This window comes from Sinohyriopsis cumingii, unplaced genomic scaffold, assembly GCF_028554795.1.
Source record: "Sinohyriopsis cumingii isolate HCF-2022 unplaced genomic scaffold, ASM2855479v2 utg001101l, whole genome shotgun sequence".
Lineage (NCBI taxonomy): Eukaryota > Metazoa > Mollusca > Bivalvia > Unionida > Unionidae > Sinohyriopsis > Sinohyriopsis cumingii.
In genome coordinates, this window is record NW_028315960.1 from 550,586 (window position 1) to 683,593 (window position 133,008).

At 36.6% G+C, this 133,008-nt stretch overlaps 3 protein-coding genes across 4 annotated transcripts; all 3 read right to left on the minus strand.

Moving 5' to 3' along the window:
• Window positions 1-6,564: 6,564 nt before the first annotated feature.
• LOC149772843 (uncharacterized) lies at window positions 6,565-13,786 on the minus strand. The gene is made up of 6 exons (XM_089947214.1): window positions 13,650-13,786; window positions 10,962-11,037; window positions 8,917-9,030; window positions 8,437-8,553; window positions 8,010-8,101; window positions 6,565-6,700 (listed from the first exon to the last, which is right to left on the minus strand). The coding sequence occupies exons 1-5, from the start codon at window positions 13,689-13,691 to the stop codon at window positions 8,049-8,051; spliced, it is 402 nt and encodes a 133-aa protein (XP_089803340.1). The 5' UTR covers window positions 13,692-13,786; the 3' UTR covers window positions 6,565-6,700; window positions 8,010-8,048.
• Window positions 13,787-20,910: 7,124 nt separating this feature from the next.
• On the minus strand, window positions 20,911-29,432 carry LOC149772844 (mitochondrial import inner membrane translocase subunit Tim22-like). The gene is made up of 4 exons (XM_089947209.1): window positions 29,151-29,432; window positions 26,170-26,357; window positions 23,584-23,656; window positions 20,911-21,079 (listed from the first exon to the last, which is right to left on the minus strand). Exons 1-4 carry the CDS (start codon window positions 29,407-29,409, stop codon window positions 21,000-21,002), a joined length of 600 nt encoding a protein of 199 aa, XP_089803335.1. The 5' UTR covers window positions 29,410-29,432; the 3' UTR covers window positions 20,911-20,999.
• Window positions 29,433-39,396: 9,964 nt separating this feature from the next.
• Window positions 39,397-115,357, minus strand: LOC149772845 (protein rogdi-like). Of its 2 annotated transcripts, XM_089947216.1 has the most exons (12): window positions 115,276-115,357; window positions 112,485-112,556; window positions 109,859-109,895; window positions 101,347-101,415; window positions 83,772-83,823; window positions 77,888-77,945; window positions 74,800-74,886; window positions 72,451-72,546; window positions 68,155-68,253; window positions 62,020-62,148; window positions 55,138-55,221; window positions 39,397-45,702 (listed from the first exon to the last, which is right to left on the minus strand). In XM_089947216.1, exons 1-12 carry the CDS (start codon window positions 115,312-115,314, stop codon window positions 45,667-45,669), a joined length of 858 nt encoding a protein of 285 aa, XP_089803342.1. In that variant the 5' UTR covers window positions 115,315-115,357; the 3' UTR covers window positions 39,397-45,666. The 2 variants fall into 2 exon arrangements, with proteins under 2 accessions (XP_089803342.1, XP_089803343.1); XM_089947217.1 differs by lacking the exon at window positions 101,347-101,415.
• Window positions 115,358-133,008: the final 17,651 nt, after the last annotated feature.

Genomic DNA, 133,008 nt, shown 5'->3' on the forward strand with positions numbered 1-133,008 from the left:
ACAATGCAAAAAGGAATAAGGAATTAGTCAATGTATTGAAAGATATTGACTTGGCTGGGGTTAATTTCTAATTGGGATGAAGTCAAATATGACAACTTAGATGTTTGTTTACATGCAAATTATTTTTTGGTTGTTGCTATTCAAAGGATAACTCATGTATCCCCAGCGAAGATCACACAAATACAGTCCTGCTAATTACAGACGTCCCATAGCAATATGCTTTAGCATAGTATCACATATCAATATGTTTTAACATATTATCACATAGCAATATATTTAAAAAGTGCATCAGATAGCAATATGCTTTAGCATAGTATCACATATCCATATGTTTTAACATATTATCACATAGTAATATATTTAAAAAGAGCATCAGATAGCGATATGTTTTAACAGAGCTCACATTGCAATATGTTTTAACAGAGTATCACTTAGCAATGTTTTAACATAGTATCACATATCCATATGATTTAACATATTACCACATAGTAATATATTTAAAAAGAGCATCAGTAAGCAATATGTTTTAACAGAGCTCACATTGCAATATGTTTTAACAGAGTACCACTTAGCAATGTTTTAACATAGTATCACATAACAATATATTTTAACAGTGTCACATAGCAACATGTCTTAATATAGTATCACATAGCAACATGTCTTAATATAGTATCACATAGCAATATGTTTAAAAAGAGCATCAGATAGTAATATGTTTTAACAGAGCTCACATAGTAATGTTTTAACAGTGCATTAGATAGCAATATGTTTTAACATAGTATCACATAGCAATATGTTTTAACAGTGCATTAGATAGCAATATGTTTAACAGTGCATCAAATAGCAACATGTTTCATCAGAGCATCAGAACCCTTGCATGACTCTAATTTGTTTCCTGTTTTGTATACTCTTTGTGTACCGTTTTTGTTTGGTTCGGGGTCTCTTGTACATCTTCGAACCCTCTTTTAAACACATTAAGTTTCGGACTTGATAGCTTTTTCATAAAATAATCCAGCCAGTCTAGCATGACCATGGATTTCTCTAGTCACTGTCACAGATATTTAATTTTTCTCTGACTCGACAAAAACATATCGGAGCTAATATTCTTGTGTCTGAAGCATAGATATCACACCAATCAGTTCTTCTACAGATGGTGCAAACTCCTGCCATTCATGCAATTATACTCATTTCTTATTGTCGCTGATAAAGAATTATGATTTTGAAATTGTAATATAGCGGTGATGATCAGAAAGAATAAGTATCGTGGCTCTGGCTGGAATGGTGTGTCAACGAATGTCACGATTGCTCAGCCCCAGTTCGTACGTTGTGGATAAATTAAGGTATTATTACAGGCCATGGCCTGATGTCTAAACATTGCCGCAGGGTAATCTCTTACGCAAGGCTACCGTGACCATAGGGAAGACCCAGGATCTGAGATCGGCACAGGCGTTAGATCGAGACACCTCACACCAATGTGTTACTGCTTAGTCCTTAGATCAGAGGAACCCGCAAGGGAACGGGGGCGTGTTCTAAATCCGTCCCAACGTGGACAGGCAGCGAGAAGGACGTTGTCCGCTAGGTTTGATTGGATCAGGGCAAAGCGACATCCAATCGGAGTTTAGAAAAATGATGTGATAACACTCTCGATCCGATTTATAACTTCTAACTAGCAAGCGAAAATTTAGTCTCGCCTAGGAAGATTGCTGAGCAATATATGGTTACTCCGAGAAAGCCACTCATAATTTGGCGGTAAAACAAAGAGAGAAGATTCTAAGGAAAGACAAAGCTTCGTAAAGGTCAGTAAGTTATTTGCTCAATTTTTGCAGAATAATATGGCATTGTAATTGCAATCATGTCTAGTATGTATGAGTAATTACTAGGATCGTTTCGTACGTAACATTCCTTTGTAATGTTTGATTTACATGCGTATTGAGATATGAGCTTGAGCATTATGTAGAGAATTGTGTAGCTTGTTAGCTTGTGGTCAGAATTAATTATGTCATTCGCTATTTTGTTACTTCGAAGTTGTTGTTGTTCTAGGATTTAACGCCATTTTTCAGCACAAGATAGGCTATACATGGCGGACAGTATAACTGGTGGAGGAAGAACCTTGGAAAACCTAGTGAAGAACCACCAACCCACGAGAAGCTACTGGCAGGCTTTCCCACGTACCCACGCTAGCCGAGCCTTGGACTCGAACCCACGCAGACAGAGGTGAGATGGCAGTGATCCTGAACAATGAGCGCTTTAGACCACTCGGCCACTCGGTGCCCCTTACTTCGAAGTAAACTAATGCATTTATTCATGTGATATGTTAGATTTTACACATGGTTGAATTGTGAATTTCGAAAATGTTTGAGGTGTGTAAGAATATTTAATATGGATATATGGATATATCAGAGCATGGATATTTGAATATTTGTGTACTTTGTAGGAGCTGTAATGTAAGGACATGCGTGTGATTGCTGTGATATTGTTTAGTATAGTGGGATTAGGAAAATATACTGTTGTGACGCAATTTATTGATGTATGTATGACAAGTAATTGATACCGTGCTTTTATTACGACGTTATTTTACAATATAAGAACGTATGAGGATTTCAATGTGAATGAATATGTGACCGTAGAAATTAATTAGCCGTTATATGGTGGTATGCTGCTGTATTGTGAGATGAGAGGGCTAAGAAAAATATTGTACCGTCCTTATATTTTCACGGGGAGCTTTTCGGGGGACAAAGCTTCCCGTTCAGTTGAGTCCCGGGTCTCTGAGAGAGGAGACGGAAGTGAGACTAGCAGTACAGTCGGAGTCGACAATTCTAGTCGGTGGAGAGAGTCGAGGAGGAGGAGGAAAATGAGTTGAGGAGGAGAAAGTGGATAATGAGTAGGAGTAAAGAAAAGAGGAGGTGCAGAAGGAATTTGGAGAAAGTCGAGAGGAAAAAAAGAAGGAATTGGAGGAATAAGAGGGAAGACTACACGGATGAATACAATACAAGGACAGGTGGAAAGTTATCTCACACTACTAATCAAATGATGTAATAGGCTTATCAGAGGGTCGAGCGGAAGGAGAGTATTTGGGAAATTTTAATCATTTGACTATTGAATTCTCATTAAATTGTTATTCGTACAATTGCACGTTTTTGTATATTCCATCATTTAACCGTTGGCATTGCTGACTGGGCGGTCGGAGCTTTACATCTATCTTTCACTAATTTAACTTCCATCCAAACTCTAGCCAGGGTGGGACTTCTATAATTATTTAACACCAACCATAACGCACCTACCACAGTGGCAGCATAATAACCCGTCACGTCACAACGAAGTGTCAATGATGTATTTGTATGTATTAATCAAATTGTAAAATCAGTCAAATTGGCATGTGACGGCGACAAAATCCCCCCCCCCCCCAGCCATCCCAACATCCACGAACTTCTGGAAAGAATTAAACGTTAAGTAAGTATAAATTGACACATATATAGCTTCGTTCGATTGAAAAGAAACCATTCGAATATAACATAGGTGTTCAATGTTGGTTCCTTTTGCGATTCAACTCAGTTGAGATCCTACTACAAGAGTAATCCTCTTTAAAAGTTAAAAATAATACAAGAAAGTTAATTGAAATGTTCAAAAACCCAACATTGATTAGGCTAACAGTGCAAATGAAAGAAACAAAACATACAAAAGCAAAAACCAACGTATGGCCCTGTTTGAATGACATTTTGCCCTGTTGATAGATAGATAGATAGATAGATAACAGATAGATAGATAGATCTATTCCAGTCTTCGTTAAATTTACCCATGTATTAAAGAAAGTCAGCTGTTGGAGAACCAAGCATTTTCAACATATGTTTGAATTATTGTTTGTAAAATAAAATGTTTGTATAGACTATATCCAGAAATGTTCAAAATTTTATATCTTTGGTTCCATAAATTTATTTGTAGGTTCTCTTTCTTTTCTCTAGTTTCCAAACAAGCGTTTTGTTTTGTTCTCGTCAGTTCTTCTTTTACATTTTTGTTATTTTTTCTGTTTTAACATTTTGAGAATGTTGGCAGTCAATGCTGGTGTTGATAAAAGAACTTTTAAAAAGCTAAGACCAATGAAATTCTTTAAATGTATAATTAATAATGGTCATTGCGCCATACACAGTCGATTGACATTATAAAAAACTACCTTGTCATGTATTAAATATCGAAACATACAATATTCTAATTAAAAAGCAAATATTGAGTTTCAACACCCCAAGTTCAACACCCCAAGTTTTGTCAACACCCCAAGTTGACAAAACCTAACCAGAGTGAACAATTTAAATGAAATTACAAGGTTAAATTCCTGTGTCTGTTAAAATTATTGCATTGCTCAACATCACTGTATACTAAATTAGTGAAATAGATGGGATTAATCCCAGCTTAAAACATAGATATAAATATAAGGACAAGAGTCTATTTGTTCGCTAAATTTTGATGGTCTTTATCATATCCCCTTTGCACGACTGGTCTTTGCCACAAGAGAGAGAGAGAGAGAGAGAGAGAGAGAGAGAGAGAGAGAGAGAGAGCCTAGCATACTTTTAGAATTTACCCATGATACATTGGTTTCAGGATTTAAATAATTTTAGGAAGCTGGTTAGGATTCCCTTTTATTTCACTGAACTGAAACAATATTTTTAATCCAGAATATTTCAACTTCATCAAAGCCGTAGATATCAATGTTTATTAAAAAATAAGCACAAACTGACTCCAAATAATCCACTCTTAGATGACTGGAACTCTAGTTCAAAGCTAACAAAGTAATTTGAATATTCTTTCTATAAATTTGGTATAAAATGAAGTTTCGACAAATCAATGTTGTATGAGGGGTCACCATTTTTTAATTAAAACTGGCTCTCATCCTATATTGTCCATTGACTTGAACAATCATCAACTTCCCACATGAACTGATGGCTACTACGATAATTATTTGGGTTTTTTTATAAACAAAACAGAAGAAAAAAGTCGAAACTTTAATTTCGAAGATTCAAAGTTGATAATTCAAAACTGTAGCCTTGTAGGTGGAGATGGGAAATGGATTTCCCTTTTCTTCTTAATTCAGATCGTGAATACGTGATGTAAACAAACAGAAAATGGGAGACCAATTCAGTAAGTACAAACTTAAATTTATCCAGAATTAATTGCTCGTGAATGTTTTTCAACACAACTCAAAGCGAAATTTGAAAATATCTTTTATCCAAAGATATTTAATGCTGCAACAAGAATTGTTATCCTACAAATAATTTGTATTTTCGCCTCCTTTACATGCCCTATATACTCCGTCTTCCTTTACTTAACAACTTTATAATGAAATACCAGTTTAGGAATTTATATATTTTCTTAAATTACATAAAAATATGTAATTCTGTTTTAGTCTTTTGTAACCATTCATGGAATACACTCCAGCCCAGTTAATCTATGCTGTGGTGTTCCACAGGGGTCTGTTCTTGGACCTGTTCTCTTCATTCTATGCACTCAGCCTCTCTCAAATGTCATAGGTCATCATCCAGTGTCTCACCAACTGTACGCTGACGACACCCAAATATACAAATCTAGCCACCCAAATGAAGTTGATGCTGCCATCCAAGGTGCAGACAGGTGCATTTCTGATGTGAAATCATGAATGACATGTAACAAGCTGCAGATGAATGATGATAAAACTGAGGTCATTATGATCATAACACAAAGACTTTCTCAGTTATATCCTTTTCCTCAAACAATAAATATCTGTAACACCAACATTAAATTCACACATTCGGTACGAAACCTGGACAGTACTCTCACAATGCACCAACATGTCATGAACATATGAAAACCTGCATATCTTGAGCTGAGACGCATCAGCTTCATTCGCAAATATCTTTCAGCTCAATTCTGTCTGGTTCATCTCAATATCTACTTCAGAAACTTCAAAAAAGTTCAAAACACAGCTGCTCATACTTAGAGCACCACGATCAGAACATACCTCCCCTCTGATCTATACCCTACACTGGCTATCCATTCGATCAACAATCAAGCACAAAATGTGTTCTCTGGGCTACGTTTCACTCACGGCCGCCAGTTCAACATACCTATCCGACCTCACCCATGTGTATACACCAGCAAGATACTTACGCTCCTCTTCTGACAATCGTATACTCATTATTCCTACTATGAAAACGAAGTCATATGGACAACGTTCTTTAGCATACCAGGGCCCAACAACGTGGAATAAATTGCCCACTGAACTTAGACACAAAGACACAGTAATCCCATTCAAGAGTGCTCTTAAAACTCACTTATTTCCACTGCAAGAACAAACTTAAAGACCTAATAATGTCCCCTATCTTAAATATTTTCAGCATGTTGTTTATGTTTTTTAATTTCATGTTTTTTTTTGTAATAATATCATTATATGTTTTTTATGTTATAGGTGTTGTCTAATGTTGTTAAGCGCTTAGAGCTTCTAAAGATTAGGCGCCATACAAAGTCCTCATTATTATTATTATTATTATTATTATGAAACTTGAGCTTTCTAAGATGAAAAAGCAAAAACATTAAATAATAAGATCATTAAACATCAAACAGTTTTTAATCAGACAATCAAAATAAACAAGTTACAACTAATTTTCACAACAATACCTTAAAATTAATAAGCATTTCAAACGTTTGATAGTCCTTGATAGTGATGAATAAAAACCTGAAAAAGAAAGAAAATTCTATTATTTAATAATTTTCATTCAATATCATGCAAAATGAGATATGGTCAATTAGAAAGAAACCGCCAATATGCGGAGACATTAAAAACTATGGAAAGAATATTACAATTTAGAAGATGACGAAATGTATGCAATCGAGGGAATAAATTTGCTAAAGAATTTGCGCCACTTCAAAGGCTACTAACACATTTTTCTTTAAAATAATAATGTTTTTAAATAATTGCGGAGTTTTCATGATGCAATGGCCTATCACTAAAATATGTACTGGAATTTTTCGACTTTTTATGTTTGTAATTCTTGTCTTTGTTCAAGCATTTGATTTTGGGAGTAAAATGTTCAGTTGTTGCCCATTTATAATTTCATTTCATTTCAATCGTCCCAGGCTTAATTGAGATAGTGTGTGTAACCAAAATCAGCAACAAACTTGCTGGTCGTATAAGAACTATTCCACTGGCCTTTCATAGCAATTTTTTTTATCATGGAAGGAAACTCAAATTAATGTAAATTATACCCTACTGTGCTTAAATCCCTTTATTCTTGTTTGCTCTGTTTGTGCTTATCTCCCTTAGATATTGTTTCCACGGACGTAGAAGACATTTTCAAAAGGAAATCACGATGACGTTTTCGATAACATTTCAGATCTTAATGTAAATTCTCCTGTGACATAATAACAAGAAAAAATTCAGAAGAAATATATACAAATTATTCAGAGCTGTTCGAGGACAGCAGAACAAGGGACCATTAACAGCAGTATCTCGTTATCTCCTTGTGTTAATTTGTATTAAATCATACCGTTCTGATTTAGCCAAAAAATACCTTAAACTTCTTAACTCAAGAATCTTTTAAACATACACAGACACCAGACTCTAGATGTCATTTACATCAGTATACAATAAAAAAAATATACTAATGGTGCTAAAATCATGCAAGTTAAAACTAACGATTTTCATTTTCATGTCTCTAGCTGAGACTTTTTAAAATGCAAAAAACAAGTTTTCCATAGAATTTTGGCCATCTTTAGGTGGGCTTTACTTGGACTCTTGCCGAAATGCTAAGTTCACTGTTTCAGATATTGCGAAGTGTACACACCCAACAGCTAACCGCTCCGGTGGCCCTATTGGTTAGAGCGTTCGCATCGGATCAGGAGGACGTGGGTTCGATCCCCAGCCAATATCTGCCAATACAAATAGTTCCATCGTTGCTACAGCAATGCAAATGTTTCATTATCTGCCAATATAAAATCTTTAAAATCAAATTCAAAGTCAGTCTAGTGAAGATTAATGCACTAACCTTTAATTGTTTTGGAGGGGAGGAGGGGGCAACAGATGCTTAAATATCAACTGTGGCCATTCCTTCTTTCTTCTCTTTACGAGCTGCCGCATCTACCGATATAAGAAACTCATTATAATCTATCAAACTTGATCGTGCTGGAATCTAGTAATTATGGATACTTTTATTGAAGCAACATGTAATCGTTAGAGGTAATTCCTCAGGAATGTTTTTATATATCGTGTAAATCCGGTTCCAGTTATTTAATGTGAGAATAAAATGATAAAATCATATGTCAGTTAAAAATGATGAATTAGGATGAACTGTCAAGAATTATTTTGTATCAGTCTGTTGTGTAGGAGTATTATCTTTGAATAGGACTTTAAATAAACTCAATTACACCTGTAACAAAACCTATTGGTTTTATATGAAGATATGTTTCACTTACCAATCTCATCGATAGTGGCTCCTCGAGCCATCAGCTCATCTGCGATCACGTCGTTTTCGATCGCACTCAGCGCTTTTATTTTCTTTATCTCGTACCCCACAAATTCGTCAACCACTTCTGCAACGCACAAAAATAATGTTGGCGCCAGTCTTTTCATTTTTACATAAGTTTCACAATTCAAGATCTGGAGAAATGTTTCCTTAATTTAATAATGTATAGGACATGAAATTTAATAAGATATGAAAATGTATAATAAATATTTGTTTAAACTGAACCTTAAAAGTATCAAGTAGGTAAATTATATTAAAAGATTGTCTCTATCATAAACCTACATATTACGATTACTTCAACCCAATATTAAATAAAAAAAATTAATTATGTATTAAGCAATCATCAGTCATTGGAACCACGTTTGCCTTTCTCCTCATTTTCTTTTTTAGTTTGGTGGCTGCTGAACATATGAACCATTTAATTACTCACGATTGAGGGCATCTGGGGTCCTGTTGTCATCTCTCTCCGGGCCACCCTCAGATGCTAAAGAGGTAGAAGTCACTGTGGGTTGATTATCTGCTGCCTGTAATTTCGCAGATGCAGCTGTTCAGAAAAGAAAAAAAAAGTATTATACCTTATTTTGTGACCCTGTATTATGCCCAGATCAGCTTAACACAAATATCAGTCTACCTAAAACTGTATGTTTCAATCCACATTAAGTACAAACATGATAATTCAAACAACAGTCCATCACTCGATTATCTGACCTCAATCAAAGAATTATTAATACCCTGTTTACAACCTGTTCTTCTCTACATGTGAAAACAACAAAAAAAACTGCTATCAAAAAGAGCACAACTTTAAGATACAAATTCAGATAGAGAAAGGTTTATTTAGGCAGCAGGGGAATATAGAGCTAGGGGTCAGGGCCAGAAGCAGAACTCCAATTACATACTAAGCTTTAGTTACAATTATTTGGACACCGATTATCCATATTACTAGCATTTGATTTCATGGATTACTGTCATATTCCACATTACCATTACTAAGAAATGTTTGCATACCGCTCCGATGGCCTAGTGGGTAGAACGTCCGCCTCGCATTCGGGAGATCGCTGGTTCTAACCCCGGCCGAGTCATGACAAAAACTTATAAAAATGTACTAACAGCTGCCTCGATATTAGTGTTAGAACTGGTAGGCCTGGTGTCAATTTAGTGTGACCGGGTGGGACATGATGCTACATGTCTGCAGCATGATGCCCCAGTGCTAGACATCACTATAACCTGCCACACTGCAGACATCGTAGTCATATGACTAAAAAATTGTTCAAGCTACATTAAAAATCCAAATCACACACACACACACACACACACACACATTAATAAAGCATGCAGAAAAAATGTATGTCTTCTGTTGGATCTGGAAAATCTACCTTACTGCCTTAAGAAGTGTAATATCCAAAAATGTCAAATGTAAATAAATTGTTTTCGTACATAGCATAATTATTTATGAACCATTGAAATGTGTGAATGTTCATGTTTGTTCTGAGGTTCAGCTTTAGATTTTCCGATTTTTGCACAGGATTTAAAGGTTGAGGACATGTTATTTTCCTGATTCTCCCAACTGAGAATCCTTGTTAAAAAATACAATTGTATATGAACCAGATGGTTTATAGAATATTTAGGTTTTGTAATGTTGATATGTAAATGATGACGGATGGTTTGGGTTTGAGAAACTGCACAGACCTTTTACGGAAGTGCATAGAAGATTGCTAGCTATGTTTGATCACGTCTAAACTTTAGAGGCAAATTACATTAAAGCATACTAGCTGCTATGATCGCGCAAGCACACACACAGATACTCTCATATATTTGAATAGGGAATATTTTTAAGTCCCCATTGAGAAGAAATTATTGTCGACATTTGTAAACATTTGTGTGTGTACTTAAAGGACATAAACTTTTGATGTGCGTGATGCTGTTTCCAGAATCTTTCTCTAGTACATGAAAGCAGTAATTTTCCATCAGCTGTCTACGTTTGACAACTCGTTTTTTTTTCTTCTTCTTCTTATGCTAATGAATCATATATGACATCCAAGTACACTTGCAAGGGAATGTGAATTTATGTACGTCCTGAGACTTGTACAACAACTTTGCCATGTTTGTTCGTCGCGTTTCGTGGTTCTGAATAACACCTGTGCTGAATAATTCTTGCAGTTAGAACGTGTTGATGCCGTGTCTTGTTGCTATACTATGATTCTGAGGATCAACACAGGGCGACTGCTCTAAGAATATCACTAACCAAGTATGAATTGTTAATTTAATTGTAACTTGGACCACTGAGTAGTTATTATGAGTCAAGCATTCATTTGACGTTACTTATATAAAAATGGGAAGAGTTTATGGGATATACATAGAAATAATTGTATGCAAGTCTTGAGTTTTCAAGAACACTGTTAGACATCAAATCAGTATTTTCATAAAACCCTGCTATAATTTTCACCATACTACAAAATAATACTACAGTGTACTCACCAACGTCATTTGTTCCTTGAGGAACAACCTTTCTCTTATTGAGCCTTCTGCACAGTCTGGCTCTAAACTCACCACACTGCAAATATACCATGATCAAAGAACGTTGTCAAAACATTTTAACATTAAAAGCTTTATCCATAAATATTATTACGATGTTATATGCACCATATAAACTTCTAAATATGTAAAGATATTAATAAATGCAGAGAGCTTAATCGCCTTTATTTCATGCCATCACATTCATGCTTTCCTATTCTGTCTTGATTCACGAAACCGAATTAAATCAATGTCAATCAGTCCAACAAATAGTTAATACTCCTGGCAATCGTATTACTCTTTTGTATGTATAAAACTAATATTTGTTGAGTACATATATCTCAAACTATAGTTAACGTTATAAAGTGTCTTGCTGATCTTAAAATATGTTACATAAATTAATTCATATCATATCAACGTTGTTATATAACATCTCTACATTGTTTGAGTAGATATAAGGAAATATTTCTTTAGCGCTGTGTTTTAGTGCAACTGAAGGATGCATAACAGTACTAATAAAAATAAGTTGTGATATGTTTACAATAATTTTAGAGCAAAGGTTATTTTACATAAATTTGTGAGGAAGGCGTACTGTACAAATACGACAGATCGGTCCAGGAAACTTCACAGCGTAACATCATTAAACCATACATTTTCATAATTTTGTGTTTAATTCGAAGATTTTTGGTTCAAGTTTTGTTTATTTCTTAAACCATATGTGATTTGTATGCTGGCAAGCTTGCAGTCTATTTCGGTAAAAGACTCGACACCAAATTTTGACTATCACTTAATTTCGGCTTTCAATCGACACTAATTAATTTCTGATTTTCCCCTCGTATGCACACATGATTGTGACTCTGATGACAGCTTTAATCGCTTTTACCCTACTAATATTCTTTTATTTTATGTTTGATTTTTTTATTTTGATTTTAGAGTTTTTGTTATGCAGCCGTCAATCACGATTGTAAGTAATTAAGAGGAGTTATTTTTTTCTTTAAAAAGTAGCGATTGTCTTTGAGTGTAACAGGCATAACAAATATGTAAGATCAATCATTGACAATTTGAAACAGTGAGGTGGAAAGCTGATTATAAACACTTAATACTTAAAATCTAATTTGCATTGTTTGGGGGGGGGGGGGAAGAGAAGAAAGAATTAAATAGCCCTTAATATAGAAATACCGGTCTAAATACTATACATAAGGGATGATAAACTTCCTATATATATATATAAAGTACGTAGTACGTAGTTCCAAAGTGATATCGCCACCTGCAATATCGTTTTTCTCCCTCGGAAATCTTGCAATATATATATATATATATATATATATATATATATATATATATATATATATATATATATATAATTATTATTATTATTATTATTAAAACCTCCGTTTCTTCAGTGGTTAGAGCGTCCGCCCCGGATGCGGGAGGTCGTGGGTTAGACCTCCAGCAGAGTCATACCAAACACTTACATATGAAAAAAATGGTACAAACAGCTACCTCGCTAAGCGCTCAGCATTAAGAGGTTAGTATTAGGAATGGTCGGCCTGGTGTCAGGATAATGTGACTGGGTGGGACATCATGCTACATATCTGCGACATTATACTATTATTAAAAGGAAAAGGGCTTGTCACAGACTAGACAAAACCAGCTTCTGAAAGTGCTGTGGATGAATATATAACCTTCGTTGTCTTCAATAAAATATCTTATTTGATTTGTAAGTTGTGAAGTGTACGATACCCGGTAAGCTGTACATAGTATTTTACAAAATCAGTATGTTATGTCGAATGTACAAGAAATCTAATAAATTGAAATGAAGCCCATCTGCAAAGTTTGCCGAGATAGGTCAAGTGATAAAGTTAAGAATATATGTTTACAAAGGGTGTAAACGGTGTGTGTGTGTGATAGCATGAAATTCTATCCCTCCCATATCTACCACAAATACTTTATGAAACATTTTTTATATTCTATCTCCCCTGCTACTATCTTAGAATGATTTTCTAGCTGTAATGTACAGTATATTTATAACTTGTTTCATATAGCGTACCTTTCTTTTAAACATATCTTTAAAAATTAATGATTGATTTTAGATGTCATATAATTATTACATTTCTTCCATAATGTAAATGACAACGTCAGTATAAATCGGATATATTATTTTATAATGTGAAAGACATTTCTTTGTTTATTTGGTAGTCTACAAGAGTTATATGACACACTATTTCATTTAAAACATAGGTATCAAATTTCAAAATATTTTCATTTCTCTTCTAACCAATATATACTATAAGATACGACTGTTGTACCATCAATCCTACTCCAAACAACCTCATCCCTTCCCCGACCCCTTTTAAGAATGAGTCGTCCTTTGCCCTCGGGCCCTTGCATTGGTTTGGATTCACTTCATTTTGTTTATTGTAAATCATAATTCTAGCTTTAATTTTCTACTTAATGACTTTTAAGATAATGCAACCATAAGCATATTTTTGTTACAACTCTAATGTTAATCACGTCATCACTCACGGATAATCGTATGACGTTATTATATCGTCTGAATTTTTACGAATAAATTTCAGCATCTTTTGTGTCCACCAATCAAACGCGATAGTAATACAAACAGTTATGTTTAAAACATATTTTGATACTAACCGATTTTCGAAAACTCCTCGAACAACCTCCGAAGCAACCCATATTCGGTCAAAAGATAGATGAATTTGGGAGATACTGATTCCAATGCGACGACGTGATTCTACCCAAGGAATTATGGGAACGTTATTGTACTTTGTGCGTTGCCATTGGACAACAATCGGATTCGTCACAGGTAACTTCTGTCATGCCAGATATATACGGGCCACATTTGGGGGAGCCCTATAGATAGTATATACCTCTGAGAGTGGGAGGTGTAACGTTGTTTCCATTTGCAACATGCACAATGTAGAGAATGTTGCCATAGATCTAAGTTACATTCATGTAATGTGGCTGACATTTTTTAGGATATTGTACTTGTGGAAATTGTACATGATCTAAGCACACAGCAAACAATAATGGCTTCTCCCGTGTATTCAACAGCCTGAATTAGCCTAAACTATCTTTATCAGTGATTAAAATAGGGGGAAAAAAATTCACAGACCAGACAAAACCAGCTTTTGAACTCATATTTTTACAATTTACCTTTGATGTCCAAAAAGTGAAAATGACGAAGCCGACCTTTTTTTTTAATTGGTGCACATCTTAAGTAAGGCCAAGCTGCGTACCGTATAACCCAAATTATACCCATCAATCATACAACAATATAAAGGGAATTAAAAGTTCTTTTAACAGTATCTAAGATAGACATGGCGTTTTAAAACAGCCAGGAGAAATAGTGAGGAAAACCTGGAAATTATTTTTTTGAAAAATCTAACCTCATGCAAAATACGAAACTGTAGAACGCCAGCTTAAAACATATAAGAAAATTGGTACAAATTTTTTATTATTTTCTTGTGATCATGTGTGATGTTCTCACCAAAACTGTACATTAATATTGTCGTCATGTATGAAAATAAGCTAATAATGCTTATTTTGCCTTTGCTTACAAAATTTTCGTGTGGCAGTATTGTGTACAATGACCGTAATTATGGGGCGGTTATAACACAGTAGTGAAGTATATTTAAATTTAAAGCTGTTGTATTATCGGAAAGAAAAGAAATAGTGAACAAATAAATGTTTCTTTCATCCATTTGTAAAGAATTAAGGTAATGCATGAACTGGTCCATCCCTGTTCAAACTATGACATTTATTAGTGACATCTCAAGAAAAACTGGCAGTTTGTGTTCCTAACTCTCAACATAACATTTTTTCAGATGTCGAAAAAATACGTAACCTGGAATCTACATGGCGTATCGATCGTTTCCCACAATGATCTGATTTAAAGCGGAAATTAAATTATTATAAGTAAAAGAACACTATATAAACATAAATAAGTTCAGCGTCTTTATTTACTTATTCGCCGATCGTTAACTCTAACACCATAGCACTCCAGCATAAGTACTTAAGTTACTGCTACAAGTATTTTACAATTTGTTTTCAGTTCAGCATTCTTGTCTAGTTTTATAGTACTGTATAAATGTTCAAAGGGAACTAAATCCATGTATCTGACATCTCAATCTAACATTTCAGATCATCTACCCAGACAGAGATAATATGTTTAACATGCCATAACCAGTCTTTACAGAACTTTCAAAACTTTACACACACACACACACAATAGTTACACGTCGAAGTGGAGCCTCACACAAAACAAACACAAATACACTGCCTTTCTTATAAACTTATAAGCAAAATAAATCATGAATTATAATCAGTGAATCATTATGAACGATTTAAGGGGGAGCTACATCTATACTGAGTGACACTCAACTGAAATAAAAAAATATATATATAATAAAGCGTCATTTATATACATAAAAATTTACATGGCAGTAGTCCCGATCCATCCACCCTGTTTAAAATGTTAAAGTTCATCATTGCAAAAAGCAAGAAAATCAAATTAAGGAACAGAAATAAAGATACATGAAATTCAATAGTCAATGTAATTCCCCTGTCAATGCATTCAAATTGCTTTAGCATTTCTACTCCTCGTTCTTTTCGGTTGGTTTGGTTTTCGAGCAATGCTCTTTGCACTTTCTGAAACAGAAAAGTTGCCATTTTTTGAAATTATTTCCGTTTTGTCCTGCCTTTCGCGTTTCGAATTCTTAAGGAATTTCTGGCAAATTTTCTTACGTTTCTCCTCAGTTTTGAAACGCCATGTTACGCTGTTGATATTTTATCCATTGTTTTGTTCTCACGTTCTGCCAATTGTGGTTTTCAGCATTCCCATGTGGATGTTATTTGGGCTGAAAAGTATCCTTATACTGGCGAACGGCGATATCGCTGATACGCGTATCAACACTTGATCAGATCCAGGATATTTGTCGGCTGTATTCTGGATCTTCTTTCAAATAGGTGTAATATCTGAGGGTCGAGGATCATGTTACCCTTAACTCGTCGTTTTACACAGACTTCCACGCGTAGTTTGTGGTGGTGTGCGGTGAATACATTGACCGCCATCGGGTCTGCAGGGTTAGGAGATTCTCGGGGTATCCTTCAGCCAGCCGGGAGAAGCCGACTACACGAAATTATTTCTCGACCATACACAGAGAAAACTGGTTCGGGAACATTCCACATTATTGACTGGATACTAGGGTTAACATCATCATACATGTTCATCTTGCCATTGTGTAACACAATTCCATATCATATCGAGATATGAATACTTGTGTATGAATTTAAGGAATGCTCTAATACCACAAAAAATCTAAAACAACTTTTATGGATTTATCTCGTATTGATTGAGGTCAACTGATGTATTTTGTTCTCATTTTCCAGCACAAGATAAGGCAATACATGGCGGCAAATATAAGTGGCGGAGGAAGAACCCGGGTAAGAACCACCAACTCACGGGAAGTTATGTCATGCTTTTACAAATAACGATATTGGCCAAGCACAAGACGAACCCATGGAGAGAGGAGTGAGATGACGGTGATCGGTAAAGGCGAGCTCTTTTGACCACTTGACCAAAATAGGAAACCCAGGTCAGCTGGAGCAAGATAAATGTGCATTTTGTGAGGTTCTTTGTTATGCTATATGTTTATCTACGGGTGAATTCCTTGTTAAACGTTAGTCAATTTATACTGTGTACTTTTCAACTCAAGCTAAATATAATGATGATTAGTATACAAAAATTGTTACAATTTAGATGTTGTTTACAAAATAAAGTTCTGTTTTGATTTTTTTTTCTTTTCTTACACAGGATCATGCTTGAACTAATTCGATGTAAAAGCAAGTATTGCGTTTGATAAAGTTGCATTAGCTGCCATATAAAAACTCTGCCTTTATTAATGTAGTTATAGAGGCAATTAATTCCATTCAAGTTCCTATCAAACTGAGGTAATTGTGCCACAAAATATGAAGTAAATGTTTCATCCTGATGATAAATATTTTCATCTTGAAGTTTTGGTTACCACCTTCCATAACTTATGAAGCTTTTGCCAATGTAATGTTAAATCTCAAATCCTGAGGAAGAACGAAAGGATACCACGGACAATGGTCTGTTACTATTATGAAATCAAATGTTAAACCTATTTACTTATACTGCAAACATAATAGTTTCATCACCATTATTTTCTTCATTTCTGATCTTAAAGTTACCAATTTATCATTCATGCTACCATGCTCTATTTTGTTTCTTATGGACGCTTACAACTGTAAGTCTTTGTAAGTGAAAGAGGTGCTACAATAATTCAGCTTCAAAAGACTCCCTTCTTTAATTAGTGGTTACCTTTGTCCAGCATTCATCCCAAAATATTAACAACTGCATTATTAGCATCTCATCATTTAACCATTACATCAATCAATATGAAAAAGAACCCCCAACAGTATCATCAAAATATGACATAACTTAAAGTATTTCTACACAGAAATTTTGTTCAGGTTTAATACTATAACAGTACCTGCAATAAAATGTTGTGATGGTTTAAAATGTTTCTTGCATGTGAGCAGTTATGTCTTTAACATCCACTGCTATCCGTGCTATTTAATACAATACAAATCCTTGTATATCCCAGAATCTGAGCACTGTATCTTCTTCATATTCAGCAAGATCCACTTCATGTGCAGATAGTTGGGATGGTGCATGACATGAAACCCATGCCTATCCCCCCCCCCACTTTACTAGTTGCAATGAATTATGCATTATATATATATATATATATATATATATATATATATATATATATATATATATATATATATATATATATAGTCCCCATGTTTTGACTTACAGCAAGGTCTTCCTCAGATGATAATAGACCACACACGCACGCACACACAGTGATAAGTATAGAAAGAATATTTACATTTTTAGCACAAACAAAACTATCCAGCAAAATATGAATCTATATATATAACAAATAACAAAACAACACAGAATAATATAAAATGAAGCCATATGTCTAGAAAAGGAGCTATTATGTGCAAATAAGGCAAATGTTGATACAGACTAGCAGTACTATCTCGAAGACAACATACAAGTTTTTATTAACTTCTGAGAGGTGACAGCTAGTATCATTACAATCCATAATAGACAAATCAAGTCCTTTCCATAGATCTGATCATGTTATCATTCACTTTTGTTTTTGTTGTCATCTATCTTTTTTGCTTCAATTTCACTGAGTATTTGCAATAGTCTTATTATGAAAGTTATTACTACATGTACTGGACATTATCATTCTAATCTCTTGATCATTTTTTTTGATTTTGTTAAGTCTTTACGTAAATGTTCTAACTATGAATGCAACGTTTTCCTATATTTTTCCCTCCCTGTCTGTTGATAAAACATCTACATATGAGCTTATGCTTTGTTAAATTGGTTGCAAGTAATGCTGACTGTTTGGTATTTATTCTGATCTTCCTTTTATTGTCTGCAATCCTTGCATGACATTAGATAAAGTATAAAATTTGTTTAAACATTCTTATCACTGTGCTTTTGCAACTCTTGAATTTTTCTTTGCTCTTTCAAAACCACTTTGCTCAATAGCAGATATTTTGTACCTGTTTTCTCCGTGGTTTTATATCTTGTAAGTTGCACGACTTTAAAGCATTATGTCTTATTAAGGTTTCATTACAAAATTCTTACTACCTGCATTTGCTGCATTCACAGGATCAAACATATGTGCAATACAGTAATTATTCAAGTTTAAGTCATTGTGTACGGATCTGATATTTTGTCTTTTTCTCTGCTGAACTCAAACTAAACTCAGTAACACCTTTTTGAGATGCCTTGCTCATTTAGATCCACATACTGTTTAACTTTATCCAACCTCCATTCAACTGATGAGCCTGCATAAATGAGAAAAAATGTGTTTTCTTAATAGCACCGTAAAGAATAGTCTTTCAATAAAATGAGTTACCTGTTACAAATAAAGTATTAGCATTTGTCTTGTACTTTTAATGATTTTTTATTATTATTATTTCTTACTTAAAACTACACCGCTCTGTTGGCCTAATGGTCAGAGCATCTGCCTTGGAGCAGTTCATGGGTTTGAACCCTGGTTGAGTCGTTCTAAAGTCTTATAAAAATGGTACTAACAGCTGCCTTGCTTTGTGTTCAGCAATAAGATGTAAGTATTAGGACCCAACATTTCCAACATTCACATTTATCTGATGATGTAATTTGGTGAAAAAATGTGTAGTGATTATGCCAAAAACATAATGGTTGCCATGTATGCAACTGTAAACATACCAGACTGGATGATAACATACAAGATTAGCTGTAGATATACCACACTGGCTGGTAACATACAAATCCAACTATACACATGCCAGTCTGGATGGTAACATACAAGATCAACTGTAAACATACCAGAATGGATGGTAACATACAAGTCCAACTGTAGACATACCAGACTGGATGGTAACATACAACTCCAACTGTTGACATACCAGACTGGATGGTAACATACAAATCCAACTGTAAACATACCAGAATGGATGGTAACATACAAATCCAACTGTAGACATACCAGACTGGATGGTAACATACAAATCCAACTATTGACATACCAGACTGGATGGTAACATACAAATCCAACTGTAGACATACCAGACTGGATGGTAACATACAAGTCCACCTGTTAACATACCAGGCTGGATGGTAACATACAAGTCCACCTGTTGACATACCAGAATATATGGTAACATACAAGGTCAACTGTAAACATGCCAGACTGGATGGTAACATAAAGATCCACTGTAAACATACCAGACTGGATGGTAATGTGCAAGATCCACTGTAGACATACCAGACTGGATGGTAATGTGCAAGATCCACTGTAAACATACCAGGCTGGATGGTAACATAAAGATCCACTGTAAACATACCAGACTGGATGGTAACATAAAGATCCACTGTAAACATACCAGACTGGATGGTAATGTGCAAGATCCACTGTAGACATACCAGACTGGATGGTAATGTGCAAGATCCACTGTAGACATACCAGACTGGATGGTAATGTGTAAGATCCACTGTAGACACACCAGACTGGATGGTAATGTGCAAGATCTACTGTAAACATATCAGACTGGATGGTAACATAAAGATCCACTGTAAACATACCAGACTGGATGGTAATGTGCAAGATCCACTGAAGACATACCAGACTGGATGGTAATGTGCAAGATCCACTGTAGACATACCAGACTGGATGGTAATGTGCAAGATCCACTGTAAACATACCAGACTGGATGGTAACATAAAGATCCACTGTAAACATACTAGACTGGATGGTAATGTGCAAGATCCACTGTAAACATACCAGACTGGATGGTAATGTGCAAGATCCACTGTAAACATACCAGACTGGATGGTAACATAAAGATCCATTGTAAACATACCAGACTGGATGGTAATGTGCAAGATCCACTGTAGACATACCAGAATGGATGGTAATGTGCAAGATCCACTGTAAACATACCAGACTGCATTCAAACAAAATATCAAACGACTATACAATTATGATAGTTTTAGTGTATAAATGGATGCACAAACAATGTAAAAAGATTGTTGTATGACTCGGATTGAAATATCTGATTAAGAGGCACTTGTCTAAAATTGATGAAAACTATAGCATACTGACAAAGAACACATACAAAGAAGATCTGGCTTGTTCAAAGTACAAAAAGGAGCAGTACTTGTAAAGGGAGTCATTTTAAGCAAGCCTCAAGGCACTTCATATTAAATGCATATTTGTTGCTCAAAAAGATTTTTGCAGAGAAGTATCATTATAGGGGTTGGGATGGAAAATAAATAAGTTGAAAGAAAAATACAAAATCAAATGAATAAGTTGTATTCATACAAATATGTACAATATATTTTACAATTATTTATGTTCAGTGGGATATTTTACAATATTTACAAGTTTAAAATCTGAAGTAATAGTCTATAGCTAGAGAGAAAAGTGCAAATCCTGCTGCACCAGCCAGTCCTGCCTTCAAACCAGCTGAAATGGAGGAAAAATGAGACATTAACAAAAAATCTGCACTATAGCTGCAAGTCCACATTTACTCAGTTATTCTTTCCTGTTACAAAATCCATGCTAACTGGGATGGTCGAGAATTGGACCTTTAATACAATGGTTACAGGTTCAATATGCACAAAGGTTCGCCTGGGTTAGCTGCCTTGGTGTATACCTTGAAAAGGCACTCAGCTCTTTTTTCCTCTGTATTATAGCCAATAATATGTTTAAAGCCTTGTAATACCAAACAAACAATGAACCAACCCTGACTATGAATGGCCCTACACACCCTCTTAGCCCTGCTCATAAATATACCTCCTCATCTGATTGGTTAAAACTGAATCTATCATAAAACAACATTAGCATTAAAATACATGTACATGGACAGGATCAATCCCATTGTTATAACGTTGCTAGTTTAGATTCTACAAATACTTCTATAGATACACACTGATGAAATTGAGAACAGGTTTAACTAACATAGCTTTTGACCGTATTTTTCATGAAAACTTAAAGAAAAAGGAAAAAAACCTAATCTGGGATCAAATCAAGCATGCAATATTGAGATGAGTAACAACTGCTCAATAAGATGATTTTCTCAAGTCAAATAAGGACTCCATTTTCTCAAGTCAAATAAGGACTTCATTTTCTCAAGTCAAATAAGGACTTCATTTTCTAAAGTCAAATAAGGACTTCATTTTCTGGAGTTAAACAATGGCTTGGTTACCTCAAGTTACATAAGGGTGTGGTTTTCTCAAGTCAAATAAGGACATCATTTTCTGGAGTTAAACAATGGCTTGGTTACCTGAAGTTACATAAGGGTGTGGTTTTCTCAAGTTCAATAAGGACTTGGTTTTCTCGAGTTAAACAATTATATTTATGTGCATGACAGTCTATGCTGAAAATGCAAGTTATACAACTTGAAAATATTGTAAAACAAAAGTAACAATGAAATCAAAATCCTGATAAACTCATTTCATGTAATGCTTCTACATTTTTTCTTTTTATTGTGTATGCAATTTTGGTGATATGTAAATTTAAAATCATACAATACTGAAAGATCTTTTTATTATTTGGAGTTAACAATTTCTGCCACGTTTTAAACATTGTAATATCTCTTTTTTCTGTTTCTGAAAACTTTAAAAATTTATTCGCTCAGACAATCAAGTACTAAACATTTGTACTCACCCATGAAATAAAATCTTGAAACAGTCACTCACCCATGAAATAAACTTTCTAAACACCCTCCTAGTCAAGCAAGGCCTAAATATTTGTACTCGCCTAATGAAATAAAATCTAGAAACATTCACTCACTCTTGAAACAATATCTCTAAACTTGTACTTGTCCAGTCAAGCAAGTACTATACATTTGTACTCACCCATGAGATAAACTCTACAAACATTCAGTCAAAAAGTTCCAAACATCTTTACTCACCCATGAAATAAAATCTTTAAACATTCACTCACCCAGTCAAGCAAGGCCTAAACATTTGTACTCACCTGTGTAATAAACTCTCTAAAACCACCCATCCATACAAATAAGGCGAAATATTTGTGCTCACCCATGAAATAAAATCTTGAAACATTCACTCACCCTGTCAGGCAAGGCCTAAACATTTGTGCTCACCCATGTAATAAACTATCTAAACACCCAGTCAGGCAAAGCCTAAAGATTTGTACTCACCCCTGAAATACAATCTCTAGTCACTCACCCAGTCAAACAAGTACTAAACATTTGCATTTACCGATGAAATAAACTAAACATTCAGTCAAGCAAGTAGTAAATATCTGAGCTCACCCAAGAAAATAAAATCTTTAAACATTCACTCACCCAGTCCATCAAGTAAAAACATTTGTACTCACCCATGAAATAAAATCTCTAGTCACTCATCCAGTCCAGCAAGTAAAAAACATTTGTACTCACCCATCAAATAAAATCTCTAGTCATTCACCCAGTCCAGCAAGTAACAAACATTTGTACTCACCCATCAAATAAAATCTCTAGTCACTCACCCAGTCTAGCAAGTAAAAAGCATTTGTACTCACCCATGAAATAAAATCTCTAGTCACTCACCCAGTCCAGGAAGTAAAAACATTTGTACTCACCCATCAAATAAAATCTCTAGTCACTCACCCAATCCAGCAAGTAAAAACATTTGTACTCAACCAGGAAATAAAAAATCCTTAAACATTCACTCACCCAGCACTACTGTACATTTTGAAGAATCTAAACTCAGAATCAAGAACTTTTCAAGGTAGCCACCAGAACTCAAGTGCTTTTCAAGGTAGCCACCATAACTCAAGTGCTTTTCAAGGTAGCCACCAGAACTCAAGTGCTTTTCAAGGTAGCCACCAGAACTCAAGAGCTTTTCAAGGTAGCCACCAGAACTCAAGTGCTTTTCAAGGTAGCCACCAGAACTCAAGTGCTTTTCAAGGTTGCCACCAGAATTCAAGTGCTATTCAAACATGTGTAAAAACTGGGCCCTTACCTCTGAATCCAATAAGCCCTCCCACAATTCCACCCGCTATTGGTCCATTTTTCAGTTCACTTTTTCCTCTATACTGAAACCAAAGATAAAAATACATTTAAAGAAGACAGATCCTATTTATCCTGGATGAAAGTTTGATTCTTAGAAATACATGTACAGTGTATTACTAAACCCATCAATGCTGACTTCTCTATTGGCATAGTATTTAGAGCATCTGCCGAGGATACAGGAGGTTGGGGGTTTGATCCCCTGCCTATTCATACCAAATACTTTAAAAAAATTGTACTAATAGCTGCCTCGCTTGGCGCTCAGCATTAAGAGGTTAGTGTTAGGACTGATCGTCCTGGTTTCAGGATAATGTGACTGGGTAGGACATCAAGCTACAGGTCTGTGGCATGATGCCCCAGTTCTAGACATCACTATAAACTGCCACACTGCATACATCATAGCGATATCACTGAAAAATTGTTAAAGCTATGTTAAATATCCAAATCACACACACACCAACAATGCTGAAAATTAAATTTAACATATAAAAGATATACTGATCCAGGAGGCATTTACTTACAAACAGTGTCATACACCAATTATCTCCATATAATCCATTATTGTTTTGGTAATTATTATCAGTACCAGACCATACTAATCCATATGTGTCAAATGTTCATTGTCTATTAATTAACCAGAGTAAATACTAGAATAACAACTCTGAGTGAATCCTTAAAGAAATAAATCTTTTCCTTGTATCAAAATACCAAAATAACAGTGGTTTCTTTGATCTTCGATTTGGTCTTCTGATGCCCTCTGATCTAGCAGTACATTCTTACTGGTCTGTTGAAGAATGGGTATTTTTGTATGGAGCATACAACAGTTGTTTCTACTGGCTGACTGTAACTAAAGGGCATGGCAAGTTTTGAAATGAACCAACTATAACTGATGATAAATACACTACAGGATAAAATATGAACATAATTTCAATACTTGATGTAAAAGTGTAGAAGCCCCTTTTTTCAAAAGGTTAAGTGCAACCTGTATTTTTGAAAATACTTGCTTCTAGTGAATATGTGTGTGTGGGAGAGAGAGACAGAGACTGGCAGATGACACAACATTGTGTCAGCTTGCAAGATTGTATGTGACAAGTTTTTATTTGTAGCTTTTGGAGACAGAAAAAAATATGGGATGATTGTAAGCTGTATTGACAAGTTTTTATTTGTAGCTTTTGGAGACAGAAAAAAAATATGGGATGATTGTAAGCTGTATTGTTGAGTTACATGATAACTGATCAACCTGATGCACATGGGCACTACATTATATAATTATCAATCAATACCTCTTAATAAATAATTCATTCATATTTTTATTACAGTATCCACTGTGACAAGAACCACATGAGTATAACCTGTCACTTGCATGATACATGCAATTAAATATGCATAAAGCTTTGGCCTGGTTATTTCAGTTGACACCAGATCAAAGACAAAGATCTGATGGACAAAATTAAAATAGTAAGGCTACCAACAGGGACAAGACGCTGTCAAAAGGAAAATGAAATTATCTCCATCATCTATGAAATCACTTGTTATTCATACTCAAAAAATAAAGATAACAATCGAGTGGAGTACCATAAACTAGATTCCTAATAAAATGTTAATTTTATAAGAAAACATTGAATGGCATCTTAAAATGTGAGTTATACTGTGATGTTTTAGTAAAGATTAATTGTTGATCATATTGTTTAAGGCATGAAGCCAAGAACTTTATAATGAAGACATATCCAGGTAAAAACAATGCAAGCACTTAAAAAGATATTAAGATATTAAATAAGAATCAAATTCACTGAGACAATGACTGACATTTATAATTGAAAAGGACAAGTTTTGTATAGTTTATTGTTGTATTACTATAATGAACCAATAAGACTGATTCAACAATGGTTTGTGGACTTCACTTTAGCATGTATTGAAATATAATCTTTACTGGATAAAAAAAAATCAAAAAGCTTCCAAACTTATTTTTAATACATGCATGACCAATGCTTTTTTGCAGTAACCAACTAAATAAGTAGCACTCATTTATGATACTGTTAAAGGATTATGTATTGTAAAGGATACTGTTAATAAAATATTGAAGATCCTCTATTGACAACAAGAGATAATTTGCACCAATCATTATGTTTTCTTGTTGATAAAGAAGACAGAATGGTGTATTGATGAATGAGAATGATTCTCAATTGTATATACCGGTAAGCTGTCAAATTATTTTGTTTAAATAAATTGGTTGGGCAACCACAGTCATTTACCAGTTTACTGTGCAACCAGACAAATCTACTTGCCAACTAGATTTTCTACTGGATAACTTGATTTTCAAAGTTGGTTGGCTAGAGACAATCATGGATTTTCAAAAAATTTCTACCCCCAAACATGTAGATGCAAAATATTAAACAAATTCTTTCATTATTTGTTTAATCTTAGAATTTGGATATCAAACCATTAAGCTGTGAAAATCAAGCTGGCTGTCAAATACTCAATGCTACATTTAATTTTTCTCAATAATGAAAAAATATGATTAAAAAGAAGACTTTATTACTGTTTCAAGCAGACACTCTGTCCCAGCAAACATAGCTCCTAACACAGCAAAGTTCTTCCCATAGGACAGCATGCGTATCTTCATTTCTTTCAGCACAGCCTTTGTAGATGGCGGTTCTGTTGTAGTGTATGTAGACATTGGGTCTATACTGGCAGTGAAGATTCCAAAGAATGTCCCCACACCAAATCCTAATCATTGGGCAAAAATATAACAAGACTGCACAAATGTGAGAAGGATATTCTTTAATACAATGTACACATGTACAGGACCAACCCAAGGGGAAATGGCAAACTTTGCATTTGATACCCACCACCACCATTCATAATGCCCAGTGCTGGGGCACAAGTCACTACCTTTAGGGCTGATCCTGCATATGTGTAACTAGTTTTTAAAACAATATATGAATGCATTTTATGAACAAACAAAAATATAATACAAACAGAAAGAACTATCAATTAGCTAACAAATTTATTGCCCTTCCTATATGATTTTCCAATTACATCTTGACTATATTTGATGCCAAGCTCAAGGCTGCAGATAAACGTCATTCTTGGAAGACCGGCCAAGAAATATACTGATTCTAGTTCTGGAAAAGAGAAGAAAATCCTTAAGGTCTAAGAGATTTGTGGAATGAATCATGGAATTACACATTCCCAATGGCCATAAAACAAGAAAAAATGTGAACATATCTGAATGCACATGGTATCATGACTGTAGAAGGAAATGTTTTATCATAACCAGATGAACCCAGTACTTCAAAAGCTCAACATTCCAGATGCACAAGTCCTCAAAGAATCATGTATTTGCCTTTCAGGCACACCTGGGTAAGAACAAGAAAACTACCACACCAGAAGGACATTTAATAAAAGAAACATTGATGAAATTGATGAGGGTGATGGACAAAGACCATGAACTTTTGGCACTAAACCTGCAATGGAGAAATTTGTTTAAGAAAAAGTGGATGTAGTTTGTTGTGTTGCTTAAAAAAGAAATAAAATGTAAATGGAATATGTTCATATGTCACTTCTTTCAGTGTTGAAGCAAATTTATTTATCAGAAATGAAATTAAGCTAATTAAATTAGTGAAGTTTTTTTTTATAATGAAGCTCTTTCTCAATTCCTTTTAGCTGCATACAAAATCAAACAATAATTGTTGTTCTGAATTGCCATAAATTTCAATTATTTTATTCTACTACTAAATATCATAGCTGATGAGATTTATATCACAGACACAGCAATACCTGCTTAATGAGCTGTACGATTACAAGGAATCAAAGGTTTCATTATTGGGACTATAATTTTTAAGCCTGGGGACAATAACTCCAACATTTCAAATCCTAGTGAGAACCCTGAGTGACCTACTTATGTGATGAATGTGTGGTTTTCATCAAAATGCATTGCCACATCAAGTACAGTACAACCTGTCTTGAAAGACCACCCCTTCTGCCAAGTAATAATGGTCTCTCAAGAAAGGTGGTCTCTCATGACAGGTCATAACACTATATAATAAATAAATCCATGCATTGAGAATTTGGCCTACTATGAACAGACAGGTTACAGGAGAAATTAATGAAAACAATGAACAAATTTGGCATCAAAATGAATTATAAGCATCGCAGATTTAAAGCAATTAATATTAAAGTAAAGTAAAGATTAAGTACAAGTCAATTCTGATTGACCCTCAATGGATATAACATAAAAGTTTCTTTCATCTTTTCAATGTAGGTTTTCTCTGAATACCTTCAGCCGATTTTCACTGAAGAAACTGATCAGAAACTCTCTTTCAACTATATAACATCAGAAATGTTTCACAGTAGCATGTAACTTGTTACAACATTATAGTTCTATCCAATGTAAAAGAAAATTATTTTCACATAACCAACAAGAAAAGTTATGTATGTACATGAGCAATAAGAAATCTGGATGAACTTAATCTATTAAGAAGCATTTCTAATGTGTTGCCAACTACACTGTCTGTAATACAAAGGGCTATTGGTTATCTCCCCTTTGTTTTAGAGCCCACAAAATATCTTATTTTATTTATCAAGTTTCACTTAATATATTTTGCTGAAGTAAGTTTATAAACGTATACAAAAGGTTTTAATGATGGTCAAAATTCTGAGTTACATTTGATGAAAATTAATACTGGGTGGGGAAAAGGTAGGCCGATATCACCTGTTCATTAAAAGCTGCAATTATCTGCATACAAATTTGGCTGCACACATCGATGTATATTTTATACATTTACCAGTATTTCTTGTGGCTGTGTAGCTACCATTGACTGAAAGATTCTTTTGGTGACATGTAGATTTAATCTTTGGTGACTTGTAAAAATCCACCTGGAATAGCACAACCATTTCTCCTGTGACCATTTTGAATTTTGCACTTGATATGGCTGTTACCAATTACCGGTATGTGTCTAAAGTGTATGCGGGTTTACATGCAGAAAAATTGCATATTTTAATGAACAGATGATATCAGACCCACAACATCGTCCATCAGTATCAACACAGATTTGTGGGATTGATTTACCGGACTAGGGAAAAGGGTACTTATATTCCTCAAAAGACTGCAGACAAATGTGACTTACTATACCCTTCATTCTTCGTCCTAGTTAAAAGTGAAGCTATACCCATGTTTTGTACAACAATAAAGAGTTTTAGATTATATTCATTTTCCTACAATATTGTAGAACAATGCTAAAATTCTGAAAACTCGTAAAACGTAATTTTTGCCTGGGTGTGTGTGCATACGACCATTCAATTCTGATGGTGGAATCACAACAGATATCATAACAGTTCCAATTTGATGTTTACCGTTGAAAAATTGTTTGATGTAATTGCAAAAACTCTTAATTCAATATTGAATAATTTATTATTGTCTTATGTGTAGAATGTGGATATTCACAATATACTGCAATACGTAGCTACTTTTTAATGAGGCTAAATATCATAAAAGACAATAATTTTCAAAATATTTACCCACGACACAACTTGCAACTGATTTAAACAAACAGCTCTCGAAAAATGAACCAATAATGATCTCCTGTCGACTCTTGGGAAGCTGTCCTGGGATAGTTCCTAGGGGCGCAAACATACTCCTTCGCTGCTTTTTCTCCCCAATAACATGTCCAACGATATGGCTGAAGTTTTCAACATCGCTGGGACGCAGTGCCGGAACTGAATTTCCGTCATTGGATCTGTAAGGCAGACTCACATTGCTTCCCAAGGGCGCAGCCATTGGAATGACGTCATTAGAATTTGGCTATTAATAATATTAACAGTGATACGGAGGCCGAGACAGAACACCCAAATTATGGAATTTGTCTGTGTTTTTTGGGGGGTTTTTTGGGAGGGGGTTGTATGTTTAATTAAAATTAAAACTCTTACAAATAAATATTGTTTATTGGTCTTATTTCAGTCATACTAGTTTTATTAAACTGATTCCCTTCTTTAATAGCCGATGACGCATTAGCGCGGAATGCCGATCTTTGACCTTTTGAATTGAACGCTTTTGAATCTGACGAAACTCAGTACTGAGGTGTGAATTGCTACTGTTGAAATAGTTGCTGTGAAAATAGTTTAGTTTTGATTTCAACTGATTCTTAACACCTTGCTACAAAATTATTTTCTTACAATCTATGACATCATAGTTGATTTTTATGTAAATGCAGGACGAATGCTGTGTACATGCGCATTGTGCAAAGAAACCATATTCCAGCTCTAATTCAGTTAAAGCAGTTAGAATAAATAAATACCATACGATTTTCACCGTGTATAAGTCCGACACATAATGTTTTTGTCTTTTTTCGGCGGGGAAGGGGCGATTTTTGCCTGATGCCAACTTTTGGTATTTCAAAGCTAATGAAAAGTTCTTCAAACCGTTGTATTTTTGTCCTTTAATTTTTCATAGCGAACGTTGTATTCCTATAAGATTTTGTAAAAATGTATACTTAATATACATTGAAAATTATAAATCACATTTCTATACGTTTAATTACTTTGGCACGACAAAATACCATACAGCATATCGTTTAAGATGGATTTGTTTGGATTTACAGTAATGGAAACTCGAATAATATTTGAATCATTTAATTTTACAGATGATATATAACGCTGGATTTTGTATTTTTACTGTGTAACTTTCATCTGTATCGAGTTTGGAGACATTCACAGTCATCACCCAATTTCTCATGGTTGAAGTTTGTGTAAGTTCTCAAATGCGCACCAGTAGTAATGAACATTGATTACATTTGACAAAGGATTGCATACATTAGGTGCGAACTATCAAGGGTGACATTGTTCATCGTTCGAGTTCGAAGATGACGATGACTTCAGTAAATAGTTTTGGCTTCTGCGTGCACGTGATCGGCGTTAGCAAACGCGGGGCCCGATTTGGATCATTCTGGCAGGGCCCCCTGGATTTACGTTACACACCACCCACCCACCCCGTGAGCACGGCTTTTGGAAATCAAGTTTTATATGCTATTGAACTTAAAATTTTCTTCCATCGCTTTAAAACTACTTTCTGGCCCTGATTGTTGCCTTCATCTGTCAGTGGAACCTCGCACAGGAGATGCAGACTGAGTTTGCTTGATCAACTATACTTACATGCAAACTATCACAAGTTAAGGATAATCGTGTTTAAATACACGATGTATCCATATACACACTATCACACTCCTTTGTTGCTGCCTTGACCTGGAGTGTAATCAAATCCCCACAAATCATATTCTCGTGAATAATTGTCATACAAAATGTAAAACACTATATAATGTCTCTACCGTCCCTTTTACTATTCTCATAAGCCCTTTAATTTAACCCATGTAGTAAATAAATTTTAGTATTCGGAGAGATTATAGGACAGTGAGAATTAACACTAGTTTGTCCTTTTCATGGGCTTGTAGCGACAAGACGGACACCGCATGTTAAACAAGGTCAAGGTCAATACTTTATTGTAACAAAGCAAATTTAACACTAAGTCGCCACTGTGAAATGTATAGAGAACAAATTATTGTCTTAAAATTGGTTCATAGATTTTTATTTTTGTCACATGATATGTCTGTTAAAAATGTAACAGTGTATAGATCGATTCTCACTGGAAATATGAGCTTGTCAGCCTTGTAACTGAAATAAACAATGTCGTAAATTTCTCATGTAGGTCTGTGGTAAGCCTGTCTGGATGAAAATGCAACATGCGGATATGTCTGCTCTTGAACTGAACTGGATGGTATGCCGTAAGTTAATCAAACACATTTTATTAACCACTTGAAAAAGATGGGACCGAAAAATATAATCTAAATCCTTTATAATAAAAGCTAAATTCTCTTTCTCCTCTATAACTTCCCTATCGTCTCACTTTATTAATACAGTAAACGTTGTAGCAACCCTACTATTTCCTTATACACCCTTACCCTTCTATTTTAAAAACAACCTCCACCCCATTCATACATGGAAGATCGTAAAACAGGGGAATCAAATATCATTTAAATCTCTTGTGACTAGCAATACCTTCACCAGACCATCATCCTATGACTCCAATTATAAATTTGGTATATTCTAATTAGGTATACCCCTCTATAATGTCCTTACTACCCTCTTTTTTCAAGAAACAAAAAGGAAAAAACAATACCATCCCTCATACCGGCTAAGGCATAAGTCAAAATATTACATTCTTACAATCCCAATCTGATTAAAATCAGATCTACACTGTCATACGACCTCGTAAATATCATGTTATGTGACATGTGTTATTGCAATAATCACTAATTGTATTCGTCAATCAGATTAAATCTGATATCTTTGCGTTTCGGAAACTGAGGAGTGTGGAAAAAGGGCATAAATGTGTGCAGAACTATTTAAATCTCCTTCAGAGTTTTGAAAGCTGGATTTCCATTGGTTAATTCAAAGGTCACCAGAACATGACCCCTAAGCGGTCGCTGTCTGATCTTCACGTAAGAGTGATTTTATTCCGATTGTTACAAACCCTACCTTGGACTTGAAATTTTGGTTTTATGCAGGTCTGGAGTAAACAATCGCGACTGTCTGTCATAGCAAATGGGCCATATTCAGGTCATAAATTGATGCCAGTAATTGCAACCTATAGACTATTATATTTTGTCTGACTTTTCCGACAAAGTCAGGTCAATTGTTGACAAATATGTTTTGCGTCAGATATTAAAGACACTGTAAAGAACTCTTGTTCATAGGATAATATTGTGTCCAGGTAAATTTCATATTGATTTTAATCTATTAGACGGAATAGGATTCTCTACGTAATTGTCATTAAAATAATAAAATAAAACAGTGGCAAACAGTCATACATATAATTATATTGTTAGAAAGGATATACAATATATCAATTTTTTTAAAAATATATTAATGTAAAAAAATTACACAATTTTATATAGTCCATTGCCATTAAGGCCATTAGGATACAAAGTATCTAACTTATGAATCCAATAAGTTTCTTTCCTGAGCCTTCCACTTCGCCATGCACAATATCTATTGGCATTTTTGTAACTCAATTCTGTCTGGTTCATCTCAATATCTGCTCCAGAAACTTCAAAAAGTTCAAAACACAGCTGCTCAGATCATACTTAGAGTACCACGATCAGAGCACACCTCCCCGCTGCTCTGTACCCTACACTGGCTATCCATTTGATCCAGAATCAAACACAAAATTTGTTCTCTGTTCTAGTTTCACTGTCGGACTCTAGTCCAACATACCGATCCGACCTCATCCATGTGTAAACACCAGCAAGATACTTATGCTCCTCTTCTGACAGTCGTATACTCATTACTCCCACTATGAAAACAAAGTCATATGAACAGCGTTCTTTTGCATATCAGGGCCAGCAAGGTGGAATGAATTGCCCACTGACCTTAGACACAAAGATATAGTGATCACATTCAAGAGGGCCCTCAGAACTCACTTATTTCGACTGCATGCACAAACTTAAAGACCTAATAATGTTTCCTACCTTAAATATTCTCAGCATGGTTTTTTTTTAATGTTTTCTAACTTCATGGTGTTTGTTTTTGTAATCATATCATTATATGTTGTTTTTTATATTATCTTACAGGTGTTGTCTAATGTTGTAAAGCGCTTAGAGCTTCTAAAGATTAGGCGCTATACAAAGTCCTCATTATTATTATTATTATTATTATTATAAAAAAATCGAGTAGACAGTGATTCTTGGTTTAAGGTGTGTTGAAATATTAGAGAAAAACTGAGGATTGCTATAATTTTTATATGAAAGCGATGATTATTCATTCTCTTAGAAACTTGTTGAAGTGTTTGTCCAACATATTGCATGCTACATTTATTTTATACAGGTTATCAAATAAATCACATCAGTTGATATGCAGTTAGTATTTTAACGTAGAGAAAATACCTCTTTTGTATGAGCTCTATTGAAAGAAGTACTTTCTCTTATGTTTGTACGTTGAGAGCACCGGTGTCTGTTACATTTAGATGACGAAATTGTCTTTTTTATTTTCTATCTGTTTAGTTCTAATTAGAAAATCTTGCAAATTCTTCGGTCTTCTATAAGCGATAATTGGTTTATTTTTGTAAAGTGATTTCAGACTGGTTTTATTTGATAAATGTAGGAGACTATAATATTTATTAATTATACGATCTATACTAGGTAATGAAGGATTATATTGTATTGTGAAAGGAATTATATTTTTCTCTATTTTACATTCTGCTGTGTTTAAAGCCTCATACTGAGTAAGATTACGGGCTTTGTTCAGCGCAGAATCAATTATCTGTGTAGGATAATTTCTATTTTGGAAATATGTTTGTAATTTATTCAACGAATTTTGTAATTGACAATCATCTGAAATAATGCGTCGGTATCTTTTGGTCTGGATTCATAAGTTAGATACTTTGTATCCTAATGACCTTAATGCCAATGCACTATATAAAATTGTATGATTATAAAAAAAGTAATTTATTGTATATCCTTTATAACAATATAATTATATGTATGACTGTTTGTCTCTATTCTATTTTATTATTTTACTGATTCAGGTTTAGAAACTCGTGTATCTTTTAGATCGTGTTATATATATATATATATATATATATATATATATATATATATATATATATATATATATACTTGTTATGACGATGCATATCATTTATGACATTACGTAATGACGTAATTGTTATTTTAAAATAAAATACGTCGTCCGTTTCTTTCAAAACATTTCTTGCCTGAAGAAGCATAAATGCGAAACTAGTTGCACACAATTTTCGGCATTTATGTTTTTTCTCTCATTATCTCAATACATAAGTGTCATGCAATCTTGGACCGTCAGAAATACTTCAAAGAGACGGAATCCTATCTTTTTAGCTAAGTTAATGCCCGAGACACCTGACGCACGCACATTAAATTCAAAGGATGCCAGTAAATGAATCAGATAAAGTAGACCAGAGGGCTAATAATAAAGGTGGGGGGGGGGAGCTTACTTTAAAATTTAAGCGCGATACTTGAATATTCATTGGTAGACTTTATTAAATACGGCAGAACACTAGAGAATTCGGAGGGATTTGAAGTTGTATATTGGACTATGTAGGGTTGGTCGCTCATGAATCTGAACAAAAATATGCGAGAGAAGTGAGTCGATTGCTTTACGACGGTGCAGTGGTGCAAGAGATTATGTCCCATGTCCTATTTCTACATGAATCTTTCAGGATGCCATCATAGGAGTTGTCCCAGAGACAGAACGGGAAAGAAAGATAGAAATGGGAAGAAAATAACTAGAAGCAGATGAGTACAGGAACTACCCAAGAACGATCGATACTTTCTCAAATAAATCGTAGACTTTCGTATTATGAGCTAAAACGTTAAGTCGAGTTCGACACAACCAGGATATCTACTATGAAATATTATTTAATAGAGATTGAAAACTTGCGCCTAATATATTTACTACATAGACTTTCCTTTTTTTTGTTTGTAAAATTTTATATCTTTTGAGTCCTAAATTTTTATGTGTTTAGAGTGTCACTTTAAGCTGACTGGGTGCTCATAGTTTTGCACGCCTGCCTTCAGTATTATTCATAAATAATACCGTAGCAAGGGTTGTGACAGACACGCAGTGCAAAATATTACTGTCCTTACCCACATATTTCTTGTAATTAATATTTATCAGTTACATTCTTTTGAAAATAAACTCTTCTGTCCTGTGATCAGTTGAATGTACTCTGTGAAGAAACACAGCGGTTCAACACTTATTGGTATGCAAGGCTTTGAAAAAAGGAAAAAACTAATGTAGCATAGCCTTTAAAATTATTTGACCTAATCATATATATATATATATATATAAAATACAGATACAGAGAGAGAGAGAGAGCTACCTAACAGACTGCGGAACCATAAAAATTCATACTTATTATTATTATTATTAAATTTTCAGGATGTCGGAGACATTATAAAATGTGTACATGTCTGTCAATATGTGTTTCTAGAAGAGAGAGAGAGAGAGAGAGAGAGAGAGAGTGTGTTGCGTGATAGAGATAGGCACATTAAAAATTTGCATATGTGTGTGTGAATATCTCATTTATACTTCGAAATGATCAAAAACACTTTCTGTTTGAATATGTTTTCCCTTTAATAAGAAACACGATGAAATTTCAAACACACATAGCACCCAAAATATATGTATACTGTAGTGTCATTTTGACTGAATCAGAAGGTAATGACGTCCCCAGGTATTCATTTTCACCGGTAATAAGTCATAAGTTTTCACTTGACTTTATTTCTGAAAAACATTTGTCAAATAAGGAGATGAATGGTCAGTTTCTATCCCTATTGCAGGACATCTTTGGCAAAAGTTTTGGAAGCATGGAATGGTCATTTATGTTTATGTGAACCTTTAAAGATTTTCTATTCTGAGATGAGGATCCATCAGTATTCCATATACACTTGCCAACTTTTCTTCTTGATTCATCATAAAACGTGTATAGTGTTCAACCTGACTAGGTTGATCGATTTAACAACCATAACAATATTCTTTCATATATGTAAAAAATACAGACAGGTCAGCTTGGGAGAAATCAGGAGATTTGCAAAATCTGGTCAGGAATATTGACTTCAAAAGGGGTTATCAATCCGGATTTAAACGTAAATGGACAAAAATTACAACTATTGAAAAAATGTCCATTTCTAAAGCATTAAAATACACATATCATCTCATCAAATCAATCCTTTCACAGCAACATGCTGCCCTTCATCCTGTCCTTATAAGTACCACACACGTTTCCTGGCATCTCTAAGGATTTCATTGTCTGGATTATATTTGTGGCAGTCCTCATCATTGCTGGTCTTACCACTTAGAAGATAACATATTGTTTCTGGTGCCACATTTCCTTTAAGTTAGCCATAACTTTCAACAGAAAGGAAAATCTCCTTTCAGTGTCTGCATTAGAATGTGGCAATTTTGTTATTTGATTGTGGGTAGATTTAGGTTGCAGAACGAATCAAGACTGGTACAGTACATGTTGAATTTATTGACTTAATTGGGAGTCATTATGTACAAGGTAATCCCGCTATAGCTTGATGATCGGGGTCCACATAATGTCATCGTGCTATGTACGGAATTGTGCTATAAGTAAACAAGTCAATTAACTTAAAAAAATATTGCCAGTTAATCCTCTTAGCTATACAAGACGGGGCGGGTGTATACTAAACTTCGGACCTTTATCAACGCTTGTTCCATATTAAAGAAGAATTACTTTACCTCTTATTACATATTTAATTTTTTTTTGGTTTGGGAAACCATTCGTAGATACATATAAATGTTTAAGAAAATCAGCAACCTAATTATATACACTGAGAGCATGTGTACTCAAAAGCCACCAGCAGTTCACAATTGTAGTACCATACCATATTACTTCAGTTTCAAAGATATAAAGCTATATAAACTCAGTAAGTTTAAAACACCAAGAATGATCATGTATAATGCTACATTGTTCTCCCTGCAACCGTCTCCATTCTCGCCAAGTATTACCCCTTTGCCAATAAGTGAACGTACATTTCCTGTAGTAATGTTATGTAGTTATGATAATGTTGCATTTGGTATGTCCTTTAAAAAGGCACTTAGTTCCAATTTTTTCAATAGCCAATGTGTTAAAAGTGTCATTTTACCAATCAACCAATAGAGCTGTGAAAAGTTTAGTAAACATTTATCGGATACCCATTGATCTTAACTGATCGATTACCAGGGTACCTGATCAAAAGGAAAATTTTATTAAATGTGTACAAAACTTACTGATTTGTTGTAGGTTGATTAATGGTGTGTGTGTTTGTTTGTTTTGGATTTTAACATACCTTTAACAATTTTTCAGTCATATCGCTATAATGTTTGCAGTGTGACAGTTTATAGTGATATCTAGTGTTGCCTGTTGGTTAGTGCAACTGCCTCAGAGGTCGCAGGTTCAAACCCTGGCTCAGACATACCAAAGACATATAAAAATGGCATTAGCAGCTACCTTGCTTGGTGCTCAGCATTAAGAGGTTGGTGTTAGGACTGGTAGACCTGGTGTCAGGATAATGTGACTAGGTAGAACATCATGCTACATGTCTGCGGCATGATGACCCAGTGCTAGACATCACTATAAATTATCACACTGCAGACAATGCAGTGATGTGACTGAAAAATTGTTAAAGCTATGTTAAAAATCCAATACACACACACACACACACACAAACACACATGCACATTAAAAGCTGCAAGATGTGCTGCAAGATCAAACAATCATCCTCTGTTACAAGCTAGAGACTGAGGTCAAACATTTCCTGGAAGAGACAGAACTCGTCTTGGCACTGAACAAGTACATGCATCACATTCATGTTTCGATCAATAGGATTGTCAATGTGAAGAAAAAAAGAGTGCTGCCTTTACAAGCCAAGGGCTTTTGGGGCCATATGTACTGATAGAAAACTTGTATATGGTAAACAGGTACCTGACAGCTCATTACCTGGGTTACTATCAATTGGCAGGTACCTGTTCACAGCTCTATCAACCAGCTAAGGTAGTTCCATACATTTTGCTGTGGAAAACAGAATATTTCATGCAGCTGACTGATTTATCTTGACCAGCAATAGTTGTTCAGTTCACTAAATGAAAAATGACCAAATTCTTACTCTGACTGCATTCTTTTAATCTACTCTTAATACTACCTTGCTATCCCAAAATGTTTTCAAAGTGTGTAAAAACAAACAATATCTTGTATGATCCAAAGCTGAAAATAAAATAAATATTTCAACCATGTACATAATTATATTCAAAATAAGTTTGCAGCACTCTGGTATTGCAGCCATTAATTCTGTACTATTATCTGCTAAGGCTGCACACATTTGGCAAGAATTTAAACATAAATAGACACAAGTGGGTAGCTATTGTTTATTATTGTCTTGACATTTTTACTACATGTCTTAAGTTGTCCAAGTAGATACTTAATATATGCTTTTCTTCTTGTTGCTAAGTCTTGAATGATAATTGTAATAGTTTGTTATATTATATATCTTAGGCTATGTTGGTGTAAATATTGTTTAAACCAACTGTTTCCTTTCCCTTTATAAGCATTTTAAGTAAATGACAATATATTTTAAGATTATAATCATTTTACCTCAGATACGCAAACATCACATAAAAAGCTGCATGTTCCATGCAAATGCTTATTTGCAAGGTCAGAGGTGGGACATTATCTAAAAGACAGTTGTATTTCTCAACAGGTAATCCACTTCAGGATATTTGCTTGCATGTCAATTTTCTTACCCTGGGCAATGGGCTATAGGCATTCTGAAAGCTTGGAATGGGGCAAGGAGCTATGGACATTCTGAAGGCTTGGAATGGGGCAATGGGCAATGGACATTCTGAAGACTCGGATAGGGGCAATGGGCTATGGACATTCTGAAGGCTTGGAATGGGCAATGGGCTATAGATATTCTGAAAGCTTGGATTGGGGCACTGAGCTATGGACATTCTGAAGGCTTGGAATGGGGCAATGGGCTATGGACATTCTGAAGGCTTGGAATGGGGCAATGGGCTATGGACATTCTGAAGGCTTTGAATGGGGCAATGGGCTATGGACATTCTGAAGGCTTGGAATGGGGCAATGGGCTATGGACATTCTGAAGGCTTGGGTTGGGGCAATGGGCTATGGACATTTGGAAGGCTTGGAATGGGGCAATTAACAAACAAGAAATGAGAATCATAATTTAAGAATTTATTCATTGTAATATTCAAACATGTTCTGAGTATAAATCTAACATAATAGTATATTTGTGAACAGGTGACACAAAAACTGTATAGAAATTTATCACATTAGAAACAATTCTGATCAATCACAATATAAAAGAAAAATGTACAAGGAACTTTGCTGGAACATTAATATTCATGTCATCAGAGGTACATACAATAAAACACTTTGCATCAGAACTGGTCCTGATTTCACCAACAGAAATTAAGTCTGGACTTAAATCAACATTCTAGTGTTTTGAATGGCTGAAATATAAGTAACAGTCTGTTTGAGATTTAAGCTGGACTTACAGTTGACCAATCAAATATCTTAATTCTGGACTAAAATCTACATTCCAGTGTTATGACTGGCTGAAATATAAGTACCTGTTGAATTGTTTAAGATTAAACTGGACTCACCACTTAACTTGACTCATTTAAGAGTCATTAGGCTCACTTATAAACGTTAATGAAATGAGGACAAACTAGCTCATCCATATTTATAGCACAAGTGCAAAAGGTGTGAACCCCAATCTGCTGTCACATGATGCACTATTATAACAGGTTACACATAGCCTATAGATGGCTGTGTTTGGTACACAAGTGAATATTCATTATGTCTACATTTAATTTTTTTTGTGTTAATTTAAAACAAAAACTAAAACCAAAAAAATTAAGCATTTACACGTATTTGTGAAAGCTATGTAAACGTTCTCTCTATACAGACTGTTTCAAGAGAATACCCTGAGAAAAATTCCTTTTGCAACATTCTATCAGAGATATTTAATGAAAAAAAAAACTAACTGATTTTGGCATCCTTGGGATCTTTACTGATAAACAATTCTCAAAGATTTCTGTGAATCTTGCTTCTTGTGTAAAAATACTTATATCATGATTCCTTATCTACTCACTTTTTTTTCTCAGTAAAAGGTCACATGCACATGGTAATACTGAAAGTACGTGGTATGTCTAAAATGATAAGCCCTGCAGACCAATCCTGTAAAGTGTGGAGTGGGCTTAGTACTGGATGTGTCAATCTTAGACTGGCCAGAAAAAGCATGGACCTATAATAAATACTCACTTATTAGTCGAGTCAGAGTATAAACTCCACACTTAGATCTGCCGTCAAATAATGTGCTAGCAGATCTGGGTCCATGCCCCTTAACCATAATCAGTAGAACAATACAATTCATGTGTATTTAAGCAATTACATAATAATCAACTATCACCAAGGAAACATGACATGGGAAGCAGACGGGGCAAAGGAGAAAGAAATCATCAATGATCAAACAATATATGTCTTTTTCCAGGAAAATTCTTCATGATGATCAGACTTGCAAACTTCTAAAATGCAGGCTGTATTTCAACCTTGAAATGAAATTAGTATGGAATGTGACACTTCCAAGAAAAAACCCCAAAAGGAAATGTATAAAAGCAATAACAAAATATCACAAAAACAGAAATTCATCTGACAACAAGAAATGACATTTCTAATTGAGCAAAACTTGTATCAATTTTATTACTTAAGAAAAACTTCAATGTATGCTGAGTTTGAGCAAAGCAAAATCTGCACATATATCTCAGTAACATACTGATGTTCCAAAACACTGTACCATGTTTACCTGTGCAGATATAACCTGATAACATTTTGTTATTCCAAAACACTGTACAGTGTAGATATAACTCAATAACATACTGATATTCCAAAACACTGTGCTGTGTTTACCTGTGTAGATTTAACTCGATAACATATATATTTATATTGATGATCCAAAACACTATACTGTGTAGATATAACTCAATAACATACTGATGTTCCAAAACACTGTACTGTGTAGATATAACTCAATAACATATTGATGTTCCAAAACACTGTACTGTGTAGGTATAACTCAATAACATATTGATGTTCCAAAACACTGTACTGTGTAGATATAACTCAATAATATATTGATGTTCCAAAACACTGTACTGTGTAGATATAACTCAATAACATACTGATGTTCCAAAACACTGTACTGTGTAGATATAACTCAATAACATATTGGCGTTCCAAAACACTGTACTATGCTTACCTGGTAGATATAAATCAATAACATATTGATGTTCCAAAACACTGTACTATGCTTACCTGGTACATATAAATCAATAACATACTGATGTTCCAAAACACTGTACTATGCTTACCTGGTAGATATAACTCAATAACATACTGATGTTCCAAAACACTGTACTATGCTTACCTGGTAGATATAACTCAATAACATACTGATGTTCCAAAACACTGTACTGTGTTTACCTGGTAGATATAACTTCATATACTGATGTTTTAGAATTTACCTTACCAATCATCACACATTTGTGCTGGCAGATCAGTGTCTGCACCATTGACTTGAAATCATAAATGATGCAAAGTGGAAACTCTGATAATACATGTCTCATGAAAAAAATAAAGTGTTCATCTTGATAATATGTTTCATGAGCAAATACAGTGTTTAGGAACGGTAAAGTGACAGACTGTGCTGATTACTGCAACACATCGCTTTCAGTACCATAAGTCTATGCTATAGAGCTTAGAAATCTTGGAATTAATGTGTTCTTTTGATAACATTCTGAATCAAAATGTTTCAAAATAAAGTGGTACATTAGGAACTCGCTGTCAGAAATTCTTACTTCCCAAATTAAATACTGTGTTGTAATGGCCTTCATCAGACAGCTATCTTCCAATTAGATGGTGCCACAAGAAAAGCTGGTCCATATCATTTGACTGACTCCAAACCTACCCCAAAGTAATTTTGAAATACTAAACATCACATTAAATGTTCTGTTGCTAGTAATAGGAAGTAAAGCTTTTGCTATCAATATTCGATGTACAGTTTGCTTACGCTGCCATCAGTAATATTTTATCAAATCTGATTTCTTCTTCTTTTTCAGAAACTGCGCTCTGTTCACATTTTATAGTATTGCACAACAATATTTACAAAGATTTCTAATCATGATAATGGCAAGTCTATGTATTTTCAAAACAGTACTGCCAATAGATTCTCATGTTTCTGGATAAATTTCATATGAAGAAGCTTTATCTTTAATTGGAGCAGATTGCCATGTTACAATCAAAATAGAAAACAAAAATTTTGAGAGAAAAAAAATCAAATGTTTGAGTTCATAACAAAATGAAGTTTTCATCAGTTGTGTTATGTAATACTGTCAGAGATTAAAATCTTTTTCTTTTATTTTGAAATCAGGTTTCATTATTTACTTTAACACAAGTCCCTCAAAGGGACTGATGCATTGCTGGCTGAAAAGATCAAGACCATTTCTTCTTTTCAAATTTCCAACTGTTGAATCTGTCTCTGGCATTCTCATTGAAAACATTCTCAAGATGGCTAACATGGTGGCCATAATGAATGAAAGATAAGCACAATTTACATTTTTGAACCAATGAGACATCATAAGAAACCTTTTGGTGAAAACTCAATGAATCGGATCTTCCATTTAGAAGTAGTGATTAACATTTTCAAGATGGCTGCAGTGGTGGACATATTAGATTTCAGACCTACATAATTTCTTTAGGACTCTTTTAGGACCGACCAGAAATCATAAGAAGTCTTTTGGTGAAAACTCCATCATCAGGATCTTCCATTTAGAAGTAGTGTTAACATTTTCAAGATGGCTGCAGTGGTGGCCATATTGGATATCAGACCTGCAACATTTTCTTTTAGGACTAACCAGACCTTTTAAGAAGTCCTTTGGTGAAAACTCCATGTTGATATGATCACTGATTTAGAGGCAGTATGGTTAAAAAGATTTTCAAGATGGTTGCTGTGGCTGCTATAAGCTATGTCAGGTTAGCATCATTTTCATTTACTACCAACAACACATCAAAAGAAGACTTATGAACAAAGCCTCATGTTGATATGACCATCCATCCACGAGGAATAACAATGACAAGATTTTCGAGATGGCACACTGGCTGCCATACTGTTAAGTCAAATTGGCACTATTTTCAGGTAGTACCAACTGGATATCATGTCTTCTTGTTAAAACATCATGGTCACTTGACCTTCCAATCAGAAGAGGTAGTCAAAGCAAGATTTTCAAGCTGTCTGCAATGGCCACCATATTGGATATCAAATCAGCATCATTTTCATTTAGTACTAACTAGAAATAATAATTCTTTTAGTGAAGACCCCACGACAATCTAACCATCTGTTTAGGAGGTGGAGATATAACTACAAAGAAGGACACTATCATGGCCACAATGGATGTCTGAGTAGCTTCATTTTCTTTTAAGAAAACTAGACCTTGTGATGAATGTGTGTGAAACCATTCTTGGCAATCCACCAGGTAGTTTAGGAATAGTGGTAACAAATTTGTGCTAATCAACAGGTGGATGATGGGCACTGGACAACATGCCATCCCATAGGTTTTTCTGGTTTATTACCCCGGGAGTTAAAAATGTTTGCTGGGGCAGGGGTGGGGTGGGGTGTTCTAATATTTATTTTATGACATCAACCATTCAGTGGCATAATGCTGAAGCATTTGTTTCAAACAAACTATTTCTTTTCTGATTCTTTTTATTGCTATGTTAATTTTATAAACAATATAAAAATACAGCAATGCAAACTCATAGGGAAAGATTTTCAGAATAACTTGGAACCAAATATGAAAGTATCTATAGACAAATACCACTTAATGAATGATCTTGAAATGTAACTTTTGAGCTGTGAAAAAATGCCCATTTTATTTTCCTAATACTCATATAATTTGATTAAATGATTTGTATTTAGAATCAGGGTTAGTAAATTTTGGCCTCATCAATTAACAGCAGCTTCAGAAGTAATAATAACAACAATGATGATGATGATGATTAATTTGAATTGAAGGCTATAATAATTCCCATTACCATTATAAAATATGATATAAAGTATATAAAGGTACTATTTTACTAAGAAGGATAACAGAATAAAAATGTTGTCTTTTTTATATATATATATTTACTTATTGCAAGGAAGAAGTGTAAAGCATGCAAGGTGTTTGCCCCAAAAGACACTGCTAAGTTGTTTTTTCCCCTTCAAATTAAGATTTAAAAAAAATACATATAGTTTTTTAGAATGGAAAATCTCATCTACATTGGTCACCTAATTTTATACAAATATATTTTATCACAGGAAGAAGTTTAGGTCTTTGTGGTAAAATAATTTCATAATTGGTGCAGAAAACCATAAGAAATAAATGTATTAAAGGTGACTCCTTAACAAAGGTTTATTCTAAACAATTTAGTTCATAAACCTAACAGAATGGGTTGCTAAAGGCCGATACTTGATTAATATAGGTGGTCTCTGTGATTGGTCTGTCTGTATTTCTGATTTATGTGAATCTATCTTAAAAAGATACAAAGTCTATTATGCACTTCATAATAAACTCTGACTTTAAGTTCAAGACTCTTTGAAAGAAAGGTTTAAGATGTCTTGAGGCAATTTCAAATCTAAGTTGTTGGATAGTACGGTCAAGGTAATGCTCAAGAGACACAATGATTTGATGACCACTAACTTAAAAGAATACTATTATCAGAATATCATTAGAATTAGCTCCCTTAGAAGGGACAAATATTGTGGGTTTTTTAGAGATCTCATCAGAAACTATGCTTCATTTAAGCCAAAAGCTAAGTGCTGGCATGCACTTAATCCCCCACGCAATGTCTATGGCATTTGAACTATTTATATCTGTAATACTCTAAGAATTTACTTTAAAGTATTCCCTTGAAAAATGTGATACTGGTGATATGTATAATTCATGTGCATATAAATTGCAAATCTGTGTATAACATAATATACACTGGAATGAGATCCGATTACAAGTTCAAGATAAAATTGGAATGAAATCCATATATACCATGTATAATCATATTTACCTGCAAAAAGAATAAAACCAGATATGCAATCACATTAATGTTATAAATGATTAGAGTCTATCTTGTTGGCTCACAATTACAAGTAGAACAAACAATGCAGACCCTGAAATGTCAGTACATTATTACACATCCGATCTGAGTCTATTAATTAATTGCTGGGTGTACAATATCAATGGACCAATATGGTTGCAATACATGGCATGGTACTAAGTACATGTGAAAAGGTAGATGGGAACCATAAGAATAATGCACCTAACTTCTGTCACTGGAATAAGCAGTTTTGTAAAGTGAATCAGTGGTGCTCAGGAAATATTTCTGGAAAGGCCACTGTCATAATACTTGTTCATACTGCTTAATGACATGAATCTGAAAGAAAATTAATAAACAAATTACTAAATATGCTTAGTAAAAGTCAAATAAGCTGATCAACAATGGAATAAATTTAAATGCATCAATATAAGTTACATAATTTAAACCAAGGACTGGAATTTTGCATCTGACAAGAGACTTTGTAGAGTGTCCGATGCCAAATTATGATCCACAGGGTAAAAGTAAAATATATCAGTGTTAAAAAAACAGTTGTCGAAATTGTCCAGGTAAGCACCACATACACGATAGTGTATAGCTGGCAAGGCTGGCACAATGATATAAATTTGAGAACCAGTTAAAAAAAGTATACTTTAATCCCCAAGATAAAACAAAGCATACAAGAAATGATGATATACAACTCAATTTACCATTGATATTGACTTGATTTTGTATTAATAATAATGTGAAGACAAGTTTTTCTTTTTTAAAATAAATGAGAAAAACATCTTTTTTTGACTGGTAATGCAAATACAGAACTTGTATAGTATGTTTCATACACCTTGCCTGTGCATATAATTGAATATATGTGAAAAGAATGGGGCAAATTAGTTTTGAGGCGGCTGGGGCAAAACTAAATTGCATTTCTTACCTTTTGAGGACCGATACATTGTATAATAAATATTCCATTCTCCTAAAGATGGAAACTTTTAAAGTTCAGAACCATAAGAATGCAGACCAAGTCTGCTCCTCATGCACAACAGACATCATCCTTATCATGGTTATGGACTATTTGTGGGCCAACAGAGTAAGGTGGGGGAAGGAATCTGGCAACATTTTGATCGGTAGGTGTTTACAGCATTAAAATTAGTTTTACCTCCCAGAAAAAAACTTAATTTTAATATCATTAAAACATTACCTGTTACTATTGCATAGCAATTTTTCCAGTTTTTTGGGAGGCTGATGGTCTCGACAACTGGTATAAGCAAAGATATACAGGGTGAGGAGACCCGTATCGCAGAAATGTCCACTACAGTTAAATGTTAGTTGGCATCTGCTTGGGCCACTGTTTGTGCCACAACTATAGGCCCTAAAGATATTTTGGTTCAGCTCTAAAAAACAAAAGAACAAAGCCAGAAAGAGGAGAACGTAGTGTGAGACTGCCAATATATAGCTTTCATAACATCTACCAGTGACGAATGAGTTTGATAGGCCCATAAGGTAGCAATTGCTTGAACCTTATGGGTTTTAATCTTCATGAATGAATGGTCCCTCTTAGTACAATCCACCTAGGAAAAAAAAGGAATGCTAAAATATCAGCAGAGCCCTTTAAAGGAAGGAAAAGATACTTCCTACTCTTACTTCTTCCTTTATAAACAGCCAAACAGAATCATAAAAACCTAATCAGGCATATAAGACCATCTTGATCATCTCCAGCACAGATATGGCTGAGACTGGGGATCACAAAATGGGTAGTGGATCTACCAAAGGAAGCTGGGTTTATGCTTACAAAGAACCTGCTTGGCAAAGAAGAGAACTTGTGTCTTAATTGCCACTGAACCATAAACAAACTTCTTCTACAGACATGGCTTGCTCCTTTGTGTCACAGATGGTAAGGAGAGCAAGAAAACTGTCTTAAGGATAAGTTTCTTGAAAGAAGCTTCACCTGAAGAGATTCCATCTGGGCATTAGTCACACTGGTCTCTACAGCTCAAAATACCTGACAAGCTTGGAAATGTGAGGATCAAAACCAACAGCTAGAACTTTCCAAAATTTAAGTGTACTGGATAGGTTACCCTACTGCCCTAAATAGCAAAAACCAAGCATTCTCTCTTTAAATAGGAATAGGAGAAAATCAGCCACTGTGGTCATAGAGGGACATCTAGGAATAATGTGTATATGGCACAAATCTAGTGGTGTAACAACTGCTTTAGCAACCAACAAAGCTTTGAGGAGCCCAAAATTCCCTTCAAATCACTTCCTTTTTTATCAAGAAGGGGCTGACAAATTAAGTTTTGTGTGAGGAGGGTGCAGAATTTCTTGCTATGCCACAGTGCCAATTGCAAAAGATTCTCCATTTAACATCATAGACTTGGATATGGAGCATCTCCTGGTGTGAATAATGCACTTAGCAACATTGCTCAACTTATCCTTGCAGATAGATCACTTGAGATGAGACATGGGTGAATTGGAGAATCTGTGGTCTACTGTGCAGAAAGAGAGCCTTCTACTGTGACAGAAAATTCTTCCACTGAGGCAATGTCCTAGATTGGTATACCAACAGGTTGAGAAGATTGCTGAACCACACAATCATTGTGGCACCAGAAGGACTATCAAAAAGAACTGAACATTGGAGATCTGACCTTTGTGGAACACATGCAGAATCAACCTGAAAGGTTGTACAATGTAGGTAAACTGAGGATTTTACTTCAGGCTGAATGTATCCACTGCCCAGGCCCTCTGGTCTGTGACTGGAGAAAAATAAAAGGCGAGCTTACTTTTAACCCTGTAGCAGACATGTCCTCCAAGGTCTCCCCCCCCTTCCAGTCTGAATAGGGACTACTAAAGAATGGTGCAGAGACCATTCTGTGAGGACTACCTTGCCTCTCCTGGGCTGTCTGCCAAAGTATTCTTCTTGCCAGGAATATAATAAAGCTGGAGGGTAATCTTTTCTGAGGATGACCAGCAAAGGAGGTTCCAAACCTCCACATGAAAAGAAATGGCATGTGTGTCCCCTTCAAGTTGTTGCCTGAGGTTTGCTACCACTGAATTGTTGTCATCAGAGACCATCACTTAGTGACTCATGGTTGATGCACAATGTATTTATAAAAATACTGTCTTCATTTCCAATCTGTGTGAGGTGGAATCTTCATGGAACCATGAACCAAGAAAAACTTGCCCTTTCACATCCAAGTGAGAACCCCACTCTGAATCTAATGCATTATGAACAGATAGGAAGGGTTTTGAGACGTGCATGAAGGCTACAGTCAGAAACTGATCCTGATTTGCCCACCAAGTGGTACTGAAAACCTGACACTAGAGAAACTGGAGCTGTCATGGATCTTTGTGTGGCTTCCAGTTTGCCAAATGGAGGAAAGGGAGAGGGGACAATGTAGTTTTCTTTGGGGAACTAGGTCTGCAGAGGAGTTCATCTTTTCCAGACCGGATTGATATAGGCAAGGCAAAAACAAATTACTCTCAGTGCATCCAAAAGGGCCAAGATTCTGTGAACTCTGTTCAATAGGACAAATACTAATCCCCTGTTTGTGAGGAAACTCATCCCCACTTATACAAAATCCTGAAATTGAACTAGATAAGACTTCTCTAGGTTTGTAGATAGGCCCTGCTGGGTCTCTATAAACCAGCACCAAGAGAGATCATGTCTGATGGACTCAAAGAGACCATTGTTGATCAGCCAGTCATCAAACCACTGGAGCACATGGGTCATCAGTGACCCTAGAATGATGGTAACTACTCCCATTACTCTGGCAACGGCTCTGGGTGTGGTGTGAATGGCATAGAGCAAAATTGGAAAACCTTCTGGTCTAGACAAAATACCAGAGGTACTTCCTGTGATGAAAAATTGTGATGTGAAGTTAAATATCCTGGAGGCTGATTGAGCCCACCCAGTCACCAAACCCTATGGATTCCTGACTGAGGCAGAAAAGATGAGAATCTAATGAAACGTCTGCCTTTTTTTTAACACCATCTCCAATGCATAATTGTGTAGAATGGATTTCATTTGTTTCTTTATCCATACCAGATTTCACTGATGGAATGGCATGGGGGTCCTTGCCTGAGGAGGATATTCTAGAACTGAAGCTAGCATACTCTGTCGAGAGTCCACCATGACAACCAGAATGTCATGCTCTTGTTCTTAGTCCTGGAATGTCTTTGTGATGCAGGGTAGCTCTGGGTGTAGGGGGAAACTTGTCCCATAACTCCTTATGAGAAGCAAGTAAACTGTCCCTAGTTGCAGACTTGGCAGGTGGATAATAACAATTCTCAAACTTCAGTGATGCATCATGGGAAAGGAAACCAGCCCCCTTCCTTTTTTGTCTCCACTTTATAAGCAGATGGTGTCAGGCTGCAACTTGCAACATCAGACCTCTTATGAGGCAAAGGCCCTAAAGGTTGTTGTTGTTGTTGTGGGGTTTAACGCCATTTTTCAGCACGATAGGCTATACATGGCGGCCAGTATTAATGGTGGAGGAAGAACCCGGAAAACCCCGGAAAGAACCACCGACCCACGAGAAGCTACTGGCAGGCTTTCTCACATGCCCACATTGGCTGAATCTTAGACTCGAACCGCCGCAGACAGAGGTGAGATGGCAGTGATCCGTAACGAAGAGCGCTTTAGACCACTCGGCCACTCGGGGCCCCGCCCTAAAGGTAATATAAATGGGAAGGAAATTTCACTTCGTCCCCTCACCCTATAGGAATTAAATGGGAATATAGGAAAGGGGGGATGCCAATACAATCCCCTTCTCTAGCCTGGAGCATGTATGCCTACTCTCAGGCCATTATGGGGTTCATTGGTAGCCTTACAAGAGAGTAGATCTAGACCCAATTCCTGTCACACACCAAAGGGGCTTGAATGTCTGATGACTGGTACCTGCAGACCAGTGCCCAGTGAAAGGTGACGAGTGAAGGCTGCCTGGTGACAGTCACCCACCATTAACTGGTGACTGGTTGATGATTAATGCCCAATCAGGCAACTCTGATCTGCAGGAGGACCTCTCCTATGATCTTATATAGCTAGACTGTAGCTCTCCCCTTCTAGGGTGGCTTGATCTTGCCATCACTGTGATATGAGCTCTGAGAGGGCGTGACTTGCTATCTACCCTCACCAGGTTATGGGCTTGGACCAGGTACTGCTTCTTACTCATGACTCACTCTCTGCCCAAGTATTTTCACCCTTGGAAGGGACCCTGGACCTAATCCTAATAGACATTTTCTAGGTTGCAAGAACTGACAGGGGTCCATGGGCCTTAAATATCTCTGCAGTGACTTATCTTACTTGCTTCAGGGAATGAGGAGTTTCTTTCACCACTGAAAAGCTAATCTTGAGAGACCAAAGGCATTAAGAGAAGGATCCTCATGAGATAAGGAGGAAGAAGGTAGCTCCTTCTCACCTTGAGTAAATCTACTTTCTGTGAGGTACCAGATGTTATCCAACTGTAAGCAGCAAAACAGACATCTGTTTGTTCACTAGCAGCAAGTAAAAGCAATGCAGGTGGGGTTCATATTCCCTGAGGCTTTATTATATACAAACATTTGCCCAAAGTCTGTTTCATATTGCTGCAAAAGAAATCTCTTCTGTTCTTAAGTTTCAATGTAAGATTTAAAATTATGCTAGGTGAAATGGAAAACTGAGTTTTCTTTTAAAAATCAATTATGTACAATTCTGAACTGTATCATGGAATTGAGATAGTACTGTATAAAATCAGAATGTCTGATTAAGATCAAACTTGACTTTATTTTTTCAGTTCCAGGCATACAGCTGATCTCCTGAGCTTCCAGGAGTTTATAGACACTCAACCCATTAAATTCCAAAAGAACTGTGCTAGAAGATGGCTCTAATTGGAGAATTGCCTGAGACTTGGCATGCTCTCTTAACCTAGTTTAAGAGCATGAGTCTGAATAGCCAGGATGAGTGAAATGGTGTTTGTGAATGATTCCTGAGAGTGGTGTGACATCATGAATGAGATAACAGTCATTGATAGCACATGATTTCCCCATGTATGTCTTGAAGAGGAGGATCCTCAGCTGTTGCAATACTTTCCACGTTTAAAGCTCCAATCTCCTATTCAATCAGGATATCCATGAAAGGAGGTAGCAGTGAAGAAAGATTTTTGTGAACATAGATGGAATAGTGATCTTGACTGATTAAGCAGATTAGAGGTTGCTATGACTCTACAGGAATTTTCATCTTTGTGGGCCAATCAAAGTCACTGCACATTGCACCAACATTTCTTCATCCTCAAAACTGATGAAAGAAAGATGTATGCTCATATTACCTCCCAGAATACATCTTACCTGATATTGGGAGTACCCATAAAGGTATTCTCCTACCACAAAGGTCTGGTGATTCTTCCCTCTTGTAGAGGTATATCTCCACAACCAAAATGTCTGTCTTTAACAGGGCTGTGTTCTTAAGGCATTGTAAATGGCTTTCATTTCCAGGACGTTAATATGAAAAGCCTTCTCCTAAAGAATCCATATGCCAGGTCCAGTTGTAAACTGGCATTGTATTAGGCCCCCAACCCCACAGTAAGTAGTTGTTGTTGTTATAGGGTTTAACGCCATTTTTCAGCACAAGATAGGCTATAAATGGTGGCCAGTATAAATGGTGGAGGAAGAACCAGGGAGAACCCCTGAGAGAACCACCTACCCACAAGAAGCTACTGGCAAGCTTTCTCACCTATCCACATTGGCCAAGCCTGAGACTTGAACCCACACAGACAGAGGTGAGATAGCAGTGATCCGTAACAGTGAGCGCTTTAGACCAATCAGCTACTTACTCCCACCCCCCGCAGTAAGTAGGCTGATGAGCTGTGTGTCACCAAACAATGTCTTGTTTGATGCTTTTTCTGCAGCATTTGGGAAAAAGAAACCAAGTTTACATGTGTTAAGAATTCCATCTCTAGACAGACAAATGGACAAAATGTTGAGAAGGGATAAGGTCAGACTTCTCTACACCAATTACCTGAACTGCAAATGAAGGAAGTAAGGTTGTTTATGTCATGAACCTTGTAGTCTCATCCAGGAATGCCTGCCTCTTTGTGGAGGACATCCTGAACTGGGATATGACTTGGTGTAATGTCTTCATGAAGGTACAACTTCAACATTTCAGTTGGTACCTTCTCGAATGCATGATTTGTATGTGTTTGGGATGAAGATGCCAAGTTGATAAGTGTTAAGGGTTTCATATCTAGTTGGATAAAAATTTTGAGAAGGGACAAGGTCTAACTTCTCTACATTGATTATCCACCACAAAATGAGGGAAGGGTGCCATGCAGGAACATTGCCATTGCTGCAGCAGATGTCCTGAACTCTTAATGAACGTCCAATGGCTTAGACATGGGCCATTTGTATCGGCATATGGAAGCATATGTCAGACATGTCAGGACTGATCATGCACTCATTGCATCTTTGTCATAGGTCTTAACTGCCTCAGGACTTCATAAATAGAAACATTTTGGAGTACAAACCCTGTTTGTGTGGTTTTTATACTATCTACACCATCATTTACAGGCAAAATAACTTAATTTTCAAGTGCAAAATCATCATGGGGACCAAGGCTTATCCCCAGGGTGATTACAAGATATAAATGCCATTTCTACTCATTCATATTATTGATCATATGCAGTTCCAAGTCTAATTTGAAATCATTTGCGCTTTCTTCCGTATTCATGGATACAGTATGTTCTGGTACTTTTTGTGTGTCTGCATGGAGGGTGGAGAGTGCATCCTGAAATCACCAATTTGACTCCTCAATGATTCAACTGTATTCACGGATAGTTTGTTGTGGCACTATTCTGTGTCTTCATGGATGGTGGAGAGGGTATCTTGACATCCATCAATGAATTGGACATTATTTAAATAACTTCGAAATATAACAGTTGATGTGTACAGCAATAGAAATTTTTTCTGGTGAATGTGAATGTTCCTAATTGAAATCACATGTGACAATAACCAACAGTACTCTAACTACAAAAATATTAAGATTTTCACTGGATTTTACAAAAATGTTGTATGCACCTTATAAAGCAACATTTACTTACTGTACTACTGAAAAAGAAATGAGGATGATTAAATTTCTGTAATAAATTTATAGAATTAAATTGGAGTGTCTGTAGGACATTCTTATGCAAATGGTAGCAAAAGTAAAACTAGTTTAAACTCAATAGGCACCTAGCAGATAGATAGGGGAGATAACATGTAAGAGTTGTTTCCCTTTGTCTATAAAATGTATAGACTGCAAGTTTTCTGTCTTTTCAGGTGGGCTGGATTTGCAGGTAGCAAAGAAAGTTATCTCCTAATGTAAAGTGATCAGGTAATGAATTTGCTGGAGAATCCTGTTTTGTTGAATTCATCTCTTGTACAAAGATAAAATTAAAGATAACAAATTCATTCCTTTAATGTTTGTTTTCCTACTGATCGGTATTCTTCTTTTTTTTTATAGACTGATGAGAGCATGATTGGTCTTCTCCATCCACAAAATATCATATTCTTGAGGAGGCTGAGTTAAGTCCAACGTAAAAACATGTGAGACAGACATTACAAAGATACATTACAACTTTTCACAGAATCAACTGGATTATGACCTGATAGCAGTGAGGCTTAAGACCTGAGGATATTCATAACTTCACATATAATATAAATATCTGAATGAACTTGTAAAAAGCACTTGGCTTTCTTTATTAAATGTTTTTTTCTAATTTAAAAAAAATTCCAGATATGTGAAGATATTATACAAGGAAGTAACCCGCCAGCTGCAAACAAAGTTTCTGTTCATTGATACCATCTTAAAGACCATGAGATTAGTTAATCCTTAAACAAAGACTGACATCCACACAATGGAAGTTAGTAATATATTGCTATTTGTGGACATGTGGGTTTAATTCAGTTTTTCAGCACATGATAGGCTGTACATGGCAGCTAGTATATGTCTTGGAGGAAGAACAAGAGAAAACCAAAAGCAAAACCACTGACCCATGGGCAAGCTTTCTCACAAACCCACAATGAAAGAGCCTGAGACTCAAACCCACAAGAAGAGAGGTGAGATGTCAGTTATTTATACATGCAAGCACATTAGACCACTACATCCATCTGCTGCCTATCTAATACTGACAGCGCTTCAAAAGATTACTGAACAATTGGTTAATTAAAATGTTAAAAACAAGAAAATAATTAAAATAATATGTTAAATATACAGCACTCCCATGTTATAAAGCTGTAGTCAGGGTCAATAACTGCCAACACAAAAAAACCCACTTGTTTAGCAAAACATACAAAAAAATTGTAGGTCTTCAAATAACTTTTACAATGAAGTACAGTTACATCTTGGAAATTGCATATTTTGTGTGTATACTTACATTTTCACCAAATCAATAATCTGATTTTCTTTGAGAAGAAAATTCACATTAGCTTTCCTGTTGACATCTTTCATCTGCAGATCTGTCAGATTTAGGATCCATCAAGTGGAGCAGATGGAAGACTCATACACTACATGAGCTACCACAATTAGACAATGAAACAACATATCAGAATCAGTTCAGGGCAGAAATGAGAAATTGTCATCCTCCTTCAAGAAAACCAAGATTTGATAATCAAAGTAGGATCTGACACACCCTTGCTGATGCTGAAAGAACAGTTTTCTGCACTGAGAAAAATTCAACAAGATATTTGTGGACATGTTAAACATTTGCGATAAAACTGATAAAAAAATGTATGAATGTTCCAACACTTTCTTGATTATTACAACAATACCTTATCAAGTAGCTGCTGACACTGTTGCATCCCTACAGTAAACAGTATAACTGCTTCGTTGAGCCACTGGACGTTGCTTTCCACCTGGTGACAAAAATGGAAAAAAGAAAGTAATTATCTCAATCAAAACAGTTATCATTATTATCAACAGACCAAGCCATAAATATTTATAAATTTCAAACATATTGCTTTTTTAAGCAGACATTTTACAATAAGTTTTAGATAAATAATATAAGTAGAAAAGATATACTCTTTAAATGTTTTGAAAATAGTTTTTTATCTTAGGGTGATTCAGTAAAATTGTTAAACTTTGTTTTTGTAAAAGACAGTAACCTTGAAAACAGGTTGGTACAGAACACACTTGACAGATGCAGAGGTACTCCTCTTACTTGTACTGGAAGAAATATGAAATAAACTTGTTTTCCTTCACAAGCAACATAAACTTTCAATGACCTAAAAGGGGTGAGGGTGACAATGACTCAAAAAAAGGTGAACTCAATTGTACATTATCTGCATATCTGGGCAAAATTAAAGGCATAGGGGCAACTTTTTTACTTGAATAAATCCCTAGCATGAACATTGCTTACTATTGTGACCATTCCTTCAGAAATTCAAGATGGCCACTGTAGCAATGACAATGGATGTCAGCTTAGCACCATTTTCATTTGAACAACTATAGAATAGTTTTAGTGAAAACCCCATGCTGATATGCCTTGTTCTGGTAGAGTGGTAATAACTTGATTTTCAAAGTGGCCAACAAGACAGCCACATTGAATATTAGATTAGCACCTTTTTCATTTAATACCAACTACATAACTACTATGTGTATCGGTGAAAAACCCAAAGTCACTAAAGCCATCAAGTGCCTAGGCTTTGGAACCTGGGACTGGTGAGATAAACATTGGGAACTTGGTATTCCACCTCATCACAAACAGGTCCACCAATGCTTGATCTCATCAGGTGCATATCTGAATGAAAACCGAGGGATGGAGCGACCATTTCATATGTATAAGTTGATCCTTCTGGGACAAAGAATCTGCTCCCTTTATATGTATAGGAATATGACAAATTTGGATGTACATCTGTTGTTGATGACAACATTTTAGAAAGTCTCACAACAGCATGCAAAGGTCTGAGGACTTGGTTTTGCCTTGCCATTTGAAATAAGTCACCACCATAGTTGTTGGATAGAATGAAGACTCCCTTTTCAGTTAAAAATTCCTGCTAGCAGAGTAAGGATTTCAAATTGGCTTTCAACTCAAGGATATTGATATAGCAATGCTTGTCCTGGGGAGACCACACTCCAATGGCTTTCTAAAAAAGATAGGTACTGTATTAGGTGTGCCCCCCACCAGCTTACTGTACAGACTATGATCTCTGGGAGATTTACTTGCAGAGGTAAAATCATCATGAGCCAAGTTTGGCTGCTCCAAGTCTGAAGATGGTACCTCATATTTGTGCAAACGGGGAGAGGTTGGTCCAGTGAGAAAATTTTGGCCTTCACTAGGATAAAATAATTATTTGTAACAGGAGCAAATAAAGGCAACCTAGTATAATGTTGTTGTTGTTGTTGTAGTTGTAGGGTTTAACGCCATTTTTCAGCACAAAATAGGCTGTACATGGCGGCCAGTATAAATGGTGGCAGGAAGAACCCAGGAAAACCCTGGAAAGAACCACCAACAGACGAGATGCCACTGGCAAGCTTTCTCAAATACCCACTCTGGCCAAACCTGAGACTTGAACTGACACAGACAGAAGTGAGATGGCAATGATCCGTAACGGTGAGTACTTTAGACCACTCAGCACCCCCTAGGATAATGAGATCCACTGCTGTGTTGAGTAAATCTAGAAGGCAAAGGAATTCCCTTGTGGACAGATATTCCCTCGAGATTAATGAAGCAACCATGGTTCTTATTTTCAATGCTCATGCCAGAGGAAGATATACTCTGCAGAAATCCATATCTTGAAGAACAAGGTGTTGAGATGGTACTACATCAATACTTGCTGACGACTAAACCCAGATTTGTAAGCAGTATAATGAGGGTTATCATGTTCTAATATATAACTCGCCTAATGTTTTTGCAGGAAGTCATCCAGGTAACTTGATGTTGCCACCTTGGAGATGGTCTGGACATGAGCCATAACACAGTTCATCAGATGAGTAAAGACCCAGGGACTTATGCTGAGTCCAAATGGGAGCATTCAGAAATGATAAATGATATCACTGAAGGTGAATTGCAGAACTTCTTGGAAACCTCGTGGACGGGGTCATGAAGACAAGCATTTTTTAAGACCATGATGATTGCAAAATCTCCCTCCTGAATGGCATTCAAAATGCGCTATGGTGTTTCAATCGAGATCCAATGAGCATGAATCAGTTGATTGAGGGTGCTTAAGTCCATGACAAAGTGCAGAGTGTCTTTGGCCTATGAGACTAAGGTCTGGAATAAATCCCAAAGAATTTATATTTTAAATGATTTTTTACTGCCCTTTTCTGAAAAAGGTCATTTATTTCTTGCTGCAAGGTGCTAACTTTGAACAGGTCTGTTGAGATGTTTGCAGCTGATGGGAGACTGGTCAGAGGAGGAGGTGTTTTTAAAAAATGACTTGTCGATTCCAATATTCATTGTGGCAAATCTTGTCCCATTTGGCAGCAAGAATTGAAGCCTTATTCCTTCCAGATCTTTGAGGAAGGGCAGTGTAGAGACCATGTCAATTTTTGAGAGATGGAGACAGTCATGTCCAGAAATCCTTTGCATAAGTGATTGCAACTTCTCAGTCTTTTGTCTACTTTGGTTCACAAGAACTGTGGTTTCTGATGTGAGGCACTGTAATAGGACAACTTCTCTGAGGTTTGTGTTCAATACATGTCCTTTGGATCCTTTTGTTGGTTTCCTGAAATGTCCCTGTACTTGTTTTGCAGTTGAGGGGCAGCAAAATTTGTCTCCTTAGTGACTTGTTTGCACACTGGGTTTTAAAAAGTAGATCAGAGGATAACGGTTGTGATTGTGTCTTGGCCTGATGATCCTTAAGGAAGGTGGAGTTCGAGAGCAGTGCATCTCATTCCACCTGATGTATATTTGTAGCTGCTGTAACGTCATTAGCTAAAGTATGTTGAGCAGCTCTGTTCAAGATCCAGGCCATTCGGGAGACTGACTCCCTTGCATGTACCATGGAATTTGAAGTAAGAGATGATGAGCTCTGTTTCACCTGTTAGAAGATAGCCATTGATACTAAGTCTAACACAGCCCACAGCTACTACACTGATGACCAATTGTTAAGCATTACTGAAAGACGTACGATTCATACAAATAGAATCTGGTTTTGTGATCCCCAAAGCCGTGCTGTCCTGGTGGAGTTTAAAAATAAACAGCTGGTGTATGGTAATAGCAGAATTACCAAAGAAAACTTGATGGAAGGCATTTTTCTGAGGAAATGAGATGCCTGATGCTGGGGTCTTGTAATTGATGATGTAAACAGTTAAAAATACCTGTCATTCTGCCAGACTACAGAAGTAATTGGAAGTCAGAGTCTTCCTTTTTCATGATAAGATCAACATAGCTCTGGTCCATGTGGTTGATTAAGGTAGGAAGTAAATAGTGGAAAACTTCTTCAATGGAAGCTCTGACAGCTGGGTCTTCTCACAACAAAGTGAAATTGAATAGTGAAGAAGGATCTTGAGAGCAAGCATCATCAACTTTGCTTGCATGAGGTCAGGTGAGGCCTGAGAAGGAGCTGGTGAAGTGTTGAGGTCTGCTGACAAAATTTGTGGAGCACTCTAAAGTAGTAACATTGATTTGCAGTCAGTTACCAGTTAAGTAGTCTCTTTTACTGACCAAGGGATGAGAGAATTGAGAGGTTTTGGAAGCTGAGGTACTATACTCAGTATTGTAAATGGAGAGTCCTGTGAGGCCATATGTAAGTTAGACTGATTTCTATAAATGCCTGCATACAATGGGTTTGACAGACTGGATGACAGACTGATATTGGGGAAGTTACTGTTTTTAGGTCTTTGTCCCTGAAGATCCATTGTAGTAGGCTTTGGCTGGTGGAACTGAAAATAGACCATGTCTGTAGAGAGGAAGTCATCCAAGTCATAATGTTGGGATGGGTTATTGGAAATTTTGATCCACATAACTGGTCCTTATACCGATGGAGTGAGAGGATAATTGTTTTTGCTAATTCCTTCCCTTGTTTATCATCAAGAGCTGTAGAGTGGAACCCTGTGGAGGCAATGCCCAAAGGTATCACCCCAGCAATGAGGAGTCCTGTGGTGGTGGCAATGGTACCTGGGCATTCTCTGATCATGGAGTTTTGTAACTGGAAAGCCTTTTGATAATTTATCTCCCTTATCAGCCAAAACTTCTTGCACTTAGGACATGTCATCATGTAGGTCTATGGTGTTTTTGTCCTTAGTCATGCATTTCTGTACTCTGCCCATGGTCTAATCTGTACGACAAATAGAGCAGAACATTTAAACCTGTTGAAGCTCTGCACCTGTTTCTTATTAATGAACAGAAAGCCAGTGCAGAGCTATGGCTTACAGTGCTACCTGGAAAATAGCAGATGAAATTTAATAAAGCCCTGATGTATCCAGATAAAAACCAGAACAAATCACCATACAACCTGTGGGAGGTTCAAGCACAAATTGTAAACATAAATGCAAAGAAATGTGGCGTCCAGACTCTAAAAGTATTAGCAGAGAAAACACACTGGTATGCAGTCAGTCATTGTGGAATTATACATGTATACAAGTTTTCTATAGGTCTCAAGGACTTGCATGTTAACACAAATTAAAAGTACAGCCCAAACTTATCTTTGAAGTTGCATAGGCTACCAATGCAAGTACGTAAGTATAATTAAATGTATAAAGACAACAAAGTGTGGAAATATTGTAAAGGCAGAAATTTGTTGAAATAGAAAGAAAATAAAGTTGGAAATAGAGATTATACTTTTCTCAGAAGTGAAAACTACTCTCACTTGTACGCAAGATGATTCTGGCTTTGCGAGGTCTCTTGTGGAGGCATGAGCAGAAGTAGTAACTTCATTGGTCTTGCCATGAACTGCCATATCAAGGAAAGATCACTCTGCCTGACTGCCACCTAGGTGGACAGATAACTTTCAACTCTTTTCGGGTAAATTTTTTTCTGGGAGGATGGATATGCAAGGTAGCTGTAGTTTTAATGTATTATGATCTGGTAATGTATTTGAAGAAAAATGTAGGAAATGTCTTGTCAATATTTATAAGTTACTGCATTTGTATGGGAAAATATAAATGAGTTTTGGGATGGAATACTGCACGACCTTGGGAGTGCAGTATATCTTTCTGACAAAACAAGTTCATATTTTCCAATACAAATGCAGTAACCTTTTAATTATATGCTCATTTATTTGCTCGACCTGAGGTTTAACTATATAAACAAAATACACAACAAGAAACAACATAAATGAATGAATGCCGTATTCCAAACTAAATACACAAGCGCAGATTTGTCATTACACAATGACATCATTATTAATGCGCACATAACTCTGCCCAGATAAATTTGAACTTAGTAGCGTGCTCGAAATAATTTTCAAAACAAAATTGACATGTCTAGCTAAAATTTAAATTTGCAGTCATTGTGAATGAATGTGCATTGCAACAACTTTTCCATTTGATCTGGAATGAATATATTTTGGTATTTTGTTCCGATTTGACGAACGTTTGTGATTTTTGACTGGATTCATCTGTGCAAATTATACATGAAATACATCAGATTGAAGTGGCACGGGAGAAGCGTGTTTACGTCTGCAAATGTCTTTCTGTTTCTGTCATTGAATGTTTGAAATCATAATGTGGAAAAAATATGAAGTCTTTCAATTGCAATTATCAAAAAGACGTTATGGAATTTAATGCTTATTTCATTTTTAGTGCGGTAAGGAGGATGCAATTGCACTTATCATCGAAATTACAGCACAATTTTGAAACGTGTAATCCAGACTGAAAACCTATGACATGGCTCATGTAATTCAGATTTGCAGAATTAAGAAAATACATTTTGAGGAAATTCAGGATGTAAAACTGTAAGTATATTTTATTTTGCCATTCTAACCAGCTAAAGAAAAGAGTATATTCATTGTCACTTGTATGTTATTTGTAAGGACATTATCTTGCATCTGTTATATAAAGGTAGCTAGTCTAAATCCGTAACATTGTATCAATGCAGAATGTGCCAAAGCAGCTGGTATGTGGCAGTCCACGAAACATCTGTTTTAGTTCATTCAAATTTAAACAACCACAACGTAAAGAGCTTCTAACACGAGTGTACATGATTTGTGTACAAAATCAAAAGTGCTGGTGTCTGCGTCCATTGTTTGTTTACAATAGAAAGTAGTTCCTTTATGCACGTGAATGCTATATGTGTATTGTCACGTGAGTTCAGTATCGGGTAATACTGAACAATTTTGACAATGTAAAGTTAATGCGTGAAAAAATGAGCATATAATAATATGTACTATGCTACATGATATTACGTCTTATATCTGGCTGATATGTCTGTACTATGCTACAAGACACTATATCTGATATCTGGCTGATATGTCTGTACTATGCTACAAGACACTATACCTGATGTCTGGTTGATGTCTGTACTATGCTACAAGACACTATATCTGATATCTGGCTGATATGTCTGTACTTTGCTACAAGACACTATACCTGATGTCTGGTTGATGTCTGTACTATGCTACAAGACACTATATCTGATATCTGGCTGATATGTCTGTACTTTGCTACAAGATACTATACCTGATGTCTGGTTGATATGTCTGTACTATGCTACAAGACACTATACCTAATATCTGGCTGATATGTCTGTACTATGCTACAAGTCACTATACCTGATATCTGGCTGATATCTCTGTTGGATTGCTGCCAGAATGAAGGTGATACAGAGCCAATATCAGCTTGGACCCATGAATGTAGAAACTCAGAGCAACATCACTTGGAACTGGTGGTTGGAGGGAATGCTGAATATAAAAACAATTTAAGGAAACTAAAATTTATGAACTTATAGGTTTTATCAGGGTTTACAATTATCTTTCTCCTAACACACTACATGTGTTTTGTTCTGAAACATCAAGGCTATTAGGACTAGATATATTCATAAGCCATATCAAACAGTATATATCACATTCTGAAAAAACAATGAATGCAGTTTTGTATTTATTACATACACTTTTTCACAGTTCTTAAATATTTTAGCTCTATGGTATGAATGAAATTTTGATTCACTGCATAAATATTATTGATGTGCTAAAGTTGTTCCAATCTGGGCGTGTGATACTGAAGTATGGACTGAACATCTGTATTGAGTGCCAGGTGAACCATACAAGATTAAATGGGCATATAATACATGAAAAAGACATCTGCTACAAACATGTATAAGATGTACCATGTACATGTGCAGAGCACACACAAAATTGTAACCATCATATCCTCAAATCTGCCAAAGCATAAAGTGACTGCAATGGATCAAGGTCTATTCTATTCATCTACTTATGATTTCCAGGAAACACAGCTGAGCCTGTCATGTAAGCATGTACTATGTGATGGCAGATATAGGTCTACTTCTACTTGCAATTTCCAGCAAACACAGCAGACCCCAATATATGTATACTATTCAATGATGGGTCTATTCTGTTCTTCTATTTGTGATTTCCAGCAAAACACACGAGACCCTGATATATGTGTTGCATTCTGTGATGGAAGAGCTGGTCTATTCTGTCTTCTAACTTCAATTTCCAGCAGATATAGTAAATTCTGATATGGGTGCATTTTGTAATGGCAGATCAGGTTCTATTCTGATTTTTCACCTGCAGCTTCCAGCAAAAAGAGGAGACCCAGCTGTATTTGTGCATTAAACCTTTCTTCCAAATAGTATTTCCAGCAAATAAATTAGACCCTGACATGGATGTGCATCAAATGCTGACAAATCAGGGTACATTCTGTTCTTCCAATTAGGATTTCTGCAAGTGAAGCAGACCCTGACATGTGTGTGTGTATTTAGTGCTGGCAGATCTAGTTTTATTTTGCTCTTCTATTTGCAATATCCAGCAAACAAAACAGACCCTAATATGCTGCATACGGACCATACCTCAAATTCACTTGATGCATAATAATACTGTATACCACATGCTGGGTCATATCATAAGTTTATCTGATGCATAATGGATACTGTATACCAAATTAAGGGTCATACCATAAGCTCAATTTATCCATAATGCATACTGTATACCAAATTAAGGGTCATACCATAAGCTCAATTTATCCATAATGCATACTGTATACCAAATTAAGGGTCATACCATAAGCTCAATTTATGCATAATGCATACTGTATATCAAATTAAGGGTTATACGATAAGCTCATTTGACGCATACCAGATGCAGGACCACACCTTAACTTCATTAGACTTTATGGTCAATCAAAAAAAACCAAACTTCTTTAAGTCATAGCAATCTTCAAAACAAAGTAGCAAACATACATTTCTACTGAAGTTCATTAAAAACACTGGTGTAACACAAACTATTAAATACGATAATATGCAGAAGAATAAGAATTATATTTGTATGATTTCTTTTAAGATGCTAGCAAGTAACCTGGTAAAAATAGAAATTCTAACCCACCCCCATCCCCTCAAACTACCTGCATAAAGTCAACTTCTTTCTGGAGTCAGCAGCCATGTGTTTCCTAATGAAATAATGATTTCTCCCTGCTTTAATCAGTCTCTGGAGCATTGAAACCAAGCTGTTTTGATGAGGAAGGTATTGTTTAGATAAAGGAATAGCATGTGAATTTATGTACAAATATTTATTTTCTCATTTGTATTCACCATACTCCTAAAGCACTATCAGTATAACTGAAAGTTGACAATATGTCAAATTCGAAACGGAGGTAGTTTTTACCATTAGCGGGAGAGGGTCAAAGCAATTTGATAGCTGGATGTTGGGAAAAATAGTCATATGGCTGCAAAAGAAATAAGTGACATTTTGTGACAGTGTCACTGGTATTGTTCAAGATTTTCTTTTCTTTAATTATCTGATGAAAAAAGTTACTCTTTGATGAGAGATATGAATTCATCCCATTTCAATAAAGTCAAGGGTCATTAAATATTTATAAAACATGCTGCTTGCAGGCAAAACTTTGGTTAATGTGTTATTAACAATAATCCATATTAAGCTTCTTTTCATTCCCTATTCATCACAGGCCTCTCACAAAAGTCAACTTTCTGATTTTGGTGAGATGCAACTGGTTAATCCAGATACTGTTTGAAGTGTGAACAGCTTGTTCATAAGCCTAATTATACAAGATGGCTTTGTCATAATTTTAGTCATATGTAAGCTGGTAATTGGAAGCGAAATCAGTGTTTTGTCGTGGTGTAAATAACAAACTAAGATCAGTGATTTTGTGCTTTGTTTTACAAGACTCTGATGATCTAATTTGTAGGAAAGATTAAAGTGAGCAGGATAATGTAATCATATGTGTCACCTTACTTTGGGAGAGAACAACATATACATGTACTTCATGACTTTGCTAAACAGTGCCCCAAACTAAATCTGTTAATAATATGAACCTACATAGATTGGTCACCTGTGTATAATGTCCAGTTTTTTTCCATAGTGGCCATTAATGACAGGCTTAATTGTACTTGATGACTGAGATTACTCACTTGAACAGTCATATAATTCAATGCACCCTGAAATAGGGATCTTTAACCAATTTTACACATTCTAAAGGGTATCAATAACAGCTTGATAATTAAGACTCAGTCTAGTATGATAAGGTTTCCTTTTCTTCCTATGTTCACAAAATACCCCATCAAATTTTAAAATCATAATTAGTTTCAAACCATGGAAGATAATACTCAGTTCATTAGATTTTTAACAAGCTCTCTGGACCAAGATCTACTGCTAAAAAATCTGACAGTAAATTAAGGTGTACCATCTTCATGCTTATTTATGATTTCAAGAATGAATGACCTTGAGTTTGAAGTTCCCACAATCAGCCAAACAGATATGGCCTTTGAAAAGAATATTATTTGTGACTGGCTGAAACAAAACCTCAAATGTTTTGTGGTTGTTCAGGATAATTTCTTAGCTATTTGCATATAAATGTAAAGCTGAGAATGTTGCTGTGGACATTTGGCTGAAAATTTTGTATCTTTCAGAAACATAAATATTAAAAATACAATAAACGTTTATTCAAAATATGTTCACAAAAAATATTCCTGTGAATTTTTACAACATGTTAATTGCATCATTTGCATTTTTATAATACATTTTTATTTTATGCCAGTCCATGAATTACCACATAATTTGGATCCAAACACAAAAAAAGATCCAGATCTGCCATTGCATAATGCTCCAGAAGATCTGGGTCTATGTAGTTTGTTAGGATCCATAATTAGAACAAATAACATAGACCCTGACATGATGGCTCATTACACAGTGGAAGATCTGGGCATATGTTCTTTGCAGCTGGGCAAAAAATAGAGCTGAATATATACAATAATAGATTTTCAGTGAGAAATGTTTATGATAATCTCTATAAATTTTATTTTGTCACTTAGGACTGTTTAAAAAGTGTCTTCCCTGGGTACCATGTATGTTTAAATGGAACACTCCTTATGAAATATTTCTTCTTCCAATAATGTGCTGGGATCCTCTGGAACATACTCGTACATGGTGTGAACTATGTACATGTGATGGGACGTCCAAATACAGATAAACACATCCCTGGGCTAAGCGATCCCCATAACAATCCCTGCTCTGAAAGCATCAATGGAATCGGCATTGACTAGGGTGGCTGGTAAGGAGTTTCACAGGCAGATTAATGATGGAAAGAAAGAGTCTTTGCATGCATTGACTCTGATGAAGGGGATGAGAAATCTGCATAAATATCCTCTAGTATTAGATCCTGTCAGAGGTATGGTGCTGCTGGAATGTTAACTAGCTGATGGACAATCCGTTATATCATAACAGCTTTAGCTTGTTGGTGCTGAACTTGAAGCTCTTCCCATCCCAAATGTTGGAGCATGGTGGAGACACTGCTGGTTAGTCGATAATCACTAGTAGTAAACTGTGCTGCCCTTTATTGTACTTCTTTAGGTAAGTCCATGCTTGCTTTGGTAGATGGGTTCCAAATGCTCGACACATACTCCAACAGAGGGTGTACTAAGGATTTTTAGCAAGTAGCCTTTACTTGTTTGGGGCTTGTATACAGATTTCTATGAAGGAATGCTACGATGTTGTTTGCTTTCTTTGTAACTGAGTCAATGTGGCTGTTCCATGATAAGATACTATCAATGGTGACTCTCAAATACTTGGCCTTGGATGTCATCATCATTTTTTGACCATGGATGGTATATATGTCTAGGATGATCCGTCTCTTGTTGGTGATTTGGATGCACATTTGTGAGGATTGAACTCCATTTGCCAGTCATTTTCCCATCTTTGTAGGTGGTCTACATCTGCTGTAACCATACTGTATCCTGGTCCAAGTCAATTACTCTATACAGCAAGCTGCCATTGGCAAAGGGGCTGACTTCAGAATCGACTCCCAATGGCAAATCATTGATGTAGATCAAGAACAGCAGTGGACCCATGACCATCCCTTGGGGTATGCCTGAAGTGACAGGGACTGACGAAGATGACTGGCCTTCTAGCACAACCTGTTGGTTTCTCCCATCTAAAAAACTGATTATCCACTGGAGGGTCTTGCCTCAGACACACTAGTGATGAAGCTTGGTTTCAAGGTGCTTATGAGGGACTTTATCAAATGCTTTGCTGAAGTCAAGCAGGATTGCATCTATCTGTTGTTTAGACCAGCTGCTAGATCCTGGAGTATGATTAAAAGTTGGCTCTCACAGGATCTCTTCTTTCTGAAGCCGTGTTGTCTTTCATATAGAACGTTACTTTGAAACTACTGCATCAGGTGGCATTGAATGATGTGCTCCATGACTTTACAGCAAACTGATGTCAGGGAAAGGACATCAAATAACATTATGACCAAAGAATTTCATCTTATTGTCAACTGTTTGGTGCAATTTTAGAATGCCAGTTTATTATGCATGAGAACTATGCTGAAATCTCACTACACACTGAATTTATTTTAAAAGTTTTTTTGTTCAAGTATGTGTATACAAATTCTAGCCTTGATTTAGGAGAGAGAATTATGTTACTACTCATATTTTCTGTGCGAATAGACACAAAACTCATCCTAACATTGATGTTGTTGATGTTGTTGTAGGGTTTAACGCCATTTTTCAGCACAAGATAGGCTATACATGGCAGCCAGTATAATTGGTGGAGGAAGAACCCTGGAAAACCCCGGGAAGAACCACCGACCCACGAGAAGCTACTGGCAGGCATCCTAACATGAACAGCTGACATTAACATAAGGAATCTGCTACTTTAATCTGTTTTACACTTTAGGTAGCCAGAAATGATAAGAAATTGCTTTGTTACAAGTTAATAACATATTTTTCCTCTCTTGGGTAAGAAACTTTCCCCTTCAATCAAATAAATGTTATTTACCAGAAACAAGCAAAATATCATTTATTTATATATGTATTTATTTCATTAAGTAGTTTACTTATTTTTATCTAGCTGTACATATTTAAGTGTACATTATGTTTATCAAACAATAGTTCTGAATCTTACATTATTTCTCTTAATTTAAACCTCTCAATGATAAAATCATAGCTAAACAAAAAACAAAAGATATGTAACTAAAACAACAATAAAAATTACAAGAGATATGTAACTAAAATAACAATAAAAATTACAATCTCAAGATTCTACAACAGTATGAGACACACAAAAAACTACCTCAGGATCAAGCCAGACCAAAAAAATATAAATATCGTTAATTTAAACCAAACCAACAAAATTAAATAACATTTCCAGGTTTACTTACATGATTTGTGGATCCCATCATTATTTACATGATTTGTGGATCCCATCATTACTTACATGATTTGTGGATCCCATCAGATCCTCAATAGATTTTCTCTTCGGAAAGCAAAGGCATGATTTCCCTAAGTCTAAACTGTGTATTAAATCATCAACAACCTGAAAAATTTAAAAGACAACCAATATGATTTGTACAACATCAGAGATGCCAACCTATCAGCATGCATATCAGGATTCCTAACATACAGTTTTCCAAATCTAGGCAACCTATCCAAAATGGATAACATGTTTGTTACAAAAAACAAATTTCGGTACAATCATGCTGCATCTTCTTATGAGTCTTTACAACCCTGCACACTGAAAGTTATTGTTATTGTTACTGTTATATGGTTTAACACCATTTTTCAGCACAAGAAAGGCTATACATGGCGGCCAGTATTAATGATGGAGGAAGAACCTGGGAAAACTTCAGAAAGAACCGACCCATGAGAAGCTACCGGAAAGCTTTCTCAGATACCCACATTAGCCGAGCCTGAGACTCGAACCCACACAGACAGAGGTGACATGGCAATGATCCATAACGGTGAGCGCTTTAGACCACTCGGGGCTCCCACACTGAAAATAACAGCTAAAGTATGACAAGACAAAATGGTGTATCCATTTCTCCAGTACTATGAATTCTTTCAACATTTGTACCCCAAACAATAACTATAAACATGGTTTCCTCACAAATTATCGGTTTCAAGTTCTCTTCACCTCTGCCTTCAATTTTTCACCTATTTACAGTCTAATCATTTATTTCTTGTTCAAGATCTACATTTTCTTTCTTTTTTAGTGAGAAAATATATTCCATGTAACATCTATCATAATAGTGCTTAAGTATTTTTCTATCTACCTGTGACCACACAGAAAGTGTCTGTTCAAAATTATAATCATCCACAATGTTGTTTTTTCAGAACTTCATTATAAATTTCGAATGTAGAATCTTCACAAAAAAATCATATTAATTACAAAAAATCCTGACTGACTGGAATCTCTGCAACATGTACACACGATCTTTTATAGTTCTAACATTGTAAATTGGTATAACTAATGTATACGTTATCATGTAGTTTTAATATCATATCTTGGTATAAGTTATGTACACATTCTCAAGTATTTTTAATATTGTAGACTGGTATAACTTATGTACACATTTTCATGCCATTTTAATATCATAGCTTGTTATAACCCATGTACAGATCCTCATATACTTTTAATATTGCAGACTGGTACAAGGGGTCTTTTTTTACAAAGTTCTTAATATAAGTGCACTTTACAACAAAGTTCTTTATTAGAGAACAGTACATAGGTGTATCCCTTCAGAATACTGAACATTCACCTCTACATATTTTCTCATTCTGATTATCTAGTTATTAAATGCCTTTCTGGTGTGTTGTTTATACATCGGAAAACTGCATTTCCAAATACATGCCAGCTTTCAAATCATCTGCCTCTCAGTGAATCTCGTAAAACAGGATCTAGAAAAAAAAACCCTTGAAGCTAAATCCAGGCTGTATAAAGTATATCAAAGATTTTAGATGTCAGCAAACACCTGAAGCCAAACTTCAGAAGATTTTGGGCTCTGGCATATGTCTGCAGACAAGGCAGTGCTTGTAGTGGCAAATGTTATGTGTTCACATTTGTTGTCCTATCCAAAGAAACCATGGCAAGTTCCAGATGGTCCATGTGATTTTCAGGTTCAAGGGTACCATAAACAATCATAGGAATTTTCTGAAATATGTCTTTTACGATGTTTGAAAGCTTTGATCTGGTGCCTTTCATCTGAATGACCAGGTGTAAGTTTGGGGCATGATGGATAGTAATAAGTAACCAGGAAAGAGGTATGATTGTTGGCTTTTTTGATATTTCACGATAGAATGTCTATCAAGGACTCTAGCCTTATAAACGTAGTTCCTTCTGTAACCTCTATTTCTACAGTGCTCCTTGCATTCTCCCAATATCTTTTCAAGGATACCTAAATGGAGCTGATATGCTTTGGTTCTATGTCTGTGAGACATGACAATCTACTTTCTGATTTTTGTTAAGCAATTGTGTTGGGTTGATGGCAGTACAAGACAGATATGCAGTTCAAATGTTTTAAACCATTTTCAATTTTTTCTTCTTTCTCTCTTATATCTGTTATTCCTTCTTTTGTAAACTTCATTCAAATATGTAGGTGTCAAGAATGATGTCTCTTGGATTTTGTGTTTAGTGTTTGTTTTGTGGATAAGGTAATTTCTTTCCCTGACAAAAAAACCTTGTTTTGTATCTGTGCTTTTATCTCTCTCTCTCTATATATATATATATATGTATGTGTATATATATATATATATATATATATATATATATATATATATATATATATATATATATATAAGTTAAAGAGACTTGTCGAGTTCCTTTTAATGAAAAATATATACATCTCGTGGTATATCACTGATACAGTGTACATACTATACATATATTATATTGGAGCCCAGAGTGGCCGAGTGGTCTAAAGGGCTCTCCATCACATATCACTGCCATCTCACCTCTGTCGGCTGGGTTCGTGTCTTGGGCTTGGCCAATGTGGATATGTGAGAAAGCTTGCCGGTAGTTTCTCGTGGGTCGGTGGTTCTTTCTGGGGTTTTCCCAGGTTCATCCTCCACCATTAATACTGGCTGCCATGTATAGCCTATCTTGTGCTGAAAAATGGCGTTAAACCCTATAACAGCATATATTTTATTTATATCACATACAAATTCATATATTTGCCCTTTGAATGGAGTTAAGATTTACTACAGGCAACTGTGTATTGACAGAGTGACTGAATTCCTCACATCCATGCTGAGTGTGGCTGCTACAAAATGTAGTTCTATGCCGTTTGTGGATATTCACAATCATCTTTGCATATTGATAAGTTGTTTCCGTTTCTGAGTTTCTATTTTTCTTCACGCTGATTAAATCAATACACACTTATGATTTAAACATGAAAGATGGTTTTAATGAAGAAAGTAGAGCATTATAAACACAGGGTTAACTATGCCATTCACATGAATGCTCAGCCATTGATGTACTGTGCATGGATGTTAATGTGGAATAGAAACTAAGTGAAATGACGAACCAACAAGAGGCAATTAAAATATTTTCATATACTTACAGTTGATCTAAGTCATTATTTTCTTTTACTAATAGTACTACCAACCAAAAAACTCTCTCTCTCTCTCTCTTTGGTCAGCTTGACTTTAAAACTCTCTCTGTCTCTCATCCTTTGGCCAGTTTGACTTAACTTTTACCATCATTTGTAAGTCCAGAGACACCATGGGATGAAACAAGCGAAAATCCTCTAGACTTTTTCATAGGTTTTTGCCCATATCTTGCTCTGATGGTCAAGAAATAGAGGACGAGAGAGGGCATCCTTTGGACATTTAAAAATTTAATTAATAATAATCGATTTTTAGAACATTATAATAGGTTTAAGAAACAACAACAAAACATTAAATACATCCCAGTATGTGTACCACATAACCGAGAAATTTACCCTATAATGTCAACAGGATTTGCAACTTTGTATCATTCATTACATAAACACTGTAGATAAATCCCAAGGAATTACGTCATGATGAACCATATTCTTGTAGGTTACTTTGTGTAAGTTCAATTTCAAGGTTTTCATCCAGAGCAAATTATTTTTCTCTCTCACTTCAGATTTCTGCACAGTTTGTCTGTTATGCATGGGGGGAGGGGCAAAGAAAGCTGAAAGGATTGTGATGAAATCGTGCACCATATTAAAGTCATTTAGAAAATGGGGATTATTAATCCTTTTTATCATTATTTTATACGTCCCTAATGATTAATGTGTAGGAATTGATAAGTTAATCTAGAATCAGCTGCACATAGTTGTGAGAATGTTAATGGGCAGATTGCCATTTGATATACCAATAGTATTGGTATATCAAATTGCTTTATACTAACACTTTAAAAGCCATGTTATTTTCAATATTTTTTAATATATGTGGTGTGTGTATATATATATATATATATATATATATATATATATATATATATATATATATATATATATGACCTTGCACAAGATTAAAAACAATTTTAACACATCTTAAAATCTTGCTCAACTAAGAATTATGCAGTCTGTAGTCTGATTACCTAACACGATGGACCTCAAGATTATGACTTAATTTGGATCTGAGTATTCCATACACAATACATGACCACTGCCATCCCAATTTTGCGTGTGGATAAGCCCGAAACAAATACCCTGAAATAAATAACTACAAGGTTTCTCTGGTCAAGATGTTGTAAAATCCTTAGTACCATCTGAACTTCTTTGGCTGTCTTGAACTGGTGGGTAGTATCAATTTTATTTAATGTAGAGATGGCACTATGTAAGTGATTCCCAGCATCCTGGATCTGGAAGGAAAAAAAACCAAACAGGAGAGACCCAAAGGACTTTGTTTTTGAAATTAACGTATTTCTGTGACACTCCAACCTGACATAAAGATGGGAAAAGATAACTTGAATCTTTGAATCCCTCCTTGTTCAAAAAAAGATCTTGTTTGTCAAAACATAGAAAGTTAATAGTAATGGCATGAAGATATAACCAAGTTGTCTGTATGTGCCAACAAACATGCATGCTAAATTTTATTTATCTACCTTAAATAGTTTTTGCTCAACTGTGATAGTAAGGTATTTGTTAAATAAAGTCCAAATCCCAAAAGTTAAAAAATGTATACATAAAAAAAGGGTTCAACAGAACAGCATTGGTGCTTTACTGAGTTAGTGTCAAAACTAAGGACTCGTATAAAAAAAGTTAAGAATAAATTGACAACATCAAGATAGACAAAATTAAGATCACTTTAAAGTGCAATTTAAGGAGAGACTATACCATCAATGAAATTCAGTTTGTTTTTCTTGAATCAAATGTTGCATATTAGAATATTTTTTTCAAGATATGAAAAGCGAAATATTCTCTTAATGTTTAGGTTGCACTGACCATACTTATCGATTAGAGAACTTAAATACCTGTATTTGCTGGACATCTCTGATAGGACAAAGGTTTTGACTGGCACATACTTGGAGCCACCAGACAATGGTCATACGAGTTTCCAAATATCATTACATCAGCTTGTCTTTGATTTATCCATATTACTGTCCAATAAACACTCTAATGAAATAAAATTCAATGGTTACTAGGTCTAGTTTTCTTGTGTTTCCTTGTCAAACAATTAATGAAGATATGCTGACAAAGCTTAATTCAAATATAACTTTATTGCTTCTTTGTTGGACAGTGAACAGATGTGTTGGTGACAAAGCGTGCCTGGTCATTATGTTTTTTTCCAGTACTTTAAATACTGTATAACATAAAAAAATAAACAAGACAAAGAAGGTGTGATAGATTGTCACCTGAACTTACCAAAAGTCCTATAATCTAAGGCATGCACTACAGATATTACATCAGTCCCTCAAACCACATAGTTTGTGTTACGGTGTGTCAGCACATCTAATCCTTTCAAACAAAATATGTGATTCCTCAACCCAAATTAAGATTTTTGTTGTTGTTGTTGTGGGGTTTAACGCCATTTTTCAGCACACGATAGGCTATACAAGGCGGCCAGTATTAATGGTGGAGGAAGAACCCAGAAAACCCCGGAAAGAACCACCAACCCACGAGAAGCTACTGGCAAGCTTTCTAACATGCCTACATTGGCTGAATCTTAGACTCGAACCGCCACAGACAGAGGTGAGATGGCAGTGATCTGTAACGAAGAGCGCTTTAGACCACTCTGCCACTCGGGGCCCCCCCAAATTAAGAAGAAAAGTTATCACCACCAACAACTAACTTTGGTTATCATCCTCCAAGACTTATTTGGAGCCCTGATCAAATAAAAGCTCACCCTATATCATTACCATAAATGCAAATTAATTTTGTATTACGTATTTTCAAGGCAGTAAATCAGTTTGTTCTCAATTAATAACTAAGTTTTAAAAAGTTTTAAAAACAGTATAGATGAATAAAATACTGCTGTTGGGTGGAATTATAAACTATAGTTTTATGAAAGAGAAAATTAAAATTTGTAAATAATTAATTTTGAAAGAAAACCAGTTAATCATGGAAGGATAATGATTATACTCAAGAATCAGCAAATATGGAAACAAATAAAAAATGACACATTTTCCCAGTACATTTAATAATTAGGTACATCAACAATATCCTTTATTCATCACAAGCTGCTGTATCTCCTTTGCATGATTTTATGCTTTATTTCAAACAAATATGGTCAACACACTGACTTTCTTCAAATAATGTCCAGCAAGAGCCATTAGAACTTATGAATCACTGTTATCCATCTTTATACAACAAGCAATAAACTGCAAACAGTGTCGACCCATTTCTAGTGTTTCTATATGGATAGATGAACACATAGAAGCCCAAGTGAATGTGAAGCGTCTGCCATAGTGGGCTCATCAATACAATGGTCCTTAATGTAAAAGCAAAAGTGCTGATATTTAAAAGCTTAATGACAACAGACATAGTTTCTTCATCCTTCAATTTCTACTCCTTTACGCTAATAACAGTCTAGTCCATTATGTGTATCAAACATTTCATTTGAAAGATGGCATTTAATTTCATGTGAGGGGATTTAGTTGGAAAAAGAAACAAACCTGTTGTAATTTCCACTGTGTCTCGGGATGAATTGATGTCTTGAATAGATGGTCGTCCTTCCCCTTTTTGTGCTTGAAGCTTATGTCCTACAATAGAAACGCAGACATTGTGTCAAATGATTTGTGCTTCAAGCTTATGTCCTACAATAGAAATGCAGACATTGTGTCAAATGATTTGTGCTTCAAGCTTATGTCCTACAACAGAAATGCAGACACTGTGTCAAATGATTTGTGCTTCAAGCTCATGTCCTACAACAGAAACGCAGACATTGTGTCAAATGATTTGTGCTTGAAGCTTATGTCCTACAACAGAAACGCAGACATTGTGTCAAATGATTTGTGCTTGAAGCTTATGTCCTACAATAGAAACGCAGACATTGTGTCAAATGATTTGTGCTTGAAGCTCATGTCCGACAACAGAAATGCAGACATTGTGTCAGATGATTTGTGCTTGAAGCTTATGTCCTACAACAGAAACGCAGACATTGTGTCAAATGATTTGTGCTTCAAGCTCATGTCCTACAATAGCAACCCAGACAATGTGTCAGATGATTGGTGATGTGGAGCTGTTTGTGTACATACAGTCCATTACTGATAATCTGACTACAAATTAATCAACTATCTGTTTAAAAAGATGTCAAGATAAGTACAATTTATTTCTGAATATTTAAAATTGTATTCATTTATGTGGTGGGTAAATCCAACAATCTTTATTAGAGTTGGTTCATTTATCAGTAATTCTCATCCAACTATAAAATGTGTTTACCCAGATCTGCCATTTCAGTGTTCTGGAAGGTTGATGTTTTACAATATTTACCTGAAATTATAAGTTGCAGGAAGATATGCTAACATTTCAATGGAAAAAATGGGGTTTGGACAGTATGGGGGTTGTGCCTGCCACTAGGGGTCAAGAACTAAATCCCTTGGCAGAGAGAATGTTTGCAGTTTTTAAGCTCCCCCCACCCCATGAATAAAACGGATCTTAATTTTCATCAAGTAGTAGATATCCTCCCCATAAAGGTAAATTATGTGACACTTTGTTAGCAAAATGTATGACTAGTGGTTTAGAAATTTATAGCAATAATACTTTCAAGAATTTAAAAAGGAGAATTTTCAACTACAGGTATCTAGCAACACAAGACTTTCCTTGGTGTAGGTGATTTATGTAACTTGCCACAAACTTTCAAAATATGTAGTTATTCAAGTTGTGACTTGAAGATTTTAGAAAATGATAATGTTCCGAAATAAAAAAATCATGTTGTCAGTGAATAATTGCCAACAATTTTTCACATATGACTCAAAGTATATAGTCTGAAAATAAATTTTCCTGTGCCAGATTTAAAGTGAGAAGAAGGTAAGTATGTATACCTATAACTGGAAACAGAACCAATGATTGCATTTTACTGGGACGCTGACATGGCAAAACATCAGAAAAAAAAGATTGTAATTCAGAATGTGGATTTTTCGGTCAAAAACTACAAGAAATTACACAGAAATGGTGATGCTGGCATTTTTGCTGCACTGATCATGATTTGTCACTACATTAAACGCTGGAAGATTTGGGATCAATGCTATCTTCAGTTGCATTCAAATCATATACATGCAAGTATAATATCTATACAAAACTAGACTGCAATTTGCTGATTCAGCAGTGCACAATTCTAATAGCAGTTTACAAAAAGACATCATATAGAAATACAAATCAATTTAGAAAGAGTGTCAAAAACTGGAAACATGGATAGAAAAGTAAAACAAAGAAAACTGATGTTTACTCATAAAAACAAGTCTCCTCACTGACAAGGGAACATTTACAGTAGTTAACAATATACAGACTGGTAAGGAAGAATGATGATGAAGCAATGGAAGTTATGCGCACTGCATAATGGTATACAACAACAGCTAAGTTAAACCTAGACTGGTCTGTACTGGATTTGAACAGTCATGTAACTTTACGCCAACATCTGACTTATAATGGGTGGGGTGGGGTGGAGGAAATATTACTGCAATATACTAAAAAAGGTATAAACATACCAAGTTTTCATTAGTGTATGGTCAAAAACAAAGTTTGACTACTCTTGATGTAATAGGGTTGAAAATAAAAAATGAAAATAGCTGGAAAAAAGCTGTAATTTGAGCAAACGTTATTTTCAGTGACATAGTTTTGGCATCGTTGAATTCATCCACTTGAGATACATCCACATACACCATTTTAAGAATAGGTGAAATTGGGGCCAGGCTAATGAAGGTGAGGTGTAATAAATGAATAGCTTAAAAAAAACAAATTACTCAAGCATGAAATAGGATCACAGTAACCTATTTTTCTGGTATGGATGAATTACTATTTTTTGATCCATCTGCACACAATTTTCATGAGTATAGATGCAATACAATCCAATAAAATGAGGATGTAACAAATGAGTAGAGGAAATAGAAGAGACACACAAATGTGATAACTAGGTCAGGATGATCTAGTTTGAGTTTGACTGAGTTACTCTCATTGTGATACATAGTTTTGTCTGGTTACTCTTCTTGTGATTCATCCAAATCCCAATTTTCATGAGTGTTGGTGAACGAGAATGAATGATATTGAGTGTGAGTGTGCCTGTGTGATTTTGATTTTTAACGTAGCTTTAACAATTTTTCAGTCATATCGCTACGATGTCTGCAGTGTGACAGTTTATAGTGATGTCTAGCACTGGGGCATCATGCCGCAGACATTTAGCATGATGTCCCACCCAGTCACATTATCCTGACACCAGGCCGACCAGTCCTAACACTAACCTCTTAATGCTGAGTGCCAAGCGAGGCAGCTGTTAGTACCATTTTGTAAGTCTTTGGTATGACTCGACCAGGGATTGAACCCATGACCTCCCGCATGAAAGATATTGAGTACGAAAAAAATGAATAGCTGAAAATGCACAAGTCAGTCAAGCATGAAATTAAGGTCAGTGACCTATTTTGGGTTTGATTTAGTTACTATCTTTTAGATGTATCACATGCTGACTTTCATGATTTTTGGTGGGATAAGGGCCAAAATGTGACAAGCATTTTCAGGACATGACTATTTTGTCAGAAATTTTTTACTTACTGCATCACATATACTGTCACCCAGCAGTGTCACAACACATTTGATTTGATTTGTAATGCTGAAAAGGAAAGGACAACACCTTAATATGGTTACAAGTACATCATGCTAATTGTAAAATACTTACTCCATATACTTGTGTGTACCTGAATTTTTTTTCTCCATCATCTGAATCAAGCAGATGGGGGCTTGACTTGAATGCAGGTACAAGCTTAGTCATGTATACAGGTATTGACACCTAACCCCTGAGTCAAACAATGCAGGTACATGATTAGTCCTGTAAATACCATATTATTCATATTTAGTATGCTAATTAACCAAAAGACTGACTCATCTATGTTTGAAAATAGTAGATCATCAGATCTGTTTTGACTAATACAATGTAATACAGTACTATATTTTGAAAAAAATTAACAAATTTCCGAACATTTTACACATTATGAATGGTAAACAAGAAAGGAAATGAACTTCATGTAGAAAATATTCACATGAAAACAAAAATAACAGAAAATTAGGGGGTCACATTTGCACAAGAAACCTTACACACACATAGATAAATACACAGATAATGTAAATTTAAAACTATTGGAAACAAAATTATGGGACTTAGGAGAAATCAGATGAATTAATTGGAATAAACATTGAAGGAGAATGCCATTTACTAAGGGTGAAATGATACACATGTGCCATGGATCGATACGATTCACAATACACAGCAAACAATATGATACACATATCAACTTGAAGGTCTTTTCACCTTTAGAAGGTCTTTCAGTGGTAGATGGTGCTCATTTATGTGTGTTGAGATAATATTTCAAGTATGCAGATTACAGACGGGCACTGTCTTAGTATCTATTAATATGCCATTCTCATCCATGACAGGGTAACAAAAATACTTAGAAACAGACTACCTGATCTCATTGATTTTAATTAAACCATTTAGGTCATTCCAGGCTGCCCCATTTTATCAGATGCATGAATCATCTTGGCCACATGAATGCTTTGAAAAATCTAAATTACCAATTTTATGTCTTCACTTAATTTGGAAGATATTATGGTGATATCTTCAAAATAAAAGAAATAGTGCAATTTCCTCGAGCATGGAAAATCTCATCTTGTATTTCTGGATGTGGGAGTGGAGACGAATGCCAACAAAATCTATCACACCTTACTTCCTGCAGATGCAAAACAAGTGCCGCTGCCAAAAGTGCTTGCTTTTGTTAGTGAAGAAAGAAAACTATTGACAACACCAACCCCCATCTACAGAAAAAAAATGTATGCAAGGTGACAAACTCTTGCAGTTTTAAATCTGTTCCCATGCTGATTCTGTGTTCATTTTCATTATCCTGTCAGCACATTCAGTCATTGACAAAATATCTCAAAATAAAAAGAGACATTCCAGATTTTATCCCCATGTATGACTTATGCACTTTACAGATAAATGAATAACCACTTTTGCACAAAGTTTCTCTGTTGGGATAAGACAACTAGCATGGAATTGGTAAGTGACATTACACAATACATCACCTTGTGTTAGTTTGTAGAAGGTGAGTGGGTCTTGTCAATAAATTTGCATTTTTACTGACAAAAATCAGTGCCTGTGCCAGCAACATCATTATCAGATGAATTCTCAAATTTAAAGAATAAAAAGGTATAGGACTAATAATTATTCATGACCAATGAATATTAAGGTAACCTGTGCAGGATAAGCATTGTTTTGCATTGATTCCCCACCTCTTGTATTGATAATGTATGTGTATTGATAATGTATGTGTATTGGTATGGCAAAAGTACTTATGCATCAATAACAGGGATCGTCCTGTGCTTGGCCAATGTCGCAAATTGAGATTTTTTTCCCTTATCGGCGACAAAATATACCATCTGGCAATTTATTTTGGCGACATACTTTTTTGCTGTTCAATTTGTACATACAATCATGGATTTGGAGTGGAGAAATTCCAAGGGACCATGAAAGGAAGCCTCAAACTTAGATACGCAATGCACTCGAATCTATCTGTTACATAAACAAATCCTTTGTTTGTATTGACAAACCCATCTTTGTTTGAGTCTCGGTTTCGGCTAATGTGGGTATGTGAGAAAGCTTGCCAGTAGCTTCTTGTGGGTCGGTGGTTCTTTCCGGGATTTTCCCGGGTTCTTCCTCCACCATAAAACTGGCTGCCATGTATAGCCTATCGTGTGCTGAAAAATGGCGTTAAACCCTACAACAACAACAACAACAAACCCATCTTTACACTGCACTGTTACATCACAATCCGCTTATGTTGACATCTGGCCTGAGTACTGTATGTTGTGATACACTCAATCATGCTACCAGACTATACTTACAATCGTCCAACCTACATAGATGCGAACAGAAAGAACTACAATTAATTGAATGATGGCTAATCCTTCTATTGTTTCTTTTTAAATATACCAAAAAACAGTTTTGCTGAAACTTTTGAGAAAACTGATTACCTTTGAAGTACTGATTACTGTGTATAAATACAAAGCAAATGGAAAAAATTTCGATCAGAATTATATACTGTTAACAGTGCAACATTATCATGGGTAAACATAAGTTAGACGTTGCATGTTCATCATCTCATCCTAAAATTAAGTTAATAAAATTAAAAGCATTTGGATTTAGTGCAAATTCATCAGACAACACAGTCACTGAATCTGATGTTATACCTGACAGTCCAACATCATCTACATGTAGTGATGGTAGTAATGCTTCAAGTGCAACACCATATCATGAGGAATGGGTCAAAAGTTCCTGAAAATTTCTCGTCAGCTGGAAACTTGGGCGTCCGTGGCTGAGATATGATACAAAGTTAAAGCAGATATTCTGTGATATATGTATCAAGGCACAAGTCATCAATTCATTTAAAACTGGATGTGATAATTTGAAGAAGGAGTGTCACCAAAAATGAATCCAGGCTTGGTAAGTAATATATGTTAATTTTGCTCATTGATCTTTTATTTTTGCTGTCAATCCCATGTTACGACTGCAGGGACTTAAATTATGCAAACACGTTTTGCATAATTAAAAATAATTTATTAATCAAAATATGGGAGTGAAAGAATTAAATTAACTTAGAACATGGTGAATGGATTCCTAGTTCCTAAAAATCTTATCAATTCCAATAGTTGCAAGAAATCTGAATACATTCCAATGAAAAATGCCCCTTCTGTATTGAAATTTCAAATGTACAGAAAGAATTAATTAATTTCCAAAGAATTCAGATAGTCATTGAATAAATTAATTTAATACTGTACAGTTATTCTAGCATGTCATGCAAAAGATAAATCTTTTTAAAAGCCAAGTTGGGAGATTGAATCTGAAAACATGCAGATTGGGCCCTACCACTGGGAGTTTTTTTTTGTGGCATATTTAAGCATCATTTTCACTACATATTTTCCTATTTTTTGGGTCCAATACACATGAAATTTTCAAAAAGGACATACCATTTCTTGCTGTGGAACGCGTTCTTTGCCCACCCCCCCATGTGCCCCCATTTCATATTCTATACAATAGCTGAAGGTTAGTTTTAAGCCTCTTCGACATACTTCAAAGAAACCGCCTGTTCTACAGTGAGTGAAAGCACTAGCAATTGATTGACAAATAAACCATGCCCTTTTTGTTATAACAATGCCTAAAATGGGTGTGAATTTATGTTAACAGTTCAAATGTTGTCACAAGCTACCATACACATGATAACTATTTCCCACATTTTATATCCCACCTTATTTCCTTATTGTTAACTAGTATATGCATTTAACACTGTTGGACTCAATAACAAATGTTTTCGAATTGTTTTTTTGTGTGTGGCGGGGGCGGGCGGGGGGGGGGGGGGGGCCACATATGCTCTGTGATGTTTTTTCATTCCTTCATTTAATTTAATGATGGAAATTAATGCTCATATATATGGTACATTAATGCCAGGTGTTGACTCATGTAAGCTTCATTGATGGGAATGGAGATCCTAGTTTATTTGTTGAGAAAAATTTTACAGCATTCAGTGATCATTCTTGGGATTTAGGAAGTGATTTACTATAAGCAAAGCATGTAAAGCGTGGCAAAAATAAATTTTTGAACTCCTGGTTGATGGAGATGTACTTTGTGAAGCTAGCCATAAAAATGGTGGGGGGGGGGGGGGGGGGGGGGGCGCATTTAATTACTGAATGCATGAAATCGATGGTTGCATTGTACGTTACTTATCTTACATTGCAAACTACGGTCATAGTGTTTTAGTATTAAAATGTCATTAACAAAAGTTCCGTACAAAACTATTATTTGGAAAATAATATACATAATATAGATTTGCTTAATACCTGATGCTTCTATTAAAAAAATAGCAAAACACTGTAGATGGCAGGAAAGTGGATATTTTACATTTGATAATGCATTTTTTTCAGGTGACAACAGTCAAACCTATGCACTAACTGTGATGCGGGATGCAAAGACCCTGAAAGTAGCAAAGATCGCTGCTATTAGTAAAAGTAAAAATGCCATTATCAGTGCCATGAGGAACACTTTCTTAGTGGCTTACTACAATCGCGACTGATTATCATGTGACATTCTATGACATTTTAATAGTGCATAACAGTCATGTAATGATTTATTTTGTCATATTATAGCCGTACTGTTTGTCAATAAAGTAATAACTATCCCGTCTTATTCAGTTTTCATTGCCTATTACATTAACAAACTTGGAAAAATATTCACTACTTGTTCTGGCGACATTTTTTGAAAATTGGCAACAAAATATTGAGGTTGGCGACCTTTTTGGTAACATTTTAAAAGCCAGGACCATCCCTGAAAATACTGATGAATCATTGCACCTGAACTGTTTACCATAGCACCCAACACAACAACCCTGGTGGACTTAATTTTTCATGGTAAAGTACGAAATTAAATCCTCCAAGAATAATTCTGATTCTTAGAAGTATATATTATATACATGTTAAGATCCATAGACAGACAACTGAACAGATGCTGATAAATCAATACAGCTAAAAATATACTTCTGCCCAAAGTAGCTGAATTGATAGTGTTGTATATCTCAGTGACAATTAATACCTACCTACCTACCTATTTATTTAACTATACTATTAACAGTAACAATCAGAGCCAGATTGGATAGAAGATGAAAATCAGCAGTCAGATCCATCACATACTTAATGACTAAATGGCAGCAATTTTTCAAAACAGACAAATAATTTCATTTTTTCCTAACAAGCTATTTCATCCTGATCTCTTTGAGGAAAATCTCTTTATAACAATCGGTTTAACAGAACTGATTTTAGTAGCACTGATCAGAGCAGATAACATTAAATGGTCATATCAGTCTTGAAAACTGTGTCATAATTTTAAGATTTCATTCTTTTTAAATTCTGGCCAAATATAGCATAAACTAATAATAATAATAATAATAATAATAATAATAATAAAACCCCTTGTAAGTGTAAGGAATTATAAGCATTTTTACAATTAAGCATACCTCAAATTAACATTTAAGAATAAGAAGCAACACACAGATTCAGCACTCCAACAAAGAATAGCCATCCACCTGGACGATATTTAAATTCCTTTTCCTCAGAAAGTTACTTGCCCAAGGGGCCTCTTGATTCTGTGATACAAGTATATCTTAAGGGCAAGAAGGATTTGCCATGGGGCAAGTGCTTTGTAAGGCCACTTGCCATTGGTCTGTGTGTGAGAAAAATGTACCTGGAGGACTGACCATTTCTAAAACAATTGGAAATATATGAACTTTAAAAGAGTGATACATTACCACACACTCTCTGCACATGACCATGCATACACAAACAAAGACATGCACACACAAAAGTATGAATACATCCATATTGAGGTTAAATAACATACTTAGGACTAGACATGAGAATTCTTTGAGGCTTGACAAGGCATCCATATTCACCTGAAAATACAAGATACCTGTATATGTTAGCCACAACATACTCAGAGGATTTCGAACTACACCAATCAAAGAACAGGTATATACATACCATAGTGTCTATAATATTTTCCTGATAATATTCCACATGTAAAATAACTTTAACTGACAAATCCCAAAGCTCCACCTGTAAACCATCAGCTGCCAGTCAATAGTTGCATTCAAATTTCCAATGCAACAATGAACAATGACCAATCTCAATCGGGTATTTGTGAGAAATGTTACATAATCATGTCTGAAATGCTGTCCATGTCTGACTATAAATCAACATCCAGGTTCATGGATGGTCTGACACCTAGACAGTTTGCACGACACAATATGTACAAGGTCAAGTTGCTATAATTCACTCTGGTCTTTCCTCCAGTTTTTATGAAATTATTATCAAAACCAAAATAACTCTCTGAAGTGATAAAGATTTTTAAAAAAAGCTTTTCATATATTAAGCTAATGAGGAGGCACGGTTTATCTCTGCTTTGGCAATTGTCAATTAAAGTGAATCAAATTACAGTAGATCCACACTGTGTCCTTAAAATACAGTTTGTAAGAAATAAACAATTCCAGTTGATCAAGACATAATTAATTAGCTGCTTGCTTTAACATGTCAAGAGAAACTTTCTTTTCAGTCAGCAGTCCCTGTCTGAAAAAGAAAGCACATTGATGCAACAGTTAGGATTTTTTCATCACTTTTCAATATTATTTAGGAAGGAATCACCAAAATGATACCACCAAAGTTATGCCAAGGTTTTCACAAAAGCATAACATTCAAAATTTCATTAAAAATTTAACATGATTAGAAAACTTGGTAAATGCTTCAAATTTTATTCTAAATACATCTATTCTTTAAATGATCTGACACAATGCCATGAAATATACAAAACATACATAAGAAGCTAGAAATTACCTGCTGCTATACCTGAGTGCTGATAATGAAGCACTTATTTAGTCAGAAAAAACAAACATAAAAGGAAAGCAAAAAAAATTTAACAGTAAGGTTAATCTTGAGTGTTGATGGACATCATGATGGATGTTCACACAGATATCAAAGTGATAGTAATGTCAGGGTTCTGCAAGAAGTTCTAACTTATTCAAGATAAGACCATTCTTCTTTATAACTGCCGAGTGTTGAAACCATCTCTTATTATCTTGAATGATGTGATTTGCAAACTAGCTCCTGTGACAGCCATAACGGATGTAAGATTGGCAGCATTTTCATTTAGGACAAACTAGACAGAATTAGAATTTTGGTGAAAATCTCATGCCAATATAACCATCCATCCAGGAGGAGGAGGAGTGATGACAAGATTTTCAAGATGGCTCCTGTGGTGCCACATTTGATTTAAGATTGGTACCATTTGCATTCATGATAAACTAGACATCTTAAGTACTCTAAGTAACCTGACCAAAATCCAATATGACTTTCCATCAAGAAGAAGTAGTAACATCATAAGGAGTCTTCTGGTAAAAGCCCTATGTTGATGACTTTCTGTTCATAAGAAGTAATGATAAAAAAATTCAATATGGCTACCATGGAAGCCATGTTGGATGTCTGAACTGCACCATTTTCAATTAGAACCAGCTAGACATTGGAAGAATTCTGGTAAAAACTACAAATTGATATTGTTTTCCAGGTGGAGTAGCTACAAAAATTTTTTTTAGCATGGCTGCAAGGAAAGCCATATTGGATGTGAGATTGGCAACATTTTCATTTAAGACCAACCAGCCATTATAAGAACTATTTATGTGATACTGATGTGACCATCCATTAAAGAGTAGAAGAACATGATTTTCAAGATGGTCACTGTGGCAACCATACTGGATTTTTCAAGCAGTACCATTTTCATTTAGTGCAGTGTCCAAACATTTACAGATTTTGTTGACATTAATAAACTAAATTTTGGTGAATTTTGTGGTTGTTAACAATGAAGAATGTTCTGTGGCATCAAAATGACTACATCCCATATTCAAAAGTTTAGGCACCAATGAAAACACCATTTTTGACAGTGTCATAGAGATAAAAAAAATCCTGCATGAATGATACAATGAGCACATTATAATTTGTATTCATTTATGGAATATAACCTCCTGGCATCTGAACCACCCAAGCAATTGTAATGCATACAATGTTTTATGCAAACTTCAGTCTAAAAAACTGAATTCAGCTATGCTATGAACCAGACAATAAAATCCCAATAGTATTTAGTTGTACCAAGGCATCTATATTTGATGAAGTTAATCAATAATTGATCAACTGAGCCCTAAAATGACCTGTAAATGAAAATTCTGTTAATCAAATATTTTTCTCATGGATGATAAATGTTCAACTGTGAACAGTTTAATAATGCATAATGCACCAGCAGACCAGTCTAATGAGTCCAGCAGACCAGTCTAATGATTTTTGCTGTGTCTATTATTTCCACCAACAAATTGCATACCCTGATCTGCCAGCACATAACAGCAAATCTTGGCACCTGCGATTCAGAGTTGAGTGCACAAAATACACGAGTACTGATGGCACACAAAGAAAGACAAACACTGTGTATTGATTCTTAACAAATTACCGAAAAGAAGTGGTAGTTCCTGCTAAGGTATATGAGATTTTTTGTTGTTGCTGCAATGACTCATTCCATTCTCCCTATTAATCAATTTGTAATGATCAAATATTGTAACAGAATCACAGATTCCTCTTACCTGATTCAGTTTATAAAATTTGTTACAGTATAATCAAGCCCATGAACTACATTACTAATGTAGCAGTAGTTTTAAAGTTTGCATTAAGCAACTGAATGTGTCTGCAAAATTTACCATTTGCAAATAATTCCATCCACCTTAAGCTATGAGTTTCTTGCACTGGGTGCCCTCACCTAAAACATATCCAAATGACCAGCTGCCCAAGTGGCATGAATGTGTGTGTGTGAGATTTGGGTTTTTAACATAGCTTTAACATTTTTCAGTCATTTGCTTCAATGCCTGCAGTGTGAGTTTATAGTAATGTCTAACACTGGGGCATCATGCTCCAGACATGTAGCATGATGTCCCACCCAGTCACATTATCCTGACATCAGGCTGACCAGTCCTAATACTAACCTCTTAATGCTGAGTGCCAAGCAAGGCGGCTGCAAGTACCATTTTTACAAGTCTTTGGTGTGACTCAGCCAGGGTTCAAACCTGCGACCTCCTGCATCTGAGGTGGACACTCTAACCACTAGGCCACAGGAGCAGTCATCCAAGTGGCATGAAATTGTTCATGTAGCTGAGAAGTGCCAAAATAGCCAAACACAACTTTAATGAAAACTGGTGATGCAGTTTCTAAGAACTAATGTGTGTTTGTATTTGTGGGTTGGATGCCATTTTTCAGCACAAGATAGGCTCTAAATGGCAGCCAGTACAATTGGAAAGGGAAGAACCCAGGAAAACCCTGGGAAGAACCACCAACCCACAGGAAGCTACTCACAAACTTTCACACATATCTACGTTAGCAGACACTTGAACCCATGTTGACAGAGGTGTGATGTCAGTGATCCAAAAAGATGAATGCCTTACAAAACTTGGCAACCTGGGTCCATTGATAACTAGTGTCTATAGTATTTTATACAGTGCTTATTCTTTTTAAACTACAGTATATACTTGCTTATAACTCAAGTCAAACTGCAAACAACAAAGATCCTGATCTGCTGTAACATAATGTGCCTGCATATCAGGGTCTATGTGTTTCTTCCACTGATTACTCCTAACAAACTGCAGAGACCCAGATCTGCCAGTGCATTATGTGAAGCCAGATCTGGGTCATCAATTTGCAGTTGGACTAGTCTTATAAGTGCATATATATGGTATACTGGATGGCATTCAATAAATATTAAAACTTGTAATTGACATAAAACTCAAATTATGATCAAACTTGTTAAGCAGATCTGTGACATACTGAAGAGGTTTGATGAAGGTATGTTCCATGCCAACTGTTGTCAAAATTTTTGCATTATTTGTTTCTATCAATATTGGAATGAATAATGAATTGACATTATTTGTATAATATTTAAAGCCTTAATGCCTAGTAAGCTTACAAAAACCAGATTGTTAAAATTGGTATGGCAGAATAAAAGCAGTTGAAAATAGAAATGTTGAAGGATGTGTTAAATGGAATTGATTTTTGTAAAGAATGTATGACCTGCCCATCCTTAATTCAAACAAGTTCAAGAAACTTGTAAATTTGTAAAACTGCTTAGATGGCCTGAAAATATAAAGGCCATGCATGTAAACTACATGTACATCTGCAGCAAGTGGTTTACTTTTTTGTCACAAAAGTCTAAAAAGTTAACAACTGTAAGAGCATTGGAAATGTTTCATCAGCAATTTCACATTCCCATACCACTACCTTTTCGCTCACCAGCTTGCCCTGTTTTGGCCAACCAGATTGCCCTAACCAGTTTGCCCTGTTTTGGCCAACCAGATTGCCCTAACCAGTTCGCCCTGTTTTGGCCAACCAGATTGCCCTAACCAGTTTACCAGCCAGTTGACCTCACTCAGCTTAGCAACCTGCTTGCTAAATCAGTTACGAAGTCACAAATTGCTTCCAGGAAAGGAAAACTGTGGAAGCTTACACCAGAACAAAACATTTGGGAACCAGCACACTGTTCCAGCTAGCTCCAGAGCCAGTTAGCTGTTTCTGGGGAAAACCACACATGAGGTTGGCTCAAACTGCATGGAAGAACATCACATTTAATTAAGTGTGTGTAATTTGTCATAATGCTTGGAGATTATTAAGTAAAAACTTTTTACAACATTAAGTATGGTTTGTGGCAAAAACAATTGTGTTTGGCTTAAGCTAGGTACCAAAGAGCTGCATGGGAAAAATGCATAAATGAATACTGTGTTTTGCATGCGGCAGAGCTTAAAAAAGAATATAGAGTCTGGCTGGAAGTGCAGCACTGGAACATGAACCAAGTTTAGGATGTGTTAGGTGTGATGGTAAACATGTGGCAAAAGACATGAAGAGAACAGAGAACAGGGCAAGGAGGCATTTTAATGCAGTTATTTTGTTGTTCTTGTTGCTGTTGTTGTTGTTGTAGGGTTTAACACCATTATTCAGCACATGATAGGTTATACATGGTGGCCAGTATTAATGGTGGAGGAAGAACCCGGGAAATCCCCGGAAAGAACCACCGACCCACGAGAAGCTACTGGCAAGCTTTCTCACATACCCACATTGGCCGAATCTGAGACTCGAACCCACGCAGACGGAGGTGTGATGGCAGTGATCCGTAACGGAAAGCGCTTTAGACCACTTGGCCACTCAGGGCCCCCCATTTTTTTGCAAACTGCAAACAAACCAAAACCATTCTAGAGAGAGATACCCCAGTAAGCAAATATTTATTGCACCATGTTTACTAACACATATATGAACAAGCTGCCTTGCATTGGGAAAAAAATTCAAAGGGAATGCAATCAGTCGCTAGATGCCCTATTGCCAAATAGATCCTCATCAACTAGTTTCAACTTAGCAATTGGTTCTGGCCCCAATACTACCATAATTCCAGCTCCTCCAGTGCCAGTTTTGCACAACATACAGGAAGATGATGTCACAGCTGCTGAATACCTCAATGTGTTTGATGCTGAGGTTCAGCTAGCTGCTTAAAAGCAAAAGGAAAAGAAAAACATAGTTAAGCTTCAATGAAAAGCAGTCAAGTACTACTCTTTGGCAAAGACAGAACTACAGTAAGAGACTATCGCATCACTGTGCCAGAAAAGTGGCTTGAAGCTAATATATTTCTCAATGCTACTTCACATATAGTACAAGCTGTACTTGAAAAGAAAATGGCCATTGTGGATGGCCTAAGTTCAGCCTTGTGCTGATGGCACAGTTGGAAAAATATGTAGCAGGTGTGCAAAATGAAGAAGTTGAGCTAGCAGACAAGATGAAAGTGATGACCTATTTCCAAAACAATTCCACCATCATCCTGTGTGCTGATGAAATCAAGCAGCTGATTGCTCAAGCTAATGTCAGGTAATAAAGCAGCCTGAAGTATATATATACATGGTCAGTCAGGATTGGAATTTGCTGGTTGTGAAGTGGAACCTTGATGTGTTGCAGTACCACCCATTTGACAGAGCTACATTCCAACACCAAAGTACATAACGTCATGGCCAGATATCATTTTGAAGAACAATGATAACCGCTTTTTTGAGTCAGTGATTCTGTTGCCTATTTACCCACCAGAGGATAGAAATGAAAATAGGTCAGGCTAGTACTGTAAGAACTTGGGCGAGCTAGATTTTTCAGGCATCTACTTTTCTGTAAAGTGTAAAGATATTAACATATTCAAGTGATTCAACCAAACCCTTCAGTTAATGTCTTCGGCTGGAAAAATGGCCTCTACTGCTACACATTAGCAAAGGCGTTTGGGAACATATGATATACTTCTTGCTGCTCACATGTACCAAAGGTGCAAGCGAAAAGTGTCAACATGTCTGGATATAGAACCTTAGCTGACTGGAATATGAACATAACAACCACATGGGGAAAAAACATGTCTGCCACTGGTGTCTTGATGCCTTTAGCTGAGTCAACTTACTGGAAGCCCACATAAAAGACTGCAACAGTAAAGACAAAATGCCAGGAAAAAACATCACAGTCTTTAAGAACTAAAATAACCAAATGTGTATCATCTATGCAGTTTTTGTGGCACTGAACGTGCCAGTCTTACTGCTCAACAAATGAGAAGGAGAACCATGGAAAGCAACAGGCATAAAATCGTAGACCACACACTGAGAAGCTTTTGCTTTGTGCATTTCCTCTGCAAAAGCATTTCCAAGGAGCCTCTCCTTTAATGCAGAGAGGGAGCCATTGCCACTTTCATCCAATACCTTATGAATCATCTGGATGAAATTCAAGATGCTCCATTATGTGGGTGAGATTTTCATGGACAGAGATGGAATAAGGGATTTCCAGAAAGCAACAGACTGTCACATTTACTGTAGGGCACTAGATAGTGACTGGGTACAAGGCCACTGCCATATCACTGGCAAATACCATGGCACTTCACACAACATGTCTAACATAAAGCTACGCTTCTACCTAGACAAAACTAAAGGACCAGTCTTTAATCACAGCCTGCATGGATATGATGGTCATCTTTTATGGAGGCAACTGAACAGCAACATTGTAAAAATCTCAATACCATTCCAAAATAACATTGAAAAGTATAAGACATTTTCACTAGGACAGTTCCAGTTTACTGAGTCCTCAGTTTGTGAATAGCCGCCTGGAAAAGCTGGAAGTGAAGACACCAAAGGAGGCATTCCATGACACAGATACATGGCAACAGACATGACGTTACCCTCCTTACATGCAAAGGGGTTTACCCATATTAATACAGGAGCAGCATGGAATGCAGAAATTCACCAACAGAGGCCTCTTAAGCCAACTAAGCTGTGCTGGCATATTAAAGAAAAGTCTATCAGCATGCAGAAGACATTTGACCATGGTCTCTGACACAAGACAGAGGTACTTCTGCTGGCAGATGTGTCTGCGGCATTTCATGACACCTTCGGTAAAATGTACTGCCAGCTGATTACTACAGTGCACCTGAAATAATCTGGTAAGCTGTACTAACAAATCTGGTTAATATGTAGAGCCCTCTATCACACATCCCTCCAGCAGAAAAAGCAGGGTTATATTCAAAATTGTCATGTTTGCTGCATCACAGTAACTAGACCAAGAAATAAACAGTTGCTAAATCTACCAACAGAACGCATGGTATCTGTAACTCCTGGTGAGCACACTAGCAGGCATGATGAGACAGTTAATTCCAGAACTAGTGATACGAAGTAAACTGACATCTTGGACGTCACTGCTGTCTTAGAGGTGCAACTTTGCAGGGGAGCTAACTCCACCACTCCTTCAGATCAATTACACATTCTTATCACTATACCTACAAATCGATGTCTTACAAGATTTTCACCTGAAAAGGATCTGTGAACTTGAAGATTTTATACACAAATGTCTAGGTGTGCAGTAATGTGGCTGATGTTAGTGACACCACAGTGACAGCTGTGTCTCTAGGTAATAGTGTGGTGGGGATATGAATATGTGAAAAAACAACAAGTAAAACTCTTGTCTGATTTCTGTAGCTGACAATTTTATTAGCCATAAAAGCTACAAAATACTGTTGAAACCTACATTTGTAGCCAAAACAAAGTTCATGCGATTACAGACAAAATATCTAAGACCCTACGTGACAATGCTACGTCCAAAGAAGAATTTACACTTACCCTATATGATGGCCACAAACACAACCATGAAAAATTAAAAATGGACCACCACACACAAGGCATATGCTTCAGCTGTAATCAATACTATTGGGAAGAAATGAAGCCCAGAATTAGATCATGAAAATATCACTGAACATTCTCCACAGGCTCTCTTTTGTTAGCTTGCTGAGCTGAGCCAGGAGCTGACTGCTGGAACACTGCCAACTGTATCAATGCCACCATATTGCTAGTGCTCTTGAATAAATATGAACAAAAGGGGTTGGGACTCCCCATCTACCCTCTTTGGACCCAAATTCATGCATTGAAAAGCAAATGAACACTATTTTTAGTATATTTAAAACTCATGTCAGAATGATCTGCTGGTTCCCAAATTTTCACTCTGCTAGGAGCACCTGCTGGCTCCTGTTCCTGGTGAACTGATGAAGCAAGCCCTTGAAGCCAAGTAGGCAAGCCAGTGATGTAGTATGGGAATGTGACTTTTGCTCACATGAAATCCCTATATCTATACTAATTGTGTGTGACTGTGCAGTTACGACTGATGAACTTTTTTGTTCTTAGAGATATCACTACACTGAGATAAGTGTAGAAAATCAGGCCACACTCATCTGAAAATGTGTCAATTACAACAGTTCATGACCCAAATTTGTTAAACTTCACTGAAATTGCAGTACAAAGAAATCTCACTTCAGCAGTCATATTCTGATCACATGTTTGCGTGAGGTGACTGCTATCATTCAGAAGGATGTTTTTTTGTTGTTGTGTGCCAACAGCTTGCCAATATTTATTTATTTATTGTATGCAGTGCATGCCCAGACATTTAACAGCATCATCATCAGCAAGGTGTAGAGCCTGCAGTCAACTGGATAACTTTGTCAGTGGACAGTTGTTCACAGTGTGTGACATGGTCTATTGAGCACCAGAGCTACAGGAAGAGACAGTTGCCAGGCTCAATCAAACAAGGTTGATGCACAATGGCTCCGATCCGTCCAGAAACAGTTCAGCTTGGTCCACAGATGTCACAGAAGGCTGAAGCCAGGAGGGCTGACAGATGACTCAGCTATGAGGGAGAGGTTTAACGCATTTGCTAAAGACCACTCATTTCTCCATGCTAGAATAGCTGTCATATCCAATGGCAACAGACCTAACAAGTTTCGATGTTTGAAGCCAAGTGGACTGCAGGATGTGATGTGATGTCCATGTACCGCATAATCTTTTGCCAGCAGTTTTGTGGTTGTTTCCTGGCGATGGAAATGTGGAGAAGGAATGTTGCCTAGTACCAGCAGCCATGGTAAAGGAGTAGAACGTAGTGTTCTAGAGATTATGCGCATTGTTGTGTTGAGCTTGCCAATAAAACTGAATGACTTTATACATCAACCTAACAATGCGAACTGCCTACAACTGGTATTAAATGGAAAATCACATGAATCTGAAAAGTACAGACTTATTATTAAAAATAGCAACTGTTAACAAGTGGTATAAAACATTTTGTTAGACGACTGACCTTGATGTCTTGCAACTTAATGCGCTGTCTGACACAATCTTATTAATACAAGCAGTCCAGATCGGCAATTTTTCTTTTTTTTCCGATGAATTGCTGTAAAAGCTTTGTACATACTAACGCCATTGTCTGAAGATACACATATCTTTGTGATCTTCCGAGTTTTATCAAAAAGTTTTTGTCCTTTCTGACTTACCTCTGGAGGCAATGTATGATAAAGGTTTTGTGAATGAAACTAGTCAACATGCAGTTTGTAATGGATTGCTATGAAAGTAAGTACATATTATGGTCATCATTTATATAAACTCATATTGATGAATCTTTGTACTCCTGCAGTTTTGAGCAGATCACTGTAATTTTGGACATACTATGGTAATCATCTACAAATACTCACATTGACGAATCACTGTACTCCTGCAGTTGTGAGCAGATCACTAATTTTGGACATATGGTAATCTACAAATACTCATACTGATGAATCTTTGTACTCCTGCTGTTGTGAGCAGAGTAATGAAATTTTGGACATATTATGGTCATCATTTATATAATATACTCATACTGATAAATCTTTGTACTCCTGCAGTTTTGAGCAGATCACTGTAATTTTGGACATATGGTAATCATCTACAAATACTCATACTGATGAATCTTTGTACCTCTGCTGTTGTGAGCAGAGTAATGAAATTTTGGACATATTATGGTCATCGTTTATATAATATACTCATACTGATAAACCTTTGTACTCCTGCAGTTTTGAGTGGATCACTGAAATTTTGAACACATAATGGTGATTATCATAGATAGCCATGTTATTATACTGACAATATTTGCACAAGAGTTATTAGCTTCTTCTAACTATAATTTCATTTACATAATGATGGGGTGGGTGGGATGCAGCAAAGGTGGGATATTTATGTGAGCAAATTGCTCACTATTCCTCTACTTATTGAATATCTAATTACATGGATACATTCTTAATATGAATAATATAAAGTACTATATCGAATAAGGGCTGGCCATTTTCTGTATCCCCCATTTGGAATTGGTTGATATGATGTATATTACATCTATAAGGTGGTATTATTTCATTTCTCATATAATTTTTATATTCATGTGCTGGTTGCAATAAAAATAGTATGCTGAAAGGAGATAAAGAAGACATTAACATTTTTAAACCTTGCATGTCATTTTTTCACTGATGGGCCAATCCACTGAGTATTTCTAAAATTAACATAGTGATTTAAATACATACTTTGTTCTAAACAATTTCAGACCCAAAATTATATAACTTATAAGAGACTAAGTGCAGGCTTGTTCCATGAAGAGATTTTGACAGACTGTGTATCGATTATGGACAAACTTACCAAATCATCTAATTACCCCTTAAACCTAATGTCTCACTGAAAAAATACATGTACTGCAAATACTTGCTTATAAGACGAGTCCACCTGCAAACTGTACAGACCCAAATCTGTCTGTGCAGTTTGTTAGGAGTAATCAGTAGACAAGCAAACATATCCTAGTCTGCAGGTGTATTATGCTCTATTAGATCAGGATATTTGTTGTTTGCAGTTGACTCAAATTAAAAGTGAGTACAGACGGTACTGACATAATAATGCAGTTTTATCTCGGGGATTCTCAGCATTTATTATAAAACACATATATTGTTAAATGTACCTGAAGCTTGTCCGTACTCTTCAGACAGCAGCTAGTTTTATTTCAGGACTGGTGATTATCTCCCAATGATACTGACAGAAGACATTCAAACAGAACTGGGAACCAAAAGGTTTCATCTTTTATACCATTCTATTTGAAAACTCCTCAGATATACTCTTCTTTACTCCTACTCTTCAATGATTGAGCCCATGTTCAATGAATTTTGTTATTTTTATTATTCTAATGAAATTTATCAACAAAATAACTGTAAAACAGTTTGATTTGTATACTGAATGATACATTACATAGAAAAAACATTTATCAAATTTATTTGTCACAAAATTGGGAGGGAAGCAGAAAATGGCTTAGTTTTTCTTCTATGTTCTCATCAGCTAAAATATTAACTTACTACAGCAATATGCCATGTTCACTAGAGGTCGCTGCAAAAAAAGTTAAAATTCACATATTATATATTTATGCCTTAATGTACAACCATGTCCATGACCGGCACTATACTACCTTCTATCATACACACATTCTCCATAAATATATACAATCCCACCCAATACCTTCACTGTAATACCCTACACAATACATGCATTCTCCTAACATACACACAATCCCACCAAAGACCTGCATGATACAACCATTTACATCATCACTCCTGACGTATACAATCCCACATCACACCTGCACTATACTATCTTTAAAATACATGCATTCTCCTTACATATACAACCCCACAAAAGACCTGCACCACACCACTCTTTACAATACATGCATTCTCCTGACATACAGTATCAGCCAAGATCTGCACTGAACAAACTATTTTACAATACATGCGTTTTCCAAACACAGGGTTCTCCACATGATTTTGAAAATTACAGTTCAGGGCTGCTTTCTTGCCAAAAGCTGCATTCCCAGCATTGATACTTTTTTCCATTGCAATAATTTAGAACGATTGAATATATTGTCGTCACAAATATATATGTAACCAGACTGCTAATGCTTATTCATTGTTACATAGTATTATAATGAATGAATGAAAAAATTAAGGTAGTTGATAAAAGTGATTAATTGTGATTATCTGTGATGTTACAATGATAACAACTGTCAATGCCTTGACCTTGTCATTTTTTAATTTGTGTACAGGTAGAAGGAATCAAAGAAAAGATTACTTCCATTTCTATATTAATTTATTTAATTACATTAATTCCATTTCATATCAATATTTTTCAAGATAGTGGAATAAGAAACAACCATATTCCATTCAGTATTTTTTCATTTCCTGTTCAAGCAACACACCACACTATATTCATTTATTCTAAAGCAAACTTTAACTAAAAATGTTGCCATGGCAGGTTTTAGATCTAAACCCTTATGATCAGGACCCTCCTCCATCACCCTAATAAATTGTGCTATATTTTCTTGTTTTAAATGTATGTGGCCCTTTGTCTTGCTGTGATTAAGTTGAATTTGGCAATTTCAGCCTTTCTAGGGTTGCAACTGCATTAGTCCTTCCATAGTCATGACACCACATGCATAAAGCTAATAATGTTCCAATATTTTCTCATTTTTCATCCCAAGGAAATGTTATATTCTGTGATTGATTCAACAAAACTCTCAGTCTCTTGGGGCATTCTGTTTCCTTTAGAAAACTAAGTGCATCCACTAATTTCTGCCTGCTAGTCTTATAAGAACCGTTCTAATCTAATGCCTTGTATAAAGGTGCCATTAAAAATAGTACACACATCATAATCATTTGAAAATGAAGGTATATGTGTACATGACACCAAATAATAAAAAAACCACCTGATTTAATGATGATTAACATGGGAGTTTGTATTCCTCAAAATACACAATAAATCCTAAAATCTTTCACGAGGTGTGGTATATGATCACATGCAAGTGTTCCAAACATCAAGTAATGACTTTTAATAAGATGGATCATGAAAATTGTGCTGAGTAATACTTATCAAACAAGGTGACAAAGCACTAACAGCTGAAGTAACAGGTGTCTTAATCTTGTCCTTTTTATGATCTGACCTGTACGGCTTAACCTAATCTCATTAACAGGACCTATACAGATTTACCTAATCTCACTAGCATGACCTATATGGCTTTACCTAATCTCATTAACATGACCTATACCGCTTTACCTAATCTCATTAACATGACCTATATGGCTGTACCTAATCTCATTAACATGACCTATATGGATTTACCTAATCTCACTAACATGACCTATACAGCTTTACCTAATCTCACTAGCATGACCTATACAGGTTTACATAATCTCATTAACATGATCTATATGGCTTTATCTAATCTCATTAACAAGACCTATGTGGCTTTACCTAATCTCATTAGCACGACCTATACAGCTTTACCTAATCTCATAACCACAACCTATATGGCTTTACCTAATCTCATTAACATGACCTATATGGCTTTACCTAATCTAATTAGCATGACCTATATGGTTTTACCTAATCTCATTAACATGACCTATATGGCTTTACCTAATCTCAATAACACGACCTATACGGCTTTACCTAATCTTATTAACTAGACCTATTCAGCTTTACCTAATCTCATTAACATCACCTATAAGGCTTTACCTAATTTCATTAACACAACCTATACGGCTTTACCTATCTCATTAACATAACCTATTCGGCTTTACCTAATCTCATTAACATGACCTATACAGCTTTACCTAATCTCATTAACATGACCTATATGGCTGTACCTAATCTCATTAACACGACCTATACGGCTTTACCTAATCTCAATAACACGACCTATTCAGCTTTAACTAATCTCATTAACATGACCTATACAGCTTTACCTAATCTCATTAACATGACCTATATGGCTTTACCTAATCTCATTAACACGACCTATACGGCTTTACCTAATCTCATTAACACGACCTATTTGGCTTTACCTAATGTCATTAACATGACCTATATGGCTTTACCTAATCTCATTAACATGACCTATACGGCTTTACCTAATCTTATTAACATGACATATACAGCTTTACCTAATCTCATTAACAAGACATATACGGCTTCACCTAATCTCCTTAACATGACCTATGTGGATTTACCTAACCTCATTAACATGACCTATGTGGCTTTACCTAATCTCATTAACATGACCTATGTGGCTTTACCTAATCTCATTAACATGACCTATATGGATTTACATAATCTCACTAGCATGACCTATACAGCTTTACCTAATCTCATTAACATTACCTATACGGCTTTAACTAATCTCATTAACACAACATATACAGTTTAACCTAATCTCATTAACACAACCTATACAGCTTTACGTAATCTCATTAACACGACCTATACAGCTTTACGTAATCTCATTAACATGACCTATATGGCTTTATCTAATCTCGTTAACATGACCTATATGGCTTTACCTAATCTCATTAACATGACCTATATGGCTTTACCTAATCTCATTAACATGACATATACAGGTTTACCTAATCTCATTAACATGACCTATATGGCTTTACCTAATCTCATTAACATGACCTATATGGCTTTACCTAATCTCATTAACATGACCCATAAGGCTTTACCTAATCTCATTAACATGACCCATAAAGCTTTACCTAATCTCATTAACATGACCTATATGGCTTTAACTAATCTCATTAACATGACCTATATGGCTTTACCTAATCTCATTAACATGACCTATACAGCTTTACCTAATCTTATTAATATGACCTATACGGCTTTACCTAATCTCATTAACACGACCTATATGGCTTTACCTAATCTTATTAATATGACCTATACGGCTTTACCTAATCTCATTAACACGACCTATATGGCTTTACCTAAGCTCAATAACATGACCTATATTGCTTTACCTAATCTCATTAATATGACCTATATGGCTTTACCTAATCTCATTAATATGACCTATATGGCTTTACCTAATCTCATTAACACGACCTATATGGCTTTACCTAATCTCATTAACATGACCTATATGGCTTTACCTAATCTCATTAACATGACCTATACAGCTTTACCTAATCTCATTAACATGACCTATATGGCTTTACCTAATCTCATTAACATGACCTATATGGCTTTACCTAATCTCATTAACATGGCCTATATGGCTTGACATAATCTCATTAACATGACCTATGTGGCTTTACCTAATCTCATTAACATGACCTATGTGGATTTACCTAATCTCATTAACATGACCTAAATGGATTTACATAATCTCATTAACATGACCTATATGGCTTTAACTAATTTCATTAACATGAACTATATGGCATTAACTAATCTCATTAGCATGACCTATATGGCTTTACCTAATCTCATTAACATGACCTATACGTCTTTACCTAATCTCATTAACATGACCTATATGGCTTTACCTAATCTCATTAACATGACCTATACGGCTTTACCTAATCTCATTAACATGACCTATATGGCTTTACCTAATCTCATTAACATGACCTATATGGCTTTACCTAATTTCATGAACATGACCTATACGGCTTTACCTAATCTCATTAACATGACCTATACGGCTTTACCTAATCTCATTAACATGACCTATACGGCTTTACCTAATCTCATTAACATGACCTATACGGCTTTACCTAATCTCATTAACATGACCTATATGGCTTTACCTAATCTTATTAATATGACCTATATGGCTTTACCTAATCTCATTAACATGACCTATATGGCTTTACCTAATCTTATTAATATGACCTATACGGCTTTACCTAATCTCATTAGCATCACATGAACTTTGTTTGATAGCTCGTACACTACATAACTGATGCTTACTTTGTAGAAATCGATCAAACAGAATTTTGCCGACAAAGAAACTTTCATACAAAAGATTAGCCATCAGAATTGTATGCATACTTTTAGTACTGTTAAGCAAATTTCAGCATCCTGGAGAACTCTGTGTCATATATATAATCCAGTCCATGACTTGTACTCTACTATCCATTACAATACAATGATTTCTGACATACATACAATCCCACATAAGACCTGCACTATATAACCCTTTACAATACAGTGCTCTCTCCTGACATACATACAAACCCACAATGACATGCACTGTACTACCCTTTCCTATACAAAACATTCTCCTGACATACATATAATCCAGCCCAAGACCTGCACTATACCACCTTTTACAAAGCATCCATTCTCCTGACATGATAAAACCTTGTTCTTAGTTGGAGACTGTACATGCATAATAAAGGCGTCACAAATCATCTCCTGATTATTGAATCTAATATACAGACATGCTAAATACTGTCGTAGTCACTGTATATTAAAATGCGAAAGGGGAGACAACCAAAGTCAGAAATCTGATCTCTTTTGTCAAGAACACATATAATAGCAATTTTTCAAAGATTTGTTGAACTGGTGTGTTTTCTGCCCTTGTTTAATTAAAATAAATTCTGCATACTTTTACAGGAGTAAACTATTATTTTAACAGTTTTATGCAGAATGTCTATAAACTATGCATGTAAATGATTTTTAATTATCACTGAAACAAACAAGTAGCAAATTCAATATGTAACAGGTAAATTTAAATAACTCAGTAAAACTATATCTGACATACAATACCCTTCAGTTGATGTTTAAATGGTACGTAAAGAAACATTTAATGGGACAAAATCACTTAAAATGATTTCATAAGTGAACTGACAGAACTGTATGACATTAATTGTCTCCCCTTATTAGTCTGGAATGTAGATGGCACCATTGATCATTCCAGTTCAGCATTTTTCAATCTTTTTGACAAATCATCAAACAGTCAAATTTCAAAATCTATATCACTTATCCACTTTTTAAATATCAAGAAATGACCCTATCATACAATCTATGCGACCCCACCTACCCCTGACCAGGAAAAGGTTGTACTAAATCACGAAAAATGCTGAATTGACAGTGATGAGTTTGTTAAGTAATCATGTACATGTAGCATATTATTATCACAGCCAGCCTGCAAAAAAGACGCAAAATCTGTACCCATTAAATCGACACCTGTCCGACCAAGGCAACGGAACATAAAACTCTGCTCTTCAACTGGAAAGTCGTCTAAAGAAAGGAAATTAAATAAACTTGTTAAGCAGAGTATACATGCTTAAAAAAATGCTATATGTCAATGATGACATCAATTCAACTAAATCAAACTACAGCCATCAAAATATATGATCATGATGAAGTTTTAAAAAATGTGTACCACCATACCATTATATCATTTAAGGGACAACATTTTTGTATTGGAGAATCTGATGACATTAATGATTGTTTTTTTTTTAATAATGTATAGTTTTTACTGGCAACACATCAGCAGAGCTGGTAAAATGGATATCTGCAATGATAAAACCAGAATCAATACCCTCAAATCCTAAAAAGTAAAACTGTTATCCAAAATTTTAAGATGCTTCAGTCAATTTTATCAAAATAAAATAATATTTGTTGCGATAGATCATCCAGACCAAGACTGCCACTCTACAACCCTTTGTGTTACATTCGTTCTCCTTACACATATAGTATCTCAAATGTGTGAGTTTACATTTTCAGTAGATTGTGCTTGTGCAGCAACATCCTTTGCCATGGCCATTGACCTTGAATCTATCATGGATAGGAAATAATTCAACATGTCTCAGATGATTTCAAGATATAACCATGTGCAAATTTGGATTCAACATGTTTCATGTATAAATTATTTATACTGGTTTGTATTATCATCCTCACAATCCAGTATAGATAAAACCCAGAGCCAAGACCACTGACCTTAAAATAAAATCAAAGTGCCAGCTTTCAATTGTTTAATTGGAATGCAACTAAATACAAAGTCTGGTAAAAAAATTGTGTTTAAAAACTCAATTAAGTATACAAATGTAAGCAATGAGCTCTGACTTGATTCCAAGGTCAAGTTTTCAAAACCCCTTTACAAAAGTATGGATATGTTGAGGGTCAGAATTGTAAACTAATTAAATATTGCAAGAAGTATTTTAGTTACAAAAGTCTCCAGGCACTCAACAGATTTAAAAATTGAAGAGTCATTTGACCCTTGACCCCATAATCTCACAAGTCAAAACTGAAATTTCATTAGTCATTAGTTTTTGATGAGCTAAGAGTTTGGACTGTTCGTTATTTGCACAGCCAAATGATATTTAAAATTTCTTGTCTTGTGCTGAATACAGAGAAACATTTGTACAGCATTCTGTAAAAAAATAAACAAGCGGACATTCAACACACCTGACTATTACTTCTATCTGTAAAAGTGTTTCTATTTCTAAAATATGTATGACTGTTTAGAGTGTTTGGTATAATACACAGAGTAAGGATTATTATGGACTGTGTTCTGTTTTTTTAATTTTTTTATCATGCATCAAACTAATGCACAAAACAAGCTGAAGAAGGCATATCCAGATTTATCAAGGATGAACATCACACTTGATAACTATGTCTACCCTGATGTCAACTGTCCACAGAACAATGTCACAGAATTGTGCGGGATCATAGTTTTCCCCCAGTTTATTGTCCTAAGACCCAAAAATGCTGACCCCCTTCATCCTACTGAGCATGCTTTTTCATCAGGAAAAAAACTCCCACAACAATATACCTTCAACGTTTCAGTAGTTGATGTCCAGGACTATGTTGGTACTAGCAATGGCGAAAATCATTAAAGGTGATAAATACTGATAGATGACATTGAATACCTAGCCTAAAACAATGTTTATGGCACTGAAAAGATTTGAAGTTTATAGTAGTCTACCGAGTTGCAATATAAAGTTTTTGAGAACCATTCCTGTAATATATTTTTGAACTTACAGTCACACCTATGTCTACTAAAATTCAATCTATTTTGAAGCTGATTTAAACTGAAGCAAATACACAAGTAATCAAGAAAATATGAGTATTTATAGTAATAATAAAAGTTTTTGCCTAAACAACAATGCAGCACAATAAATATTTGAAAATATAATAAGAAATAACTATTACCATCTTTAAACTGCTCTTCATTCAAGATGAACTAAGAATTCTTAAATGAGAACATTCAGTGCTAATCAACAATGAAAAAGTGGAAATACAGACTGTGACCCCCATATATAACACGTTAGTTGGGAGCCATAGAACTCGACCATGTTATAGACGGAACCATGTTATAAGCAACCAGGTTAGTTAGCTGAAGAAAATGATGCATGTACCCCAACAAATTTGCAGGGGGGTGGGTAGGTAATAAATGCGGGCAGTAAGATATGTGCTTCATTGTCACAGTTACCATCTTAAATCGATACATATTAAATGAGAAATACACCTGTAGTGCAAACAGAGAAGGCATATATAACAGTTTACTTTATTTAGAAAACCACAAATTGGTACATATACGTGAATACTGTGTACTGGTGTATATATACATGTCTAATGTATAGCTTGCATAGAGTATCAGCACTGTGTATTCACCTGCGAATTTCATTACACTGAATCCACAATACAAGTGATTTCATTGAAATTATGCACACACATTTAAAATATTCAATAATTTTGTCACGGGTCATATTGGTCTGAATTCAGTGGAAAAACATAGCACAATCATGTAACGAATGACGAAGCACATTTACTTTTCAGTACGTCCCAAGCCAGTAAATGTTAGTTTGAGTTTTAAGCCGCCGTTGGTAGCATTTGTAAGCATAAACATTTTCCATGCAAAAAGGAAACTTTCACGGTACAGTTAAGATGTTCCAGTCACATTGGAAAATGCAAAAATCCATCAGATTCAATCACTTTTCTTTAAGTCTGGTACTGACATCCTCTGAAGAAAAGTTCTTTGTTTTTATTGAAGATTGTAATCGGCTTTCTTTCATGACTGGTGCATGCATTATTGAAGTCGCCGCTAAAGGACAGCTTTGGATAACCAAACAAATAATAATAAAAATAATAATAATAATAATAATAATAATGAGGACTTTGTATTGCGCCTAATCTTTAGAAGCTCTCAGCGCTTTACAACATTAGACAACACATATAAGATAAAAAACATATAATGATATGATTACAAAAACAAACACCATGAAATTAGAACAACATTAAAAAACATGCTGAGAATATTTAAGGTAGGAAACATTATTAGGTCTTTAAGTTTGTTCTTGCAGTCGAAATAAGTGAGTTTTGAGAGCCCTCTTGAATGTGATCACTGTGTCTTTGTGTCTAAGTTCAGTGGGCAATATATTCCACGTTGCTGAGCCCTGGTATGCAAAAGAACGCTGTCCATATGACTTTGTTTACATAGTGGGAATAATTAGTATATGACTGTCAGAAGAGGAGCATAAGTATCTTGCTGGTGTGTACACATGGGTGAGGTCAGATAGATATGTTGGACTAGAGTCCGACAGTGAAAAGTAGCACAGAGAACAAATTTTGTGTTTGATTCTGGATCGATTGGATAGCCAGTGTAGGGTACAGAGCAGCGGGGAGGTGTGCTGTGATCGTGGTACTCTAAGTATGATACGAGCAGCTGTGTTTTGAACTTTTTGAAGTTTCTGGAGCAGATATTGAGATGAACCAGACAGAATTGAGTTACAATAGTCCAGTCTTGAAAGTACTAATGAACACACAAGTGTTTTAGTGGCAAAAACTGAAAGATATTTGCGAATTGAGCTGATACGTCTGAGCTCAAGATATGCAGCCTTGCATATGTTCATGACATGTTGGTTCAATGTGAGAGTACTGTCCAGAGTAACACCTAGGTTTCGTACTGATTGTGTGAATTTAATGTTGGTGTTGCTGATATTTATTGTTTGAGGTAAAGGATGTGAATGAGAAAGTCTTTGTGTTGTGATCAGAATGGCCTCAGTTTCATCATCATTCATCTGCAGCTTGTTACATGTCATCCATGATTTCACATCAGAAATGCACCTCTCTACACCTTGGAAGGTAGTGTCAACTTCAGTTGGGTGGCTAGATTTGTATATTTGGGTGTCATCAGCGTACAATTGGTGAGACACTGGATGATGATCTATGATACTTGAGAGCGACTGAGTGTACAGAATGAAGAGAACAGGTCCAAGAACAGACCCCTGTGGAACACCACAACATAGATCAACTGGACTGGAGTGTATTCCATTTGCAGATACAATTTGTTACCTGTTGACCAAGTAGGACTTGAACCACAGTAAGGCTGTATCATGAATGTCAAATACATGCTGGAGATGGTGAAGAAATATATCATAGTCTATTGTGTCAAATGCTGCAGATAAATCAAGGAGGGTGAGGACTGTAATCTTTCTGCTATCCAACGCAGAGAGAATGTCATTAACTACTTTTAGATGAGTAGTTTCAGTACTGTGGCAAGGGCGATATGCAGATTGTACATTGCTAAATAGACTGTTTGAATTTAGATGAGATACAAGCTGGGATAGAACAACCTCTTCTAAGATTTTTTATATGAATGGGATATTAGAAACTGGGCGGTAGTTCTTTAAATCATTATGGTCTAGTGTTGGTTTCTTCAGCAGAGGCTTCACAATGGCAGTTCTGAAAAATGATGGGAATTCCCCGGATGAGAGAGAGGTATTAATAACAACAGTTAGTGAAGGCAATACTGGATATAAGCACTCAAGCAGCAGTGATGTTGGAATTGGATCAAGTTCACATGACTTTGGTGCACTCTTCATCACGATTGTACGTATGAAATCCATAGAGACATTTTCAAATGCACTAATGGTTGCCGCTCAAATTCTGTATCCCAACTGTATGGTGATGACTAGTCAATTGAAATTGTGGTGTCAAGTTTATCTCTAATGGTTTGTACTTTGTCACGGAAGAAATTTGCAAACATGTCCGGAAGGTCGACTGGAGAGAAGGTAGTTGGAAGTGGAGTAGATTTGTTCCTTGACATTAGCTTGTTAGTAATCTCGAAGAGCTCTTTTCAGATGGAACTTTCCATGATCTTAGTAGTGTAGTGGGCTGATTTCACTGCATGGACTACATTTGTGACATTCTCCAAGGTTAGCTTGGATGTCGTGCATTAGTTTGGTTCTATTTATCATACGGAGGCTTCTCTTAGTAGCAGATAAAGGTGGAGGGTTAGGGACTGATATGTCAAGCTGGCATATAATGCAGAGGTGATCTGATGCAAGGTCATGGGATACCTGGGAGGACTGTAGAATGTTATCATCAGGTCTATGAAGAATCCAGTCTAAAATGTGACCATGTTTATGGGTGGGTTGGTTAACTGATTGTTTGAGGTTGAAAACATTAATGGAATCTATGAGTTTTGATGTATTTGGGTTTCCAGGACAGTCAAAGTGAAAGCTGAAATCAATATTCTGGTCATTGATAAAATTAACTATTTCTGGGTGCTTTTCCGGTGGTCCTACTGACTGGGCATTGAATAATGCAATACAAAGAGGTATCTCCTGGATAGTTGACACAAAGGTTGACGAATTAATAGGGTTTTGAATTAGGTTATCTAATTTAACGGTCAAATTTTCTTAAAATTGTTGAGCCAAAATAAGGGAGATAACTGAAATTCTTCCTGTTCTACACTGGCCAGATTTGAAACGTTTCTTTTTTCGCTTCTGTTCGCATTTAGGTAATGATGAATGTAGTCCCAGTTCGTTAAGTCTGGAGCACAATGTAGTGCGGACAGCCAAGGAGTGATCATTTAAAGTAATTAATGAGGGTCCATCATAGCATAAACGGGTTGACTGGCGAGTATCACGTGATGGCGGTTTGTTCAAAAACAGTGGAGCAAGACAGCTGAGAAAAAGTCTAATTGTTCTCATTTCCAAAACAAGGAGATGAAGAAACACATACGAATTTAACAGCCAATACATAACGAACACAATAACGTAGATGAAAACAGGCAACAAGCACAAATAACATGAAAACGGCAATAAAATGTGGAACAGCTGCTTCAAACCGGTTAAGCGATAGCAGCAATTTGTTTTAATCAAAATGCCCATTTCTTCTTGTGGCGGCAACATCAAATAATTGTACTGTATGACTGAGACTGATTTTTTTCTCCATTTGCTGAGTATGTTTTCATAACAATCGGTGCTTCAAAGGTAATCTGTTTCCTTTGAAATTTCAGCAAACTATTTTATCTGGGTACATTTTTAAAAGGGAATTGGCCATCGTTTGGTCTATTCTACTTACTGTTCCTCCATGCCTATTGAATAAACCAATAAGTAAGATGTGTTTTTTCTTTACTTCTTTTTTTTCTTCTTCATTTGTGGTAGCAGTGTGATTCTACCTTCCACACATGCAGGGATTGTCCTGGGCTTCGCCAATGTCGCAAATTGCGATTTTTTTTCCTTATTGGTGACAAAAATATCCCATCTGGCGATTTTTTTGGCGACAGACTTTTTGGTTATTTAATTTGTACATACAATCATGGATTTGGACTGGATAAATTACAAGGGAGAACAAAAGGAAGCCACAAACTTGACTAAGCAATGCACTGGAATCAATCTGTTACACAAACGATCCTTTGTTCGTATTGACAACCCCATCTTTACTGTGCATTGTTACATCATAATCTGCTAATACTGACTTCTGGGCTGAGTACTGTATGCTGTGTGATACAGTCAATCATGCTACCAAACTAAACCTACAACTGACCTACTTCTGAAGACGTGAATAGAACAGATACAATTAACTGAATGGCTAATCCTTCCGTTTTTTTTTTTTTTTTACATATACCAATACAATAGTTTTGCTGAACCTTCATAGAAAACTGATAACCTTTGAAGTACCGACTACTGTATATAAATACAAAGCAAATGGAAAAAATCTCAATCACAATTATATCTGTCGCCAGTGCAGCTCTTTACTCATTGATCTTTTCCTTTTGCCATCAATCCATGTTACGGCTGCAGAGACTTAAACTCTGCAACAAGAAATAGCCAAAAAAAACCCCAGTTTTGCTTAATTAAAAATAATTATTTATTTCTCAAAATACAGGAGTGAAAAAATCCCTAAATTTGGTGTGAATTTATGCTTATATATACGGTCCAATATTGCCAGGTGTTGACTCGTGTAAGTTTCATTCGTGGGAATGAAGATCCTATTTTGCTTGTCGAGAAAATTTATACAGCATTCAGTGATCATTCTTGGGATTTAGGAAGCAATTCACTACAAACTTTGTGAAGCTAGCCATAAAGGGGGGGGGGTGCTGCTGAGAGACTACTGGTGTCACCTATCAGCACTGTAGACTGTGAACGTGGATTCATTAAGATGAACCTCATAAAAACTGACATCAGAAATAAACTCTGCATCTCATCTCTCGAGAATTTAATGAGAATCAGCATGTACTGATGTGAAAAATTAGACTTTGAAACTGCATTCAACAAGTGGGCAGCCCTAAAATCGCAACGGATCTTATGTAACGCTTTGTATCATTTTGTTAATGCTTGTTGTAACTAAAATATTAACTAACCCATCTTTTGTAATTTTCATTGCCTGTTACATTAATAGACTAAATTAACACTTGGAAAAATGTACACTACTTGTTCTGGCGACACTTTTTGAAAATTGGCGACAAGATATTGAGGTTGGCGAATTTTTTGGCGGCAGCTTTTTAAAAGCCAGGACCATCCCTGCACATGCATCAGAAATTTAACAAAGGGTCAACAGATGATAGAGATGCAGGTGTTCTGGTCTGATGACAGGAATTATTACAGAAAATGTGAGCATTCTGAAAACGTTAATTCTGAGTGAAAAGAAAAGTAATTTTAATTACCATCCACATACAAATGTCAGTCTATGTAAATATATTAATTACTAGCAAGTGGCCAAAAATCCAACAAAAGACAGATCCTGAGATAATGCCTCATCTGGTTGTTCTCCGTTACCAGAAATGTCAATAACAAAAAAGAGGATATCTCACAACATACAGTACTCATGCTAGATGTCAAGATAAGCAAATTATGATATAACAATGCACTGTTTAGATGGTTTGTCAATATGGACAAAGAAATTGTTTATGTAAAAATAGATAAATTTTAGTGCATTTTATATATAGTGTGCAGCTTCCTTCCATGAAGGGGTTGTGAATTTCTCCACTCCAAACCAAAGGTTACATATACATGTTTAAACAGCCAACAATGTTGCCAATAAAACAAAATTGCCAGATGGTATATTTTGCCACCAATAAAGAAAAAATCCAAGTTGAAGCCTTATGCAATCCCAGAATAAACTTTTTACATGTTATTTTTCGTACTTTTAAGAAGAAAAAAACTTACTTTTTCATGTACTAGAAAAACACATTTAAAATTTCAGGAGCCATGCCACAATCATCTTGTATTATTCATACGCAATCTCTTCCCCAAAATGATAAACATTTGACATTTATTACCTACTTTTAAGGAAGTTTTTTTTCATGTATGAGAAAAATACATGTATATGAAATTTCGGGAGCCACACCACGACCATGTTATATCCGAATTCATGTTATAATGGATCGTGCTATAGCGGGGTCACACTGTATTTATTTGGCACAATAATACACATACAACTACCTTACCTAAACCCATTCGAAAAGGAAATCTTCTACTGCACTCCTAAAAAAGAAAAAAGAAAATGATCTAATAAATACTGTTCAAAAGGCTACTGGTAATTTCAAGTGGAATGAATAAAACATAAAAAGTAGCACTTCTAAATCCTGACAAATTTATACTATCAAGATGCTTAAGCTGATTGGTTGATTTTAAGTGACACTTGCAGCACTGTATCTGGCTTAAGAAAACTAAGTGCCTATCCCGTGGATTCAGTAAAGCACTCTACCTGAGTTTGCATTGGCAGGTATCAAACCCATGACCAGGTTTCTATCTAGGATGTGTGACTGAAGGATTCATGATGATTTCTAAAACAAAAATCACACCAAAAGATCAACCAAATGCATGAAAATCATACACGATAATGACAAGCCCAACATTTCATTATTTTTGTTTAGAAAATAATCAGAAAATTGTCAATCATTCCATCCTGGTTTATGTTGATTTAAAAGAATACAATGTACAGACTATATTCATCTCCATATATAGGAGAAAATGTCACACTGAGTGTCAAGTAAGGTTAATGAGACAGGATGAAGCATTTGGTTATCTCTACATGAAGATTCTATTTACAACCAACTGGTGCATTGATCAATTGCTTCGTTCAGTTTCCTGCTATGTAACTGAATATAAACCAGTCTGCTTAAATAACAGTTTTACTTTATTGTAATTAAAATTACATTCCTAAAAAGAAAAGGAAAATTCTTTAGCCCTTATCTTCATCTAAGGAAACACCAGATGAATCCAACGTACAAAAACACATGTGACACAGAAACAGGAACAGTTTCCAAAATGAGTGAAGCAAACTCATTCAACCCACTCCCGGAAAATGTTCATGATCACCCATGAATTCTGATGGCAAGGAATGCAAAATGAAAGAAAACAAAAGAAAGTACACAAACCCACCAGGAATTTAGACTGAAGAGTCTTTTATAAATTAAAATTTAACCAAGTCTGTTGAACTGTCTACAACTGAATGCCAATGCACAGAAAGGCATTTAGATGTACCATGTTTGACAGTTTAACTTTTGGTTCAATTTCTTTCTTATTTAAATTATCAAACCTATTTTGGAATTGGGGAGAAAGAATTCTCCCCCTAAAGTTTTCATTTCTGAAGCAGACCCTGCATGAACCTTGGATTACAATTCCGACACTGCCAAACAAGCTACTGTATCTTCAATGAAGATGCCAAAGAAGCAAATACCAAAGTAAACATGTATATGAAATATTCTGGAAAACAATTAAAAATGCAGAGTCACAGTAGAACAGCTGAATATTCAGTACCACTTAACTTACATCAACTCAGTTCTGGCATACGAATGTCTCTTACCTTTCAACATGAAAACTCTTGTATAATTAAAAACTAATACACAAATTTTTAATTCTACTGTATTATTAACACTCATGACAAACTGACTCTGAAATGTATTAAAGGAATTTAAACTGCTATGATATCAACAAATGTTATTTATCTTGACAGAACTAACTACAGTTCATGCATCTGTATATAACCAATGATGATAAATGCCATGAAACTAGCTGTTATACATTTTGACAAAGTTGATCTATATACATAAATTATACTGGCTAACAGGGTTCTGTATAATATGTTTATTCAGACTCAGGTTTAACTATCTATGGCTGGTATGTATTAAAAGAAGAACATGCTTCTTAATTTTTATTTTGAGAACAAGAGCTTAATAATTTGGAAGTTTTTTAATTTAACCTAATGACAAAAATGAATTTTTTTAATCAAGAGATAAGACTAATTTTATTACTTCCCTGTCACTAATACCTTTCTTACCTTGTCCAGGACATAATTACAACCTCCCATTGAATGGAACATTGAAAAATCTGGAATGGAGAAAATCTAGAACCAATCTGACAACATGTCATAGATTCATGCAAGATGCACTGTCTCTTTGACTTGGACCCAGACTACGCCTGGGCCATCAAAACAGGTTGGGATCGGGAAATGTTCCAAGAGTGACACATTCGTAGGACGAAGCAGTGATATGTAAAAGTTCTTCAATCCAGTCATTTGTGCATACATAAGCAAAATACTTACTAATTATTTAATTTCCACAATTGATAAATACAAAATTTAATGGCACTAATGAAGAAATTGTTGTCAATTATTAATTTACAAAAGGCAATTCAGATTCCTGAACTGCAAATATATTGTAATACTTACCTTACAAAAAAAGTGTACTGATGAAGTATTTAATAAAAATTTGAGGTCTAGAACACAAGCAGAATTACTATTTCTAACACTTGATAAATAAAAGTGGAAAAACAAAGAGGAGAATTGCTCTATGAACATGTGGGAACGAAGTCTCCTGAACTATCAAGATAGCTAAATTCACATAAAATAATACAAGGATGAAGGGATAATCACTCAACCAAGAGGTAAGCAAGGTAAAAGTGACTGGTAATATCTTTACTACAACATGTATTAAAACATTGAAAATAATTTTATTTTAGCAGAGATGAATGTAAAATACAAAAAGATACTTTCAACAGTTCTGTGGGGTAAACATAATAAAGTGAATGTTAAGGAACATTGAAAACAAAGACATCAAATCAGATACTTACAAGTAATGTATGTTGTATGTCCTCCAATTCTTTGTGAACTTGTTCTTCTAAAAGCCATTCCAGCTCTCTTCTCTGAAATAGAACAAAACCTCTATTATCTGCAGAAAAAAAACATGTCTTCAATAGTTTTAGTTACAATGTCAATGTGTGGTTTTCAGGGCACAGTATGTTCAAATTCAACACCAAAAAAATAGGTTCTTCAATCTATACTGTAAAATTCTTAAAGGAACAGATGTTCAAGAGACAAACATGTCCCCAGACAATACTGAGTTCTTAATGTTTATTCACTGTAACAAAATGGTTAGAAAATATAGCTATTTCCCTAGACAAGAGAACCCTTGACCTGTCTTTGTTTATACAGTCCCTTTCAAAATAGTTCAAATTGGGCAAAATCATTCAGTCAAAGCTCTTTGAACACATCTGATAATGAAGTCAGAAACCACATTTTCTTAAAACATGCAGGGCTGATCAAATTTTTTGTTCAGATGGTTTGTGAAAATTTAACTGTCCCACCTACATTTTCACTTGTCCCAAAATTTCAATCTCTTGAATAGATTTGATGAGATGTGTACATTTTAATCCAAAATAAATACAAAATAAATATGGTGCAAAACATCTGTTCAAAGGGCTTGATATATTAGGGTGTTTTCTAATTGTGAAGGTATCTTATATACACTACTTCTTGCACCAATCTCATAACATCAGTACTTCAATCAGCAAAAGGGGTTCTGGGTGGCAGAGTCGTCCAAGGTTGCTTACCTTTACAGATGACTGACTACTTTTCTGTTCACGTGTTAGAGTCTCGGGCTCAGCCAATGTGGGTATGTGAGAAAGTTTGCCAGTTGCTTCCCATGGGTCAGTGGCTCTTTCCAGGTTCTTTACTAAACATACTGGTTGCTGTGTATAGCCTATTATGCGCTGACCAATGGCACTAAACCCTAAACAACATTCAACAGCAAGAATGGGAAAGAATTAACTAAAATTCAGACCATCTCTACCTTCTCTCAAAATATGATCAATATATCAGAAAATGCTTTTCCATATTGGACTTGTGTTTAAAGAGAGCTATGGTCTTTTTTTTAATTCAGATCATTCTCAATTAGTTTTAAATTTCCTTTGCTAATAGGGAGTTTGCAACTCATTCTTATACTGTGCTGCAAATGCTTCATGAGGTCTAAAATGTAACGTTATTTGTTACTGAGGAATAACTGCAGAAGGTGTTCTATACTATGTATTAAATACAAGACATCAATACAGCTTGGAAGGGGAGTAAAGAATACTCTGAGAGTACATTTCCCATGGAACTTAAAGTTTAAGTTAAATCCTAGTCCTACCTGTAAGACCCGACGCTGATATTTATGTTGTGGGCATCAGGGTCTTACAGCCTAACTAATGGCGCTGTGTAGTGTGTTTTGATGTCGATTAACATCGTTACGAAAGTAAAATTTTCAGGAATATTTCACACAACTGACAACTAAAATAATGATGCTTTTCTACAAAGTAAAGTTATACTGTTTTGGTCAGACTTTACTTACTATGATACCTTTCTCTAATAAATTCAAATTCTCACAAAAGAAATGGACCCGTTTTCAAGTTTCTTTGGCCTACTTTTCAGTTGGCTGGAAAGCAATGAAAGCCGAGAATGCCGAAATCGGATAAAGTTGAAACATTATTTTTTAATGAAACGAATATAAAATATATTATGCCTATTGGAACTGTAAGCAACGGTTCGTTTTGTTCAAGAAACATATCCCAAACATCAACATACTTGAACTTACTTCGGCATACCTCAACTACCGTCGCATTGCAACAAATTCAAATGTATGTCAACGGAACGTGAAAATGCATCCATTTGCTAGTGTCATATTTTCATTCCACCAGGATAAAGACAGCACGGTAAGTATATTAATTACACATAAATTAGTGGAAAAATGTCAATATAGGCTGCCAAATGTATGAGATGTTCCTGAAACTTTGATTACTCATTCCGATGTCAACGACATCGGAACACACTATACAAGGCCATTATTTGGATAGTAAGGCATAGCACCTCAACAAAATCAAATGTGCTATGCCTTACATGTAGGACTAGTTAAACCCTAGTGAATGTATAACATAAACCAGCTGTTGTTGTGTATCAGTTTCTAGTCAAGTGTGGAATATCTGATTACTTTTAATGTCAAGTGATATTTAAATCATGAATATGCCAGTTCAACTAACACTGACTGGATTTCCAATATATCATTTCGTTTCGTTCTTTCAGTGTCTTAAAGTGCACATATCTCATGAGATTATTAGAAGTGATTAAAATTTTGGAAGAAATGAAAAGGTATGTGCAACAAGTTAATTATCTGATATGTGGATGGAAACTAAAATTGCTCATCCCTACATACCATCAAAACACCCATTTAAATCAAATTATAAAGAGTATAACACCCTAATGACATGGTACAGTTCTCGGTTTGGTTTTAAACGTGAACCATATAACTGTTAAGATTTAGCTGGCGACAATTAGGTTATAAATTATAAACTGATGAACGAAAAAGCGCTATTTTTAGCATGTTTTTATATCCTTGGTATTTTTCTTTTTCAAAACTGTTTGTGGGTACAATAACAATAAAAACGGGAGGATACGCGAGTCTCGAAAATAAGTGTCATTACTGAAGTTACACTAGACAAGATTACCATTGAATCGATTAAAAACATAATGAGAACAGTTTCTAACTTTGACAATTAAAAGCTTATAACGTATTTTCGAACTATAATTTGAAAATACTTGGGCTCTTCTCACCAATATTGTTTCCTCGTCTTCGTCACTGCCCTCTGCCATGCTTAGTACGATCAATTACGAAGCGTACCGAATGTTTCCTTTTTCTTTCATTAATACCCATCTCAAATTGAGATCAATATTTGTGGTTCGGAAATATTATATTTACCGGATAAATGAATAATGAAACATCATAAAATAATCTCAAAAGAGGACAATATGTGACAGTACGAAGACACTAGTTACATTTAAAATAGTTGACCTTCTAAACTCTGGTTGTCGCCAACGAACAAGAAATAAAATAACAGTAGTTAAGTGGGCCACTATACGTACAATGGAAATTAGCATTACGGAGACCCCTGGGCGAATATACGTACAATGGAAATTTAACATGGCGAAAAATCGTGGGTTAATATACGTACAAGGGGAATTAACATGGGAAAAAATTGTGGGCCGATATACGTACAAGGGGAATTTAACATGGGGAATAGAGTTTGGGGGTTGTTTAGGGACAAAGGGGAATTGAATATGGGATTTTTTTAAAAAAAATTTTTTTTTTAAAAAGGGGTAGGCAATGGAAAGGCTATCTCTTTTCGAGAAATATGGCTGGCCCTGAAAAGGGCCTTTGGGTTTATGTTAATGTATTCATTAACATAAAGGGTACCGCATTGGTCTTCTTCTTGTCCTTAGGCTACGTCTCACTGTTGGTCCGTAAATCAGCACTCTTTTCAGGCATCCTTGTCTTTCAACGTAGATCCTACGTATCCACAGGCTGGTGTTTGTCCTGTGGACAACGGTCCACTTGGATCGGACATACATGAGCATGTCCGTCCGGAACATCATGGAAGACACAAGCGTAGAAGATTGCACATCGGTCCACATCTTGAAGCGACGAGAACAAGTGAATCAATGCAGTGAACTGCGCTTATTTATAGGTACAGGAAGGATTGAAACGGATTGAATTCATTCACCAATCCGAACACGCGTTACAAAATTCAGTCAGCTCGCATCCAATCCGAAGAGAGCAGTCTGTGACGTCACGTGGTCTATATAGATTCGTTAGCGCTTGTGTGCAGTCAATCTATGCGACAGTGATTCAACATGACGGAAACTCAGAAAACGATCCATTGGGGTGCACCAGCAGGGGAGACTGCCCAAGGGAACCCGGACTTACTTTCAGAAGAGGTACATTGGGATTTTGTGGATTTTCTTACCTCGCAAGAATTTGTTCCGGAACCTTCGTTACCTTCTTCATTACCGCAAGTGGAGAATTTTAGACAGAGACAGAAAGAAGAATTGGAGAAATTTATGCAACGACAAAAGGAAGCGGAACAAGCTTTTCTCCTACAGCAACAGCAACAAGAAGAGGTAAGAAAAAAACAACAGCAACAACAGCAAGAAGAAGTAGCAGCAAAGAAACAAGAGGGTGAAAATCAAACGGCTACGGTACTGTTGGACATTTTAGCGGAGTTAAGAAGTCTGAAACAAATGTATCAGGCTTCTTTATCACGACCGAAGAGAATACGACCTTCCCGAGCTAAACACGCCAACCCTGTGACTAAGCCTGTCGTACCACCCTTAGTGATTTCAACCCAATCATCAGAAGTAGGCCTTGGCCGTGGCAAAGGCTTAAGGCAGTTAAAGTTGATTGGTTAAACTCACCCCTACACCAAAATAAAAAGGCCCTTTTCAGGGCCACCGTCATTTCTCGAAAAGAAATACAATTTCAATTTGTCAATAACTCAAAAATAAACCCCCACCCATTTTACCCTTATAGTACGTGTCTGTGTATGAGTGCGTGAGTGTAGCTTCTTATTTTAAAATCAAAACTCAAAGACACTTACCTTATATCATTCATGTATTATTTTATCCATTTTTTTACAATCCAATTCACAATTCACCACAGAACACTTTAATTAAAAGTTCATTGACTTCTTCTTTCTCCTTGTTTAGTCTCTCTGTTTTTTGAATTTCTTCACCGTTTTTTCCTCATTTTCTTCCCTTCTTCTTTTCTTCTCCTGTTTCTTTGCTTCTTTTAAATAGAATTGTCTTCTTTCTTCCTCTTCTTCCTCTGAAGAATCCCTCTCTTCTTCCGAAGAATCCCTCTCTTCTTCTGACGAATCCTTCTTTTCTTCTGACTCCTCTTGTTTCTTTTTTGGGCAATCTGGAGACCAATGTCCTTTTTCTTTACAATAATAACAGGTATCTTGACTTTTGTCTCTTTTAGTCCCTGTTTTTGTTCTTTTTTGACGGTCTGGACACTCTGAAGACCAATGCCCTTTCTTCTGACAGATATAGCAAGTATCTTGACTTTTATCTCGAAAGGAAGGAGAGTAGTCCGTCGGCTGGTCTGAAGAGAATTTTCTAATGACCCCTCGCAAAGCTCTGACGAAACGTTCCATCTGGGTAGTCTCTTCCATCGTTGTGCTCGGCTTGAGAGTGAAATGAATAGTGAAAGGACAAGACACACACCCTTTTTATATACGCTGGTTTGCCAAGACTATAAATTAGTCTATGGTGTTTAAACTTGAGTCATTTGACGTTTTGCAGTCAAGATGAAACGATCCCATTCATTCGAGAAGAAAGAAGAAGAAGAAAGTAAGAGGCAGAAACGTGATCTATCGCCTCGTACCAGGGCTGAAATCTTGGCACAGATTCATGCCAGTGATTTTGAAGAGGACATGAGTGAACCAGAATTTGAAACCTCTAAACCAAGTTCGTCACCCTTAGTCAACCCTGAAAAATACTATTCCATTCGAGAGACGGAAAAGCGCTCCTCTAGAAAATTTAGAACCACGGCTTACACCTACACGGTGAAGTTTAAAGATTTCAAGGCCGACGTACCCTTGGAGAAAGCAGAAGGGTTCATCACCGAGATGTGGGATTCTTTGCTCACCGCACTCAAGCGACAATGTCAACCAAAAGAAGACGATCGCTTGACACTATCCATAGATCACGACGGTTTGAAATCCCCTGTTTGGATCGAGTTTAGCAGACCTGCAGAACTAACCCCTTCCAAAATCATGGACAAGATTCAACACGTACAACAATCTAATGACCAGTTTGACATCACCGATGGTAAAGCCACACTGAAAATGGCCCACGTCTCTCTTCCTCAAGGGACAGGACGCAAAAAGATGTTATTGGTGAACGAGCTTCGCAGCATTAAGCGTAGTCTTGTCCAAATTCACAATCCTCATGACCAGATGTATTTAGCCCGTGCCATCGTGGTGGGACGAACCTATGCCAACAAGAACGACACGACAGAATGGAAAAGAACCTGGAACACTATTCAACGATCCGATCGAGCAAAACAACGAAACGAAGCAGAACTCCTGTTGCAACAAGCTGGCCTGTCCAAAGACACACCCTGTGGCATTCCTGAGATGCAAAAATTGCAAGATGCCCTAGCTCCATGCTACACCTTGAAAGTGCACCCTCAAGAAATGCGCGGGTCTCTGTTGTTTCGAGGCCAAGACTTTAAGGACGGAAAATACATTCATGTTTATCATCACGATGACCATTTCGATACCATTACCAGTATCACCGGATTCCTGGGATACAGATATTACTGTGAGAAATGTGACTATGGTTATAATAATCGAGAGCAACACAAGCATTGTGGATGGAAATGCCCAGGATGTTTGGCCTCTCCACCCTGCCTGAGCGAAGAACCAGTGCCTTGTTCGACTTGTCTGCGCACGTTTGTCAGCCCTACCTGTTACCAACAACATTTGAAAACACAAGGTTCACAGAAGAAATGTGCTTGTCAACTCCTGAGATTGTGCCCTACGTGTAGACAAGGCATACGTACCAACAATGCCAAGGCACACGTATGTCGAGGAAAGAAAAAATGTCACATTTGTCACCACATCGTGGACTTGGAACACGAATGTTACGTGCAAAAATACCAACCCCCACCAGAGAAAGAGGACGGTCACAAGAAGAAAGGCAATTTCATCTTTTTCGATTTCGAATGCATGCAAGAGACCGGCATTCACATTCCTAATTTCTGCGTGGCTCATCGAGCGTGCGAGAAGTGCATTCAAGAACCTATCTTCAGTCATTGCCCTCACTGCAGGAAGATTCCTGGAGGACGTGAAAAAATCTTTCGGGGACCGAACACGTTAGCCGATTTTGCCCGATGGGTCTTAGACCCCATCGACAAGACGTGGAGCCAAGAGGACATCGAACGTTACGGAGATTGTCATCGTCATGCCACGGTGATGGCTCACAATTTCTCCGGATACGATGGACAGTTTCTTTTGAGGTACTATACGGAACATGGCACCGAACGTCCTAAAGTGATTTTGAACGGAGCCAAAATCATTTTCATGCAAGTGGGACAAGTGCAGTTTAAAGATTCGATGAGTTACTTGGCCATGCCTTTGAGTCGAATGCCTAAAACGTTTAGAATGACAGAAATGGCTAAAGGGTACTTTCCACACTTTTTCAATACGGAAGCCAATCAACATGCCGTTCTACCCCATTTGCCTGAGGCTCACTATTACGATCCCGACAACATGCGTACCGAACAACGAGAAGCTTTCTACGCTTGGTACCAGGCTCATGCCTCTGACCCCTTCGACTTTCAGGAAGAAATGTTAAAGTATTGTCGTTCCGACGTGGACATTTTACGGCGTTGCTGTGGAAAATTTCGAGAACTGTTCATGGAACACGGAGGGGTCGATCCTTTGAAAGAAGCTTGCACCATTGCCAAAGCGTGTTCCTTAGTGTACCGCCAACGATTCATGCCTGAAAACACCGTGGCTGTCATCAGTCCTCAAACGACCCACTATGTCAAGCGTCAATACTCGGTCAAAGCCCTACGTTGGTTACATTACTTGTGCGACAAGGAAGACAAATGGATTCAGCATGCCCGCAACGGAGGAGGCGAAAAGACCATCGGAACGTATTCGGTCGATGGCTGGGACTTAGAAAACCCCAAGATCGTGTACGAGTTTAACGGTTGCTTATTTCACGGATGTCCCGTCTGCTACCCTGACCGTGACACTAAAAATCAGTTTTTGCAACGAACCATGGAAGACTTGTACCAGGACACTTGTCAGCGACGCCTAAAGTTAGAACAGCAAGGATACCAAGTGGTGGAAATGTGGGAACACGAGTACGATCACCGTTTGAAAACCGATCCCGAGTTTAAACGCCTCGTGGAAAGTTACCAGTTCATGGACCCGCTGAACCCGAGGGATAGTTTGTACGGAGGAAGGACCAATGCCACCTGTTTGCTGTACCAAGCCGACGAAGAGAAAGGAGAAGAAATCAAATACTTGGACGTGTGTTCGCTGTATCCCTACGTGTGCAAATATTGTCGCTTTCCTGTAGGGCACCCGCAATTGTTCACGGAACACATCGACCTGAAAAACATTCGACAATACGAAGGCTTGATCAAGTGTAAAGTTTTGCCTCCCACGAACCTATACCATCCCGTCTTACCTCACCATTGTCAAGGCAAACTGATGTTTCCCTTGTGCCGTACTTGTGCCGAAACGTGCAACCAGGACCAACCTTGCCATCACAGCCAGGAAGAACGTGCCTTGACGGGAACCTGGGTCAGCGTGGAATTGTTCAAAGCTCTGGACATGGGATACCAACTGTTAGAAGTGTACGAAATTTGCCACTTTCCCAAGACACAACAGTATCACAAGGGTGACCCCATGCAGAAAGGCATTTTCGCCGACTACGTGGATGCCTTTTTGAAACTGAAACAAGAAGCCAGCGGCTATCCTTCCTGGTGTCACACTCCCGAAGACCAAATACAATTCAAAGAGAAATACTATGCACAAGAAGGCATCTCTTTAGACCACATCGAAAAAAACGAAGGCAGGCGATCGTTTGCCAAAGTGATGTTAAATTGCTTGTGGGGTAAAATGGCACAACGACCGTGTTTACCCAAGACGGAATATTTGACAGAACCTTCCCGCTACTTCCAGATGATTCACGACAAAACCAAATACATGAAACACGTGGACGTCGTTCGAGAGGATTTGATCTTGGTCAATTACGAAGAAGATCTGGACTTTGTACAAGACGACCTTTTTGGAAATGTCATCATTGCGTCTTACGTGACAGCTCATGCTCGCTTAAAATTGTACGAAGCTTTAGAACTGTTAGAAGAACGCGTCCTGTACTTTGACACGGACAGTTGCATTTACATCCATCACCCGATTCAACAGCACCCTGACATCGAAGGAGACCGTTTAGGAGCCTGGACAGACGAGCATCCCGACGATAAGATTCTAAGTTTCGTCAGTGGTGGTCCCAAAAATTACGGCTACGAATACCGGGACAAACAAGGAGAAGTGCACACGACGTGCAAAGTGAAAGGACTGACTCTGAATCATCGTACCAGTCGAGTGGTCAACTTTGGGGTATTGAAAGAAGCCTTGCAATCGGGAGAGGATGGAAACTTTAAAGTGACCACCTATCAACCGAACAAGATTGTACGTTTACCCACTCACCACATCGTCAGTCGACCCTTGGAAAAAGTCTATCAAATTGTATACCAGAAGCGAGTGCGACTTCCCAATCACTTCACCTTACCGTACGGTCACGTCGGTATTCGTCTGTATATAAAAAGGAACCCTAGGCAAGATCGATAGTTCATTGTTCATTGAAGTAACTTACCATGTCGTTGACGAAGAAGAAACCAGATTGGTTAGGAGTCAAATGTTGGACATCACCGAGACCAGGGTTTTGAGGCTTGGACACAAGAGGTGGCCCAGTATGCACGAGAGTTATTCAAGGAAAAACGTTACTTTTCAACCTGTGTTAGTGACGGTGCCAGAAGAACCCGTCACCCAGGACAGGACTGTCGTGGACAGGCCTGAAAGACCCTTTCGGGAGGACACTTGTGTGACCTTACCCTAGTATAGAACTGGTTAGAACTTTACCCAAAACATGTTGTACAGACACTTGTGTTTATTCCACGTTCATGGTTATCATGTGCCTTTTATTCTTGTACTTAAGCCTTTGGCTTTTATGTATTTTTGTCTTTCGTATTCATGTTTGAAAAAAACATTCAATAAACGTGTTCTGAAAAAGTATATAAACTCTTGTCTTGTTTGTTTTTCGTGTCACAAGTGACATTTCTCACACCATGGCTACCTCTGCTGTCTCTGCTCCCTCTTCCTCTACTGTCAAAGTCATCGACGAACACTTAGATCGTGCCAGTTGGGAGGCTTTGTATCTTCGCCATCCCTTTAACATGCTCATTGCTGGACCTAGCGGTTCAGGCAAAACCGAATTCGTCAAACGTTTGATCGAACATAAACATCATTTGATCGATCGACCCCCTCAACGAATCGTGTGGTGTTGCAAAGAGTGGCAATCGGCGTACAGCCTCTTGCAAGAAAGTCAAGGCGATTCCATCGTGTTTGTGGAAGGCATTCCTAAAGAAGACGATGGCATCGTCTCTGACTCCCGTCTAACCCATTTGGTCATTTTCGACGACATGTTAGGAGAAGACGAAGAAGAAATTAAACTGTGGTTCACGCGCAAAGGGCATCACCGTAATGCCAGTGTCGTTTACATCACCCAAAATTTGTTTCAACAAAGTAAAGCCCATCGCACCATCAGTCTCAATGCGCATTACGTGGTCTTGTTTAAAAGCCCTCGAGATAAATCGCAAGTGCAAGTCTTAGCCAAACAGTTAGGAACGCCTTGGCTGACTCAGGCGTACGACGATGCCACTCAAACTCCACACGCCTATTTACTCGTCGATTTGAAACCTACGACTCCCGAGGATTTGCGATTTCGTACCCACTTGTTTCACCACTGGTGCCAAGACGGAGGGCCTGTCCTGTACACGTCTCCGTCCTCGACTTCATTTCACTCCCCATAAAAAAATCTATAAAAACCTCAGACCCTTTTTCGTCTGTCTCACTCTCAGTGCGAACATGACGTCCCTTCAGTCGCATCTTCCCGTCAAATTGATTCGTGCCTTGTATGGCATCAGTCGAGAAAAAGATCCACAAACACGAGCTCGTGTCTTAGAAGCTAGTCTCAAAGAAGTCTTACGATGGTTCACGGTGACGGCACGTCAATTACTCCAAGGAATCATTCAGATTCCTCATCAAACCAAACGCTTTTTCGATCGAAACAAAGTCGCTTTGGTCCAACTGGCCGATCCCCGCATCGACACTCAAACCAAAAAACAAATCATTTTGAAACCTGGAGTGAGCGTTACTCTAGGAGGGGTCATCATTCGCTCACTCTTAAGATGGGATCCTAATGCCCCCAAAGTTATACCCAAGACAAAAGTCCAACGAAGCCCCAAGAAGAAAAAGACCAGGTCCCCAAGGAGAACTTCTCCAGTGGCAGGACCCTCCTCTGACCAGACACCACCACCACCCCGGAAAAAGAAAAGAAGCCCCCAGAAAAAGAAAAGTCCACAGAAAACTAGTCGCAAGAGAGGCACTTCGGCCAGGACGCAACCTTACACTCGCAAACCACGACCTGCCACGGCGGTGACTGCGTCTCCGGCAGCTTCACGTTTGTCCACTTCTCCGTTAATGACACCCAGAACTGAAGAGTACTTGGAGACGTTGATCACACCAAGAACTTCTCCGTTGATGACCTCCAAAAGAACTTCCCCAGTGGCAGGACCTTCCAATTTAGTGGCAGTGGCTGCTGCTCACAAAGTACCTTCTCCCAAAATCAAAGTTCAAGAAAGATCGGGCATGTTACAAAGTTTACTGGATTTGTCCAAGCAAGAACTGGCTCGATTTAGTCCGTTACGTACCCCTGCACGACGTGTCATGCCTGTCCTCAAACTAATACGACGTAAAGACAATCAGTGGCGACGCGTTCCAGTATAAAAAAGGCCTGTGACCAAGTCGGGTATCAGTGTTTTTTGGTGCTCCTGAAGACTCAAAGATGTCACCCTCCAGAAAACCCCAAGGAAAGAAAAGGAAAGGACTGCCACCACGTTTAGCCAAACATGGGGACATGTTATCTGTCCTGTCCAAAGCTTCTCCACCCCTACGAAAAAAACTCATTCAAACAGCCTCCAAAGAGGTCATCGATACCGTGTGCGAATGTTGTTTGAACGTTTTGAAAGGCACGATCCCTTTGTCAAAACACCAGAAACAATGCTTAGGCAAACATCGTCACGTTCTTCACCAAATGGTTCAAAAGAAAATTCCCATTCGTCAAAAAAAGAAGATGTTAGTGCAACGTGGAGGTATTTTACCTCTCTTGTTAGGCCCCATACTGAAAGGAGTCTTGGGAACCATGTTGGGAGGACTGGTGGGAGCAAGATAAAAAGGCCTCGGAAGTTCCAAGATCTCAGAATCGACCGCTGACAACCCCATGGAAGGACGAAAACTAGCTTTAGTGCCTTTCAAACGATGGATGGAATACCATCGGTGGCAAGAACAACACACCCCGCATTTACCTCCCAATCCCCATTTGAGCGAGATGTCCCAGTTACAACACGAACTGCAGTCCTTGATGGATCGCCAAGATTTGTCCGAAACAGAAAAATCGCAAAAGTACGGTCAACTCTTGCAACGACTGCAACTCTTTCACCAGAAAGCTTTAGACGAAACAGCTCTACCCACTCTAAAAGATTTTAAGACCTTGATGAAAAGTCCAGCACCATCACCAGTACCAGTACCAGTACCAGTGACCAAGACAGAAAAAGGAAAAGAAGAAGAAGAAGGGTTTCAAACTCCACCAGAAAAAGTACGCAAGTTAACAACACCACCTACCTCCAGAATTGGATGGATTAAAAAGATGATGACCACCCCTTCTTCATCACAAGAGAAAAAGAAAGTGAAGACAGAAGTGAAGACAGAAGTGAAACAAGAACCGATATATCCCGCTCAGACATCCTCCTCCTCTTCAACACCTATTGCCGGTCGCACACGCAAAGCATTGCAATCCAAGAAAATACCCCAAGAGAAAAAGAGTAGCATACTCCAAGAGTGGGTGCTTATTAACACACCAACCAACACAAAAAAATGGAAAAAGTCTTAGCCAGCATTTACTACGATCCCTCCCATCCTGCAGGTTACGCAGGAGTTCAAAAATTGTATCGTGCTGCGAAAACTCGACTGAAAAGTCTCCGTTTACCTCAAGTGCAACGATGGTTACAAGAACAAGCTACCTACACTTTACACAAACCCATTCGACGCAAGTTTGCCAGAAGTCGCACCCGAGTGGAAGGCATCGATCATCAATGGCAAGCCGATTTAGCCGATGTCTCTCATTTGGCCAGCTACAATCGTGGCTACAAATATTTGTTTTGTGTCATCGACGTCTTTTCCAAATTTGCTTGGGTCGTACCCTTGACTTCCAAATCGAGCAGCGAGTTAGTGCGAGCCCTGCAACGAGTGCTGAAACAAAGCGGTCGTCACCCTCTTCGATGGCAAACGGACAAAGGCACCGAATTTCTGAACCAAGCTTTCCAAAAAGAATTAAAGAAACGTGACATTCATTTTTTTACTTCCGAGAATCCCGAAACCAAAGCCAGCATCGTGGAACGTTTTCAACGCACTTTGAAAGAACGCATGTGGAAATATTTTACGCATCACCACACTCTGAAGTACATCGACATCTTACCGCACCTGGTGCAAGCGTACAACCAATCTTACCATCGAAGCATTGGACGTGCCCCGCAAGACGTGACTCCCGACAACGAAGTGTTGGTGTTTGAGCGCCTGTTTGGTACGTCCCCGACGAGGGCTGTCCCCAAGAAAAGTGGAGAGTTGGCCGTGGGAGATTGGGTGCGCATTGGCAAAACCAAACGCACTTTCGACAAAGGTTACTTACCTAACTGGATGACCGAATTGTTTCGCGTCACTGGACGAGTGCATGGCCGTCATCCTGCCGTCTATAAATTGGAAGACATGAACGGAGAAGTGCTCAAATGAACGTTTTATTTGCCCGAGTTACAACGTGTCACCAAAAAAGAAGACGACGTGTACGACATCGAAAGCATTCTCGAACGCAGAACCCGTAAAGTGGGCAAACGACGTGTCAAAGAAGTCAAAGTACGTTGGAAAGGATATCCACCCAGTTTTGATTCTTGGATCGACGCTTCGAAAGTCATCGACTATAAAAAGAAGTGATCATCATGCCTTTTCACACAGATGCAGCTACGTCGACCACTCCTCCTTCCCCTAGTTCTTCTGTGCAAGATTTACAAAAACAACCCTTGTGGGTGTGGTGTGGAGAACGTGTGCCTAAAACGCAAATCGTCTTTTTCTGCCAAATCTTCGTGGTGTATTGTGTCATCGGGGCAGCCATCGCCAATTTGAGTTTGCAACAAGGAGACAAACAATTGTGGACCATTTTATTGAGCAGTTGCATCGATTACCTGCTTCCTAATCCCTCCCTGAAATTCACCTCGAACGGGAACCACGGGAACCTTGTGTCCAGTGCCAGTGCCAGTCACCACTCCAACCACAACCAGAACCCCTTTTTGGGCGGAGACACGCCTCTGACGTCCACTAACCCCTCGGACAGCCACAGAACTCTGGAATTATGAGTCACCAAAACCAATTTTACTTAACCTTACCCAGTGACAGTTCCATGGAGGTGTTTCCCAAGAACACGTTGTGCTGTTACACGGCCAAATTACCTCAAGCCATCCCCTTAGATCACGAAGCCCATTGGGAAGTGGCTTTAGTAGAAATGATTCACCCGACCCAAGTCCTCAATGTCCTTCCCAATCAAAATTTTTTTGATGTGGAAGTTCATGACGAACAATTGCAACAGTGGATGGATAGCAATGTCAAATGTGACAAGAAAACCCGTACACAAAAGTACACCACCTATCACTTGTTCATTTCCCCAGGCTATTATTTTAGTGGTCAACATTTGGTCAGCACCATAGCCTCCAGGTTTAATGCCGTGTTTCTGAAAGCTTTGGAGCATGTTAACAAAAGTGTCACCATGGAGTACCACAAAACAGCTCGTCGCTTCTTGATGAAATTTGAACGGAGTAAAATCCTGTCCATTTTATTTTGTCCTGAATTGTATGACATGTTGGGCGGAGACATGAACCTGAGAATGAGCATGATGAAGAAAAGCGAATTACCCATCGTTTACGACAACGAGTCTTTTAGCAAGTTATTTCGTGCCCCGGTAGAACTGAACCAAGGACTGAATTTGATGTTTGTGTACTCCGATGTGGTGGAGTATAACGTGGTGGGACACACCTCCGTACCGTTACTGCGTGTCATTCCTTTCAAAGTGGATTCTGCCACGAACACTGACGAGGAAGGTGGAAACACTTACCACGTCCACCGCGAATTTGTCCATCCTCACTATTTGCCTGTCAGTAAGTCGTATTTGGACACGGTCAACATTACTATAAAAGGAGATTTGGGACAAAATATTCCATTCACCAAAGGAAAAGTCACGGTGAAACTCCATTTTCGAAAACGGTTTTCTCACGATTCGTAAGTCATGTATCCAGTGTACCGAGGGGTTGCTCGACAGCGAGGACACGGCTTAGGAGATATGTTAAAATCGGCCTTTCGTTCGGTGGCCCCGGTGTTGAAACCGATGGTGACACGCGGATTGCACGCCTTGAAAGATGCGGCACTGACGCAAGGCAAAGAATTTCTCCAAAATGTCATCATCGACAAACAAAACCCTAAAGAAGCCTTCATGAGGGCAGGCAAAAATGTCTTGCTGCAAGCGGACAAAGACATTTTAGGCCAACGAGAAACACCTATAAATGCCCTGCACGCTACCGAGTCAGGCATTCAGCAAGGACAAGGCAGAAAGAGACGACGAAGAAAACACCCTTTCACCAGACTTCAAGCGAGAAAGGCCAAGAAAAGAAGAACCGTTCGAGACTTAGACGTTTTCGATTATTGAGAAAAGAGACAAAAAAATGATGCACCGAGAATCTTGCGCTTGTTCCAAGACGGAACTGGATCTGTTTGCCATGCCCCCCACGATGATGACGATGCAAGAATCCCAGTGGGTGGAATTTCACCCCGTCTCCTCACTGACCGATTCCGCTCCCATCGAGTTTGAAATCAAAGGACAGCCCGAAGATTACATCGATCTGAATAGCAGTTACTTGTACCTGAAAGTCAAAATTCTAGATAAGACTGGAGGTGCTATAGACGATGAAGCAGTAGCTCCCGTCAACAATTTCATGCATTCCTTGTTCAGTGGAGTGGACTTGTACTTGAATAACAAACTGGTCAGTAGCAGCATGGATACTTACCCTTATCGTGCCTACCTGGAAAATCTCTTGACGTACGGAATAGATGCCAAGAACACTCATCTCAATGCCTGTGTGGTATGGGAAGCTGACGAACCTACCAAGTTTGAAATATTGGAAACTGATGAAAAGAAAGACAACAATGATGGATTTGTAGAACGAAGAAAGAGAATCACGGGAGCCGACACAAGTTTAGAACTGATGGATCGTTTGCATTTGGACATGTGGTTGCAAGAAAAGTATTTGCTGAACGGGGTGGATGTCCGCCTGAGACTGAATCGTAGCAGTGCCGCTTTCCATTTGATGGCTGATAGTGACGGTTACAAAACCAAAATCCTAGAAGCCAGACTCTACGTACGCCGTGTGGAAGTGTTACCTAAAGTGGGAAACGACATCAGTCAGACGTTGAGCAGAACGACTGCCAAGTATCCCATACGACGCGTGGAAGTGAAAACCTTCACCATTCCCAAGGGACAGCGATCCATGATCGAAGATCATCTGTTCCAAGGACAGTTACCCAAACGTTTGATCGTTGGTATCGTCGAGAATACAGCCTTCAACGGAGCTGCCGAAAAAAATCCTTTCTACTTTCAACACTTTGGCGTGTCCAAAATCGAAGTCAGTCGCGATGGCAAGACCTTGTGTACCCGACCTTTCGAACCTGACTTTACCAAGAAGAATTACTTGAGATCGTACTTGTCCCTGTACGAAGCCACCGGACAGTTAGGAACCAATACCAGTCACGGTATTACGTACGAGGATTATGCAGGAGGCTACGCTTTGTGGGCTTTCGATTTCACTCCAGACCAAGGCAGCGACGAGGGACATTTCCACCCTATAAAATCCGGCCAGATTCGTGTGGAAATTCAGTTTAAAGACCGAGACCCTGATGAAACGGTGAACGTCATCCTGTATGCAGAATTCGATAATCCGATAGAAATCAACAGTTTGAGAGAAGTCATCCTAGATTACTAGAAACCATGGAAGACTGTTATCCCTCTTTACCTAGTGGAGAAACTTTAAAGATGGAATGTGAGGAGACTGTGGAAAAAATGTTGTGTTTTGAAAAAAAATTGTTTGATGTTATGATGTTGGATTACTGTTAAAAATGTTAGAGTTGTTGTTTAGTGTTAAGTGATTTTTGAATAAAAAATATTGTGTTTTGAAAAAAATTGTTTGATGTTATCATGTTGGATTATTGTTAAAAATGTTAGAGTTGTTGTTTAGTGTTAAGTGATTTTTGAATAAAAAATGTTGTATTTTGAAAAAAAAATGCCTTTGTGGTTTGTTTAGCTATAAGAATGTTGGATTGATGCTCTTTCATTTCTTACTATCCCTCGCATGACACTCACTGAACGTTGCGGCTCGAAAACCGTGTGGGGGATGTTTTCCTTCACGTCCGCGCTTTGACTTTAAGAACCGGGGTTGTTTCCAGTCTAACCATCCATTGTCGACTCATCCTCCTAAGAAGATGTGTTCCAAACTAGCTAAACTCAACGAAACCTACGTGAATTTGCATAGGGTCAGACACAGTCTGATACCGAAGCCAGAAGAAATAGAGAATGTGAGAATGTTAAAAATCACTGAAGACCTGATAGAAGAGCTCTTCAGAGAAGAAATGAACAGGGAGAAAGAAGAATGGACGGAGAAGTACAGACTTCAGAGACAGCAGCAACAGCAGCAACAACAACAACAGCAGCAGCAACCTGAAGCTGACAGAGGCTTTGTCGATTGTCGTATCGACACCAAAGAGTTCTTCTTCTCTTTTCGAAGAAGCAGACCTATCGCCAGAAAGTCTTTCCTCAGAGGACATCACATTCTTAGAAACTAAAAAAGAATGCCATAGCAAACAAAAAACAGCCCTTTTCAGGGCTACCCAATACTCTAGAAAAGAAATAACAATCCATTTGATAATGTGTGTAGGTAGAGTAGTGTGAAAATAAACACTAACTCTTTTTTTAAAAAAAAATGTGAGGGTATGTGTTTGTGTGTTTGTGTTTGTAAGTGGTTAAGTAAGTTGGTATGGATAGTAGATTAAAATGATGTCTTTTTTTGGTGTTTGAGGTGTAAATTTGGGGTTAGATTAGATTGCTTTGAGTATGTGGATAGTCTATTGAAGTGATTTATAAAAAAAATTTTAAAATAGTGATGGGTAGCATAAAAAGTGAGTGAGTGTTTCTTTTAGGTCCGCGCGTTGTTGTTTTTTGGTCATGATGTAGGTAAGATCAATTTTATGTTTTTAGGGGGATGTTTTCCATCACGTCCGCGCTTTCACTAATTGAAACTCGCTGGGCAGTCTAGCTACCCTTGTTGATTGTTCAACACAAGAATGAATAGCAGAATAAGCAAACTTCTTGAACTCCAGATACATCTGGAATATGTCAGGCGCCTGTTAAATGAACTGGCCGCGGAGGCTATAGTAGAAGAGGAAAGAATGAAGAACGAAGAGGAGGAGAGAAGACAGAGGGAAGAGGAGGAAAAGAAACTAGAAGAGAGGATGTCGTACAATATTCCCGAGACAGAGGATTGGGGTGTTGAAGCGAATCATCCTCCCTCTGCGCTCCCCAGAAGAAAGGTGAAAGGAGACTGGGGAAGAAGATGCGTGTGTGGCGCCAGGCCAGGAAGGTGCAACCATTAGATAGGTGCATCTGGAGTTTAAAAAAAACAGCCCTTTTAAGGGCTACCCAATACTCTAGAAAAGAAATAACGATCGATTTGCCAATGTGTGTGTGTGTGTGTGTGTGTGTGTGTGTGTGTGTGTGTGTGTAGGTAGAGTAGTGTGATTATAAACACTAACTCTTTTTTCATAGTGCGAGGGTATGTGTTTGTGTGCTTGTGTTTGTAACTGCTCACGTACGATTGTGTGGATAGTAGATTATGGATTTTGTTTATTGTTTCTTAGCGTATGTGGAGAGTATAGTTTGGGTTTTGTAACCGCTCACGTAAGATTGTGTGGATAGTAGATTATGGATTTTGTTTATTGTTTCTAAGCGTATGTGGAGAGTATAGTTTGGGTTTTGTAACCGCTCACGTACGATTGTGTGGATAGTAGATTATGGATTTTGTTTATTGTTTCTTAGCGAATGTGGAGAGTATAGTTAGGGTTTTATTATATGAAATGAAAAAGTAGGGGGATGTTTTCCTTCACGTCCGCGCTTTTCGTATAAGAACCCACAGTATTCGTCGTTCAAACCATTCTGCAAAGAATAAAAAAAGAAGATGGCTTCTAACCAAATGGACAAAATGGAAAAATTGCAAAACGTCCTCGACAATTTAGGAATGATAGAGCAAATGTTGGTTAACCTAAACGAGGATCACTATTCTTATAGTCCCCATCGAGTGAAGATGGAGATAAACAATTTACGAAAAATGAAGGTAATCATCAGTGATCTGTTGAAAGAAATAAAGGAGGAGAAGGAGGATGAAGAGGAAAGGATAAGGATGAGAGCGTGGAATGAAAAAATTGAAAAAGAAGAAGAAAATGAAAAGAGGAAGAAAGAAGAGGAGGAAGAGAAGAAGAAAGAAGAGCAGGAGAAAAAAAAGAAAGAAAAGAAGAGAAAGAGTGTTGGAGATAAAATAAGAACTTGGTGGAGAAAAAGAAGAAACTAGAAGCAGAAGAAGAAGAAGAAGAAAACCCAAAGGCCCTTTTCAGGGCCAGCCATATTTCTCGAAAAGAGATAGCCTTTCCATTGCCTACCCCTTTTTAAAAAAAAATTTTTTTTAAAAAAAAAATCCCATATTCAATTCCCCTTTGTCCCTAAACAACCCCCAAACTCTATTCCCCATGTTAAATTCCCCTTGTACTTATATCGGCCCACAATTTTTTCCCATGTTAATTCCCCTTGTACGTATATTAACCCACGATTTTTCGCCATGTTAAATTTCCATTGTACGTATATTCGCCCAGGGGTCTCCGTAATGCTAATTTCCATTGTACGTATAGTGGCCCACTTAACTACTAATAACCGTGGAAGAGTTAGGTGACTCTCACAAACATTTTGGAGGCTTTCTCTCAAATGATTCAAGCAGTGCAAAACAAACAAGCTATACAATTGCCTTGATGAAGAATTTGAATAATGTAGTGACCGAGATTTCAACTTGACAGGTATACGATCTATTCTGGAATCTTGTGTGAATACCGCATATTACTCGAAATATACCAAACGAAGCAGACCAAATCGAGCATGGTGCAACAAAAGCAGCATTTTTTGAAGCTTTAAATCGAGAAATAATATGGAAAGGTCTTTAATCCAGGCGAAAAAAGTACTAGCTTATAATTTTATGTAAACTTACAACTGATTCAAGACCCACCCTCCCACCCATGTCACATCTCTGATTCCACCTGTTGTTAGTAATATTACACGTTGTAAAGTACGTAATGTGCACAATTTTCGTTCAGTACAGGCAACGACAAGCCTTTATTACAACCCGTTCTTTTTCCTTCCACTATCTGAGAACAGAATATATCCAGACTTCATATTTTCATTGAACAATCGCGCCAGTTATGTTCCCAGACGTCAGTGTTAGGGTAGAAAGAAGTTTCGGTTTTT

What these genes read in the sequence shown, in the direction of transcription:
- LOC149772843 (XM_089947214.1), bottom strand. Translation starts at nt 13,691, where the DNA reads ATGGGTTGCTTCGGAGGTTGTTCGAGGAGTTTTCGAAAATCG. An exon ending in TCAAGGAACAAATGACGTTG is followed by an intron (nt 9,031 to 10,961) that starts GTGAGTACACTG and finishes TTTTCTGAACAG; the next exon opens with CTGCATCTGCGAAATTACAG. An exon ending in AGCCACTATCGATGAGATTG is followed by an intron (nt 8,102 to 8,436) that starts GTAAGTGAAACA and finishes TTATATCGGTAG; the next exon opens with ATGCGGCAGCTCGTAAAGAG.
- LOC149772844 (XM_089947209.1), bottom strand. Translation starts at nt 29,409, where the DNA reads ATGGCTGCGCCCTTGGGAAGCAATGTGAGTCTGCCTTACAGATCCAAT. An exon ending in AGTTGCAAGTTGTGTCGTGG is followed by an intron (nt 26,358 to 29,150) that starts GTAAATATTTTG and finishes CCCAATGATTAG; the next exon opens with GATTTGGTGTGGGGACATTC. An exon ending in AGGGCTTATTGGATTCAGAG is followed by an intron (nt 21,080 to 23,583) that starts GTAAGGGCCCAG and finishes CCTCCATTTCAG; the next exon opens with CTGGTTTGAAGGCAGGACTG.
- LOC149772845 (XM_089947216.1), bottom strand. Translation starts at nt 115,314, where the DNA reads ATGGCAGAGGGCAGTGACGAAGACGAGGAAACAATATTG. An exon ending in TCCTTTTCGAATGGGTTTAG is followed by an intron (nt 101,416 to 109,858) that starts GTAAGGTAGTTG and finishes TCCTTTCTTTAG; the next exon opens with ACGACTTTCCAGTTGAAGAG. An exon ending in CAGCCAAAGAAGTTCAGATG is followed by an intron (nt 68,254 to 72,450) that starts GTACTAAGGATT and finishes TAAATTTTTCAG; the next exon opens with GTTGTTGATGATTTAATACA.